Source organism: Ochlerotatus camptorhynchus, unplaced genomic scaffold (genome assembly GCF_037179485.1).
Source record: "Ochlerotatus camptorhynchus isolate MF236.1 unplaced genomic scaffold, CSIRO-AGI_Acam_v1.1 ptg000498l, whole genome shotgun sequence".
Classification (NCBI taxonomy): domain Eukaryota; kingdom Metazoa; phylum Arthropoda; class Insecta; order Diptera; family Culicidae; genus Ochlerotatus; species Ochlerotatus camptorhynchus.
In genome coordinates this window covers 1,241,433-1,385,611 of record NW_027040983.1, presented here as the reverse complement: position 1 = coordinate 1,385,611, position 144,179 = coordinate 1,241,433, and the positions used below count along the sequence as shown (strand labels likewise).

The window sequence follows — 144,179 nt, the reverse complement described above, 5'->3', positions numbered from 1 at the left end:
GTGTTAATGGCAATGTGAAAAGTGAAGCGGCTTTCTCTGGCGGTGCGCAGCGGAGACCAGCGAAGAAGAAGAAGATCTTCAAATGCTTCAGCTGTCAGAAGGAAGGCCACAAGGCGAGTGACTGCCCGAATAAGAAGAAGACCGAGAAGAAGTATTCCGGAAAAGCGCAGGTGGCTGAAAAGGACGATGACGGTGTGATGTTTCTGACCAGTGACAAAATGTCAAGCAACCAGAGCAAGATCCAGTGGTTCATCGACTCCGGTGCCACGGAGCACATTTGCAATGATCGGCGATTATTTTCGAAGCTCGTTCCGTTGAAGCAGCCGATGCGGATCGCCGTTGCAAAGAGTGGAGAGTGGGTAACTGCGAAGTACGCTGGTGATGTTCCGGTGTTGGCGGTGGTTGGTGGAAAAACTGTCAAAGCGACGGTGGCAGGAGCGGTTTTTATCCCGGAAGCGCGCTGTAATTTGTTTTCCATTAGCAAGATCGAAGCTGCAGGTATGCGAACCGTGTTCGAGGACGGTAGAGTTGAAATCCAGCGAGGGTCGAAGGTAGTTGCCACCGGCCAGAGGCGTGATAAGCTCTACGAACTCAACTTTTATGCAGCAAAAGGTGAGTGCAGTTCCGTTTATTTCTCGGGTCAGATTAGTAAAGCGACAGAGTTGTGGCATCGTCGTTATGGACACCTCGGGGAGCGCAATTTGTCGTGCCTCATCAAGAATGGAATGGTGAATAACCTGAAAGAAAGCGGTAGCGATAAATCTATGGTGATTTGTGAGGCGTGCGTAGCAGCTAAACAAACGAGAAATCCGTTCACGCTGCAAGAAGAGCGGCGGTCGAGTCGGGTACTGGAGTTCGTACACTCCGACGTCTGCGGGCCAGTTACGCCGACAGGAAGGAATGGCCATAAGTATTTCGTCACTTTCATCGACGATTGGTCCAGGTTCACGGTGGTATATCTAATCCATTCGAAAGACGAGGTGGTTCGGCGGTTTGAGGAATACGAAGCGCAGATGACAGCGAAGTTTGGTGCGAAAATTTCCCGTTTTCGTTCCGACAACGGCGGGGAGTATACCTGCAAGGAAATGCGATCGTTTTGCCAGCGAAAGGGTATCAAAATGGAATTCACTGTGCCCTACTGCCCTGAGCAAAACGGCACTAGCGAACGGATGAACCGTACGTTAGTTGAGAAGGCTCGTTCAATGATGTTCGATTCCGGAATCAACCGCGATTTCTGGGGAGAGGCGGTCCAAACTGCTGCGTTCTTGGCGAATAGGAGTCCGGCCAGCGCTATCGGTCAGAGACTGACACCGTATGAACTGTTCGAGGGAAGAAAGCCTGATGTGTCAAAGTTGCGAGTGTTTGGATCCATGGCCTACTGCCACATTCCAAAAGAAAAGCGACGAAAGCTCGACGAGAAGAGTTGGAAAGGTGTCTTCGTGGGATATGGAACGAACGGATATCGAGTTTGGAATCCCGAGGAGCAGAGAATCGTGACTGTTCGGGATGTGATTATTGACGAGATATCGAAAATGAGGGCAAGTGATTTTATGAAAGACATTAAGTGGACTGAAAGAGTCATCGGCCCCTCAGTGATTGCGGACGTTGAGGATGAAGGGGACTCCGACGAAGAAGTGTGTAAAAACGAACAATGTGAGAACGAGTTTGATCGGGAAGAAGCGTCCGAAGTGTTTGATTCATGCGATGAAACTCTGGCGGAAGAAGGTGATGATACTCTTGAGGAAGCAAGTGGTGGTGAGACAACTGGTGTGACATCTTCGGGGCGCATCTCGAAGCCCCCAGTGTGGGCGAAGGACTACGACATGATGTTTGCTGGTGTGGCTCTAGGTGCAATGGAGTATGTCGAGAACTTACCGGGAAGCATCGCGGAATTGAAGAAGAGGCCGGATTGGCTGAAGTGGCAAGCGGCAATACAGGACGAGATGGATTCTTTGCAGCGGAATAAAACCTGGACACTGGTGAAGCTACCGAAAGGTCGAGTGCCGATTTCGTGCAAGTGGGTGTTCCGGGTAAAGCCAGGCGAAGGAGGTGGTCCAGATCGATATAAGGCTCGGCTTGTTGCGAGGGGTTTCAGCCAGCGGTATGGTTTTGATTACACGGAAACCTACTCACCGGTAGTTAAACTGGACACGTTGCGAACTATGTTGGCTGTGGCTAATCAAGAGCGAATGTTCGTTCACCAAATGGACGTTCGCACGGCCTTCCTCAATGGCGATCTGAGTGAGGAAATCTACATGTCACAACCGGAGGGTTTTGCGGAAGGAGCAGATTTGGTCTGTCGGCTACATAAGTCACTGTACGGCCTCAAGCAGGCGTCGAAAGCTTGGAATGATCGCTTCCATCGATTCATTGCTAGGCTAGGGTTCAAGAGGAGCAGCAATGACCAGTGTCTGTATTGGCGAGGTGAGAAGGAGCGGAAGATCTACCTGATCCTATACGTGGATGACATTCTGGTCATTGGAAGCAATCTGAAGGAGATTCAAATCGTCAAAGCTTGTCTTTCTAAGGAGTTTGACATGACCGATATTGGCGAAGTTTCCAGTTTCTTGGGTATGCGGATTGAAAGAGACGTCGAAAAGCGGATCATGTGCATTAGTCAGCGCAGGTACCTCGAAGGTTTGTTGAATCGATTCAACATGGCAGATTGCAAACCAAGCAAGGTACCGATGGAGTGTCGCCTGAAACTCCAGAAAGGAGAAGAGTCGCAGCGCACATCGAAACCGTACAGGGAGCTAATTGGTTGTTTAATGTACGTAACCTTAACAACTCGTCCAGATCTTTGCGCTTCGGTCAACTATTACAGTCAGTTCCAGAGTTGTCCGACTGAGGAGCACTGGACACATTTGAAGCGACTTCTACGGTACATTAAGGGTACTGTTGACATAGGACTGGAGTACAGAGGTGATAACAATGTGGATATTGTTGCGGCTTACTGCGATGCGGATTGGGCGAACAGTGTCATCGACCGGCGTTCGGTGACGGGTTACGTGTTTAAAGTGTTCGGCTGCGTGACAACTTGGTTGACCAGAAAGCAACAAACTGTTTCGTTGTCATCCACTGAAGCTGAACTGGTCGCGCTCAGCACAGCGGTTTGTGAAGGAGTGTGGCTGATTCGTCTTCTGGAGGAAGTAGGTTACAAGTTTGCTGTTCCTGTAACTTTCTTTGAGGACAACCAGTCTACCATAAAGGTGGTGCAAGATCAAAAGGACCACGGTAGGCTGAAGCATGTTGACGTGAAGTTGCACTACATCAGAAGCATGATTCAGCAGGGACGCATACGAATGGAGTACATTCCGACGGAGCGGCAAGTAGCAGACATCATGACGAAGTCACTACCAGGTGGGCCATTCTGTCGATTGCGGGGGGAACTTAACCTCTCAACTATCAGAAATTGAGCAGGGATGATAAGGTATACAATTTCTCAGTGTGTACTCGATGTGTTTTGTTTTTAACGCCCAATGCTATTTTTTTTTCTTTTGCGCGCCAAGCGCTGTTTTCATTCATTCCAAATTCAGATCTCTGTAAGATAAGACACGAATAAAGTACGCGGTTTAGAATTCGTTAATTCCGGTGTTTTTATTCTCCGAAAGTAGTCCGCCCAATACAGTTAAGGATATTCTTCAAGGCTTAGATGCTCCCTCAAGAATAGTGGACAGAATTCTGATGTGCGTTAAAGACGAAATTACTAGGGTATTTTGGGAATTTCAATACTCTGAGGAAGTTAAACGTGGTAAAGGCATTAAGCAAGGCTGTCCTATTTCATTATTTGACGCAGGAAGGTTTTACCAATGGTTCGAAAGAAATTCCTGAATTAAAACTTTTAGACTTTGGCTGTTTAGTACTTCCTCTGATTTTGGCATTTGCTGATTACTTATTGATTATTTCTGGGAATTAAGAAAGATGGAGACAGTATTGAAAATCATAACAAAAGAGTTGCTGAAAGTAGGCTTGAGTATAAATTAGGATAAACGCCAGATTATGTTGAGATATCCCAACAATAAAGCAAAACTCCCCCAGAACAGGTTACATTAAATGGAAAACACATTTAGGCTTAGGGACCGCATTAAATACCTTGGAGTATGTCTAACAGCAGAACTGAATAGAACATTAACCAATAGAGACAGGTGTAGGAATGCCTTGAAAACTAGCAGAATGGTACATAGTAGATTTTTGTAAACACTTTCATCTGAGTTGGGAGTTGATGATGATGATGATGATGATGGTCCCACCTCTTACCCCTACAAAGGTTTGAGCTGGACGATTTATCTTTAAGATAATTAAATATGACATTTTAACCAGGTTGGCAAACAAAATCGAACTGGTTTCAGTTACAGATATAAATTCCCTCTAGAGTTTACAGTTGCTTCACAGCGATATAAATGTTGAAAAGCTCAGGCGTCCACCTCTTAGTTCGCCTTTTTGTCCACCTAAAATATTCATAAGTATTACAAGCAATCAAGAGTTAATGAACAATCAACAAAGCATCCTATTACACTAGTAACCCCGCAATCTGATGCTATCATAATTTTCAGCAATGTCAGGAATGCTCACGAACCCCCAACATTTGCCAGAAAACTTACTACTAACTCAAGGTATCTTCCAAATAAGCTTCAAAATTGCATTTTTTTTTTTTATCAAATGTTAAATTCAGTCCTCTATATCCGTAATACGCGCGCGAGGCTCAAACCTTTGTAGACTACTATTTTTTTACTACTACTATTAAATCATATATCAAAAATCCATCATCACCATCGTGGCGAACAAAATAGTTTTTGCAGTGCTACAATAATTATTAAAAAGTCGTTATAACAGCTATCCATACAAAGTAATCCGTTAAAAATAACTTCGTCAAGATACATAATTTGTCAATTCATAAAAAAAAATCACTGGATAACCGTTCAAAAGACAGTTTTAACGTGTGAAATGCAATGTCTCTTAAATTCTGCTAATGTTGTTGAACGTTTAATGTGTCTAGGCATCGAATTGAAAACATTTATTCCTTTAAAAAATAATGAATTCTGTGAAGCACAAGTCAAGAAATGTGGTGTTCTTATTTCATCCGCGTTTCTAGTATTATATCTATGAAAGTCACTTCCTCTTTCAATTCGATCACACAAATATCGAGGCAGCAAACCGTTAACTACTTTAAAAATGAAGACCATAGTCAAATATACAATTCTTTGCTTCACCGACAACCATTGTAAGGCGTCTAGCATCAAAGTTGAGGAAGTGAATCTATTACATCTCAAAATCAAACGCATTATTTTATTCTGCAAGCGCTGTAATCTCGATATTTGTGTTGCATTAGACAGAAATAAAATGGATGGGCAAAAGTCTAGATGAGGAGAGATGATTGATTTGTATAGCTGTATTTTACTGGCAATAGTTAAATCGTTTTTCAATCGACATAGAATTCCATACTTCTTGGCAATTTTCTTGATGACATTGTCAATGTGAGAGTTGAACTTAAGTTTGTCATCAATAATCACGCCAAGATATTTAATCTCCTGAACGCGATCAATAGTCTCATCATCAATTACAACAGAGACGTTCTCATTTAATCGATTCCGCGAAATTACCATAAATTTAGTTTTACTTGTATTCAATTTTAACTGCTTACACTTCAACCATCTACTTAGATACTGCAAATCTTCATTCAAGTGTGAGACGGCAACTTCTAAATCCTTAGCTGCAATGAATAACACAGTATCATCTGCAAAAAGGTTAATGTCGCAAAACCGTAAAACACGTCGCAAGTCATTAATATACATAATAAATAAAAGGGGCCCTAATACACTTCCCTGGGGCACTCCAAGGTTGTTCCCCACGGGACTGGAAACAGAATCATTAAAAACAGTCCGTTGAGTTCTGTCAGACAAATAGCTTTCAAACCATTTATATGCAGTACTCGTAATTCCAAAGCGCTTGATTGTACTTAACAATAAGGGCCTAGAAATTGTTTCAAAAGCGCGTTTCAGATCCAAAAAAACAGCAACAATCGTATCTTTACGCTCCAAGTTGTCTTTCCACTTTGCTAACACCAAATTCAATGCAGTTTCACAAGAATGACCTTCCCGATATCCCGATTGTTCTGGTATCAACAAAGAGTTGCTATTCAAATACTCCAACAGCTGGCCTTTAACAACAAGTTCTAAGATTTTCTCTAATGTGTGCAACATGTTGATGGGACGAAACTCTTCGGCTTTAATCGTTCCAGCAACTTTTTGAATAGGGACCACTAAGGATTCCTTCCAAATTTGTGGTACATATCCAGTTTGTAATGATTCATTAATAAGGTCCAGAAAGATGTGGCCAATGACATGAAAGCAATCTTGAATAACTCTAGCATTAACATTATCTACTCCAGCCGATTTTCAAACAAATAACTCTAAGTTCATCTAATGTAATTGGGTGAAAAACTTCAAATCTGCAACTACTATTAACTGGCTGTTTTATTTCGTCAGGTTCATCGACCAATTCAATAGATTGATTAATCAATGAAACACTGTCTACGAAATAATCATTAAACTTAGATACAATTACTTGTTCTGACTGTTCTAATGTGCCATTAAAAGTTATGGACCGCGGTTTGCAATTACTAGGTTTTAATAAAGATTTCAAAATTTTCCATAACTCTTTGCTGTTGTTTTGATGCTGATCAATCTTCCTTTGAACATATTCACAACGAGTTTTCTTTATCGATTGTGAATACTTATTACGCGCGATTGTGTACCTAGTCCAATGATTGTCATTATTAGATCTACAAAACTTTTTGTACCATTTGTCCCTTTTCCGTTTAAGACGCAAAAGATCCAAATTGTACCAGCTGTTCGAGTTTTTCAAAGAAACAAACTTTTGCTCAACTAGTTGATTGGTACACGTTTTCAAAGCGTTATTAAGAACAGCTGTAGATTCATCTAAGTTACCGGCCGCGAATGGAAAATCCAGGCTTCTCTCAACAAGATTTGAAACAGCTTGCTTCGAATATTTCCTCCAGCACTTCAATTTTACAAAGTTATCGTTATCGTTAACATGGTCTTAGACATTAATCACTAAAGTCTCATGATCGGTTATTTTCAAATCAGTATCCGTAACTGAACAAATGGAATCAAAATTGGAATAAACGTGGTCAATTAAAGTTCTACTGTGCCTGGAAATACGCGTATATTCATTTACGGTTTGCTTTAAATTAAAAAACTCAGCTAAACGCTTCAAATGATTCGAATTACGGTTATCACGCCAATTAATATTAAAATCACCAGCCAATATATTTAATTTACTAGAATCAAGGAATGTCTCGAGCCAGTTCTCTAAAACTTCAACAAAACGCTGGTCACTAGAACTGGGAGAATGATACAAAACACCATAATTACCCATCTTCATGCCACGTACAACTGTAATGCCCAAGAACCAGTTGCCATCAATAACTTCGTTGGTACGAAGGTTGAATTGAACTGATTCTTTGACATAAATAGCAACACCGCCAGTGTGTCTAGAATGTGATAAACAAGCAGCAACAATATATCCCGGAATACTATACTGATCAAAAGCTTCAGTTTCTACAATATGAGTTTCAGATAATAAAACTAAAAGAGGACGTTTTTCCTCAACAATCTGACGTAATGCTACGTAGTTTGTTGACAACCCCGCAATATTCAAATATAAAAAATCGAATTGATTCACATTCCTGGAACTTGGCTGCTATTTATTGAAACGCAAGCTGCTTTTCTTCTGATCAAAAAGTCTTTTATAGAGCAAACATTCCGAGCTAAATGCGGCATGGTTGACGTCCAAGTTCATTTTTCGTTCTTTATTCATTTTCAAACAATTAATACATTTCAATACAGTTGACGTACACTCCGACGTTTTGTGTTGTTGGCTGCACCTAGAGCATCTATCACAATTTTTGCAATCCATGCTCTTGTGCCCAAATTCTCCACATTTGAAGCATCTCAACACATTAATCGCGGGAACTATCGAGCACCGATCAAACCCTACATTTACTTTTTTCGCACATAACAAACATTTATAAGTATCGACATCGACTTCAATTACAACACTAAACTTGTTATAAGTGAAGCGTGGATTTTCAAACATGTTCACTACTTTTACATCATTAATTGCGATGTCTTCATTTTGACTTTTTAAGTAGTCAATAAAGACATCGGAGGAAAACTGATCGCTCATGCCCACTATTTTCAATCTTGGCACCGAAGTGGGAACAACAGCACTATATTTTTCACCCAGATTGCTTTCAATACCATTTTTCACATCACTTACGTTTGCTCCTGTTGCACACTCAACAATAATGGAGCCATCTTTACCATTCCTAAAATTACTGATTTTGTGTGTTTTTGGATCCAACTGAGTTTTTAAAAACTTACGAGTATCTTCGCAAGGTTGTTTGGACTCTTTCGGTTTAATCACAATGACTGGACGAGTCTTACGATTTTCTGGTTTGTTACTTTTACTATTACTGTTACTATTAGTTTTACTTTGACTAATACGACTATGTCTTTTTACAACATCCGCAAAACTCGCATTTTCTTGAAAAACAACATCATCATCATGATCACTATTACTAATTACTAATTTACGTTTTTTGCGTCTGGTATTTTTGTCCGATTCCGACTGAATCGTCCTAGATGAACTGCACGGATCATTCTTTACAGCTAATTGGTTTTCCGCATCAATTTTAAAAAATGAACTTTTCATATTATCCAATTTCTCACAAATCAAATTTTCAAGACCATTTACATTTATTCTAATATCTGCCATCCCGCTTTTAACCGCGATGTCCACCTGAGCAGCAATGTGATCTCGCATGCCAGTGATCGAGTCAGAGAGTTGAAAAACCTTCTTCATCTCTTCCTCTATCCTTTTGACGCGCGAGATCAGATCATTCTGCTCGTCACAACTCTGATCTGATAGACAACTATCACACTTGAACAGAATATTTGCATTATCTGCTATAAGCCTGGCCGCAGTCTTAGTGAGTGCCGCACAAGCGAAATGGAACGTTCCATTGCACGGACCTACACACGTAACTGGGAGCCCACTCATAGCAATAGACTGCTCGCATACATTACACACATCCATTCTACCAAATTAAACGCTAACACTGTTAGCAGCAGACATATACAGGGGAGGAGAACACAAAATAAAATTTTACCGCCACAGCTCACTATACAAATCAATAGCGCGCCGGGGGGAAAATACAAAATTAAACAAAAACTAGTTGCTAGGCAACCTTTCCTCTACTTATCCTGTTAGAAAAACACCACGGGCACGCGTTGGAATAATCCTTTCGCGGCACACGCCACTATTTCACACGAAATTATTAATTTATTTTCACAGCACAACTCAACAAAAACACTACTTTGTACGCCATACTACTGTACTACTCTTGAGTTGAGGAAGACTATATATAAAACAGTATTAGCTCCAGCACTTATCTATGGCACTAAAGTAGCCGTTCTTACAAAAAATGGTAGGTTTTCTCTAGCTTATTATGAAAAACTTATTCTACGTTATATAGACAGTGAATGTAGGAGAAAAGATAAATTAAAATTTAACGCTAACAAATTGCTCGACGGTAAAACCATGTACAGAAGCATTAGAGTATGTAGGATCAGTTATTTCGGCCACATTTTGAGGAGAAGACATAATCATCCCATAAGACTAGCATTCAATATGAATTTCAAAAGGAAAAAAAATAAGGACACCCTAGCTTAACTTGGATTAAATTCACTAGATCAGGACTTAAGATGATATTTAAGTATAAATCCTAATGAATGGGTACTTTTGGCTGAAGATAGGGAAAACATTCGAGTTAAACTGAAGAGATTTATAAAGAAGAGAATAGCGAAATTTCAGATGGGGAATCTACAGAGGACGAAGGTAATGTAAGCTGCGGCTTACCTGCCAGCCTATAGCTGGCCTGATTTTACCCCGGCGCACCGCGGCGGGGCGGCCTCGAGCAAGGGTACTTCCCCCAAAGACGTTCGGATTTAGGTAAAACAATAGTACAACATTCTTCGAGAGCGTGGTTTAAAGGCTTGGGCTTAAGTCGTGACTTCATTCGCGTGATGAGTAGACTTATGTCCAACCACTACTCGCTAGATGCTCATCTCAATAGAATAAACCTCGTGGACAGCAACATCTGTCGGTGTGGAAACGGTTACGATGACATCGAACACGCAGTTTGGCAATGTACGGATAATGACGCCGCCAGAGAGCGACTTTTGAATACCCTCGAGGCCCAAGGAAGACAACCCTATGTTCCTATCAGAGACGTGTTGGCAACCCGTGATCTCTGCTATATGCAGTCCGTTTATGTCTTTCTTCAAATGTCTAGTATAAGAATTTAATTCCTTTTGTCTTTTGTCTCTCTTTATTAGTTTTTGTTTGTCTTGTCCCCCCGTCTCGATGAGTCTCATCGTCGCCCACTGGTCACCCACCATAGCCGGTCAAACTCCGGACGAAGCTAGAACAGCACTACCGTTCATACTGGCGACAACGCTCTGATGAGACAACGAAACCCTACCTCAAGCTCCTCCCCTGATCCTATCCTTCGAAAATGTACCCTTCTAACCTCGAGTAAGCCGCGAGTAATCGGCCCAACTCCTACTAGACATAGAATTAAGTGAATTTTGTTACACACAGTGAACAATGAATTATCGGCTCCGTAAAGCTAACGCGATTGAGCCTTCCAAATAAACGAACTAGATAAAAAAAAAAAAAAAAATAGTACAACAAAAAGAAAATCAATTTTAGACGTCCATTATCCACTTATCTTCGCCTCGCTGTTGCTGCTGCTGTTCGGTGGGGCCCTTCGACGACGGTATGGTGGCGGTTCTGCTACTACAAAGCACGGACTGTGCTGAGCGGTTTGCTTCTTCGCTGCTTAGCTGCTGTCCTTGACACTTAGTGGGGGGGGGGGGTTGAGCGGAGCTCGTCTGTTGGAACCCCCCAGGCGACGTTGGTGACGAATCACCGGATTGCCTACTCGCCGTAGGCAACCCCAGCAGACACCGCAGTGTTTTCTGCCCAGGAGAACTCACCTCTGGAACTGCCTGCTTCGTCCTGCTTGACGGTTAACTGCGGTGGCGAGACTGGCTCTATAACTTGATTTCTTGATAACTTGAAACTAAGTTAAATAACTTCATTTCATAATATAAGAGCACTGAAAACCTTTTAGATTGTGCCTGAAAATAGCACCACAAAGGTGCATGAAGGGACAATCTTCAATAAAATTTTTTGGTCAAAAAATTACACCACAGTGGAGTGATGCAAACAAAAAAATTCTGGTGTAATTTTTGTTTTTCAAGATGGTTCATGGAGGGTTGAAAGAAGAGGGTAAATTTAAGGTTGAAAAAATTCGGCTTCGTGATGGTAAATCGAAGAAATAGCTTTTTATTGAATATTTCTGGTCATCAAGGATGGTACATGGAGGAACTAATCAAAATGAATAACTCTAGTGGAAAAATTGAATCACGCCAAAAATTTAGAGGTGCACATTTAACTGAAAATGTTTGGTGGAAAGTTCGCATAACTGTGGTGAATGTAAAATCAAGGTTTATTCATTTTTCTGGTGCATGATTTGCATCGTTCTGATGAATGCAAGCTTCATTGACAATTTATGGTGGAAAATTTGCACCATTCTGGTGCATGAAGAGGCAAAGTCTGAAAATTGCACCACAAAGGTGCATGGTGAAACATACTTCACTGACAATTTTTGGTGCACCGTTGTGGTGAATGGAGGAGCATGATTTACTGAAAATTTATGATGCAAAATTTGAATCGCTCTGATAAATGAAATGAACAGAAAATGTCTGGTGGAAAACTTGCACTGGTCACGTAAATAAAGGCACAGGCTTTATTTAAAATTAAGCTATATTGAAAATTTCTGGTGGATAATCTGCACCGTTCTGGTGAACGGATGGGAAAGCTTTTCTGAAAATTTATGGTTTTTAATTTCCATCCTTCTGCTGAATAGAGAAACAAATTTCAAAAATAATTTTTGGTGGAAAATCTGCACCATTTTGATGATTGGAGGGCAGCTGCTTTACTGAAAATTTATGATGAAAAATCTGAAATAGGGGCAATCTTTATTTGGTGGAAAATTTGCATCGTTCTGGTCAATTGAAATTTTCTTGTGTAGAATTACCTGGGGACAAGTTTGTATTGAAAATTTCTGGTGTAAGATTTGCAACAATCTGCTGCATGGAGGGGCTGAATTGAAAATTCCTGATGTAAAAATTGCACAGTTCTGGTGAATGGAGGGGCTAGCTTTATTGAACATTTCTGGTAGAAAAACTACAACGTTTTGGTGAATGGACGGACAACTTCAACTTGACTTCCGAGAAGAACCTCAAGGGTATTTAATTCTGAGGACAGTTCCAAAAGAAAAAAAAAATTCTGAGATTGATTTCATGAAAATTCGATTGGATAATCTGCACCGTTCTGGTGAACGGATGGGAAAGCTTTTCTGAAAATTTATGGTTTTTAATTTCCATCCTTCTGCTGAATAGAGAAACAAATTTCAAAAATAATTTTTGGTGGAAAATCTGCACCATTTTGATGATTGGAGGGCAGCTGCTTTACTGAAAATTTATGATGAAAAATCTGAAATAGGGGCAATCTTTATTTGGTGGAAAATTTGCATCGTTCTGGTCAATTGAAATTTTCTTGTGTAGAATTACCTGGGGACAAGTTTGTATTGAAAATTTCTGGTGTAAGATTTGCAACAATCTGCTGCATGGAGGGGCTGAATTGAAAATTCCTGATGTAAAAATTGCACAGTTCTGGTGAATGGAGGGGCTAGCTTTATTGAACATTTCTGGTAGAAAAACTACAACGTTTTGGTGAATGGACGGACAACTTCAACTTGACTTCCGAGAAGAACCTCAAGGGTATTTAATTCTGAGGACAGTTCCAAAAGAAAAAAAAAATTCTGAGATTGATTTCATGAAAATTCTGCGAATAATTTCTAGTGAATCCTGCAGATAGGTCCAAGATAATTTCGAAAATAATACCGAGAGAATCAAATTTTGGATGAAATTCCAAAGGGATGTTGAGGAAAATTTCAAGGGAATTCCGAGGATAATTTCAAGCTCATTCTGGAGAATACACAGGAAGTTCTTCTGAAACTTTAGGGAAATTTCAATTCCAAGGTGTTATGAGAAAAAAAAAGTCCAGAAATATTCCGAGAAGAACCTCAAGGATATTGAATTTTTAGGACAGTTCCAAAATATTTCTGGGTGGAATTCAAAGAAAATTCTGTGGATGATTTCTAGTGCCTCCTGCAGATAGTTCCAAGATAGTTTTGAAAAGAATACCGAGAAAATCAAATTTTGAGTGAAATTCCAAAGGGGTTTTTAAGCAAAATTTCAAGCGAATTCCGCGGATAATTTCTAGCTCATTCCGGGAAAAATTTCTGAAACTCTAAAGGAATTTCAGCTCCAAGGTGTTCTGAGAAAAAATCATGAAGAGTTCTACGTATAATTCCAGTGGATTTATGAGAAAAAGTTCAAAAGAGTTCTAAACATATCCGAGAAGAACGTCAAGGATATTGAATTCTGAGGACAATTCCAAAGGATTTGTGGGGAGTATTCCAAGAAAGTTCAGCGAATAATTTCTAGTGAATCTTGCAGATAGTTTCAAGATAAAAAGAATACCGAGAAAATTAATTTCTGAGTGAAATTCCGAAGGGATTTTGAGGAAAATTTCTAGGGAGTACCGATAAGTTCTAGCTCATTCCGGGAATAATTTCTGGATAATACTGAGGTAATTCTTCTGAAACTCTAAGGGAATTTCAGTTTCAAGGTGTTCTGAGTAAAAGTCAAGAAGAGTTTTAAAAATAACTCCAGAGGATTTCTGAGAAGAATTTTAAAAGAGCTCATAGAGTTCTAAAAATTTCGAAAGGAACCTCAAGGAATTCTGAGGATAGACTTTTTCGCAATTGTGCAAAGTTTAAAGGCAGCTTTTGGATTCCCTAATTGAAAAGTGAGTATTAGTTTGCCATTGAACCTTGGTCTATTGTTGTCTTACTAAGAATTCGTCTAAGTATCTTTCGGTTAAAGCCCTACTATTGCAACCATTTGACGAACCGATCATCATCGACATCGTCAATGAGATTAAATTACCAATTCCATTGGCTGTCTGAAAACAGTTTGCATTGCAGAAGATGAACCACCACCGGAGCAAAAATTAAATAAAATTAGTTAAATTGAACACTAAGGAAACAGTGGTGGGTGGACAACAGCATCCACCACGCACTTTGGAGTACTCCCCATCCCCAGATTAAATGCACCATAGAAAAAAAATTGCCCCTCCTTAACAAGAGTCCTGTGCACGCTAGTGGATCCAACTGGTGTCCAACGATGTTGTCGCTTGTGGGAAATGATGAATGGCGAAAAGGAGAAATCCACTAAAGTTGCTCGTCGTCTCCCAGGTAGTGCGGTGGATGATTTGGTGGTTTGTCAGGGGAAGTTCTGTTCCATTGAGAAAGAACTTCACCAAAGCAGGTTGCTCCATCAGATAAGGGAAATAACTTTACAATTCTTTACATTATACAAGCAACATTTCGACAAAAATCACAAAAACATTCCTTTTTCTGATCCATTGACAATTGAGGAAGATGAAGAAAATGAGGATGACTTGCTCGTTTTGGAAACTACGCCACAAGATCAATACAAACAATGGTCTAATGTGGAAAACTCGGGAAACCGAGGCGTAGGAAATGAAATTTTCACTATTTTACTTGAAATTAGGGTGGAGATTCAGGATTTGCAACAACAATCCGCACAGAGTGAAGCAAAGACTTCTCTGAGGAATCAAAGAATCTCTTCAAAAGTTCAATAGCGGAATTGCTACAATCAACTCGATGGCTTCTGCACTGAAGAAAACGCTTTTGGAAGTTGAAGCACTTCGCAAAACGGTTTCTGATTTACAGGACATCGTACACAACATAACTCCTAACGTGAATGGCCCAGATCTAAATACAAAACTGGAGGATCCGTGTTTGGTGGGAGAACCAACCGGTTTTTCTAATATAAACCAACACACCTTAGGAGGGTTTATAAATCCAGCGGATTTGCAAAAGCGCTTTTCAGAGCCTGCAAAAAGTCCAGGTATTTGTAAACCACACACTTTTATTGATTCTGGCATGGTGAACAATTCTAAAACATTCCTTCGGTAATGTCGGTCCCAGACATTATTTTCAGAACTCCGAAGTTCATCCTTCACTCCCGATATTTACTTCTCCAAACTGGAAAAGTAAAGAAACGGTCGAGTTCCCCGCGTTCTGCCGTCAGCACCAGCGGGTGGCTGACTGGAAAATCCAGAAACATGCCGGGAATGATGAGGGGATCGGACTTAACGATTTTTTTAGAAAATGTTCACCACTACGCAGAATTAGAACAACTTTCCGCAGAGGAGCTCGTCAACTCAGCCATGCATCTGTTCACCGGAAATGCTCTGGCCTGGTTCCAGACTATGCGGTCTCAAAAGCGCCTTTTCAACTGGAATCATCTCGTTTGTGAGCTCAAGGCGAACTTTGTTCACCCTGAGCTTGACGCTGCGCTCAAAACAAAAGCATCTCAGCGTCGCCAACAACGAGGTGAATCCTTTCAGGAATATTACCTACAATTTTTTTTTTTTTTTTTGTTAATTACTTTATTTGTACAGGCTCAATCGAATAAACTTTACAGAGCCAAGTTATCATTTTGTTTATACATTATAAATGTCTTAAATCTAAAATTAAAGGATTGGAACCGATTGCTCGCGGTCTTCTCGAGGTTAGTGGATGACAATTGTTTGGATCGGGAGAGGGAAAAGGAGATTTGGAATATGATTTATGATTCAAAAATTTCACTATTTCTAAAACATATACTTAATCCTATCGACGTTATATCAACTCTGTAATTATACAATTATTACAGAAACAAATCTACAAAAAAAAAACACACACACATACAAAACACAAACTAAACACAAGGTTAATCAAACTTACAATCTATGGTTAATATTCTTCAAGAAAACATATATGAGTTGCATAAACTCCAGATCGCGTCTAGCCAAAATATCCCGAACTGGTTGTCTGCCTCGAGCCCGAAGGGAATCGTACAACTCGGATCTGACTCCACGGTGCTCAGCACATGACCAAATAATGTGATCTGCGTCCTGGTAACCTTGTCCACATTCACAGAGATTGCTGTCTCCCAGCCCAACACGGAACAAGTGAGCGTTTAACGAGTAGTGATTGGACATGAGGCGAGACATCATACGAATGAAGTCTCGACCCACATCCAACCCCTTGAACCAAGGACACTTCGACACCTTAGGGATGATTGAATATAACCATCGTCCCAAACTCCCTTCACTCCATTTATTTTGCCAGCTGGCGAGTGACTGTTGACGATAAATGAAGAAAAATTCGTCGTAGGCGATTTGTCGATCGTAAATATCGCCTTCTATAGCGCCCACCTTTGCAAGCGAGTCCGCCTTCTCATTGCCCGGAATCGAGCAATGAGATGGGACCCATGCAAAGGTGATGACAAAAGATCTTAAAGATAAAGCACTTAGAATCTCTCGTATTTTCATGAGAAAATACGAGGAGTGCTTTACCGGCCTCATGGATCGAATAGCCTCGACAGAACTGAGACTATCCGTAAAAATAAAATAGTGATCTGGTGCAAGTGAGGCGATCGTTTCTAGCGTATAGTGTATTGCTGCCAGTTCAGCAACATATACGGAACAAGGAGCTTGAAGCATTCGAGAGGCGCTATGAAATTCGTTAAAAATACCAAAACCAGCGGACGACTCTATTAGTGATCCATCTGTGAAGAACGATCTTGCGGAATCAACTTGGCCAAACTTTGCAGCGTAAATTGACGGAACAATCATGGAACGATGATGCTCTGGGATTCCGCGAATCTCTTGCGTCATTGATAAATCAAAATGAACAGAACTGTCGAAGTCGGAGAAGCAAACACGATAGGGATTATGCTGCGAAGGGCTGACATCCTGTGTTATGTACACGTAGTACAATGACATAAAACGAGTTTGAGGGTTTAGCTCAAGAAGCTTCTCAAAGTTTGCAATCACCAGTGGGTTCATAATTTCACAACGGGTGAGGAGCCTGAGGGATAATTCCGAAAATCGATCAGAGAGTGGCAACATGCCCGCTAACACTTCGAGACTCATCGTATGAGTCGAGTGCATGCATCCTAACGCGATACGAAGACAGCGATACTGGATCCGTTCCAGTTTGATGATGTGAGTTTTAGCCGCCGACTGGAAACAAAAACTACCGTACTCTAAAACCGATAAAATCGTTGTCCGGTACAACGTTAGAAGATCTTGCGGATGGGCTCCCCACCACGTTCCGGTAATTGTTCGGAGAAAATTGATCCTTTGTTGGCATTTCCGCTTCAGATACTCAATGTGGGATCTCCAGGTGCATTTTGAATCGAACCAGACCCCAAGATATTTGAAAGACATGGAATGAGTGATCGGCTTACCCAAAAGTTGAAGCTTCGGTTGTGCTGGGCTATGCTTCCTAGAAAAAACGACCAACTCAGTTTTCTCCGTGGAGAATTCGATACCTAGCTGGATAGCCCAAGTAGACAAATTGTCTAAGGTATCCTGTAAGGGTCCTTGCAGGTCGGCCTCTCTGGGTCCTGTCATAGACACTACTCCGTCATCTGCAAGTTGTCTCAGCGTGCAGTTGTCCCTTAGACAATTGTCAATTTCTCTGACGTAGAAATTATACAGAAGGGGGCTTAAACATGAGCCCTGGGGGAGACCCATGTAGCTAAATCGTGAAGCTGTAGAGTTTCCATGAGAAAAGCTCATATGTTTCTCTGACAGCAAATTGTACAAAAAGTTATTAATTAATGGAGAAAGGCCACAAGCGTGGAGTTTGTCTGAAAGGACTTCAACCGATACTGAATCAAAAGCCCCCTTAATATCCAAGAAGACAGACGCCATTTGCTCTTTATTAGCAAAAGCCAACTGAATTTCAGTGGAAAGCAACGCGAGACAGTCGTTCGTTCCCTTGCCCCTACGGAAACCAAATTGAGTATCTGAGAGTAGGTGGTTCAACTCAACCCATTTGTCCAGGCAAAAAAGGATCATTTTCTCCAACAATTTTCGAATACACGATAACATCGCAATGGGACGATACGAATTGTGATCTGACGCGGGTTTTCCAGGCTTTTTAATGGCTATAACTCTCACCCGCCTCCAATCATCCGGAACAATATTAAGCTCCAGGAACTGACCAAACAAGTTCAACATGCGCCTCTTAGCGACGTCTGGGAGGTTCTTCAACAAGTTGAACTTGATTCTACCAGCCCCCGGAGCCGAATTGCCACACGAAAGGAGCGCGAGTGAGAGCTCCAGCATTGAAAAAGGCTGGCTGATCTCGTCTACAGAATTCGTCGTTTCGCGAGGAATCATCTGTGCCGGCACAGAATCAGGACATACTTTTCGCGCCAACTTGAGAATCCAACTATCGGAGTACTCCTCGCTCTCGTTGTTTGAAGACCGGTTACGCATCCTTCGCGCCGCATTCCAAAGCGTATTCATCGACGTTTCGCGCGATAATCCGTCCACAAATTGCCGCCAGTATCCGCGTTTCTTGGCTTTGATGAGGCTCTTGAGTTCGCGTTCAAGAGCCGAGTACGCTTCGAAATGTACGGGTGTTCCACGTTTCCGGAAAAGCTTAAACGCGTCGGACTTTTTACGATAAACCTCAGTGCATTGCTGGTCCCACCAAGGGGAAGGAGGTTTCCTACGGAAAGACGTTCCTGGAACCGGCCGAGTTTGAGCTTGAAGCGCGCTGTCCAAGATCAGATTGGAGAGGAAGTTATATTCCTCCAACGGTGGAAGCCCTTCTACCGACGTTAGGGCATCTTCTATCACATTCTTGAACTTTGTCCAATCGATATTACGGGTAAGATCGTACGCGACGTTAACGAGTTCCGACGGATTGAACCCACTGGCAACTGAAACTTTGATCGGCAAGTGATCACTACCGTGGGGATCTTGGATCACATTCCACGTGCAATCCAACGATAATGAGTTAGAGCAAAGTGTGAGGTCTAATCTACTTCCATTCGAGGATGGGCCAGCCAAACGTGTTACTTCTCCATTGTTAAGAATTGTCATATTAAAGCTGTCGCAGAGGTCATATATCAAAGTAGAACGGTTGTCATCATACAGTTCCCCCAGCCTGTACCGTGGGAATTCAAATCTCCCATAATCAACCGTGGAGCAGGAAGTACCGAACAGATATCTGAAAGTTGTTTGCGATTAACAACGGCTCTAGGAGGAATATAAACAGAAGCAATACAAAGGCTCTTACCTTTAATAATAGCCTGACATGCAACAACTTCAATACCTGGAAATTGTGGAAGATTCACTCTATAGAAGGAATGGCACTTTTTGATCCCCAAAAGTACCCCTCCTCCACGCGAATCCTCACGATCCAGTCGAATAATGTTAAAATCATAAAAAGGAAGATCGAAATCTGAAGAGAGCCAAGTTTCACAAACAGCAAATGCATCACAATCATTATTGTGAATTAAAAACTTAAAAGAATCTAATTTAGGAATGAGACTTCGACAATTCCACTGTAGAACAGTGATCAAATCCCCGATCTCGTTTGGAAAATTATCCATCGAAGGAAATGATTGCTGCAATGAGGGGCCACTTCAATGTCAATTGCTTCAAGAGGGTCTTCACAGAAGGAAGCATTGCCAGAACAATGCTTTTGAGAGGATCAGAAATATTGAGGTACTTGAGAATATCGTCCACAATTTTATCAAATGAGAACAACCCGGATGAAGAAGGGGCTTCTGTTCTTAAAAATGGGCCATCAGGGGTTTTTGATGTCCCCGGGAGAGATGGAAAATTCTGGTTATAATCAGTTCTGCGGAAACCAGGAGGAGTTGAAACTTCCTTTTTTCCATCACTCCTTGATTTGGGCAAGCTGATTTGGGGTTCCTTATCTGCAACTTTCCGCGAACGGATGCGTTTTCGTTTCCGTGCAGAACCTTCCGGAAAACTGAAAGAAACTCCCTCCTCAGCCAAGTCAGAGTCAGACTCGTCATCAGACAAAACAGCAAAGGGATTTTTGTCGTTGGTTGATGGTGTGGCTGTTTTTAGCATTGCTGCAAAAGACTGCCTAAAACGCTCCTTAAGAGAGCGTTCTTGTTTCTCCCCGCGTTGTTTGTACGCCGGGCACGATGAGAGACCATGAGGAGTTCCCTTACAGTACACGCATTTTGGTGCAGTGACTGTGCAGGCGCCATCCTCGTGCTTCTCCCCGCATTTGGAACAGCGTGCCTTGCTGCCACAGTGAGAGGCCGTATGTCCCAACTGTTTGCAGTTTTGGCAGTTCATGACCCGAGGAACAAACAAACGCACAGGTAGCCGAAGTTTTCCAAACTCGATGTAGTGAGGAAGGGCTGAACCAGAAAAGGTCACCCGAAACGAGTCTGTGGGGGTAAAGCTCTTTTTACCCTCACTGAAAGATACTGCGTTCAACTTCTGGACTTCCAGTATCTCAACCGTGGGAAGCAAGGGGTTCTTGAAACGGCCAACCGCTTGCTTCGCCAAGATCTCGGGGGTCAGACTCGCTTCGGTGACCACACCTTCGATCTCCACATTACGAGCTGGGATGTACACTCTATACTCGAGTGTAAAGAGCTGGGAGGCAGCAATCTCGTTAGCTTGTTTCAGGTTAGAGACGACAACGCGAAGTTTATTGTACCTCACCTTCGAGATTTCGGTCACGGCCGAGAACCGCTTCGTCAGATCATTAGAAATTTGCATTACATTCAAAGGTTTCTTTTTGGGCTGAAAGTAAACAACCCATGGGCCAGTCGAGTCTTCTGGGTAGGCTCGCGATCGGGGGCTTATCTGTCCCTGTCCATTACCAGACTGAGATGACGAAGCAGGGATGGCATCATCTGATTTCTGGGATGACAGACGTTTCCGACCCTTCTTGTTATCGCGTGGTAAAGTGGTGTCGTCTTCCGACAAAACGTCCATTTCGTCTTCTGACAAAATGTCCATTTTGCCGTACTAGTGGGAGCGAAAAACGCTCTACCACTGCAACGATAATCAAAATTACTCGGACACAATACACGAAGAAAAAAAAAATACTAACACAGAAACACAAACTTAAAATTTAACTGATGGGAGAAAGGAAGAAACAAGAACAAAAACTTATCTGATAATCCTATACTACTACCACCGAGCGTTTACACAGCAGCAGCGGAGCGATGCGCAGCTTTGATGATCTTCAATCCGCGTGTGCGGGCGGTCTTCGTTGGTGTGTGCTTGTATGAAGCTCGGCACTCAGCTGAACACACGATGATGGATGAGCGGTTTGAATGTGGAGACAGATGCTGACACTCGATGACGATGATCCGTGTGCACAGGTATGCGTGACCACGCACCGATGGTGCGCAAAATGATTGGCGAATTGCCAATCGCAAAAACAATTTTCGATGATCCCGAAAACACACTTTCTTCTCAGAAAAAAACTCACTTTTTGATAAATTTATCCGGAATTATGCCAGGAATCACTAAGCGAGAAAAACTGATTATTTACGTCAGATAATAGCGAGAAAACTTCCAAATTAACGGAGCGCGAAACAAGTCGACCGTACTTCTTGCTAGGACGCGGTGGTGTGTGTATTACCTACAAATGGAGAAAATCTTTTGCGCTATGATCGCACCGCTAACACGAAGTGTAAAGCTCGAAATTTTAAAACGGAATCTCAGAACCGAATACAAAGAGGTTCTAATCTTCCAGCCGGTGAACACACTGGCCGAGCTAATAAGCCTCGGGAAATCAGTAGATGCTTCAAAGACACCCATCTACCAAAAGGTATTCGGGAAGTTCAAAGAAGTCACAATGCAATCTGCGAAACCTACCTCGGATGGCTACAAAAGAGATAAGCCACAGCAGGAGAATCGCAGAAACAATTCTAAAACAAAGATTTTCTGGAATAGAAGTGGACGACCACCTTCACCAAAAATCAACAAACCATCTGGTAAACAGATGGGCCAGAATCTCCTCGAGAATGTTCATAAAAACCTGAAAACAACACAGACACACAAATCGGTAACCCTTTTGGATTGCCTTGTGGACGTTTATCGTCCACCAGATCTCGGAGTCTGTTATAATTGCGAAGGGAGAAGCCACGATCATAAATCGTGCCGCCAACCCTCGCGTGTGTTCTGTATTATCTGTGGATTTAAAGAGTACGAGCATTCTCAATGCCCTTATTGTTTGAAAAACGGGATAAGATCCGACTAAAAATAGTTTTGGAATCTAATCCCGTCAAAAACTTCAATATAAATCATTATTAAATTTGGAGCCGTATGGTTACCGTCAAGACGACGTCGTCCGCAAAGCCAACGATCTCAACTCGTTTGGGCAGCTTCAGCGTTAGCACGCCGTTGTACACACCGTTCCAGAGCGTTGGACCAAGGATGGAGCCTTGTGGAACTCCCGCTGTGATCTTAATCGATCTCTGTCCTATATCTGCCTATATCCTGCACAGGTAATCAGGTACCCTCATTCTATGCAGCGCTTCGGCGATGGCCTCCCAGCTGGCGCTGTTGAACGCATTCGTGACGTCGATCGTTATCATCATCGCGCAATATCGATCCCCTCTCCGCTTCTGTTTGGACGCCTTCTCGGCTCTCTCGACCACTGTCCGAATTGCATCCATCTCCCCTTCCGGAATCCGAACTGCCTCTCCGACAATCCGTGCTCACTCAGTGAGTCACTCTCCATGCATTTCGTCAGCCTGTTCAGGATGATCCTCTCCAAGAGCTTTCCGACAGTATCCATATTGGCCTATACAATGCTGGATCCCCCGGCGGTTTTCCTGGTTTCGGCAGCAACACTAGCTTCTGTATCTTCCACCTGTCAGGGAAGTGACCCTCGTTCAGGCATTTCTGCAGCACCATCCTGAACATGTCCGGGGATGACTGGATCGCCGCTTTCAACGCTACCTTGGGGATTCCATCCGGACCGGGAGCTTTCTTAACCTTCAATCCTTTCGCTGCTGCTTTGAGTTCTTCGTTGGTGACTTCGACGTTATCTCCCTCTCCTTCTCCGTACGGTGTAGGTGGCCAGGTTGTTGGGTCGTGCTTCGGGAAAAGTCCTTCCACGATGACTTTCAGCTTCTCTGGGCACATTTCAGCGGGCATCGTTGGACCTCTGATTTTCGCCATCACGACTCCGTATGTGTCGCCCCAGGGGTTGGCATCAGCGTCTCGACACAGTTCCTTAAAACAGTTCGACTTGCTCTGCTTAACCTCTCGTTTAAGTGCGGCCCTGGCCGCTCGAAACACTTCTCTTCGTTCCTCTCTGTCTGCTTCCGTACTTGCTCTCTGAACACGTCTTCTGGCTCTGAGACAACTAGCGCGGAGAGTGCTAAGTGCCTCGTTCCACCAGTAGACTGGACGCCGTCTGTTATTTGGCTCCAGTTTCCTCGCCATGGTCGTGTCACATGCTCTCACTAACGTTTCTGTCAGCTCGTCCGCATTTAGAATTGCGGGAATCCTGTCCACACGAAGTGCCTCAACGAACAGATCCTTGTCGAAAGCCTTCGTCTTCCACTTTCGGTCACAAATTCTCGTCCTCCGTACTGCCACAGGGGGAGAGGTAGCTCATCGATTCTTCCGGTTCGCCTCCTAGCATCGTGCTATAAGGTACCAGGCGATAACCAGGGTAGTTGATCGATAGCTCGATGACGTCATTTCGTTGGCGTCTGCAATGGGAAATTTTCATAGCAGGCGTTGACGATGGGACGTTGTCGAGTTGTTGAATAGCAACTATCGTGGTAACTCACCGATTACCTGTCGATCTGCCAAATTTGGAAAGACGTCTGCATTGAATTGTCTCATATAATAATATTCCGCCCACTATATCATTAGAAATTGCGAATAGCTGAGTGGAATGGAGATAAGTTAAGCATTGGGTACAGGACCAAGTCTCCTCTGGGTGGTGCCAAAAGATGAGCGCAATAGAATCATCAAGTTGTCATAAGGCACGGAATGAGACTATTGAATGACTGGGTAGTCAAAGTCTTCCATTCGTTAGTCATTTCAGGTGGATTAGAACAGGTTTAGGTGGGCGTTGGCCAGATTTAGATTTTTCAGATGTAATCCTGGATAGGACCCTGTCATTGAACGTCGCGTGAAAGTGGAACTTGATGAAGGCCTAAGTACTTTTTCGTAGTTTTTAGTTTTCGGATTTGAAAGATCTTCGGTTACAGTCCCAGGTCCCAGGTCCTTACATATCAAAGAGATTTATTATGGTAAAATCGCTTGTGTATCGTGTATTTTGCGAAACTCTTTGTTGTCGTTGGTTCCGGGTTTGAATGGATACACAAATTTGAGCAACGGTATTATGTGATATGAGGGGCTCGGTGGCCTTAGAGCAACCGTTTTTGCTTACAGAGCAGAACATCATGAGTCTAATCTCAGGCCCATCCACATTCAAGATTCGTCAATCGTTTTATTTGTTAATATGACTACATGGTAATAACAGCAACTCGGTGATTAAAAAGGTGCTCGTCTGCCTAGTGGCAAACGTTTTTGCTTACTGAGCAGAAGACCGTGGGTTTAGTCCCAAGCTCCTTCGCGTTATATGATCGTTAGGACATCAATTCAGCTTATCGTTTACCAAAACGAACCCTGCTGCAAACCCAACCCTCTTATCCAACATCCCAGTGATTCCTCGTGGAAGTGCAGAGGTGTTCTCGGCTTCCATCAAAGCGAGTGTCATGTCAACACAATCCTTCCCATTCCTTTCTTGACCTGTGTTCGGGCGCGGCCGGCGCTGGTATTGCCTAATTTAAGATCACCAGTTTTTACACATTGAGGATGATTGCTAGTCCCAAGCATCGTCTATTGGTTCTCTGTGTAATTACAGCTGATCTGGCAGTAACAGAGTAGTAACCGTGGGCGGTCAATCAAGCTCAAGCTCAGCAAATTCTCGTCCTCCGTACTGCCACAGTATTCCGTTGGCCGATGCCATATCGTATCGCCTGATGGTCGCTATGGGTATATCCTTTGCACACTCTCCAATCCATGTTTGCCATCAGCGACGGACTGCAGAAAGTAACGTCGATAATGGATTCCCGGCCATCTCTGCGAAAAGTGCTGCTGGTGCCTTTATTGGCCAGCATAACTTCCAGTTTTGCCAGAGCTTCCAGCAGACTGTGCCCTCTTGCATTGGAACATCTGCTTCCCCACTCCACTGCCCAAGCATTGAAGTCTCCTCCGATGACTACTGGTCGTCGTCAGAACAGCTTTTTTTTTCTTTTTCTTTTTCTTTATTATAGAGATTTTTAGCCATAGGCTAGTTCATCTCTTCGTCAGATCAGCTCTTAATTCCATACAGCATCTCATGGAACTTCTCCATCGTCCATCTGGGGGGTGCGTAACAACTACACATGAATATTCCGTTAATTTTGGCGATCACGAAGCCTTCGTATGAGCTCGCAATCACTTCTTGAATGGGGTATCTGCCCATAACTTGTATAGCAGCCATCCTAGCTCTATCCGCCACCCAGTTACCGTTATCGGGAGGGACTCGATACGGTTCCGCAATGATTGCAACGTCGCACTTTGTTTCTGTTGTCGACTGCCACAACAGTTGCTGAGCAATGTCGCAATGATTGAGGTTTATTTGGGTTACCTCCATTACTGTTGGCCTGCCATCGCCTTTTTGTATGCTAGGCATTTGAAGCCTCCCGTCGTATGATCGTTACCGTCCTCTATTTTGCAGAGCATACACCTCGGTTGCTTCGTGCAGCCTCTTGCAATATGGCCTTTCTCTCCGCATTTCCTGCACAGATCAGATCTGTCAGGGCCATTGCAGTTCCTCGCCTGGTGACCGAATCCCATGCACTTGAAGCATCGCTCCAGTTGCTTGGTAACCCGAGAAGTGGCTTTCAGCGAGCACAATGACCAGTACGCCTTCCTCATGCGGATTGACATCGGGACATCTCCCAGATCGCAGTGCACTCTCAACGCACTTTTTAGCTCCTCTTCTGTGGTGATCTCGTCCAGGTCCCTGCACTCGACCACTGTCTCCTGGGATAGAGCTCTTACGCTCGCCCCTTCGCCAAGAGACTTTTCAACGAGCTCCTTGTAGGCTGAGCTCTTGATAGCAGGATCCTTCTTCAGCTCAAAGAGGATCTCGCCTTTCTGGGTTCGCCTGGTTTTCACCACGTTCTCTCCTAGTTGCTTCAACTCCGGATCCTCTCGTACCTTCCGGAGGAGTGCTGCATACGACGTTTTGTCCTTAGCTTCGACGATCAGAGCATCGCCCTTACTTCGCTCCCAACGAGTCCTGGGTATCTCCTTCTTCTGTTCAGCTTTCTTCTGTAGTAGATAGAGTTAGAGTTGAATAAATAATGAGTAGAATCGAGTGAGCGTGAAGCGTGATGTCCGTATGTAAACGGAATCTCATTGGTTAGAGAATTTTGATAGGTTAGCAGGTATAAATATGAAGTACCTAAGCTCGTTGAAGTCTTTCTTGTAACGAATTTTGGAGGTGACGGACCACCACCAGCAGCAGAAACAGCAGCAAAAGAAATTTTGGAGGTGACGGACCACCACCAGCAGCAAAAACAGCAGCAGCAAAAACAGCAGCAGCAAAAACAGCAGCAGCAAAAACAGCAGCAGCATATACAAATGACCCGTGGGAGCTGCATCGCTAATTCGTGTAGCCGTGACCAAGGCTGGAAACCTCGGTCCGGTCACGACATCTTCTTCACTTCTTTTTCCTTCCGTTTTTTCCACTTCTCCTTTGGCTTCTCGACGGTACGCCAGCCTTCCTTCTTGTTGTCTTCTTTGTCGTTCTTGACTTTTTTCAACTCCTCTTCCTCTCCTGGAGTTTCCCTTTTCCTCTTCTCCGAGCGTGGATTTCGAGGTCCCTTTGGCGTCTCCTGTATTTCAGCTGCTGCTTTCTCCTTGGCCTCGATCAGCGCCCTTTCGGCAGTCACGGATCTCGTCCTCAGCGCATCCTGTTCACGTTCGTCGGCAATAATGGCGGATTTGATGCCCGTCACCATTTCCTTAATTGCCTTGTGGACGTTGCTCTTAGGCTTGACGAAGTCATGGAGTTCATTGATCCTCCTCCTGACCGCCATAAATTTGAGTCGTCCTTCATATTTTTTTGGGTTTTCTCATTTTCTTCTTTATTGTTTTTTTCTCCGTTTTTCTCCATTCTGTTGGGTCCCCCCTCCGGGCCGCTAACTCCACTCGTTGTATGTAGTCGCCTATCGTGATCCCATGGTTATCTATGCAAGCAGGGAGACCATGCTAGGGTTGACACGGTCCTTCATGGGGGCCGTGTTCAGAGCCAGATCGGTGTAAGTCAGGAATGTTACATCTGAGCCTACTACTCACCAATCACCAATTGGTGACGAGTTTTCAGCGTATCCGGAGGCCTGCCAAGGTTTTACCGGGACGGGGGCAGCCGCACTATTGGCCTACTCGCCATTTCAAGAAGGTGTCACCCTTCTTTACTTAGGGAGCAGAATAGCACGACTGTCAGCCCTGTAGCGTGGTATCCAATCCATTGTGCCGTGTCGTGTCCATAGTTCCATGCCATGTCCAGTATGCCGTAATAAGGATCTTACTGATGTGAGGTAGGAACTTGTGAGAACCAGAGCTAGGTTATCAACTCACCATTTGTAGCCCTTTGTGTGTGTGTGTGTGTGTGTGTGTGTGTGTGTGTGTGTGTGTGTGTGTGTGTGTGAGTGGGTGTGTGGGTGTGTGTGTGGGTGTGTGTGTGTGTGTTTTTTTTTTTTTTTTTTTTTTTTTTTTTTTTTTTTTTTTTTTTTTTTTTTTTTTTTTTTTTTTTTTTACAGTAAGGTTTAGGAAAGCTTCAAGAAGCCTGGCCTGTAGTGAAGGTGGCACAGTGTGGTATCCACTAGTTGCCTAGTGCAGCTCCACTAAAACCCATTCCTTACTCTCTCCTCTGCCTGGATCCCCCCGGGACCACTGTGAAGCGACTACTTCGGGGGGTGGCTGTGCTCATGCACTTGTCGTACTCTCAGCGCTAGCTGGCGTTGCTAGATCGCTGCTCTTCTCTCCATTTACGCTGCAGCTCTGACATAATCTGTGTGACTGCCCTGCTGACGGCATTCCAAGAGTCCTCCTCTCGACACATTTCATCAACGACATTCTCCACGTTAAGGACGGGCATCTCCGTTCGCACTGCCTCGAACCTTGGACAGTCAAAGACCACATGCTCCGGCGTTTCATCGACGTTGCCACACTCCGGACAGAGGGGTGACGCTGCGTGTCCGAACCGATGCAGGTATTTCCTGAAGCAGCCGTGGCCAGACAGGAACTGCGTTAGGTGGAAATTGACTTCTCCGTGTTTTCTGTTCACCCAGGTCGAAAGAATCGGTATTAGTCTATGTGTCCATCTACCGTTCTCCGTCGTGTTCCACTCCTGTTGCCACTTAGCCAATGACTCCACTCTCACAACTTTCCGTACTCTTCCGGCTTCTCTCTGCCTGTAGCACTCACTGTCCTCCGCCAGGGTGATGCCGATAGGGATCATACCGGCGATAACGCATACTGCTTCCGACGAGATGGTTCTGTACGCACTCACGACTCGCATGGCCATGAGCCGGAACGTACTGCTCAGTTTCCTTTGGTTCTGCTTCGTTTCCAGCGCTGGAACCCAGGCTGGACCTCCATATCTCAGTATCGATGATGACACGCTGGCCAGAAGACGCCTCTTGCTACTGCTGGGACCAGCGTTGTTCGGCATGATTCTAGCTATCGCGTTGATGGCCTTCGAAGCCTTCTCACAGGCATATTCGACGTGGCTGTTGAAGTTTAGCCGGTCATCGATCATCACTCCCAGGTATTTTAACACACGCTTCGAGGCTATGGTGTGCTCCCCGACGGTGATTTCCGCCCGCTGTACCGCTTTACAGTTACTGACCAATAACACTTCCGTTTTGTGGTGGGCTATTTGCAGCTTCGCTCCTTTCATCCAGTTACCAATCATGTCGATTGCCTCGGTTGACAACACTTCCACCTCTTCCAGCGTCTCGCCTGTTACCGTCAAGACGACGTCGTCCGCAAAGCCAACGATCTCAACTCCTTTGGGCAGTTTCAGCGTTAGCACGCCGTTGTACATCCCGTTCCAGAGCGTTGGACCAAGGATGGAGCCTTGTGGAACTCCCGCTGTGATCCTAATCGATCTCTGTCCCATGTCTGTCTCGTAGACCAGAACCCGGTTCTGGAAATAACTCCTCAGGATCCTGCACAGGTAGTCAGGGACCCTCATTCTATGCAGTGCTTCGGCGATGGCCTCCCAGCTGGCGCTGTTGAACGCATTCTTGACGTCGATCATTATGACGGCGCAATATCGATCTCCTCTCCGCTTCTGTTTGGACGCCTTTTCAGCTCTCTCGACCACTGTCCGAATTGCATCCACCGTCGATCTCCCTTTCCGGAATCCGAACTGCCTCTCCGACAATCCGTGCTCACTCTCCGTGTATTTCGTCAGCCTGTTTAGGATGATCCTCTCCAAGAGTTTTCCGAGTGTATCCAGCAGGCATATAGGCCTGTATGATGCTGGATCCCCCGGCGGTTTTCCTGGTTTCGGCAGCAACACTAGCTTCTGTATCTTCCACCTGTCAGGGAAGTGACCCTCGTTCAGGCATTTCTGCAGCACCATCCTGAACATGTCCGGGGATGACTGGATCGCCGCTTTCAACGCTACGTTGGGGATTCCATCCGGACCGGGAGCTTTCTTCACCTTCAATCCTTTCGCCACTACTACGAGCTCCTCGTTGGTGATTTCGACGTTATCTCCATCTCTTTCTCCGTACGGTGCAGGTGGCCAGGTTGTTGGGTCGTGCTTCGGGAAAAGTCCTTCCACGATGACTTTCAGCTTCTCTGGGCACATTTCAGCGGGCATCGTTGGACCTCTGATCTTCGCCATCACGACTCGGTATGCGTCGCCCCAGGGGTTGGCATCAGCGTCTTGACACAGCTCCTTAAAACAGTTCGACTTGCTCTGCTTAATCACTCGTTTAAAAGCGGCCCTGGCCGCTCGAAACACTTCTCTTCGTTCCTCTCTGTCTGCTTCCGTTCTTGCTCTCTGAACACGTCTTCTGGCTCTGAGACAACTAGCGCGGAGAGTACTAAGTGCCTCGTTCCACCAGTAGACTGGACGCCGTCTGTTATTTGGCTCCAGTTTCCTCGGCATGGTCGTGTCACATGCTCTCACTAACGTTTCTGTCAGCTCGTCCGCATTTAGATCTACGGGACTCCCGTCCACACGAAGTGCCTCAACGAACAAATCCTTGTCGAAAGCTTTCGTCTTCCACTTTCGGTCACAAGTTCTCGTCCTCCGTACTGCCACAGTATTCCGTTGACCGATGCCATATCGTATCGCCTGATGGTCGCTATGGGTATATCCTTCGCACACTCTCCAATCCATGTTTGCCATCAGCGACGGACTGCAGAAAGTAACGTCGATAATGGATTCTCGGCCATCTCTGCGAAAAGTGCTGCTGGTGCCTTTATTGGCCAGCATAACTTCCAGTTTTGCCAGAGCTTCCAGCAGACTGTGCCCTCTTGCATTGGAACACCTGCTTCCCCACTCCACTGCCCAAGCATTGAAGTCTCCTCCGATGACTACCGGTCGTCGTCCGACCAGCTCTTCGGTAAGTCCATCAAGCATCTCGTAGAACTTCTCAATCGTCCATCTGGGGGGTGCGTAACAACTACACATGAAGATTCCGTTGATTTTGGCGATGACGAAGCCTTCGTATGAGCTCGCAACCACTTCTTGAATGGGGTATCTGCCCATAACTTGTATAGCTGCCATCCCAGCTCTATCCGCAACCCAGTTACCGTTATCGGGAGGGACTCGATACGGTTCCGCAATGATTGCAACGTCGCACTTTGTTTCTGTTGTCGACTGCCACAACAGTTGCTGAGCAATGTCGCAATGATTGAGGTTTATTTGGGTTACCTCCATTACTGTTGGCCTGCCATCGCCTTTTTGTATGCTAGGCATTTGAAGCCTCCCGTCGTATGATCGTTACCGTCCTCTTTTTTGCAGAGCATACACCTCGGATGCTTCGTGCAGCCTCTTGCAATATGGCCTTTCTCTCCGCATTTCCTGCACAGATCAGATCTGTCAGGGCCATTGCAGTTCCTCGCCTGGTGACCGAATCCCATGCACTTGAAGCATCGCTCCAATTGCTTGGTAACCCGAGGAGTGGCTTTCAGCGAGCACAATGACCAGCCAACCTTGACCTTGCCCGTCTCCAACAGCTTATTCGCTGCAGCTGTCGAAAGCCGTATAACCGCCGTTTGCATGCCGCCGTACGCCTTCCTCATGCGGATTGACATCGGGACATCTCCCAGATCGCAGTGCACTCTCAACGCACTTCTTAGCTCCTCTTCTGTGGTGATCTCGTCCAGGTCCCTGCACTCGACCACTGTCTCCTGGGATAGAGCTCTTACGCTCGCCCCTTCGCCAAGAGACTTTTCGACGAGCTCCTTGAAGGCTGAGCTCTTGATAGCAGGATCCTTCTTCAGCTCAAAGAGGATCTCGCCTTTCTGGGTTCGCCTGGTCTTCACCACGTTCTCTCCTAGTTGCTTCAACTCCGGATCCTCTCGTACCTTCCGGAGGAGTGCTGCATACGACGTTTTGTCCTCAGCTTCGACGATCAGAGCATCGCCCTTACTTCGCTCCCGACGAGTCCTGGGTATCACCTTCTTCTGTTCAGCTTTCTTCTTCATGTCTTTTTCCTTCCGTTTTTTCCACTTCTCCTTTGGCTTCTCGACGGTACGCCAGCCTTCCTCCTTTATTTATTTATTTATTTATTTAATTACATCAACAGGCTGGATGAAGCCCCAATGATTTAAACCTTATCAACTATGGTAAAAAAAAAAAATACATTCAAGCATGGTCATAACATAAAAAACATTAAAAAACGTATATCTTATAGTCAATATCTTAACTCCTGCCGGCGAAAAACAGAAGAAAACTTTCGACGAAGCGCATCACGGGAGAGATGAAAGTCGAAAACGGATGCAACTCTGTTGAATGTTCTCTGCAGTCCGCAAATCGCACCGTACGCTCCATAATTTGTGCGACGTAGAGGCAGTCTTAGCATAAGGTTATTACGAAGCGGTCGGGGTTGAACATTCAGGTCAATTTGCCTCAGGATAGCCTCACAATCTGTCCTTCCTTGTAGAATATCGGCCACGGTAAGGGCTCTGTTTGTGTCTCTTCTAGTCCGGAGAAGTTCTAGGTCGATAAGTTGACAACGGCTTTCGTAGCTTGGTAATCGAAACGGATCGTTCCAAGGCAATCTACGCAACGCAAAACGAAGAAAGCGACGTTGAATAGATTCAATTCTCTCGGCACCGTTGTTGTAGTTTGGGTTCCAAACCGCTGAACAATACTCAAGCGTCGATCGAACAAGCGAACAATAGAGAGATTTTAGACAGTAGATATCAGTGAAGTTTTTAGCTATCCTAAAAATGAACCCTAAAGTTCTTGACGCCTTATCAACAACATATGCAATGTGTTGCTTGAAAGAAAGCTGCGAATCCAAGATCACACCCAAGTCTTTCACCTGATTCACGCGTTCGATTGTCGAGCCAAGCAGGTCATAGCTAAATATTATCGGTTGTTGTTTTCGTGAGAACGTAATAGCGGAGCATTTGGCTGGGTTCACTACCATTCTGTTTAACCTGCACCAACTAGCGAATACATTCAGTTGACGTTGAAGAAAGTGACAGTCAGCAATGGAGCAGATTCGTAGGAAGATTTTGAGGTCATCTGCATATGATAACCGAGGAGCTTCGATGACCAGATGCACGTCGTTGAAGTACAGTATAAAAATTAACGGTCCCATGTGGCTTCCCTGAGGTATACCTGATGTGGCGAAGAAGCTAGCTGATCTGCAATCTCCTATGGCAACTTTTAGTTGCCGACCGGTAAGATATGATCGAAACCAACTCAGAAGATTACCGCATACACCGAGCCTGCCGAGTTTAGCAATCGCAATAGCATGGTTCAACTTGTCGAATGCTGCGGATAGGTCTGAATAAATAACGTCTGTTTGAACCCGATCCGACATGCTTTCGGTTATATACGATGTGAGACACAGCAGATTGGTAGCTGTAGAGCGGCCGACAGTAAACCCATGTTGATCAGCACTCAAAAACTGCTTGCAATGGGACAGCAACGGTTCCATAATCACTAGCTCGAATAGCTTCGAAACGGCACTTAACGATGTAATTCCTCGATAGTTATCCACAGCTCGTTTCCTTCCTTTTTTTGTGGACGGGAAACATGTGCGCAAATTTCCAGCAAGATGGAAATATGCCACCTGAGAGAGACATTCGGAACAGGCGAAGAAGCGGAATTAACAAGCTAGCAATATGTCTCTTCAAAAATACAGATGGAACTCCATCAGGTCCAGGATTGAAGGATGACTTGAGCAGAGTCGCGGCCTTAGAAATCATTTCTGCATTAACATCAATTGCACCCAGCGTTTGATCGTTTACTGGAACGTTCCTGGCAGCCAGGTTAATATGGTCGTCAGTTAGTGTCTCATTAGTGAATACACTGGAAAACTTTTCGGAAAAAAGGTGGCATATATCCTGAACAGTGGCAGCAACTTCTCCGTTGAATTCCATAGACGATGGGAGGCCGGATTCCCTGCGTTGCTCGTTCACGTAGTTCCAAAAGGATTTCGGGTGTAGCTTAAGTTTGCGCTGGATGCCTCGTTGGAAATTTGAAAAGCATTCACGACTGACTCGCTGGTACATGTGATTCAGCCTCACATAATGTAGTTTCAGAGGAAGTGTGCGATACTTCGTAAATCTTCTCAATGCTGCTCTCTTGATTGACTTCAACCTACGTAGCTCTCTCGTTTGCCAGGGAGGGTGAGACCCTTTGTGGTGAGTTCTTTTCGGGACGTGTCTGTCAATGACATATGCCAAGACATGTGAAAAGGTTTGCGCTGCAGCCTCAACGTCATCTGGATCAAGGATGTTCTCCCATACCATGCTAGACAATACATCTATGATGCTACGGTGGTTAGCTTTACGGAAGTCATAAGAAACCGTAGCAGTATAGTCGCCAAAATCACGCACGAGTTTGTCCTCAACAGTGACAATTAGAGGAGGGTGATGTGGAACTAGCTTAGTTAGTGCACAAGGAGCCTTGTTGTCTTCTTTGTCGTTCTTGACTTTTTTCAACTCCTCTTCCTCTCCTGGAGTTTCCCTTTTCCTCTTCTCCGAGCGTGGATTTCGAGGTCCCTTTGGCGTCTCCTGTATTTCAGCTGCTGCTTTCTCCTTGGCCTCGATCAGTGCCCTTTCGGCAGTTACGGACCTCGTCCTCAGCGCATCCTGTTCACGTTCGGCAGCAATAATGGCGGATTTGATGCCCGTCACCATTTCCTTTATTGCCTTGTGGACGTTGCTCTTATCCTTGATGAAGTCATGGAGTTCATTGATCCTCCTCCTGACCTCCATCAATTTGGTCTTCCCAAGCTGCAATCCTTCTTGGGGTGTGCTACTGCTGGATTTCGGTGTGAACACCTGGCTTAGCATAAGACCTAGCTCTCCTTGGTGTCCTTGCTGCTCACCTTGGGGCTTACTGCTGCTGTTGGAACTCGCTGTTGCCTCCAGGTTCAACACTGGTGATCTCTGCAATATCCCGCTCCTTGCGAACACGTTCGCTCCTCCGTTTTCAATTTCTGGCGTCTTGCCGTCGTCCTTCATATTTTTTTGGGTTTTCTCATTTTCTTCTTTTTTGTTTTTTTCTCCGTTTTTCTCCATTCTGTTGGGTCCCCCCTCCGGGCCGCTAACTCCACTCGTTGTATGTAGTCGCCTATCGTGATCCCATGGTTATCTATGCAAGCAGGGAGACCATGCTAGGGTTGACACGGTCCTTCATGGGGGCCGTGTTCAGAGCCAGATCGGTGTAAGTCAGGAATGTTACATCTGAGTCTACTACTCACCAATCACCAATTGGTGACGAGTTTTGAACGTATCCGGAGGCCTGCCAAGGTTTTACCGGGACGGGGGCAGCCGCACTATTAGCCCACTCGCCATTTCAAGAAGGTGTCACCCTTCTTTACTTAGGGAGCAGAATAGCACGACTGTCAGCCCTGTAGCGTGGTATCCAATCCATTGTACCGTGTCGTGTCCATAGTTCCATGCCGTATCCAGTATGCCGTAATAAGGATCTTACTGATGTGAGGTAGGAACTTGTGAGAACCAGAGCTAGGTTGTCAACTCACCATTTGTAGCCCTTTGTGTGTGTGTGTGTGTGTGTGTGTGTGTGTGTGTGTGTGTGTGTGTGTGTGTGTGTGTGTGTGTGTGTGTGTATGTATGTATGTGTGTGTGTGTGTGTGTGTGTGTGTGTGTGTGTGTGTGTGTGTGTGTATGTGTATGTGTGTGTGTGTGAGTGTGTGTGTGTGTGTGTGTGTGTGTGTGTGTGTGTGTGTGTGTGTGTGTGTGTGTGTGTGTGTGTGTGTGTGTGTGTGTGTGTGTGTGTGTGTGTGTGTGTGTGTGTGTGTGTGTGTGTGTGCACATCAGATTAGTGGTGGGCATTGGCCTCCTCATCATTTTCAAAAGTTGTGCCTTCTACGAACATGACCTGTACAAAAAACTGGCATCACTGATTTATTCCAAACGTGTTGGTTTGCTTAACACTTCAGTGGCACCACCATGACAAATGCGGACATATTTCCAACAAACGCCTTATTTGAAATCACTGTTAGAGCATGCGAAGAATGTTGTTGTGAGTGTTATGTCTCTTTGTCTGTGGTTTAAGTAAGAATTGTAAAGCGGTCTACACTGATTGACGACAAATAAATAAATTAATTAATCGCATGTCGAGCAGATCTAAGAATGTGTTCCTAGAAGCTCGCCAGATTTTTGTACAGCAAATTTCAAAAATCACACAACATCTTCACTGCTTAAAAAAAAAAATTACGCTTAAAGCCCGATCTGCTAAAAAGGCTACTTGTCGGATTCAAAACTAGAACCAAATCGCTTTTCGCTAAAAGGCACAAACGATAATGGCTGCCGCAAAAGTTTCCAGGTAACGTGGAACGCTTCGTAGACTTTATCTTTGCATCCCCATGGCCATATAAAGACATTCCCAGGTATTTTAAGCACACAAATCGATAAAAGAAGCTTACATCTAGCATCTAATACGACAAACACAACAAGAAACGGTTATGTCAACAATCAATACGAAACTAACGATTTTAAATTGGCTCACCACTTTAGTAGCCTATTGGTCCCAAGCAAACGATTAACGTACCCTATTCTAGTTGAAATTCTATTACTACACTATGTTTGTTTTGATTCGCTATGAAAGTTTGACAGATAACATCAGGGGTGTGTGGATTCATGCAGAACATGCAGGGGTGAGTGAAATAGCTTGGGACTGCTTGGGACCGTTGTTCTGGTACTGAGTGAGCCAAAAATAATAATGATTTTCTTCGGGACCCAGTGGTCTTAGAGTTACCTCTATGGTTATGTGCTCAAGTTATTAACGAAAGAGAAAGTCGACGAAGAGAATCGATCAATGTTATTTAGCACCTAATGCAATGTTCAGCTGGAATTGAATTAAAATTAAATGACCACCCGAAAAAAAATAACAACAAAAATACAATAAAAAACAATGTTACAATAAGACGAAAATTATTGTCTTAACAATGATTTATATTGTTACGTCTACAATAAATTTACCTTGATTTATGTTGTACAAAACAGTAAATTTCATGGTAAATGGAAAATTTACAATAAAAAAGGGGGGTTGTTAAGTATCTTAACAATGAAATTTTCGTAATTTCCCCATATAATGTTTTTTCAATAACATTATATATTATTGTTATTTTACTGTTGGTTGGTGAATTTATTGATTAAAAAAAATAACAGTGTACTTTAGAGTGTATGTGTTGGCTTGACAGATCTACTTTATCGACTTTAAAAATAAATCGAAAAAATGAAACATCGCCCCGGGGAGGGAAGGGGGTGGTAATGTCTGTTACGAGTGAGTCCTTTTTTTACTGGTTATGGGATTGAGATTCGATCCGGAACTTGTGAGAAATGGAAGCCAACTCCCCTGGACTCGATCTCTCTAGGTCACGTCTCCTTGGTGGTTGAGCGTCGTTGATAAGTTAATGCATTCAACTGGAGAGAATCGCCCATGAAAATATGCTTCCACCTGAGAGTTATTTCCTGACATCTTCAAGTGGTGGATTTTTTTATTATTATTGTATGATTATTGACTGCACGGAAAAGGTCTACATTAAGCGGGATGTAGATGAGGCAGGAGAGTTGAGTTTAACTCAAACCTATCTGGTCGTAGGCGTTCAATTGACTTGGCAACGACTAAAGCCAAACGAACTGTCAAAGCAAGAGCCATACGAGCAGCGCCTATCTTGATTACATTGGCAGTGTTGCTGACCCTCTCATAGTCTGCATGCTTCGATCAGATTTATTTTTATTGTTCGTGAAGTAACCCACAATGAAAACACACCAATATTTAATGTAACAACATTTTTTATTGTAATAGAATTGTTCATTATTGTTCGTGATCGAATCATGTTAACAATAAAATAAATGAAAAATACAATAAAAATCATTGTAACAACATTTTATTATGTACATTCATTGTACAGCTAGGTAGAAGTTTTGCCGTTTTCGGAAGGGTACAACATTATAACAATCATTTTTATTGTCGACAATAAATATTAATGTTAGAGCATTGTTTCCACTGAAAATGTCACTGTAATTTTTTTTTTCGGGCAAGGCTTGAGCTTTATGGTATAAGATTATGATACATTTCAAATTCCGTTGTAATTAATTTTAATATATTTTTACTGTGATAGTATCGCACCATCTCCAGCCACAGGGGCTCCCTACACACATCAACAGATTTTCTAACCACCCACCACCCCCTTTTCTATATCAGCCATTAAGATTCATGCGGATCGTCCTGTCTATGTATGCGTGGGTATGTATGTGTCCGAACTGGTGGAAAACTGTTTTTTTTTTTCCGCTCGTCCTGTCACCGAGAATTTTATCACAGGCGCATCACAGGCCCAGCTGTCAAAGACGAATTTTCACTTTTGGGTGCGAGTCCGATAGATCGCACGCCACCATCACCACCGCCGTCAGAGTGAAGAAAATGAAGAAAATTCAATAAGTAGTTTCGGTCGGTCGGTTGGTCCTACAACTATTAGGGAAATTGTCATTTTTCACTCCGTTTTTTCCGCGATTTTTCAACAGAATTGGACGTGTGGTTTCGTTGACGGCGGGAACAGATTGAGACGGGATGGCCAGTTCGGTGGCGCCAGTGCTTTGTAAATATAGAGCAAGGTTTCTCCTGGACGACGGTGCCTCCTAAATGCAGTAGCACCAGCAATCGTGAATCGTCTGGATAGCGGGGAAAAGTGCGCGGAAGAAAAAACCCCGAACGGGGTGGAGTTCAGGGGTGGTGGGTTGCATACATTTTGGGGCTACGCTTTTCGCCCTTGGTCAGCGAGCGAAGGAACGGAGAATCGTCGTCCTGTTGTGAGGCGTGCGGCGGAGAGGGGCGCTAAGTGATTTAATTTTAAGCGAATTTGCTGCAAAGTGGGTAAGAATTTTTAATGATGTTGTTGGGATTACTTTCACGGGTGTCGTGACGGTGGGTGCGGTGGTCGGAAAATGAACTGCGAAAAGTTGTGACAAACATCAGTGGTGGAAGAAGTTTTCGCCGAAAGTTATGCTAATTTTATGCATCATGTAATCATACAGAAGGCAGAAGAAGAAGACGCATACATTCATTCATTTTTTAGTGTCCTTGGTGATATGCAAGACCTCAACCAACCACCCTGTCGCCTCGGTTTGGGCTGGGGCTCCGGGGGCGGGCTGGGTTGAGTCAAGAAGAGCGAAAGCAAGTGGGGTGGGAAACGAAAATATAAACGAGATAGTAGAAATGAAAAATGTATGCCGATTCTTATCAGAAACCGGAGGCGTTCTATTTTCAAGTGATGTCTTTCTCGCTTTCCTTCCATACAGAGATAGTGTTATATATGGACGGTGACGGAAGGGGCACTGGCTGCGTGTGCATACATATAATGGAAAAACGAATAAGGAATATGATTTAGAGAGGCATACCAGCCAGCACCACCACCACCACCAGCAGCAGCAGCAGCAACATCGAGAGAATCGTGTGTAATATTGGAGACAACAGCAAAAGGGAAAACTTTACGACGCATCGAAACTAGGCCACCAGCTAATTGTTGCAAAATCAGTGTGCCGTCGACGGGAAAACGAAAAAAAGAAAAAGAAAAGAAAACAATGGAACAGGAAATCGGAAGCTGGGACTCGGTCCTGCTGGAGAACCTATCGGAGGAGAGTTTTATTAACAATTTGCATCAGCGCTACAAAAGGGATTTGATCTATGTGAGTTGTTCGTTTTCGGCGTGTATTTTCGTTCGCGATTATCTCGGATTAATTTGTGTGTGCCTTTGCTGCATTGTTCGCTCGTTTCAGACGTACATCGGCACATTTTTGGTAGCGCTGAACCCGTTCAAACCGTTGACTATCTACACGCCGGATCTGGTCCGAAAGTATGCCAACAAGAGCCTCTTCCAGTTGCCTCCGCATATGTGAGTATTTGTTCATGTTTGATGTTTGCTAAATATTTAGGTTTTTTTTTTGTTTTCACATCAAATTGTATAGCAACTCTCCTGACCTACGCATAAGTTGGTATAAAGAGAGAGAATATATACTTAGTATAAAAGCGGTTTATAAATAGATAGTATAAACTGCATTTATTCTTCCAATGTAAACCTGGCCTTGATTTGTGATTAGATTCTTTTGATTTTTGTTTTGTTGGATATATATATATGGAAAAGATTTGTATTTCCTTTAAAGTTGGAGTAGAAACTGCATAAAGCAATGTCTGAATGGTGAATGGCAATGATCCATAGTGGCTAGTATGAATTCGGGGAACACGATGGCCCTTGTACACCACCCCAGACAGACAACTAGTGGAGCATTCCTCCGTGCAGAAGTCCCATTGATGGAATATTGATCGTGAGACGAGGAATCCGTTTTGGCCGGTTTGCATTCGTACCCCAACTATTGTGACTTTGGAACAAATTTGTGCTAACCCAATCTCCGTCCATGCCGTGTGTACAATATACTGATGCAAATTTGGACATTTTCGCTCCACAATGCTCAAACGGTTCCAAATCGGGTCCTGATTAGTCTCCCAAAATTTGAACTCATTCGATAAGAAACTGACTTGGCACAAACCATTTGAAGTTTATATGGAAATTACTATAGGAAAAACAAATGTTTCGTTTATATCCATCTAACAATTTACCATATCGTTCTACTTTAAAAAATGATAACTGAGCTCGTAGCAAATTTTCTCAGCTACAACTTTGTCCAAAACCACTTTTCAATATAATGTAAGCATAAAAAGTTATCAATAATTCAAGCCACTACCCGAGCAGAGAATGAAAACAAAATGAAAACTTAATTTGATATTTTGATATAAGCGTTCGTGATAACATATTTTGCCTACCGTGTGGTCGAGTTAACAGTAATCATAACAAAAATGAGATCTAAATGGTGTATGAAGGATATTAAAAAGATAACAAATCATGTGTTTTTTATTACAAATCCATGTATGCGTTATGATATAAGTAATTTCGTTAATAATAAACAAAATAAGAAATCAATATGTTATTATACCTATGGTAGGAAAAAAAACTTAATTAGTTATTATTTTGATATCATGATATCAAATTTAATAATCTAAATGTTTTGAAATCAACTGGTTGATATCATCAAAAAAAAATTGTCAATAAAGTGCGAATTACTTACTTAAGTGTCCTGAGCGCCATCCCTGGCGCAAAGGGCCAACGTGAAAGATCTCCATCCTGGGCGATTGTTTGCTTTCGCCTTGACCTGGGCCCAGGTCAAATTCCGGTCGACTTGCTTAATCTCCTTGTTTAGGCTTCGCCGCCATGAGCCCCTGGGTCTGCCTCTGCTGCGATGTCCGGCTGGATTCCAATCCAGCGCTTGTTTGCAGATTTCATTTCCGCTCTTCCGTAGAGTGTGGCCAACCCACCTCCACTTACGTTCCCGAATTTCTGTCGATATCGGCTTCTGGTGACACCGTCGATGGAGCTCGGCATTCGAAATCCAGTTGTGAGGCCACCAAGCACGAATTATATACCGCAGGCATCGGTTGATGAACACCTGCAGCTTCTGTGTGATCTCCGCTGATACGCACCATGTTTCGCTAGCGTACAGCAGTACAGATTTCACGTTAGAGTTGAAAATTCGGATCTTCGTGTGGAGACTAATCTGATTTGACTTCCAGATGTTTCGTAAACTCGCAAAAGCAGCCCTTGCCTTCTTGATCCGTGCACCTATGTCACTCTTGGTTCCGCCGTCCGACGCTATCTGGCTGCCAAGATATTGGAAACTTTCAATGGATTTCCCGTGTTGATATCCAACGATTTAGTCTTGCTGACGTTGATGTTGAGACCTGCCGCTGAGGAGCGTTCGGCGAGATCGTCGAGCTTACTCTGCATGTCAGAACGCCGTTGTGATACTAAAGCAACGTCATCCGCCAAATCTAGGTCGTTTAGATGCTCCATTGTAATAGGCTGCCAGAGCAACCCACGGTTCGGCACACGGTCGATCGCACCAACCATTATCTCGTCGATTACGATGAGGAACAGTAGCGGTGATAGAATACATCCTTGCCTCACTCCAGCGACTACCCGAATAGGGTCAGATAGGGCTCCGTTGTGCAGCACCCTGCACGTGAAAGCCTCATACTGAGCTTCGATGAGGTTGACGATTTTATCCGGAACTCCCTTGCGCCTTAGGGCGCCCCACAGGTTTTCGTGGTTGAGTCGGTCGAAAGCTTTTTCGTAGTCAATGAAAACCAAGTAAAGGGACTCTTGGAATTCGTTGACCTGCTCCAAGATTATGCGGAGCGAGACAATATGGTCCACACAGGATCTTCCAGCACGGAATCCCGCCTGCTGCCGTCGGAGAGTCGCGTCGATCTTCTCCTGTATCCGGTTGAGGATAACTTTGCATAGAACTTTGAGAACACAACACAGTAACATAATGCCACGCCAGTTATCGCATACAGTTGGGTCCCCCTTCTTTGGGACCTTCACTAAGACGCCCTGCATCCAGTCAGCCGGAAAAGTCGCGGTGTCCCAGATATTGCAGAATAGTTGATGCAACATTTGTGCAGATAGCATGGGGTCAGCTTTGAGCATCTCTGCTGATATGCGATCGACCTTGTTGGATTTCATGGTTCGGATAGCAGCTTCGATCTCCGGTAGGGATGGCGCCTCAGAATTGACGCGAGTGATGCGTCGCACTCTTGGCGGTTCATGCCGAGATGTTGATGGCTGGTTGACCGACGAAACTTGTAGAAGCTGTTCGAAGTGTTCAAACCAGCGTTTCAGCTGATCAGTGGGGTCGGTGAGCAACTGACCAGTCGCGTCCTTCACTGGCATCCTAGGATTCATCCTTGCTCCACTCAGGCGTCGTGAGATATCGTAGTGCGAATGGTGCCATATTAAAGTACAGATCTGGAAATAATCATCTAATGGTACAAATTACATGAAAGTATATAATGAATCGCTTTTGTCATAATAGACAAATAACAAAAGTTAAATATGACGAACGATTGAAGTTTATTAGATCCAATAGCATTGAAAAAGACGATGTGAAGTTTTTAAATTTAGAGTTTTGTTTTCATGGCAAACTCTAGTGGAATTATCTTCAATATAGGACACACGAATCATGTAAAAATCAGTCTACGATGACTCTTATGTTATTAAGAATGATCAGTCCTTTCGCATCGAACAAATTTTAACAGACATGAATGATGATATTTATTTTGTTGGGAGAGAACTAATACTCAATGAGATTTATGACAACATGTTTAAATATGAGCTAAGAAATCGACTAAGCCTGCGAAAGTTAAATTACAATATTCGACAATGTGTTAGTATAAATATTACAGACGAACAGGACGAAATCGATTTTATATCTATTTGTAAATTCAATTCACAGGTAGATCAATATCAATAAATGATGTAAAACAACACTGTTAAAATCATAATTGTCTTTGTGATGTTCATAAAGAAAACAGCAAGCATCCTGATTGACTTGTCAGAAGAAAAAGTAGAAGGGTCTGTGCCTAGGGGCACGAACGGAAGGTTTACGTAGGACCACTAGTGGACGGAATAAATGTGAAGAGCATTTAGTTCTTTTAATTGATCAATTATCTATTATCTCAACTCTTTCCGTTTTTGAATTGTAGGCGTACCAAATTTGTAGACATATTTTTCAAAGGGAAAGTTGATTAAGAGAATCAATCAAAATCACTTGCACACCTGCTTACAAGTTTGGTTACAAGATTACAACTCTGGAGAGCATTTTGTGTGTTCGTTGGGGGCTTGTGGTTCTGAATATGGACAATCAAGCACAACTCTTTACTGATGTAAGCTTGATGGCCCTGAAAAGAGCCGTTTTGTTACCAAAGTTGATGATGATTTAACCTCCGAAGCTGTACAGAGTTCGTCTGTCACTTCAAAGCGTAGACGGCATCAATGGCCGGAGACACGTTTGACACCGACCAGTCAATTGTTGCTTGTTAGGTGTGAAGGAGTGGACTAGCCACCACCTTCCTACTGCTGCTATTGCTGCTCACCACGCCGTCCGAAACGAAATAAGCTAATGCCTTTTTTTTTATTTTAAATGATCTATATTTCTTGAATTTGTGTGGTTTACATGTATAACTTATCAAGTGACACAGATGCGTCTTTTCAACTTTATTTCCTTTCAAATTTCAATTATTATTAATTACAGTTCCTAGTCCTATCAGGCCTATTTTAAAGTATGACCACCTTGGTGGGATTGGTTTGATTTGAATTGGAAAAAGGAGACTACTTATAACTACTATTTACAACTACAACTAACCTACAACTACTATATACACCTAACCTACTATATACAAATTGCTTATCAAAGCATGTTCTGATAAATTACATTTTTGTGTAAATTTAGTCTTAATTTCGTTAATTTTGGAATCTATTTTGGCAATGCCTGCCTCTTCATGTAAATTTGTTATTCTAGTGTCGAAAGGACGATCAAGAACCATCCTCAGCACTCTATTCTGAGCTACCTGAATTTTGTTCCTGCGAGTCTGTGCACATGATTCCCACACCGGAGCTGGGTAGAGGATCGCAGGTGCAATGATTTGTTTGTAGACGGCCAGTTTGTTCACCCTTGAGAGCCGGGATCTGCGGCAAATCAGCGGATACAGACATCTAGCCAAGGCAGAACACTTGATTACGGTTTTCTCCACATGCGAGCGGAATAGGAGCTTTTCGTCAAACAACATCCCGAGATAGGTTACTTCGGTGGACCACTCAACCCTTGTGCCATCCATGATTACAGTACAAGATGGAGCCGGTTTCAGTTTGGGCGATTGCCGATGGAGGAACATGATCGCTTGTGTTTTGGAGGCATTGATTTTGATTTTCCACGTGGTGGCATAATCAGCAAAGGCGTTAAGGCATCGTTGAAGTTTGTTCGTTATTTCGCGAGGCATCCTTCCTTTGACGGCTATTGCGGTATCATCTGCGAACAGGAAGAACACGCAACCGTCTCCGAGGGGAGGAATGTCGGAAGTGTAATGCAAAGGGCCCAACAGACTTCCTTGCGGAACGCTGGGACGGAGAACGTGTTTGAAAGACAACCATTCAACGATACCTTAAACGACCTTTGCTGAAGGTAGTTACGGGTGATTTTAACCAGATGTAATGGGAAGTTGAAGTTACAAAGCTTGTACACAAGTCCGTCATGCCAAACATTGTCAAACGCCTTTTCAACGTCTAACAAGGCCATGGCTGTGGACTTGAATACAGCTTTGTTACTTCGAATGTTATTTATCACCCGAACTAGCTGGTGATTTGTGGAATGCCCCTTCCTAAACCCAAACTGTTCAGGTAGGAGAATGTTGTTCTCCTCGACAAACTTGAGCAAACGATTGAGAATGAGTTTCTCGAACAATTTGCTCAGCGCTGAAAGGAGGCTGATTGGTCTGTAGCTTGAAGACAATGTTGGATCCTTACCGGGTTTGCGGATTGGTATGATTTTTGCTACTTTCCAGATGCTTGGAAAGTAGTGCAGTTCCAAACATCTGTTCACAGACAAACAGACATAACACTCGCAAGTTGTTCATCGAACAAGCATTTAACGGTCAATTTGAAAGTATCGTAGTTGGTAGTACCGCCACCTGTGGCGCGCATAGTCAATTCCCTTGCGTTTGACGTTTACACACTACCGCCATCTGTTCAGCGTACTACCCACCACAGTATACTCAACAGATTGTAACCCTCGTCTAGGGTGACAATTTATAACCCACCCTTTTAACGTGTTTGCCATGAGCGTGTGCCTTGTCTGTTATGATTTGTTTTTGTTTTGGTCGCACGCTCGGCAACATACTCACCACTGATTTATTTGTAAATATTTTAATTTGTTATTTTCATCTTAGATTTTATTCGTGTAGGCATATTTTTAGGATTAGAATATAGTGTAAAAATTATCGTTTAAAATTGTCTCGCGTGTAGAATGAAGTTAGGTCCCGTTTCTCCTCCCGCTGCAAAAGAAGGCGAAAAACATAAGCAGCACAACATTCGAGCGCGGTTGCAGGAGAACGATGGCGGTTGTTGTATTGTCGGTGATTGTCAAGTAGTACAGCCAGAGAAAGTTACGAGCCACGGTAGGAAATCGACGCGTTTTTTGCCCCGTCCGTTTGAAGTGAAAAACGAAAAGTTGGAGTGCCGTTTTCGTGGCGTGTGTCCGCTGGAGGGATAATTCCCAGCACCGTCGCGTGGAAGTGACGTCGTTTCCCCGAAAAGTGCCGTGGTTCGTGAGCTTCAGTGAAGGGTGTCGGATCGCCGCCAAGGGAAGCTAAATTTCGAGGATTTTTCCGCTTCCCGGCTAAACCCCAAGGATCCCCGAACACCCACCGTCCTCACTGCGGTGGCTCAGCCAGTAGAGCCAGTCTCGCCACCGCAGTTAAGAGCCAAGGAGGGACGAAGCAGGCAGAACCGAAGGAGCGTTCGCCTGGGTAGTGCACTGCGGTGACTACCGGGACCATCTACGGCGAGTAGTTGGTCCGGTGATTCGTCACCATTGTTGCCGAGGGGGTTCCGATAAAGGAGCCTTGCTCATCCCCCCCGCTAAACGCCAAGGACCGCTGCAAGGCAGCTAACGTGAAGAAGTACGATCTGCAACCGTCGCCGCTATCGTCGAAGGGCCCCATCGAGTGACACCGAGGACAACGAGGAGAAAAGGGAAAGGTTAGAGGATAATAGACGTCTTAAATTGTATTTTTCTTTTTCTTTTCGTATCAATCCATCCAAATCCGAACGTCTTTGGGGGAAGTACTCTGCTCGTAGCCGCCCCGCCGGGGTAAATCGGGCCAGCTATAGGCTGGCAAGTAAGCCGCAACTAACAATTGGCGCCCAACGTTAACATTCACAAGGAAAAAATATTCTTAAGGAATATTTTTTCTTCCGAGCGTGGGGTACTTCCACCAAAGTTTGGATTTTGGGTGGAATAAACAGTGGTGAGGCTTTTTCCACAATAGGCGCGGTTCGTTTAATATTATTTGTTGTGTTTGTCTTATTCCTAATCGGTGAATCGCTTCATTTCATCGTCTGCAGAACGAGTTGTCGTCATCTCGGAGCACTTTGTTCTCAGAGCGGGGCTTTCAAATCCTCTGAGCCGATTTGGGTTGACATTCGCAACATTTGGTGACCTAAAATCATAGGGAATCGTCAGTAAATGAAAAAGGGTCCTTACCGTATTCATACTCCACTCCACAGTTGGCAGGTTTTAATTTATCTCCATATTTTGAATCTGTGATCCACTCATTTTTGAACATGGCGCGCAGACCGTTGACGTTGACGGAGTTCAATGAGGCGTATCTGCATCTACGCGTTGATCATTTGCATCCCGACGAGGTTGACTTTGAATTAAACTCCCGTGGTGTTGTCATCCTTCCTGAGTCGGATAAATCGGGATCACAAAGACGTCGTCGATTGAGGGGATTGCTGAACAGCGAGATAGTGCAAGCTACGAATGCTGTTCGGTCGTTCAAAGGGGATGCTCAATTCGAATTCGGGACGTGTCGTGGGAAGTTTGAGTCCATGAGGGAAGATTTACAGTATAGGTGTCCAAATAAGGAGATATTTCGGAGCAGGTTACTTCATTTGGGAGTCCGGCTCCAACTCTTGGAAAAATATGTCGTAGGGGAGGAGTTTTCGGTCACTAGGAAATGTTTGCAGGAAGTGATCGCTTTATGGGACTATCACTTCGGGGACAGTCCTGCCCCTACTCCGCCGACCAACGAGGAAGAAGAGGACGAAGTTGGCGATGATGATTTGGTGGATCAAAATCCTGATCCGGAAATCACACCACAGAATCAAGATGGACAACAAGTTGTTGAAAATCCAAGTGACAAAACCGTAGGAGAAGAACTTTTGAATGTCTTACGTGATATAAGGGCGGAGATTAGAAGCGTACAGGACCAAATCTCGCTGAATGAGTCTCGTAGTGATATACGAGTAAGCTCTCTCCAACGTGCGGTCAAGAGCCTGAGCAGCGAGATAACTGTTATTACAAAGATTGCTGCTGATCTAAAGAAAACGAATCAGGAAGTTGAAGAGCTTCGTGATACGGTTTCGGGATTGCAGTGTATCATAAACCAAATTCTTCCACACGTTGTTGTTCAAGATCCGCCGCCCAGAAGGGATGATCTTGGATTGGAGGAAATTCCAGAACATCCGGAACTGCATGATGTCCGACAACCAACGGTAGAATCAGACAATCTAGTTGATTTGTTAAGGCAATATTCGATGCCTACAAATAAAGCAAACATTCAGAACATAGGGGATTCTGGTTTGTGGAACAGTTCAAAAAAATTCATCCAACCTGGTTATCATTCTCAGAATCACTTCAAACAACCTACACTCCCGAACTACACTTACCCAAATCAAGGGAGAAGTGTCGGATCGGTTGAGCCGCCCGCGTACTATCGTCGACCACAACGGGTGGCCGACTGGAAGATTTATAAATACGCTGGGAATGATGAAGGGACTGGACTGAATGAGTTTTTAGAAACTGTTCACCACTATGCGGAATCAGAGCAGATTTCGGAAGAGGAACTTTTTAATTCAGCGATGCACTTGTTCATCGGGAATGCTCTGGCGTGGTATAAGGCTATGCGGTCGCAAAAGCGACTCTTCAATTGGAATCATCTTGTATGCGAGTTAAAGGCGAATTTCGTTCACCCGGAACTCGACGCCACGCTGAAGATGAAAGCGTCTCAGCGTCGCCAACAACGGAACGAATCCTTCCAGCAGTTTTACCTGGAAATGGAGTCAATTTTCCGAGCCATGACCACGCCACTATCCCCGAGCGAGAAGCTTGAGCTTCTCAAGCGTAACCTTAGGCCTGATTATAAACAAGTGCTTATTTCCAAACCGGTGAACACGCTTGCTGAGTTACTTGGTCTCGGTAAAACAATAGATTCTTCTAGGACTCCAATCTACCACAAAGTATTTGGAAGTCCAAAAGAAGTTGCTGTAGTTTCCGAAAGACCTGCATATGGTAATTCGAAACCGAACCAATCCCAGCACGGTGGAAACGGAAAAGCTGCTAAATCAAAAACATTTTACAACAAGAGTGCCTCTGGAGCCTCACAGCATAATAATAAACCGTCTTCCATGCAATCCAAAGATATAAGTGGACAGACGAATAAAAATCTCCCTGAGAAAGCATACCAAAATTCCAAATCCACACAGTCACAGAAAACCGTCATTTGTTTAGATTTCTTGGTGGATCAACATCGTCCACCAAACCTCGGGGTTTGTTATAATTGCGGAACTAAAGGACACGAACACGAAGAGTGTTCCAAACCCAAACGTGTGTTCTGTGTACTGTGTGGATTCAAGGGATTCGAGGCTTCTCGGTGCCCCTACTGCCTAAAAAACGGGATCCGGTCCAATTGAAGCCGCAATTGGAACCTGAACAGCGCACCATCGAACAACTAGCCATACCTCCGGAGGTCTTTGAACATTTTCGACCGTCCTGCGAAGAAGACTACAACGACCACTTGTCAGTACAAACCATTATTTTCAATCATCCTTTGGACAATCGACCATTCGTGTTAGTTGAAATCCATGGATACGAGTTCGCCGCTTTGCTCGACAGTGGCAGCAATGCCACAGTTATGAGTATGCGACAATTTCAGAGAATTTCTCCCAGTCTTTTGAAGGATTTAGACCAACCGTGTAAACTGCGCTCGGCCAATGGTCAAATCATGCCAGTTCAAGGGCAGTGTTATTTTCCTTTTACCTTCAAAGGCAAGACAAAGGTCGTCTGTACTCTAGTGGTCGAAAATTTAAGTGTGGACTGTCTGTTGGGAATGGACTTTTGGCGAGCCTTCGGAATTACTCCGGAATTACATGATTGTGCTCTGGTAAATCCCTGTGTTGATCAGGTTATGGATGATGAAGTGCACTCGGATGAGTCGACACTTACGCCAGAGCAGGCGGAACGGATAGAAGAAGTAAAGTCCCTCTTTCAGGGCGTTACACCGGGTAGATTGAATACCACCACATTAACCGAGCACAAGATTGTAATAAAGGAAGAATTCCAAGGTAAGGATCCAGTAATTCGGTATCCTTATAAAATGAGTCCACATAAACTAGCGAAGGTATGGAGTGAGGTAGACAGATGGCGTTCGATGGGAATCATAGAAGAGTCGGATTCAGATTGGTCACTGAATATAGTCGCCGTAACAAAACCTGATGACTCTATTCGCCTTTGCTTGGACGCCAGGCCTCTCAACGAGCGTACAGTACGTGATGCATATCCGCTCCCGCATCCAGGTCGTATACTGGGCAGTCTGCCAAAAGCCAGGTTCCTATCAACTATTGATTTAAAGGAGGCTTTCCTCCAGGTCCCATTAGCTAAGGACTGTCGGAAGTATACGGCCTTCAGTGTATCTGGTCGAGGTATGTTCCAGTTTACCCGACTACCATTCGGGCTAGTAAATAGTCCAGCAACCCTAGCCAGGTTAATGGACCAAGTGCTAGGTCGTGGTAAGCTGGAGCCCTTCGTCTTCGTTTATCTCGATGACATAATCATCGTCAGCGAAACTTTCGAGCACCACGTACAGTTGCTTAAAGAGGTGGCCGACTGTCTAAGCAAAGCCAACCTAACCATTAATTTGGAAAAATCCCGTTTTGGAGTTCCACAGCTAAAATTTCTTGGATATTTCCTATCTCGCGACGGGATGAAAGTCAATCCCGAGAAAATTCAACCCATCCTCGACTACGAGAGACCGATCACAATCACGAAGTTGCGTCGGTTCTTAGGGATGTGCGGATACTATCGCCGCTTTATCGATCGGTACAGTGAGGTGACAGCGTCTCTAACCGATCTACTCAAAACCAAATCCAAGACAATTAGCTGGAACTCCGAGGCAGAAAAAGCGTTTCTTGAAATCAAGGAAATGTTGGTCACTCCTCCAATTTTGGTATCACCGGATTTTTCTAAAGAATTCATCCTTCAAACTGATGCTAGCGACACCGCAGTAGCAGCCGTGCTCGCGCAAAGGCATCCCGATGGTGAGAAAGTAGTAGCTTATTTTTCACATAAGTTAACAACGCCTCAACGCAACTACCATGCAACCGAAAAGGAAGGGCTTGCGGTAGTGTTGGCGGTTGAAAACTTTCGAGGGTATTTGGAAGGTTACCACTTTCGACTAATCACAGATAACTCAGCGATTACTTGGATAATGCAAACCAAATGGAAGACTGGTTCACGCCTGAGCCGCTGGAGCTTGGAGCTCCAACTCTACGATATGACCATACAACATCGTAAGGGGAAAGACAATGTTGTACCAGACGCATTGTCCCGTGCCGTGGCTGAAATCTCGGCAGTGACCAAGTCTGATTGGTATTGCGATCTAAAATCCAAAGTAATTGATAATCCTGAAGATTATTGTGACTTTAAGGTCGAAAATGGGCAACTGTACAAGTACGTCAAGACCGACGAAGTTCCGTGCGACTCGCGGTTCAGTTGGAAACTGATTCCCGCACCGGAGTGCCGCCACGAAATAATCGAGAAGACGCATGAAAACCTTCTCCACGTGGGGTTTGACAAAACCCTTCACGAGATCAAGCTTAGATATTTTTGGCCAAGTATGGCATCTCAAATTAGAACATTCCTACAACAATGCGGAACGTGCAAGGAGATTAAAGCTCCTTTCGTGCCGGTCCAGCCTGAACTAGGTCAGGCCCGGATTACAAACTCACCATGGAGGATGATTTCAGTGGACTATATCGGTCCTCTACCCAGAAGCAGACGCGGGTACCAACATTTGCTTGTCGTGCTCGACGTGTACAGCAAGTATGTGATGTTGGTCTCTGTACGAAAAATCCAGAGTAGCTCCCTTTGCACCATTCTACGGGAGCAGTGGTTTAATCGTCACGGAAGTCCAGAGGTTCTCCTGAGCGATAACGCTTCCACCTTCGTATCGAAGGAGTTCGGCCAATTCCTAAAAGAAAATGGGGTTACACATTGGTTAAATACTAAATATCATTCTCAGGCGAACCCGGTTGAACGAGTGAACCGTTCAATCAACACCGCTATCCGTGCCTACGCTCGCACCGATCAACGTAGCTGGGACGTCCATGTGTCGGACGTTGAGAAGGTTCTCAATACCACTATTCACTCTTCTACCGGGTTCAGTCCTTTTTTCGTAGTCCACGGGAATGAAATGGCCTCGGGAGAAGATTTCAGGAAAACCTCAGGCGATTTGGAGGATGATCTGAAAGTAAGACACCAAAGATTAGCAAAAATTCGGGAGATTGTGGAGAAAAATCTTAAAAAAGCTAGCGACACCGTCCGTCATCAATATAATTTGCGTCACCGCAAATTTGCTAAACCGTTCGAAGTAGGACAACTTGTATATCGTCGCAATACGAAACAATCGGACGCAGTCGCTAACTACAATGCAAAATTAGGACCACAATACTTACCCGCAAAAATACTTCGTCGTCGGGGTCTTTCCTCCTACGAATTGGTTGACTTGGATGGGAAAAATCTTGGTTTCTGGCCAGCAAACCTCGTCAAGCCAGCGTAATCCAGTCCTTCCTACGATGTGTCGGAGCTGACCTAAAAAGCAAAAACATCAATTAGTCAAATTCACTCCTTTCAATTTTACTGCAAAATACTTACCAGAAGTGCTTTGCAACAGCCTTCCTACGACCTACTACTTCTTCTCGTCTGTTGTTTACTTCATCAGGATGCTCACTTGGGAGCTTCCGAAGGACAACATTCGAAGGGGAAGTAGTACGGATATCCTCCGCTGTTGAGTTAAATATCCGTGAGAATTTCCACGGTAGCTGCCTCAATTCACAGCAAACACCAAAATACTGCCCCGTGGAACGCAGGTTTACCAACAGGCCGATTGAAGGCCAAATAAAATAAACTTAACACTCCTCCCATCAGCGGGAGGTAATCAAACACCCCTGTGGGGTCGTCCGTGTGACTTTAAAATCACCAAAAGACCCCTCTTCCACGGGGATAATCACAATAAATCACTTCCTTCCAGCGGGGAAGGACTCAAACACACGACCGATGGTGCTTTTCATCCGGAGAAAAGCACCCTAAACCGACGAAAATGGGTAAAATCGCGGTTCGCGACGATCGCGACGTCGCAGCCGGAATGTTTTTGTTTACTTTCCGTTTTCGTCATCTCCTTTCCTCTCACGACGAGTGACGTCATCAAGGGAATTTTTCATTTTCTCTTCCTTGTGACACTTCACCGTGAGGACGAAGTTAGCCCTTTGTTTTGGATCCACTCAGGGGTTACTTTAAGCGCGTAACGCCTCAGTGATAAAACACTGGGCGAAATCGTAACCATCATTCCTTACACAGGGATGACAACACCCTTTTAATGTGTACAATTTTAATTTGTTTTCATTGTTTATTTTATGTGTTGGAATCAGGGCCATTCATCTGATTCTGTAAGGAATCAGATTGAAATAGACTGATATTCGCGTTTGAGGTCTTGCTCAAGTGATTCATTGATGATTCACTTGATGCGTAAAAGACCAGCCCTTGCGTCCAGTTTGTCCAGTTGTTTTGGTATTTTAAATAGTAGGTGTGCATGAAAATAGTATGAATTTGGCCGCGAATGAGATTGTGTGAATGAATGTGTGAATGATAGTAAATATTGATGTGGGGGTTTAGTTCAGAGTGCTTGTGAGATCTGGTGGTGAACGCGTAGGCCAAATAAATGTTGAAGGATGAGTGGAACACTTTGGATGAATGTGGAATGAATTAAAACCCCAACTGCTGTAGTGAGTATGAATACCGTCAGGACACGAAAACTGGACAGTCAAAAAAATAAGAAGACAAAACAAAAAAAAATGACAACCGTTCCACTGCAGGTCACTTGTGACTTGCAGGGTTCTAGGAAGCCGAATGCTTCCGAATGTTAATTTGAATAGGCTCAGGGGAATTGAAAATTTCAGTTCACCCACTGTGACCCGAATGCGAGAATGGTGAGCTGGCGTATCTCGATGGCGAGACCCAGCTCTTGTCTGTAGACCGATTTGAAGTCGAAGCACCGATTTAGAGTACCGGTCGGTAAAAGTCCCTGATTGTGACATTTTTAAATAATTGTGGAAAAAGTTGTTAGGATTAGGCAGATTTTTTATTTTCATATATTTATTTTTTTATTTTCATTTTAATTCGTTTATTTATTATTGTTTCGGTGTTAGGTGTTAGGGTTAGTAAAAAAATTGTTGCCATTTTTTTTCTCCTCGGTGTGGGCGAGATTGTAACCCTCGTCTAGGGTGACAATTTATAACCCACCCTTTTAACGTGTTTGCCATGAGCGTGTGCCTTGTCTGTTATGATTTGTTTTTGTTTTGGTCGCACGCTCGGCAACATACTCACCACTGATTTATTTGTAAATATTTTAATTTGTTATTTTCATCTTAGATTTTATTCGTGTAGGCATATTTTTAGGATTAGAATATAGTGTAAAAATTATCGTTTAAAATTGTCTCGCGTGTAGAATGAAGTTAGGTCCCGTTTCTCCTCCCGCTGCAAAAGAAGGCGAAAAACATAAGCAGCACAACATTCGAGCGCGGTTGCAGGAGAACGATGGCGGTTGTTGTATTGTCGGTGATTGTCAAGTAGTACAGCCAGAGAAAGTTACGAGCCACGGTAGGAAATCGACGCGTTTTTTGCCCCGTCCGTTTGAAGTGAAAAACGAAAAGTTGGAGTGCCGTTTTCGTGGCGTGTGTCCGCTGGAGGGATAATTCCCAGCACCGTCGCGTGGAAGTGACGTCGTTTCCCCGAAAAGTGCCGTGGTTCGTGAGCTTCAGTGAAGGGTGTCGGATCGCCGCCAAGGGAAGCTAAATTTCGAGGATTTTTCCGCTTCCCGGCTAAACCCCAAGGATCCCCGAACACCCACCGTCCTCACTGCGGTGGCTCAGCCAGTAGAGCCAGTCTCGCCACCGCAGTTAAGAGCCAAGGAGGGACGAAGCAGGCAGAACCGAAGGAGCGTTCGCCTGGGTAGTGCACTGCGGTGACTACCGGGACCATCTACGGCGAGTAGTTGGTCCGGTGATTCGTCACCATTGTCGCCGAGGGGGTTCCGATAAAGGAGCCTTGCTCATCCCCCCCGCTAAACGCCAAGGACCGCTGCAAGGCAGCTAACGTGAAGAAGTACGATCTGCAACCGTCGCCGCTATCGTCGAAGGGCCCCATCGAGTGACACCGAGGACAACGAGGAGAAAAGGGAAAGGTTAGAGGATAATAGACGTCTTAAATTGTATTTTTCTTTTTCTTTTCGTATCAATCCATCCAAATCCGAACGTCTTTGGGGGAAGTACTCTGCTCGTAGCCGCCCCGCCGGGGTAAATCGGGCCAGCTATAGGCTGGCAAGTAAGCCGCAACTAACAAGATGGCGGTAATGTTTTAGTGACAATGTTTTACAGTGAGAAATATTCAATGTGTTATGTCTGTTTGTCTGTGATCTGTTGAAGATAGGGGTTAGAAGAGAGTGCACTTTCATGCTGAGTCTCTTCAAGATCAAGTTGAATATACCGTCAAACCCGGGAGCCTTCATGTTCTTGGTGCATTTCAGCGCTGAGCAAATCTGTTGTACTGTAATCTTATCCGCCGGAGGCACGACACAAGGGGAGGCATCTAGGTTTTGAACGCATTGCGCAACCTGATCTTCGAGCGGACTTTGAATAGTCGAGCCAAGCAAATGCGATGAAGCGACATGCTTGCCGATCGCATTTGCTTTCTCCTGTGGGGTGATTAAAAGCCGATCGTCATCATTTTCGACTCTGAGAGGTGAAATGGGTTTGGGATGAGTTTTCAGGACCTTGGCCACCTTCCAGAATAGTCTGGAGCGGTCGCCAAGATTCTGGACAACACGCCCGAAACTTTCATTTCGGAGTGAGTCCATTCTGGAAGCAATCTGCCTGTTCAGATCGGCCATATCACGTTTTTTGCCCAGTCCTCTGAAACTGGCGTCTACGCACATTTCTCAATTGAATCAATAATTGGGTGTGGGAATCAATAGCAACAAACTTACCCCTCACAGGAACTTGTCGAACACATGTCTCGTCAGCCTCGGATATGGCCTGTTGGAGTCCTTCCAACACCCGGTCGATGTCATCTACGGTGTCGAGCAGTGGATTTTCATCGATGTTGCTGTCCACCATTCGACCGTACTGCACCCAGTTGACATGGTGGTAGTCTTTACGCAGGTAGCTTCTAGCAGGAACCACGTTAACACCGACTTCAGTCACCACCGGTTGGTGGTCGGAGCTGAGATCGTTGTGCGCCTCCGACTTGGATAGTCCGATGTTTGACAGGAAAAAGTCCAGCGTGGAGGGATTTCCCGCCGGAGAGATGAAAGTTGGTTCGTCCGGAAATTGCACAGTATACAATCCATGTTGTGCGTGGTCGAACAATAGACATCCGTTCCGGTTCCTCTGGTAGTTCCGCCAAGCTTCATGGCGGGCGTTCAGGTCGCCCCCAACGATGAATCGGGAGCTAGTACGGGTGATGGCGGTCAGGTCCTTCTTGAATTGGATTCATAATCCGTTGCTTGCGGTACACTGGCGTGGGCAGTAAACAGCGATGAACCGGACGTTTCCAGTTGGTGATTCCACCTCCACACTAATGGCCTCGATGATAGAAGTGCGGATGTGGGGCAGAGTGCAAAACTTGATTCCCTTTCTGACGATGACCGCTACACCACCCCCCCTGGAGCTGGTGCGATCAAGCCGGATAATGTTGTGGTCAGGCAACCAGAAGCTGTCACCGGACTTTAGGTGGGTCTCAGTTAGAAGAACCACGTCGATGCTATGCTTGCGGAGGAAGTCGGCAAGCTCAATATGTTTTGCTCTTACAGAGCAAGCGTTCCAGGTAGCGATGGTTAGCGGTTTAGACACCATACTGGATGATGAACTTACCGAGCACTTGGATCTGTTCGGGCTTATTGCGGCACTTACGTAGAGCACCAGTCATGTTGACGAAAATTTCCATCAGTTCATCCGCTGAAAACAGATCGGGGTTGTTGTTTTGCGCTGGTGGTTGTCTCCAGAATCCAGGGGGGGATGGAGAGCTTTGGCCAGCAGAATCACCAGAAGTTGCTTGAACGGAATGCACCCGCGAATTCGCTTGCCTTTGCTGGGGAGCACGAAGAGGCGGAAAATCCTCCGTCCTGAATGCTGGGGTTTTGTCCTTCTTGCGTCCTGGTTGATTGTTGCTTGACGCCTGCTTTCGGATGCGTTTGAAGTCCTCGCGTTTGGAGCACTGTCTGTCGGAACCTTGATGTGCACCACCACAGTTAGCGCATTTTATCGCCACGGCTCCATCCACAGGGCAGTTGGAAGTGGCGTGTTCTTGAGCGCAGTTGCTGCAGCGTGGCTTGATGTTGCAGTTGCGGGTACCGTGTCCAAAATTGAGGCACCTCATACACTGCGTTACGTCACCATGGCCGCCACGGTATGGCTCCCACCGTACGATGATGGAGTAGATCGATCGGATGGCTTGTAGCGCATTGAGCGTCACCGTCCCTTTCTGGAAGTGTACCAGGAAAAGACAATCCGGGTACGCCTTCACGTTTTCGTCTCTCCTTGTCATTCGGAAGACAGCGATTGGGGCAACCTTGTACCGGTTGATTTCAGCTTCGACCATCTTGGGGTCGAAGTTTGGTAGACCCCTGATGAATACCTTGAAGGGCTTCTCACCGGGGATGTCGTGCGTGAAGAATTCCGCCTTGGTATCCTTCAGATATTTCACGGCCACTTCGTACTCCGCTTTTGTTCGGAGCATCACCTTGGTGCCGATCCTGCTGAGCTTAAACTCAGCTGCAACGCCTAGCGATGAAAGATCGCCAATCAGCGTGTTGAGTGGGACTTGCTTCACCACCAGTGGAGGAAGCTTCATTTTTGCTGCACTCGGGCTGGCAGCAGTTTCGTTGTCGACGGCGTCGCCAAAATCACCAATGACGCTGACGTTCGTCGCGGTGGCATCGTCCCGTCCACTCGCACCATCGGACTGGCCTTGATTTTTCTTTCTCTTCTTTGACCGCTTCACCGTGGTTGAGGTGGTATTCCCTACATCGGTGGGAAGAGTAGCGTACCTATTCGAAATAGGTACACTCAAGCTACCCTCAACGCTGTTCTTCTTCTCCATTTTCTCTCGGAGCCTGCTCCGGGAGCGCTGTCTTCCCATCACACGAAGCAACCGACACTACTGACGACGCGATTAAACCAACAATCAATACGAAACTATCAATTTTAAATTGGCTCACTACTTGACTAGCCTATTGGTCCCAAGCAAATTGATTAACGTATCCCATTCTAGTCGAAATTCTAGTACAACACAAGTTTGATTCGCTATGAAAATTTGACAGATAAAATGAGGGGTTATTGGATTTTTCTATGTATCGTGGGGTGAATCGACTAGCTTGGGACCGAAGATAGTACCAGAGCTGAGCCAAAAAGTTTAGCACGTTTCTTCGGGACCTCCTAGTCTTAGAGTTACCTCTATTATTAAACCATATTAAACTGCGAATGTTTGGAACAAACTAGAAACTTTAGAACAACTCGACAGAGCGAGCAAAGACCGAACTGTACTGCTTGACGTTCAATGCCACCATGATGAGCTAATACCATACAGCAGCGCTCTTTTATATCTTTTCAGGTTGAAGCAGAATAAAGTGCAACCAAGCGGTATAAAAGCTACAAAGACTCCTCCCATTATGAGTAGTTTGCTATCAAGTAGCGACACTGGCTCTTTTCCTTTTGCGTACACGGCGAATGAGAACGACCCAAATTTGAGTTTAGTTCACCCATAATCGCTAAAAGTGCAGGAACTCAGCGATGAGTAAATTTGTCTCATGGAATCCTATAGAAAACCTTCAAAATCTGCCAGAAAATGAGGAAATTGACGAAAGTTTTATTCAGTCTCGGAGTAGTACCAATAGGAAAATCCTGGAAAAACCTGGGAAAACATGAGGCAAATTTACTCATCGCTGAGTGCCTGCACTTTATTTCTTATTTCTGAGATAACTAAACTTAAATTTGGGTCAATCTCATTCGCCGTGATATCGCCTTGAAAGATATCGGCCCCGGTGGTTAGCGTCATTACCTCTCACCCCAGTAGGCCTGTTCAATCTCAGTCGGCGCCACCGGCATGTTCTAAGGCATAACATCTCTGATCACGCCTTCCTTCGGGAAGTAAAGCCGTTGGTCCCCGGTTGAGTTGATGGGTCGATTGGTAGGGTTCAGGTGTGGGAGCTGCCTCCCTGGCGTCGGTAGCATTGGAGCTTAAAGCCCTACAGTAAAAGTATGGACGTCTGTCAAAAGTTGTTCCAATCGAACCGTCAAAATGCACCGCTTTGCTCGATTGGAACAGCTTTGTTCAGTTTTGTGGTGGTGACAGTCGTCCATACTTTTACTGCAGGGCTTTATTGGAGCTCAGTACGGAAAACAAATCTCGCGTCACTTTTCAATAGGTCCTATCTACATTGATCGATTCTCTTCATCGACACTCTCTTTCGTAAATAACTCGGCTTCACAAATTTTTCCTGCCGTCTTCGTCGAATTAGATGCTAGATTGTTGCTTCTTCCATCGAAAATATCCGGCCGTGGCGATTCAAAGTTGATCAAAATAATTTGTACCCCTGCTTCCAGTTTGATTACATGAGCATTTTGTGTGGTCGTTGGTTCTGAATATCGACAAACAGGCAGATGAATTATATTCCTACTCTTTACTGTAATAAGCTTGGTGGCCCTGAAAAGAGCCGTTTTGTTGCCAAAGTTGGTGATGATTTAACCTCCGAAACCAAACAGAGTGCGTCTCTGTCACTTCAAAACGTAGATGACTTCCATGGCCGCTTACGCTTGGCGTATTTAGGTATTTAGTGTAGGTGACAGCATCACGGATCTCATTTTTCAGGAACACCCTCAGCACACCTCGTAAATCAGACCGGAGATACGTCACACACCGCCACGGTGAGCCAGACGACGGATGGTGGTTATCTCGAAGAATTTGCGTTTGGTTCTGAATATGGCGATGAGTGTATAAAATATTACGCAATTCCATCCTCCCTATTCGCACGCGCCCGAGGATCGGAGGTGAATGCCACTTCGACTTGTTTCGTCTACTTACTACTCTCTGACGACTGTGCTGGGGAAGCAGCATATGCATGTAGGTAATTGGTGGATTTGTTAGTTAATTCAACGCTTTTGAACAATGCTGGACATTTACCAATTTTTCAATAGTTTCTTATTGAAAATCAACATTATCGATGCGTAGCCATATTTCTGATCGATTGGTGATAAAATTATTGAAATTGGACCAGGGGCAGCTGAGTTATTAACGTTCAAAATCTTTCTTAATTTGTTACATGTTCCATTTTCGGTTTTCACAAAGTGTACCCCCATATAGAAATCAAAGACGTAGTTCTACGTCAAAAGTTTGGATTTCCTATAGTAATTTCCATATAAACTTAAAAAGGTTTGTGCCAAGTCAGTTTCTTATCAAATGAGTTCAAATTTTGGGAGACTAATCAGGACCCGATTTGGAACCGTTTGAGCACTGTGGAGCGAAAATGTCAAAATTTGCATAAGTCTAGTGTACAAGCACAAGCAGTGTTTGAAGTTTTCACTGTTCACTCAATAATTCACGTGTATTTTCGTAACTGTCGACGAATCATGGCACATAAAGAATGAGAGAAAAATAAACCTTGCTTCATCGATGATCAAATACGTTCACACAAACGATTAACTATATAGTACACTATACACGGAGAAACGAAACAACTTAAAATTAAGTCTTTTGTACTCATCTTGACACCTAAGTGAAACCAGTCCAAATTTAGTTCTTTGCGAAGAATTCAAATTTGAATATTTTGCAAAGACTTCGTTTTGAGTAGAATTTAACTGTTTCAGGAAGAGTAAATGTTGGATAAAAACTACACAAAACCGGATTTTTAATAATAGAAAATTTAGTTGAAAAGGGGATTTTTCAGCTGTTTTCTATATTTGTGATGAGTACTAAAAATCAATGTTATGTTCGGCTTTATTTATTTTTATTACAATAAAGTCTATCCACATATTGTCCCTGAATAAGCAATAAATCACAACCTACTAAATCCATCGTGTTGAGTTGGTTGACCGGGTAAAATTCCAAACTTGACCATTTTCGTTGGATGCACGGTTGGCTCTCGATACCGGCTGGTACACTCGAGGAAACGTAGCAGACCCATAAATTCAGTATTTGTGGAAAAAATAAAAAAAAGAAGCAAAAATTAATCATCCTGAAAACTGGATCGAAAAAATAAAATGTCATTACCTTCATTGAACCGCTGCCTTCGGATGCTGGTTATATTCCTAACAGTGGAGTCATCGGTGGCTGGTGGTGGCAATTTTGCCCACAATCTACGTTTTGGCCCGCACCTAAAAAGGAATTATGTTTAATTTGAGGATAATTACTGCCACTTTCCGGAAAATCTATCACGTACTGTTTAGTAGAACCATGTAGAACTTACCTTTTTCCTCTCCGGAACAGTAAACTATCATAACGTACCATAACGTGAAATGAACTAGTTATGGTACGCAACTCCGATGTTAAAATTCGGAACGGGTAAAATTTTGTTTTCGGCAGGAGACATAGCCGAAATAAAAATGGCGCTCGTCGCGATTTTTCATCCAAAATGAAGTACAATCGCAACACTTTATTTTGGATACTTTCAAAGTAAAAGTAACTGTTTTGGTTATTGGCAAATCAAAGTTGGCACTCGTGGAGAATAGAAGAACTATGAGAGTGATGATGGTTTCAAAATTTTACACGGTGAGGTATACGAGTGCAATCTTAAAATGCTTTTATTTTGCAAATGGAGCATTTTATTTAAATCTGGTTGATGCTATGTTAGTAGAAAACTTAAGGACTACTCAATAGACAAATAATACAGAAAAATTAATTTCTTTTCAGATTTTTAGGTGTACACATAGATTTGAGCTTTTCTACCACTGTAGCAGCAACCAGATTTAAATAAAATGTTCCATTTGCAAAATAAAAGCATTTTAAGATTGTATTCGTATACTTCCCCGTGGAAAATTTTGAAACCATCATCACTGTTATAGTTCTTCTATTCTCCACGAGTGCCAACTTTGATTTGCCAATACTGCAAGATTAAGTTAAAAGAGCTCATCAATGAGAACAGAAATGTATCCAAAACAGTAGTGTTAGAGAAATACTTATTTTTAAGTACTTTAAATCTCTATTTTGAGTTGTTTCGTTTCTCCGTGCATGATACATCTGCGCATCGCAGTATAATAGTACGTTCAGACTACAGAGTTATAACATGTTATAGCGCTATCTTGATGGTGGTTTCTGTGTTGCAATTATTTGACAACCGTTATAACATGTTATAACTCTCCAGTCTGGACAGTGTTTAACACTGGCGAATGGTTCATATTCAGCAACAAAAGCTGTTGCATAAAGTGAACATTAACTTTTCACATCGAATTACGTGGGTTATTGGGGAAGATTTTGTATTGCCAAATTCCTAATTTTGCGTATATTTCTTAAGAAGTATAACCATTGAAATACTGTATTCCTGAAAACTTTTTCAGAGGATTTCCAACAAAACATAATGCCTAGTACCCCTCATGTTCTTGACCTCGATTAATGTCAGACACCCACTGCCCCACTACTGTGGCGGCGATGTGGCATGTAAAAACATTATGCTGAAACATTGCATGTGGCAAACGTAAACATGATGTTAGTCAAGGTATTTTCTGATATGACGGCGGAGTGGCATCTGCTAGCATGGTAAAAAAGCTTGTCGAGGTTTGCCTTACGTCACATTATATCTGTAGTAGATGGGATGTACTCGTTAAAAAAATGCTTGTTTTATTGGCAAATCAAAGTTGGCACTCGTGGAGAATAGAAGAACTATAAAAGTGATGATTGTTTCAAAATTTTCCACGGGGAAGTATATGAGTGCAATCTTAAAATGCTTTTATTTTTCAAATGGAGCATTTTATTTAAATCTGGTTGCTGCTACAGTGGTAGAAAAGCTCAAATCTATGTGTACACCTAAAAATCTAAAAAGAAATTAATTTTTCTGTATTATTTGTCTATTGAGTAGTCCTTAAGTTTTCTACTAACAAAGCATCAACCAGATTTAAATAAAATGCTCCATTTGCAAAATAAAAGCATTTTAAGATTGCACTCGTATACCTCACCGTGTAAAATTTTGAAACCTTCTTCACTCTCATAGTTCTTCTATTCTCCACGAGTACCAACTTTGCCAATTGGCAATTCAAAGTTGGCACTCGTGGAGAATAGAAGAACTATAACAGTGATGATGCTTTCAAAATTTTCCACGGGGAAGTATACGAATGCAATCTTAAAATGCTTTTATTTTGCAAATGGAACATTTTATTTAAATCTGGTTGCTGCTACAGTGGTAGAAAAGCTCAAATCTATGTGTACACCTAAAAATCTGAAAAGAAATTAATTTGTCTGTATTATTTGTCTATTGAGTAGTCGTTAAGTTTTCTACTAACATAGCATCAACCAGATTTAAATAAAATGATCCATTTGCAAAATAAAAGCATTTTAAGATTGCACTCGTATACCTCACCGTGTAAAATTTTGAAACCTTCTTCACTCTCATAGTTCTTCTATTCTCCACGAGTACCAACTTTGCCAATTGGCAATTCAAAGTTGGCACTCGTGGAGAATAGAAGAACTATAACAGTGATGATGCTTTCAAAATTTTCCACGGGGAAGTATACGAATGCAATCTTAAAATGCTTTTATTTTGCAAATGGAACATTTTATTTAAATCTGGTTGCTGCTACAGTGGTAGAAAAGCTCAAATCTATGTGTACACCTAAAAATCTAAAAAGAAATTAATTTTTCTGTATTATTTGTCTATTGAGTAGTCCTTAAGTTTTCTACTAACAAAGCATCAACCAGATTTAAATAAAATGCTCCATTTGCAAAATAAAAGCATTTTAAGATTGCACTCGTATACCTCACCGTGTAAAATTTTGAAACCTTCTTCACTCTCATAGTTCTTCTATTCTCCACGAGTACCAACTTTGCCAATTGGCAATTCAAAGTTGGCACTCGTGGAGAATAGAAGAACTATAACAGTGATGATGCTTTCAAAATTTTCCACGGGGAAGTATACGAATGCAATCTTAAAATGCTTTTATTTTGCAAATGGAACATTTTATTTAAATCTGGTTGCTGCTACAGTGGTAGAAAAGCTCAAATCTATGTGTACACCTAAAAATCTGAAAAGAAATTAATTTGTCTGTATTATTTGTCTATTGAGTAGTCGTTAAGTTTTCTACTAACATAGCATCAACCAGATTTAAATAAAATGATCCATTTGCAAAATAAAAGCATTTTAAGATTGCACTCGTATACCTCACCGTGTAAAATTTTGAAACCATCATCACTCTCATAGTTCTTCTATTCTCCACGAGTGGCAACTTTGATTTGCCAATTGGTGTTCACAATCCAGAATATTAATGAACATATCGAGCCGCTGAGTGCTCGATCACACACACTGAACGAAAACCTCCGCCAAATATTGTATGATTATTGATTCGATGGAGCCCTATAACACTAATCATTCGATATTCGGATGATTATCTTTTGCTCTTTCTTACACCTTATCCCATGAGTTTCATATGCGTGTCATCCTGATTTTGGAACACTAGAATACAATTTTAAAGTGTTCGCTATCTGAAAACCAAACGAAAATTCATCAGTTATGCTAATGAAAATACGCCTAAAACTGAACGAAATTTACCTCAAAATTTACATAATTCATATGATGTTGATTTTTTCCCCAGCTTAAATGACTACTGCATGGTAGAAACATTTATAAAGACACTTTATTTTCCTTAAACAATAAAAAATTACTCTTATGGACAATATTGCTCAATATGCTAAACACCACCGGTGAAAGTCCTAAGTGATCATGTTGGAATTTGAACCAACCCGAATGGTTCCCGAGTCCATGGCATGCACCGTGTTGTAGGTGAGCTGCATAATGGTTTATGGTTGGACCAGGGTCAGGTGATGCAAGCGTGTTGTCTCGGAGTTGTCCTCGTGCCCACGGGATACCTGTGCCAGAGAATACTGTTCCTTGTTGGCACGAATCCACTATTTGTTACGCTACCGTTTCAGCACTCGTTGTAGTTCGTTATCCACCTGCTGGATCTGTTCCACATTGACGTCGATCAAGATATTGATTGGGAAGGTCGGTATATGTCTTCCTGTTGTTTCGTGCCCTGAGAAAATAAAATAAATTAATGTGGGAATCGGCATCGCTGGTGCTTTTCAAACTTTTGTAACTTTTACTGGTATTTGAAGTGAAAACACTTTCTTTTTTGATCGTTCTGTTTGGGAATAAATGAAGGCTATAGATTTTTCATAATAACGCGTTGCGAATTTGTTTATTACTTACCTGTTCGTATATAATCGAGGATATAATCATGTAGTACACAAATTAAAGAAAGTTGTCTACAATATGTCTGACTAGCATGAGGACTAACAACATTTAACTTTGTAGTTCTACTTCTTATCACACACCCTCACGAAAAATGAATGATTTTCGTTATAGGGTGTTTTGATCTATTTATCTGTTGCGTTTGAGATGAAGTTCTTTAGCTATGGTGTGCATACAAATATCAATCATGAAGGCATATACATATCAAAGCCATTATCATCTGCAAGCAGGACGATTCGCATTTGATATAAGTAATCTGTGTCGTTTGCTTCTGTTGTCATTCGAAAACGAACCGATGGGATTACAAAGCACTTTGAATGACGATTCATTTGATTTTTGGCATGTATTTCCGTTCAGTGCAGTTAATGAAGAGAAAATAAAGTTACACAGAAACAAAATCTATTGGCAAAAATACTATATTGATGGTTTAAATTAAATACTCCCACCAATAGATTTGTGCAGAAACGAAATTCATTTAATTTTACTATTTTTTCTATCAAAACTACTATGCCGTTTGAGTAAGCATAGTAGTTTTGACAGAATGGTAGTAAATTTGATTATATTTTTAGTCAACTATACTGAAATTATGGTAGATTTAACGGCATTAAGCGTAGTTATATTGAAAATAAGTGTTTTCTGCAAAATAGTATTCCTAACTATGGTCTTTGTTTCAGTGTACAATGTTGTTCAGTACATGTTGTATTTCTATCGATGATCGCACAGCTCTATTAGGTAAAAACGGGAACATGCGATGCCAAGACGGTTTTATGACAGGTGGGCAGGAACTCACGGTCTTCCAGTGTTGGTGAGTTCTTTGCCGTTAATGTTCACGAAAAGTTCACTATTTTGCTATACAGAAATTCAAAACAAAAATTTTTATCTGCGGATTTGAACAGTTTTTGACCTGTTTCATACTACCGGAAGGTGTATGCTGGTCACAAATGCCGTGCCAAACTGATTTCCTACTCAATTAATCAATCTTTGATGTGAAATTCGCTAATAAACACGAGGCGCATTTCTTATAGCAAACATGCCATAACAAAATGGGCATGGTTCATTTTAGTAAACAAACTAACACTTCTTCCGACTGTGGCACCTATGTATTAGGCGCCGAGGCACCGACCGGCATTCTGTTGGCTATTGTTGCGACGGCTGCACGTAATTTATTTGGAATCGTGCTCGGTCACTACAATATCCACATGATCTTTTGGCATGCTGTATGATGCCACACCGTCGCCACAACAGTGGACGCCTCGTCTCGTGTCTGCAGTACGTTGTTCTAGAGTTATTCCATAAATGAGTGAATCGCGTAAATGGAATACACGTAGCATCTGGGATTTGATTTAATTGGTTCCAAAATGGAATACCCCGTGATCCCGGCGTGTCTATATGAGATTTACTATGTGATATATCTCATGAACCTGACTTTCATGGAAAATACAGTCCTCAACATTTTTTTTTCCGGTGGACAAGGCCTTTCACATGCAGAACAGGTTAGTTGCGAATGCTCCCGTTACGCGGTGCTATTCCATATGTGATATTTACTATGTATTTATCACAATATCCTAACTTACTACTAAATACAGTCTTCTACATAGTTGGTAAGCTAACCAAGTCATTTAAAATTATGGACAATAAGTGTGGAACCTACTCACTACACGGCGCTGGTGTATGTAAAAGCTTGAGCATGTATCATATCTCAAGACTTTGGCATTCTGGGAAATAACTGTTCACTGCAAAGTTGTTCAGATGGCCAAAATTTTGCACATCCGCCACTTCCCGCGTCATCCTGATTCCGATTTATCCTTACGATTTCAAACCAAAACATTCAAGGTGTCAGAAATACCGGGTTACCGGGATGGGTATTTTACAAACAATCGCAGCTTGCTCTATGACCGGCACAATCAGAACACCTGCGGCACACTTGCGGCACTCTGACAATAAAGATGACCCAAGATTGGTGTGCGGAGCTACCTACCCCTTGGTTGCAATAATTTCATGTTCGCCCTTTATTCAAACATTAAACAAAGTATACATACACTCACTTTATACTATCCACTGAAAAAACAATTTTTATACTAAGCATGTATTCTCTTTTATACCAAGTTATGTGAGTCGGTCAGGAGAGTTGCGATTAAGCGTAGCTTTTAATCTATTTAGATTTGAATATTTATTGAGTGTACAAATAGAATTGACCACTTTGTCAAGCAGTTTTGGCTTGACCTTGTACCAGCGATTTCACAAAACTGGACCAACTAATTTCTATTTTTTTTATGAAACGCACAAATGTTGGCTACTGTTCTCGTGGTTCTAGAAGAAAAAATCTCAAAATAATGTTTTATTTCAAAGTTCGAGTGGTAGTAAACGTCATTTTAACTGCTCGAATGAAGTGGTTAATTGTGGACAAACGAAATGATCCTGTGGCCATGCTTGGCATACACAGTTTTGGTCACGAACTGCTCATTTGCTAATAACTTTGCACACATTTGATAAAACATAGTTATGTTTGAAGCAGTAAATAGAATAAAGTTTAAGCTTGTTATAGGTATGTTAGAAAAAGTAGATTTTAATTCCAGTAACAAACTTGTTTTGTTTTTGTGTTGTAAAAATAAAAATCAAGTGAGAAATGTTCACTGCACATCTTGGACTTTAAGCGTAAAAATTCATTGGTGTTGATTCAAATGTTAAGATTTACCTACTATTTGCATATCTGTAGCAAGCTATAATCCTAATCTATCAATGCCAGAGAATTTTGAGATTAGGACCTAATTGATTTTGTAAACAAACACACGCCGATTTCTCGCAAATTAAAGCTCAATCTAAAAAATTAACGGCCCAATCAGGAAGAGAAATGATTCCTCTATAATTTAGTATAGTTTGTTCGCGAAATTGCGTTTCAATCCACGAGAAATCGACGATAGATGTGTTTGATTACAAAAGCAATTACGCCCAAATCTCAAAGTTCTCCGGAATTACTTTAAAGAAAAATAAATGTCAACAACTGAGTGAAAAGTTATTAACAAATAAGCAGTTGGTGTGTACAACTGTGCATGCCAAGCATGCCTGTGGCATGTCGGTTCGTCGGTGCTACTATGTCATAAGTGCAAGATGCAGTGTTGCTCTGAAAGCAATTGATTAATCATATCAGAAAATTATCGACATCGAAATCAAATAATAACTAATTACCTTGAAGTCTTTTTAAAAAAAAATGGTCTTGAACAGGTGTAGCTTGTAAAATATGACAACAGCAGATAGCAAGCATTTCCGTAAATCATGATGGTGGAGTGCTAGGACGTTGAGTACAAAATTTCAGTTTTCCCATAGCAATTCTCATATAAACTTTAAAGGGCCAGTGCAGTATGAGTTCGCTTCAAAAAAAATTAAATTCTGGGAGAATGATCGATACCTGATTTAAAATTCATTGAGCCTGGTGGAACAAAATCGATATTTTGAACTACCCTAGTGCATATAGTTTATAACCATGCTTAGACATATTTCACTGCTAATTACATTGTCTCAGTCATAGTTGAACAAATGGATCTTATGTTCTGAACTCCAGAACGATTATGCTTATAGGCTATAGCACAGACAAACAAACATAACACTCGCAAGTTGTTCGTCGAACAACCATTTAATGGTATATTTAAAAGTATGGTAGCTGGTAGTACTGCCATCTGTGGCGCGCATAGTCAATTCCCTTGCGTTTGACGTTTACACACTACCGCCATCTGTTCAGTGTACTGCCCACCACACTGTACTCAACAAGAGGCGGTAATGTTTTAGCGACGATGTTTTACAGTGAGAAATATTCAATGTGTTATGTCTGTTTGTCTGTGGCTATAGGCTAATCATTAGACTGATGCAAAATTTGAAATTTTCGCTCCACAGTACTTAATCGGTTCCAAATCGGGTCCTGATTACCTTCCCAAAATTTAAGCTCATTTTGTTAGAAACTGACTTAGCACAAACCATTTGAAGTTTATATGGAAATAACTATGGGAAAACAAAACTTTTGTTAATTGTCTTCTAGCCTTTTTACATATTGTACTGTTAACAAATTCTATTGCTATTATTATGGGAATTTTTATCAGCTACAACTTTGCAGCCAAACGTCAAATTAAATAGTTATTAATTCAGGCATAACATTTGATAACGGCACAAAAGCATTTGTAAACAAACTTTCTAAGGCCCTTTACACGCGAAACAAAGTACGCCCACGCCAGTCCGCATCGTGCTCTCTTGCCGTGCGGATCTATTTGCTTTTTGCTTAAGGAAGTGTTACTACTACCTAAAGCTACAACAAATTTAAAAATTCCTCTTCGATCCTTCAGATTCTTATAGTAATCTGCTTGGAAGTCGATTTGGATAATCGCATAATCGCACTTTTCAGTGCTCAACCTGTAAAAATTTTCTACTTTGTTCAACTCCTCTTATTCCTCTTCGATCCTTGTTTGGACCCTACCCGAGGTAATCCTTCTTGGATATCGATTTGGAAAATTCCTCTTCGATCCTTCAGATTCTTATAGTAATCTGCTTCGAAGTCGATTTGGATAAAAAATTTACTGCCGCCATGGCGCCTAAACGCAAAAGAAAGGGGCAAACTCTTGACCCCCCTTCTGAAGAAATTAATTTGAGTAATCAATTTGATTTGCTCACGGATGATGAGAATGATCCATCATCCAAGAAAAATTCTAGTAAACTTTCCCGGCTTAATGCCAAGAAGGAAAAGGTTCCCCCTATTGTGATAACCACTACCGATTTCCATGCTCTTCGCATGGAACTTTTGAATTTCGTGAAAGTTAAGTTTTCACTACAAATTGGACGTCGGGGTGAATGCCGTGTATTGGCTGAAACCTTGGACGGATTTAAATGTCTTCTCAAGTATCTTACTGAGAAGAAGCACAAATTTTTTACTTACGACACCAAAACTGAACGTGTGTTCAAGGTTGTCATGAAAGGACTGCCCAGTGGTGAATCCCTGGATCAGATCAAAGATGAACTGGCAAAATTACTTGGAGTTGTGCCACTCCAAGTAATCAAAATGAAAATGAAATCCCGTCCTGGCGATTCGCGCAACGGGATTTCTAATGATTTTTATTTAGTTCACTTCAAGTCTAGTGAACTAAACAACCTTAAGGCCTTAGAAAAAGCTAGCCTTATGCTCCATGTCCGAGTGAAGTGGGAACACTTCAGGAAGACTGGAGGAAATTTCCAAAACCTCACCCAGTGCCGTAAGTGCCAGGGATGGGGTCACGGAACTAAAAATTGCTACATGCCAGCTAAATGCATGAATTGTGGTGATTCCTCTCACGCAAAGGACGACTGTCCTGTGAAGGAAGATCCTAAGAAATTTAAATGTTCAAATTGTGGTGAAAACCACAAATCCAATTTTTGGGAATGTAAGACTCGCAAAGCGATCCTACAATCTCGTTCTAACCGTCAGGTAGGAAACGCTCCACGTTTCCGACCAGGTACAAATTTCTCTGCTGTTAACAACGGTCAGCGAGGAACAAATTCTACATTCGTACCCGTAGGTACAAATATCACCCCTGCTTCAAATGTTTCATCTGTACCTACTCCCCTCGCTGCTAACAATGTTCAGCGAGTTAATGGAGCTACCTATGCTGCTATTGCAGCGGGTAGAAATCAAAATACTAACCAACGTTCTAACGGAAATTTTGACAATTTTGACTTAGGAAGCATTACTGCCCCTAAAATGGAATTTTTACAGAATTCATTAATTGACATGATTTCTGATATGCTTAAATCTAACTCCATGTTTGATGCTATTCAAACTGGAGTAAAATTTGCTAATAATATTGTCATGACTTTAAAATTCAGTAATGGATTTTAAAGCATTAAACATTTTAAATTGGAATGCTCGATCTCTTAAAGATAATGAAGACGAGCTATTTAATTTTTTGAGAGTTCATAACGTGCATATTGCCGTTATAACTGAAACGTTCCTTAAACCTGACCAGTTAAGAAGGACGCAAATTACTTGATTTATAGAAATGATCGTCTTGATGGACCCTGTGGTGGCGTTGCCATCATTATTCATAGACGAATCAAGCATAAAATTCTTTCTTCATTTGAAACCAAAGTTTTTGAAAATTTGGGAGTTTCTGTTGAAACAAAATTTGGACAACTTACGTTTATAGCTGCCTATTTGCCATTCCAATGCGTAGGCCAGCAAAAGAATTTTCTCAAGGGTGACCTCCAGAAACTTACCCGTCATAGGTCTAAATTCTTCATTATTGGTGATTTTAATGCAAAACACCGCTCATGGAATAATGCTCAAAGCAATTCCAATGGTAATATTCTGTTTGATGATTGTTCTGCAGGTTATTACACTATTCAATATCCAAACAGCCCAACATGCTTTTCTTCTGCAAGAAATCCCTCCACTATTGATTTGGTCTTAACTGATTCATGTCAACTTTGTAGCCAATTGGTTACCCATGCTGACTTCGGTTCTGATCACCTTCCAGTAACTTTTGAAATATCTCAAGAAATAATTTCTAATCCCAACAGCTCTACTTTCAATTACCATAGAGCTGATTGGGAGCAGTATCGAACATTTATGGAATATAACTTCGATCCAAACATTCCTTTGCAAACCAAAGATGAAATTAATTATGCTCTTGAATCTCTGACTACTTCTATAGTTGAAGCAAGAGCTGCCTCAGTACCAAAATGCGAGGTTAAATTCGATTCAATTATAATAGACGATGATCTTCAGCTCTTGATCCGTCTTAAAAATGTCCGTAGGAGACAATTTCAAAGAACACGCGATCCTGCCATGAAAGTTATCTGGCGGGATTTGCAAAAACAAATTAAAAAGCGATTCTCTGCCCTGAGGAACAAAACTTTTGAAAATAATGTTTCTAAATTAGACCCGAGTTCCAAACCCTATTGGAAACTCACAAAATTTTTGAAAAAACCTCAAAAGCCAATTCCAGCGCTTAAAGAAGGTGGTAAAATTTTGATTACAAATTTGGAAAAAGCTCAGAAACTTGCTAAGCAATTCGAGAGTTCCCATAATTTCAGTTTGGGTCTTACTAGTCCTATTGAGAATCAGGTTGCTCGGGATTTTCGGAATATTTTCTCTCGGGAAAATATTTTTGATGATTCCTGGGGGACTGATTTGGACGAAGTAAGGTCTATAACTAAAAAATTTCAAAATATGAAAGCTCCAGGTGATGATGGAATTTTTTATATCCTCATCAAAAAACTCCCAGAGAGTACCTTGTCTTTCCTGGTAAAATTATTTAACAGATGTTTCCATTTGGCATACTTTCCTGATAAATGGAAAAATGCAAAAGTTGTTCCAATTTTGAAACCGGATAAAAATCCAGCTGAAGCTTCTAGCTACCGTCCAATAAGTTTGCTTTCTTCAATAAGTAAACTTTTTGAAAAGATAATTTTGAATAGAATGATGCTTCACATCAATACGAACTCAATTTTTGCAGATGAGCAGTTTGGATTTCGCCATGGGCATTCAACTACTCATCAACTCTTGAGAGTTACCAATTTAATTCGTTCAAACAAATCTGAAGGCCACTCAACTGGAGTTGCTCTTCTAGACATAGAAAAAGCATTCGACAGTGTTTGGCATGAAGGTTTGATTGCTAAATTGAAAAAGTTTAATTTTCCACTTTATATTATGAAATTAGTTCAAAATTATTTAACTGACAGAACTCTGCAGGTAAATTATCAAAATTCCAAATCTAATCGACTACCTGTTAGAGCAGGAGTTCCTCAGGGTAGCATTCTTGGGCCTATATTGTATAACATTTTCACTTCGGACCTCCCTGATTTGCCTCAGGGTTGCCACAAATCTTTGTTCGCTGATGACACAGGCATTTCCGCTAAAGGAAGAAGTCTTCGTGTTATTTGCAGCAGACTTCAGAAAAGTTTAGATATTTTCTCTTCTTATTTACAAAAATGGAAGATTTCTCCCAACGCTTCCAAAACTCAACTTATAATATTTCCACATAAGCCCAGGGCTTCCTTTTTGAAACCTAGTAATAGTCACATAGTCACTATGAACGGAGTTCCAATTTCCTGGTCAAACCAAGTGAAATATCTTGGATTAATACTTGACCATAAATTAACTTTTAAAGATCACATTGAGGGCATTCAAGCCAAATGTAACAAATATATAAAATGTTTGTATCCTCTTATTAACAGGAAATCCAAACTTTGCCTGACGAATAAACTTCTAATATTTAAACAAGTTTTTAGACCGGCCATGCTTTACGCTGTGCCAATATGGTCTAGTTGTTGCACTACCAGGAAAAAAGCACTTCAAAGGATTCAGAACAAAATTCTGAAGATGATTTTGAAGTTGCCTCCCTGGTACAGTACTACCGAAGTACATAGAATTTCGAATGTTGAGACTTTAGCACAAATGTCCAACAAAATAATTAATAATTTCCGGCAAAAATCGTTACAATCCTCAATTGCAACGATTAATTCCCTTTATACTTAGATAAGATCTAGTTTTAGTTATTTAGTTTTAAGCTATCAATTGTTATACTGACATGCAGGTTTAAAAAACCTGTTTAAAATACTGAATTGCCAAGACAGGAACAATGTAAAAACACTTAGATATATATCATAACAATTAAGGCTGGTAAGTTACTGTAGTAACTGGAGCACCTGGGTTAAAAATGAAATGTAATTTATTTTGAATTTGGAACAAATAAAGAGTAAAAAAAAAAAAAAAAAAAAAATAAAAAAAAAAAAAAAAAAAAAAAAAAGTACGCCCACGCAAACCAAAAACATCATCGGATACGAGCAACTATGACCATTCCGAAAGTGGTATTGGTTTGCCTGAGCGTACTTTGGTTCGCGTGCTAAGGGCCTTAGAAAGTTTGTTTACAAATGCTTTTGTGCCGTTATCAAATGTTATGCCTGAATTGTTTAAGAGATTGATAATCTTATGGTAAGATTAGGCAACTGTATTGTGCGCAACACTGTATTCTGCAGTGTGACATATAGTCGCTTTATTATATAGCGACTATAGTGTGACTAAAGAGCCTGAATTTATAAAGAGACGACATCTTATCCATTTGACAGGTCTTCTGCTCGATTGGAATGACTTTTCCTATGACTTTGACAGACAATCGATTGTTCCAATTTTGACATATCGCCTCTTTATAAATTTAGGCTCTTTAAGTGTGACATAGTAGCCATGATTTTTGTCCTCTATTCTACGCGCCATATACACCAATGTTGCCTGCTGCACAGTTGATTGAGCATAATCATAAGACATCAGTGACTTGAATCATTAATAATGGATCAATGAAAATGCTGAGTTTTTGACAGAACTGCGCTGTGGCTACCACAGTATTTTACATTTGATCGTCCATATACAGTAGCGCCAAAAGCTTGCTGTGGTGGTTTCAAAACTTGACCATCTAAAATGATCAATTGTTGTTCCTTACATTTGATCGAAAAGTGGTCTTCAACAAAGTTGTAGCTGGAAAAAATTTCAACAAGCTCAGTTATCATTTTCTAAAGTAGAGTGAACTGGTGAATTTTGAGATAGATATGAACCGAAATTATGGTTTCTTCATAGTTATTCCCATATAAACTTCAAATGGTTTGTGCCAAGTCAGTTTCTCACTAAATGAGTTCCAATTTTGGGAGGCTAATCAGGGCCCAATTTGGAACTGTTTGAGCACTGTGGAGCGGAAATTTCAAATTTTGCATCAGTGTACTAATCATCTTGGACGTGTTTCGTTACTTAAGGCATTATCTTAAGTAGTCGTGGGTGAAGTACCCAAATGTCCACCAAGCCCATTAATAGCCTGATGAGAGCCCTTTTTGCAATATGCCTTATAAATACGGCTTTAAATTTTTACTTGGGAAGCTATCAGAATATTATCCATAATTGGACTTACCTCGTAAAAGTATAGTCGCTATAAAGCGACTATACGTTAAAGCTGTTCGGCCACAGGATTAAGCTATATAAGCAGGTTTCCGGTGTTCTAACCCAAGTTTCTCCCCCCATTTCCACTTCCAGCTTTGCCCTGGCCAACTCGGCCCATCAGTTTCTGCTCAACTACAACGAGGATCAGTGCATCGTGCTGTCGGGCGAAAGCGGTGCCGGCAAAACTGAATCCTCCCGCATGATTGTCCACTTCCTGACGCAGCTGTCGGAAATGCGCCGCAGTCGAACACCGATCTTCTCGCTTCGCGGATCAAATCCCAACTCGCGCCAAACGACACCGAAGCACTGTACCATCACCCGCGTGGGTTCGTCGTTCGAAAGCAGCACCTCCGGGGGCACCGGCCGACTGGACAGCATCATGAAGTACAACACCACCAGGGTGAGTTGAGATTTTAATATGGCTAGCCGTACGAACGTTGAAATAAATTTTCTATCGTCCCCATCAGCAGAAATGTTCCCACGAGAAGACGGTGGAATTCGATTTGATTTCGCACCACAAGAGTTCGGAGAACCTGGCGGCCATGATGGGAGGCGTTGGCGGTGGCGGAGGTGCCGGGGTAATGGGTAGCACCCCCAAATGTCTAAAGCACTCGAACCAATCCATCAGCCGGTCAACGGAAGCGAACGATTTCCCGACAAAGTCGACGCTCAAGTCGGCATTTGCTGTATCCTGTCCGAAGCACAACTGCACCAGCAGTGGCAGTGCCGGTAGCAGTCACATGGATCTGCATCGCATGTGTGGCTACTCTCCGTCGCTGCAGAAGCGTTGCAATTTGAGCCGATGCTGCCACCAGAGTAGCACCCGGTCCATCCACAAGTCGTCCTCGTCGATTGCGCTGACGTACGATCATAGCATAGCTAGCAGTATGATGTCGCCATCGGTTCATCGGCGGCAGATCCTGAAGTCCATCACCAAGGAGGTGTACTTGCGCGATCTGGAATTGGCCAAGATGCGGGAACGGGTAGCGCATGCCGAGGTGTTCCTGGAGGCGATGGGCAATGCGAGCACGCTCAAGAACGGCAACTCCAGTCGGTTTGTGAGTATTGTGGGTTGTGGTATGATCCAGCGGGAAACTTATTGTGGATTCGTTTCTAGGGAAAATTTTTCGATATCGAGTTCGATTACAAGGGTGATCCGACGGGAGGACACTTAACGTTATGTAAGTATAATAGCATTGGAAGAGTGTGGATAGAAGAAATGCTAATTGATGCTTATCATTCTGTTCCATGCAAATCCGAAAGATATGCTGGAAAAGGTACAAAAACTCTAACTAATGAAACTTGGTTTACATCAATTTTGGACTAATTGTTGATCATTTATATTCATGCAGACACGCGTGACGAACCGGAGTCCGGGCGAAAGAAACTTTCACATCTTCTACCAGCTGCTCAGTGGTGCTGATATCCATTTGCTCAGTAAGTTTTTCGGGTCAAATCTGTTGACTCCAAAAATATAAAAAAAAAAATAAACGATTTCATATTTTCAGAATCACTCAAACTACAGCGCAATATCGATCGGTACGATCTGCTCAAATACAGCATCACCAACGAGGAAGACCGGACTAATTTTACTTTTACCAAGGTACCTATTTAAGACCTTTTTTTCCTGTACGATAGCCACCTACATTCGTGACCAGTCCGGGAATATAACTTTTGACTATTTTTTTTTTGCTTTAGATGATCTTTATTTCTTGAATTTGTGTTGTTTACATGCATGAATTTTCAAGTGACACAGATGCATATTTTCAACTTTAGTTCATTTGGAATTTTTAATTATTATTTAAATTTCTAGTCCTATCAGGCCTGTTTAGAGAATTCTCACCTTGGTGGGGTTGGTTTGTTCCAATTGGAAAAAGGAGACTACTTATAACTACTATTTACAACTACAACTATCCTACAACTACTATATACAACCTAATCTACTATATAAAAGCTGCTTACCAAAGTATGTTCGGAAGTAATGCATTCCACTGTCCACTGTATACAGCCCATGCTGCGAGTGGTCGAATAGTAGAGTACCGTTCTGGTTCCGTTGGTAGTTGCGCCATGCTTCGTAGTGAGCATTCAGATCGCCCCCAACAATGGGAGCTCGTGTGAGTGATAGCGGTGAGTTCGTTCTTGAATTTCCTCCCTTATCCGTTGCTGGCAACACACTGGCGAGGACAATACACGGCTAAGAATCGAACGTTTCCGGTTGGCGATTCCACCTCCACACTAAGGGCCTCGATGATAGAAGTGCGGATGTGGGGCAGGGTGTGAAACTTGATCCCCTTCTTGATGATGACCGCAACACCACCCCCTGGAGTCGGTGCGATCAAGTCGAATAATGTTGTGATCAGGCAACCAAAAGCTGTCACCGGATTTGAGATGGGTCTCTGTTAGGAGGCCCACGTCGATATTGTGCTTGCGGAGGAAGTCAAGTGTTCGAAGTGACGCCATACTGAATGATAAACTTACCGAGCACTTGGATCTGTTCGGGCTTGCTGCGGCACTGACGAAGAGCGCTGGTCATGTCGACGAAAATCTTCATCAGCTCATCCGCAGAGAAGAGATCGGGAATGGCGTTTTGTGCTGGTGATTGTCTCCAGAACCCAGGGGGGATGGAGAGCTTTGTCCAACTGATGCACCAGACGTTCCTTGACGGGGGCTGGATTGCAGGCATGGATTTGCTTGACCGTGTTGCGCAGCACGAAGAGGTGGGAAGTCCTGCATCCTGAATGCCGGAATGTTTTCCTTCTTCCGCCCTGGTTGGTTTCTTGTGGACGCCTGCTTTCGGATCCGCTTGAAATCCTCGCGTTTGGGGCACTTTTTGTCGGACCCATGATGATCGCCACTACAGTTGTCGCATTTTATCGCTTCCGCCTCATCGACGACACACTCAGAGGTGGTGATGGCCACCACGGTATGGCTCCCATCCCACAATAATGGAGTTGATGGAGCGGATGGCCTTCAACGCATTGATCGTCACTGTTTCTTTCTGGAAGTGTACCAGGAAAAGGCAATCCGGGCACTTTTTCGTGTTCTTGTCCCTTTGCGTAATCCGGTAGATGACAGTTGGGACCAGCTTGTAGTGGTCCTTGATTTGAGCCTAGATGAACTTTGGGTCGTAGCTCGGTAGACCTCGGATGACCACCTTGCAGGGCTTCTCACCGCGAATATCGTGGGTGAAGAATTCCGCCTTGGAATCCTTCAGGTGATTTACGGCCAGGTTGTATTCCGCTCTAGTACGGAGCACCACGTTGGTGTTGATTCCACTGAGTTTATACTCAGCTTTGACGCCCAACGACGCGAAGCTAGCGATGAGCGTGTTGAGGGATGCATTTTTTACCACCAGCGGTGGTAGCTTCATTTTTTGTAGCACTCTGGCTCAAGACGGTTTTATGACAGGTGGGCAGGAACTCACGGTCTCCCAGTGTTGGTGAGTTCTTTGCCGTTAATGTTCACGAAAAGTTCACTATTTTGCTATACAGAAATTCAAAACAAAATTTTTTATCTGCGGATTGACGAGTGCACGGATGGATTTGAGTTCACTCACTCGACAAAAAGTGACACAACAGCGGGGCCCTGTTTACTAAAAATGAACATATATGTGTTCATTTTTAGTAAACAGGGCCCCGCTGTTGTGTCAGTTTTTGTCGAGTGAGTGAACTCAAATCCATCCGTGCACTCGTCAATTTGAACAGTTTTTGACCTGTTTCATACTACCGGAAGGTGTATGCTGGTCACAAATGCCGTGCCAAACTGATTACCTACTCAATTAATCAATCTTTGATGTGAAATTCGCTAATAAACACGAGGCGCATTTCTTATAGCAAACATGCCATAACAAAATGGGCATGGTTCATTTTAGTAAACAAACTAACACTTCTTCCGACTGTGGCACCTATGTATTAGGCGCCGAGGGCTGGGCGTTTGATAATGTCTATGTGTCGTACATTGACGAGTGCACGGATGGATTTGAGTTCACTCACTCGACAAAAAGTGACACAACAGCGGGGCCCTGTTTACTAAAAATGAACACATGTGTTCATTTTTAGTAAACAGGGCCCCGCTGTTGTGTCACTTTTTATCGAGTGAGTGAACTCAAATCCATCCGTGCACTCGTCTATACTTAATATGTGTACACATAGAAGCCATGTGTATTGCGCATTTTGCACCAAATTAGACTCCTGTGCAAAAAATAATTGCACAGTAATATTTTTGCACAGGCCAGAAAATTTAAAAATCGACTTATTTGAAAGCAGTAACAGCTTTAGAACATTACTAACAAGCTACACTGCTGAATTAAAGCTTTAGAAAGCATTAAGAAGCTCCATATTTAACTTTTATGACCAGTGCGAAAATATTACTGTGTACTTATTTTTAGCGCAGGAGTCTAATCAGGTGTGAAATCCGCAATAACCACACATACAATTCATTTGACTCATAAATTTCATTTGTGCTTCTATAGGTGGATTCTGTTTATGTGTGGTCACATGACAATCATTTGGAATTTCACATGGAAATTCGTCAATGGACGAGTGCACAGATGAATTTGAGTTCACTGACTCGAGAAAAAGTGACACAAGCTGCGGGCAATGTTTACTAATCATGAACACTAAATGTTCATTATTCATTATTCATGAACATTTAGTGTTCATGATTAGTAAACATTGCCCGCAGCTTGTGTCACTTTTTCTCGAGTGAGTGAACTCAAATCCATCCCTTGTACTTTTCGGTTTGTTAATCGATTAATCGATTAATTGATTGAAAATCGGCCATTACTAGATCAATGTGAAACGTCATTCAAATATAACGACCGTACATAAGTAATGATACAATTTGAAAGGGACCGGGGCTAATCACAAATTACGTTCCCACGGTAACTGAACTAAACACGAGTGCTGACCGGTTGGATTAACCCTGCTATCCGAGCTTGGTTATTTCTGGCATACAAGAAGTTAAATTGGCCGGTGCCGGTGGTGTAGTGGTAAGCGTAACTGCTTTCTCACCCCAATGGTTCTGGGTTCAATCCCAGCCGAGGTCTGTGGGATTTTTCTGAGGCACAAAAATCTCTGCTCACGTCTTCCTTTGGAAGGGAAGTGAAGCCGTTGGTCCCGGCCCACGTGTGTTGATGAATGGGTGCGATTAAAGAGCCTGAATTTTGACGTAGGACTACGTCTTTGATTTCTATATGGGGGTACACTTTGTGAAAACCGAAAATGGAACATGTAACAAATTGAGAAAGATTTTGAACGTTAATAACTCAGCTGCCCCTGGTCCAATTTCAATAATTTTATCACCATTCGATCAGAAATATGGCTACGCATCGTTGCATGCTTCCGAACGTTGATTTTCAACAAAAAAAAAAAACTGTTAAAAAACTGGTAAATGTCCAGCATTGTCCAAAAGCGTCGAATTAACTAACAAATCCACCAATTACCTACATGCATATGCTGCTTCCCCAGCACAGTCGTCAGAGAGTAGTAAGTAGACGAAACAAGTCGAAGTGGCATTCGCCTCCGATCCTCGGGCGCGTGCGAATAGGGAGGATGGAATTGCGTAATATTTTGCACACTCATCGCCATACCCAGAACCACACGCTCCCAACGACCACACCACTGTGTGGTGGTATTCGGTCGTTGAAATTAGTAGCAGCAGTAGCAGTGCTTTCGGCGTGTGGCGTTGAATATTGTTCTCCAGTAACAACGAAAGGCTGCCTGCAAGCAGCGAACTGCAGAGCCCACATAAGCAACCATCAAAGGAGGAAAAAACTGCACCGCTATGCTATGGATCGGAATCAGTAGCTCTTCGTGAGTCGCTGCGGGTCGGTCTTCTATGCCATGCGTGTCACCCTCGCTCCAAACGACATACAGCTCGACAGCCTCATCCGTGTTGAAAACATAGCTCAAAATTACTAAACCATCACTACAAAACGGTCCTTTTCAGGGCCACCACAAATTTGCTAAAGAGTATTATTTGGACATTGGTCAAGGTCATCAGTTCCCGCAAGCAGCTAGCTATCAAGGCTCAACCTGGTCTCTATAGAAGGTGTGGAATTGTAGGCCCGAATGTTTTGGTGAGATTAATCAACGTCCGACCATTTTCCAGAACACGCTGGTAGGAAGTGTTAAAAATCCATATAGAATTTGAGAGAAGTGGGAATAATTCGCTTTGGGTGTATATTCAGTCCCCAGAAAGCCAATAAAATCAAATTTGTGAGAAAATTAGCTCTCACGAGTGCAATCTCTCGAAGTCCCTCCTTTTTTACATATTCTGCACAAACGATACTTTCCGCCCCGCCCCATTAATATAATTCGGAAGAAAATCCTGTGAGGGGTTAAAATCTAAATAACAAAAAAATCAAAATACACCTTTTAAAGTCGAGTAGATGAATCGAAAATACTCAAGTTGTCAGTCCCTTGGATTCTCTTCATCAACTTTATCTTTGAAATAAATACTACAAATTGGATACGCTTACAAATAAAAAACGGAAAGAGTTATGATGATTGATCAATTAAAAGAACTAAATGTTCACATTTGTTCCGTCCACTAGCGGTCCTACGTCAAGCTTCCGTTCGTGCCCCTAGGCATAGACCCTTTAACTTTTTTATAAAGAGACGACATCAAGAGCAAATTTTTCATTACGTCGAATGTAACAAAGGTAAACAAAGTCGAGCTATCAGTGTCAATCGATGCTCCTGCTATTACACTATATACTGTCCGAATATAGGATCACATCCCATTTTTAAATTTATTTACCAGTCGAATTGCTTTTTGACGTAACCTTCCGATCAAAATAGTTTTCGATGTTACTTAAGTCACCCGATTTCTATGGAGATGCCGTTTGCCTTAAGTAACAGCACTGAGAAACCCGTGAAAAGTGTACTTTCGTCGTTTCGCTTTCTCATTATTAAAGTGAATAAATCGAACTGGGGAGTGCGGCAGTGAAACTCAGCCTAAATTTAACTCGGCAAATGGTTCACAGCCTAAGAAATCTCCTGGACTTGCTTGTGAGGTCCACAGGATTTGTCTTAGAAATTCGTTGGACTTGCATCCGAAGCCTTCCGGAATTTGGAACAAAAATACAAAATACCTAAACTTGTTCTTGATGATGTCCCTTTGCATTCTCGATACTCATTAGACCTGTTCTCGAAGATCGTCTCAAAATACATCAGATCCTCCTCCAAAATCTGCACACCAAGTCTTCTGGACCCGTCTTTCCAACCCCCGTACGCGCGCTAGCTCTCAAAGTTCCCCTGAAACGTTCCTGCAGTTCCCCAAACCGACCTAGAGCATTAAGATTAGTTCAGCATAAATTGGAATTCTTTGGACCTGCCGCCTTTCCACTGGTCTTGTCCCCAAAGCGCGTCGAGTAAAACATCTGGAAAACTCACTTGACCTGCGCTCAAAGTTTATCAAAGGTCACTGCCACTGAAGTCCCTTGGGCTTGCAATTGAAGTACTTCGAAATCGTTCCACAGATTTCTTTCGGGAAGTCAATCTCAATAAGGTTCTTACACTTCTATTCCACAGCGCTCGCTGGAGGTGATCGGCTTCAATCAGGACGAAATCTTCTCCATCTTCACCATCCTGGCGGTGGTGCTGAAGCTTGGCAATCTTATGTTCATCCCCACGACCAACATCGACGGAAGCGAGGGCTGTGAGATCTCCAATGAGTATGGTACGGCTGTGTGAAGTCTGACTGGAATATTGCAACAGCTTAATCCGATTTCCAATTTGCACCTTTCAGAACTGGACGAAATCGCCCAGCTGCTTCAACTTGACGGGCACCTGCTGTTCCACTGTTTGACGCGGGTCGGTGAGAGTTGGGACCAGATCGAAACTGACGGATCGGAGATTGATGCCACGTACGCTGCCAAGATCAAGTTTGCCCTGTGCCGGACATTGTACGGGCGCCTTTTTACGCTGGTTGCCGCAAGGATTAACGAACTGTTGAAGCTAAAGCAGTACGGTTCGCTGAGTGCGGTTCGAGGGCGCACCATCGGTCTGTTGGATTTCTACGGGTTCGAAGTGCTGGAGAAGAACTCCTTCGAACAGTTTGCCATCAACTACTGCAACGAACGGTTGCAGCAGGTCCGTGTAGTATTTATTTGGTCTACCTTAGTCTAGTTGTGTGAATGGGTTTCTTTGCTCTGGTGAATAATTGCAGCACTATGTGAAGAACGTCCTCAAGTACCAGCAGGATCTGTACGTGGCGGAGGGGATCGATTGGATTAAGATTGACTTTTTCGACAATCAAGCGATCTGCGAGTTGATCGACAAGCCCTGCTTCGGGATTCTGCACCTGCTGGACGAACCGCAGATAATCAACGATGGAATTTTGCTCACTCGGTTGCACCAGTGTTGCTCCGGCCACACGAACTTCCTAGCCCGTGATCCCAGTTTGCCTTCCAACTGTTTTCAGTGAGTGCCCCGTTGAAATTTTCCTGAACGGGGAATGCTGAGTTAAATTCGGATCTTTTCAGAATTCGCCACTTTGAGGGACCAGTGCTGTATACCAGCCATGGCTTCATCGAGAAGAATCTGGACCTGCTACCGAAGCACATAAGCGCCTGTCTGTACCAAAACTGCGAGCTACCAATCGTGACCAGCCTCTTCCCGGAGGGTAATCCGAAACGGCACAATTCCGGCCGCAAACCGACCAGTCTGAGTACAAATCTTCGAACTTCGCTACAGACGCTGTTGAAGCAACTAGAACAACGCTACAATCACTATATCTTCTGTATCAAACCGAACGAATTGAAGCAACCGAAGATGCTGGAATTGGGGCTGGTCCAGCACCAAGTTCGGTACATGTGGTAAGTGTTATACTATCTAAACTTTGCTAGCTCCATTTGACCCCAATCGATCCGTAGCTTAATGCCGTTGATCAACCTGTGGCGCAATGGACACTACTTCAATATGGTGCACTCGCGTTTCGTGCAGCGCTACAAACTTCTCTGCCAATACACGTGGCCTCACTTCAACGGAACGATCATCGACGGGGTGGCCCTGATTATCCGCAGTGTTCCCCTGCCCGGAGCCGAGTTTACCATCGGCCGCAAAAAGGTGTTCATCAGAAGTCCCCGAACCGTATATGAGCTGGACGAGTTCCGGAAAGTGCGGCTAAACAAGCTGGCCGTACTGATTCAGAAGACCTATCGTTGCTATACCAAGCGGAAACACTTCGTCGCACTCCGCCACAGTCAGCTGGTCATATCGACCTGCTGGAGAAGTTGGAGGGTGGGTATCAATAATGCCTGTACGGATGACGATATGAATTGTACTGAATTGTGTTTTGATATCTTTCCAGGAACGAGAAAAGGTGCGGTTAACTGAATTCAAAAAGCAAGCTCATTGGGCGGTCCAGGTGATCGGTCGGTTCTTCATCCTCATCAAAGTGAGCGTTGCACACATGTGAGTCCTATATTCGTAGCTTCAATCTGATCCTACCGTTGTTTTAGACCCGTGAATTCCTGCTCACCCTGCTGCTGCGGTTACCGCACGACAACATGAGCCCTATCTGCAACGATTGGCCAACGGCACCGTCGGTCCTGGCCGAGACGTCCCAACTGCTGCGGAACATTTTCCACCGCTGGCGGTGCTACAAGTATCGAAAGTCATTCGATCAGCCGGCTCGGAACCGAATGCGCGAAAAGGTCACTGCCAGTATTATCTTCAAGGACCGGAAGATCTCCTACCCCCGTACGGTCGCCCATCCCTTCCACGGGGACTACATCCGGTTGCGGCAGAACATCCAATGGAAACGGGTCAGCTGCGAGCACAACGATCAGTACGTGGTATTTGCCGACATCATCAACAAGATTGCCCGATCGAGCGGGAAGGTTTGTTTGCACTCTCTAAGCAATTCGCGTGGATTGATTCCATTAATTCACTGATTCCAGTTCATCCCAATCCTGTTGGTGATTTCGACCAACTCGATGCTGCTGTTGGATCAGAAAACCATGCAAATCAAGTACCGGATACCGGCGTCGGAGATCTACCGCATGTCGCTCAGTCCGTACTTTGATGACATCGCTGTGATTCACATACGAGCGGTAAGTACTGGAGGCCGGTTGCTCGGTCTTAGCGAGTGGTAGAATTCTTAAGGTAGCGTTAGCGCGGAATTGGTTGAACCAAGTATGATGTAGTCGGTTCAAAAGCTATATAAAAAAAAAAACCAAGTGCACCACCCCATCCCGTTTTTCTAATGGTAGTATCTTTGGTGTGCTTGTTTCTTTCTTTAAACCCGTTCGATCCTCCCGCGCGCATCCATGCATCCGTGCAACCGTGGAATGTACATGCTTAAATTGCGTCACCGCATCCTGGATGTCACGAACAAAAAACACCACCGTCCTCGCTTTGGCCGTTCCTTTTATGACTGTGTTTGTGTGTGTGTTTGAGCACCTTCCCGTAGGATAATTACAGCTCGAATATGTCGGACCGGTCGGAATCGCCCACCGGGTGCTTGTTTCAGGTAAATTTCGATCGATAGTTGTTTTTTTTATTAAGCGAGAGTGCGTGGATACCTTGAACTTTTAACATGACCTTTTTTGTTGGTCGTTTAGAAACGTCATTGAATCCGGGACAGTCAGTGTGGTGGTTTCTATTGGATTGGGTGTGCCCATTTATAAACAATCGCAAATCCCTTATGGAGGTCAATAAGTGTTACAGGAGTTTGAACGAGGGCTTGTTAGTGGGGGAAGATGAAGCCACAGGATACGTTTGGCTGACTGAATACGGTAACAATACATCATTTATAATCAGATAGATCTCACCAAATTCCGCGTCTGATGTTTTTTTTTTGCGCCCAGAAAAGTTTTCGACAATTTCACGTGTGTTCAAAGATGCTGTGTTCGAGGACAAACCAGTAGTATAAATTGTTTGTTCTCGAACACAGCATCCTTTAACATAGGTAGGTACGTGAAATTGTTGAAAACTTTTGCGGGTGCGAAAAAATCATCAGCCAACCTTTCAAAAGTACAAAACTGACAATTGTAAACAGATTGTTATTTTTATATAAGAAGACAGCTAACACTCTAATGGTGGGCGTTGGCCAAATTTGGATTTTTCAGATATAATCCTTAATAGGACCTAGATTATTTAATACTCTAGTAACCTCAAGTCCGTGCTCTGAAACAATGTTTCATTGTGAGTGATTAATCAACACTCCAAGGGGTAAAATATCAAATTTGGGGTGAATTTGAAAGAAAGGGAACTTGGAGTGTAGAGCGCACTGCCCACTGGACGATTCTGAAGCCTGGTTAAGTGAGTGGGGTATGGGTTTATTTGATTGAACGTCATTTCCAATGTATATATTGATACATTCAAACCATTGGCATTTGAGATAAGACAGAGATAGGATGCGGTGGGCCCGCTTAGGGGAAGCGTAACCCATGTTATGGTTTCCATTTATTAAATAGTTCAGATAGGCTGGAAATGACATGTTCATAGTGAGAAAATGTACCATATGGGGTCCGTTCACTGATCAAAATCAGATTCACATCGTCAGACCCTGCCCAAGAATAAGGGGATTGACGATGACTTGTCAAGTTTTATTTTGAATTTGCGTTTTGCATTTAATACTCTAGTAAATCTTGCGTCCGTGCTCATTCACAACAGTGTGAGGTGTCAATACTCACTGGGTCATATGTCTTAGACCAGTTCCAGATTAGTTTGCTATTAATATCTTCTGCATCGCAGTTCGCGATAGATTCCTAAATATGGGTTCCCTTTTCCGACCATAATAGTGTGAGGGAAGGGGGTGAGTTCTGGATCAACAGTGGAGGGGGGCCCATCGGCGTTTGTGGGCAGACCGTCGAAGGCCCGTTCCTCACGGATCGGAGGCTGCTCACGCAGGCCAACACCATCTTCGTGTAGGTGGAAGTTTCCCCTATCCGATGATGGTGTTGGTTTGCGTGGGTGGCCTTCGCTTTGTGAGTGGGGGGCTTTGGAGCGGTTTGTTTACGGATGCTGACGGGCTCTTTTCTATTGTTGATCCAGAGTTCAACGTTGCGATATGAGAGCGAATAGAAGCAAATAAATAGGGAAGACAACACCATGACCCAAATAAGTAACCAATGCATGCGGCCCACACTTAACTTGTTCTTTTTCTTTCTTTCTTCCTATCATGTACTAATATTAACTGCCTGAGGACAAATGGGAACACGACCAGAAGATCAATAGAAGAAAAAGAAAATTCGAACAAGAAAAGAAGAATTAAACTTGCACCGGCAAGAGGAAGCAGACAGAAAGGATCATGCCGGTTGGAGACAGCCAATGTATACTGGACGAAGCTTGTATCTAGGAAAAGTCGTATGTGCAGGAAACCGTAAGTAGGATAAGAATCGTAAAAGGTGTGTGCTTGCTTGATAAGATCCTTACTTTACTTTAAATACACGGTAGGAATCGAATATCCATTTATGATAAAGGTTTTGCCGATTTTTCAGTGGGAGTGGCAATACTCATTGATGAGTGATTTATCGTACCCATTTATTAGTAACTGTTAGGAGCTAATGATTAATTGATTTACCTATTTTAGAATTACCTATACTTCACATCAGAACCTCATTTCCTTCAATTACTACTCCGTCGCAGCACACACCTTATATGGATCGCTAACCTTTATTTAGTTTCAGCATTTTCGACATTATAATCAAAAGGTGAGTTTTAAAAGTATAATTACCAGAACCTGGACGGACACGAGCCTACCCAGGGGAGGACCCGGATACGACCACCCATGTGTGTCTAGAGTATCGCACGAGCTGACGAGTGCAACGGGAAGGACAGTAGGTGTATAGACTAGGGGGTTGGTCCCTAGATAAGCCTTCTTAGCGGAAGGCACAGCCTATGCACTGAACAATTACAATTACAATTACAAGAAGACAGCTAACACTCTAATGAAATACATATTTTCATCAAATTATATTAACCCTCCGTTACTCGCGCTGTTGTACTTTGTACAACACGCATGAGTTTTCCGTTGCCATTTTGTTGCTGAGTTACCAATCGATCTGAAACCTACGAGTATTCCTCAAAAAACTTGTTTTGTTCTATACAAGCTAAACATTGATTACAGTAAACACCCAAAAAATGCGGATAATAGGGAAAATGTAAATAGAAACCGCGTAAACTGTGACCATACTACGTGGGATTTGACTTAATTGATTACAACATGGAATATATCGAGATCCTGACCATATAGACTGTTACTGTCTCGGACAAAGTTGTTCAGTCGATCATAGCCTTGTCGCTGGTGGATAGTAGTTCAGAATTTTCTCACTACGTAGCGCTAGTATACATGTGAAATTCTTGTATGTGATATATCTCGAGTTCCCGACCAGATAGAAAGGTACTGTCTTCGGCATAGTTGTTCAGGAGGTCAAGGCCTTTTCGCAGGTGGGCACTTCCCGGCGCTACTATACATGTGAAATTCTCGCATATAAAATATCTCTAGATCCTGACCAGATAGAAAGTAAATGTATTCGGCAAAGTTTTTCAGGAAGTCAAGATCTTTTTGTTGAGTGACAATTATAGTTCAGAATTTTCGCAATATGCGGCGCTAGTATATACGTGCCTTTCTCGTATATTCAGCTTGAGATCTTGATCAGATTTGATAACTGAAAATGTGGTTGAATAAGCAGCCAACATAACAAAAATTATAACAAAAAATTACTCTGTGGATATCACAAAAATAACTGATTTAGTTATCACCGAAAACATCCTGATAACACATCCTGTGATCCATGCAAATATTTTCAACAAATTTTAAATTATTTTATCGATTTGGTATTAAAGCCTTACGCAGATAACTGAGACATGCTTGGCAGTGTGTTTTTTCTTACCATGCGAATAATATTTGAAGTTTTAAAGTAACCTTCCATCATTTCATATTCTTTCATGATAACAACAAACTGATAACACAATTAGTCGATGTTGATAACTAAATTAGTTATGCGATTACAACTGAAAACAAAATGATATCTGGAATAACAAGATTTGTTTTCAAGATGATATCAGGTTGGTATTTTACTTTGCTCGGGTAACCTACACTCCCGATCATAAGCTTAAATACACCCCCAAAATACATGCAAATGTGTTTTGTTTAAAGCTCTCTCATTTAACGTCCAATTATTGATCTTCTTAGGTTACTTGAATTATATACATGGTATAGCATAAGGGTTCTACCACAGGCAAACAGACATAACTCTCGCAAGTTGTTCATCGAACAAGCCTTTAACGGACAATTTAAAAGTATCGTAGTTGGTAGTACCGCCACCTGTGGCGCGCATAGTCAATTCCCTTGCGTTTGACGTTTACACACTACCGCCATCTATTCAGTGTAGTGCCCACCACATTGTACTCAACAGATGACGGTAATGTTTTAGCGACGATGTTCTACAGTGAGAAATATTCTATGTGTTATGTCTGTTTGTCTGTAATCATACTGACCGATTTTTACGGAAGATTGGCACATCACTTTGATTTCAATAGCATCATGTTAAAAACTGGATTTTGTTAAGGTTTCTAGATTTTTCCAGATTTTATATTAATTGGTCCAGTTTTTTTTAAGACCAGGCAACGCTGTTTGTTGTTAACATTGCAAAAGTCCGTGGTGGGACTAATCTTAACAAATCTGCTTAATCTAATATTTTTATAGTCATTGTTGCAGTATATACATTCACCCCACGCAGATGATTCCCACGTGAAGTTCTTCAAAAATTTGTTTCTAAGGATAAAGAAAGAAACACTTCGAACTATGCAGAAACACGAAAAGTGAACCGTTCTTCTATGCGGATGAACTGGTGCACATGGTGATGAGTATTATAATGATTTGTGATGTAGGGGTCTTCGACGAAAGCCGCCACATGTGGTTAAACCAACTGACAGCTTTCGATAGTAAATATTTGATGAAATATTTCATTAGTTCACACACGGTCGATCACGTCAGAAGAATCTCAATCAGAGCACAGAGAACAGACATGGAGGCTCGAACAAAATTTCTCTGAAAACTTGTGTAAAGATTCCTATTCGACTTAAGCACCACTAACTACGACTTCCCCACTTAAAAAACCCTCTTTGACAACACGGTGGCGCTGGCGTTGCAAAACTTACACTAGACACTAAGTTGTTTGTAGCGCCAAGTGGCAATTTTCAACAGATAATTTATCGATACAAGCGCCCAATTGGTCGAAAGTGATAAATTTATAGAGGAAATCAGGAGATGCTAGCGCAACGTAACGGCAACGTTTCCACATAACTTTACACATGCACGGCGAATGAGAACGACCCAAATTTGAGTTTAGTTCACTCATAATCGCCAAAAGTGCAGGAACTCAGCGATGAGTAAATTTGCCTCATGTTTTCCCAGGATTTTCCAGGGAAAAATTCCCGAATTTGAGAAAAGTAAAGATTGGATTCACTCAGTCTACTGGTGCTACTCCGAGGCTGAATAAAATTTTCTTCAATGAGTAGTAGCTATACTGAAAATCCGAGAGATGTCGCCCCTTCAGTGGTAGGAAAATCATTTTTGCAGTATGGAGAATATCAGAAAATCCACGTTTTTTGACTAAACATGCTTTCACAGAAGGAAACAAATAAACGAGTGTTTACCTTATCACCATAGTAATGTACTCGTGCAATTTTTGTGCATCTTAAACTGCCCATTAAGACGATAATGAATAAAAACTGAAAATTCTCATGCATTTCCAAATGGTTTCCTACCATTCCCATACATTCGAAGTGACTGGCCCTCTGGATGTGGATGATGTCAAAAACAACAAAACATGATTAATTTCTTCATTTTCCGGCAGATTTTTTAGGTTTTCCACAGGAAACCATGAGACAAATTTTACTCATGGCTGAGTTCCTGCACTTTTGGCGATTATGAGTGAACTAAACTCAAATTTGGGTTGTTCTCATTCGCCGTGCAAGTTTCTGATTTTCATATAACCTATACACGCTATTTTGAGGCTACTCATTTTTGAGTCGAAAATCACTCAGTTCAGCCAAAAGGGAAGTTACCCAAAAATAGGTAAACATACTTTTAATCAAATTTGAGTACAGAACATCCATCCAATTGTGTGAACGGCGAATGTGAACAACCCAAATTTGGGTTTAGTTTACAAAAAATCGCCAAAAGTGCAGGAACGCAGCGATGAGTAAATTTGCCTCATGTTTTTCTGTAACTAACCTCAAAAATCTGTCCTCTCCAGGCGGGTTCGTATTGATGCGATTGGCTTGTGGTTAGTGAGATGAAATTTTTTGTTAGCTGTGAGAAATTTTTTGTTTGCTGTAAGAACTTTCATTCGTAAATAAAAATAAACAAAACGAAAACAACCCCTCCGCTTGCACGGTAAGAATCAAATATCCTTTTATGAGTAAAAGTTAACCCATCTCAATTACTTCAACTTCAATAACACTCATCAATGAGTGAAATATTTTAGCAATAATGAGTTGCTGCGAGACACCGACACATCTAAATCTCGATTTTAAATGGTCGCCCGAATAGAAATTTACATTAGCCCAACGTTTGATTTTGATGTCTACATCAGCATCGAAATCAAATGTATGTCTGATGTCAAACATTAGAAAACATTATGATTTAGTTGTATTTAAGCAACGTAACATGGTGTATACATCAGAAATTTTGGTACAAAATTTTGCCATTCTAATGTCGGTCTGACGTCAAAAATTTCAATCTATTGACATTAGAACCAAACGTTTCAAGGATGTTTTCAGATGTAAAAAACGTTAGAACTAAACGTTGTTCGGATGTTTTTAAATGTAAACGTTTTCTGATGTTTTCTAATGTAGATGTTTCCTGATGTTAGAACCAAACGTTTTTGGATGTTTTCAGATGTAAAAAACGTTAGAACTAAACGTTGTTCAGATGTTTTTATATGTAAATGTTTTCAGATGTTTTTTAATGTAGATGTTTCCTGATGTTAGAATCAAACGTTTTTCGGTTGTTTTCGGATGTAAAAAACGTTAGAACTAAACGTTGTTGGTATGTTTTTATATGTAAATGTATTCTGATGTTTTCTAACGTAGATGTTTCCTGATGCTAGAACCAAACGTTTTTTTGATGTTTTCGGATGTACACAACGTTAGAACTAAACGTGGTTCTGATGTTTTCAATTGTACTTCGTGTTTGTTGTTCTCTGATGTTTTCAGATGTACAAAACGTTTGAAGTAAACGTTGTTTGAATGTTTTCAAATGTATAAACATCTACATTTGAAAACATTCAAACAACGTTTCCTTTAAACGTTTTGTACATCTGAAAAAATCAGAGAACATGTTTTTAGATATACAGAACACTAGAATCTTACTTTTCAAATGCTTTCAATTATATTTACAACACATTAGAATTAGAAACATGATCGTGTAAACACTACACACCATAATTGTTAGATAACATCATAAAAATGCGTACATAATAGTCAATGCTGAAGCTCCCGTTTCCCACCAGTCAGTTAACTGACCTTAGCTAACCTAATATCATTGCGGCAACTCTCTATGCGGCAGGGGAACTATGCCATTAGCGCGCTAAGAGTTGTTAGACCACTGACATAGGCGCCAATTTGTAGGTGACGAGGCACTTGGTGACATTACAGCGAGCTTGACGATTGTTGCAGCATTTTTTTTAGCAAACTACCAGTTAAGGTTTGTAGTGTTTACAAGATCATGTTTCTAGCTGTAATGCTTTGTACAATTGAAAGCATTGGAAAAGTTAATTCTCATGTTTTGCACAACCGAAACCATCAGAAAACATAAAATTGTACAAAAAAAGTCATCCATTCTGGTAGATTATCTCTTAAATGCATACAGAATAGCCATTGCTTAAGCTCCCGTTTCCCACCAGTCAGTTAACTGACCTTAGCTAACCTAATATCATTGTGGCAACTCTCTATGCGGCAGGGGAACTATGCCATTAGCACGCTAAGAGTTATTAGACCACTGACATAGGCGCCAATTTGTAGGTGACGAGGCACTTGGTGACATTACAGCGAGCTTAGCGATTGTTATAGCATTTTTGAGTAAACTACCAGACAATCATGACAATGTGATAGCTGCGCCTCCAGATCTCCCTTTAAATGGACCCGCTGTGCCAATTTGCCAATAATGCAAGACACTTTGGACGGGGTTGCTGGCTTGTTTGGTCCACTGTTACAAGTGGCAAGCCTTCCCCTTCACGGATCGCTCCAAAAATTGCTGCCTGTTCCACAGATGATCCAAAAATGCGGAAAGTTTTGGGCTGCCTTATTGACGAACTGCAAATATATAATAAACAAAATTATTGTGCACGAAAAATATGACAATAGACAATGCTCGAGAAGCACTGGGAGTTTTCGAACGACGCGTGCTTAGGACCATCTTTGGCAGGGTATATGAAGTGTATGTGTATGGAGGAGAAGAATGAACCACGAACTGGCGTAACTTTATGGCGAACCCAATATCCAGAAAGTCGCTAAAGGTGGAAGGGTACAATGGGCGGGACACGTTGTAAGAATGCCGGACAACAATCCCGCAAAAATTGTGTTTTCCTCAAATCCGGCCGGTACAAGACGCAGAGAAGCACAGCGTGCTAGGTGGTTAGACCAAGTGGAGCAAGATGTAGGAAGTGTGGGACGCTCGAGAAATTAATTATATGATTTGAGTAGTAGCTATGCTGAAGATCCGAGAGATGTCGTCCCTTCAGTGGTAGGAAAATCATTTTTGCAGTATGAAGAATATCAGAAAATCCACGATTTGTGACTAAATCAAGAGCAAATTTTCATTACGTCGAATGTAACAAAGGTAAACAAAGTCGAGCTATCAGTGTCAATCGATGCTCCTGCTATTACACTATATACTGTCCGAATATAGGATCACATCCCATTTTTAAATTTATTTGCCAGTCAAATTGCTTTTTGACGTAATCACCTTCCGATCAAAATAGTTTTCGATGTTACTTACGTCACCCGATTTCTATGGACATACCGTTTGCCTTAAGTAACAGCACTGAGAAACCCGTGAAAAGTGTACTTTCGTCGTTTCGCTTTCTCATTATTAAAGTGAATAAATCGAACTGTTTGTTGCTAAGATGATTTCGGTGGTCCTAAAATGATGAATGGGCTGCACGTAAGGAGACATAATTGATAATTCTCCCGAATATCCTGGTAAATGCACTTTGACTTAAGTAACAATAGGGGCCACCAAACGACGTATAAGAACTAGCTAGCGATTTGCCTTTGTATGATTAAAACCCGGCTAAATATGTTAAACATTGCTATCACTATGAGATTATATGTGTTTAATTGGAAATAGGAATAACTTTTCGGTCATCAAAACAAAACTTTATTTTTCTCGGATCGGTGCGAATGTTACTTACGACATAATGAAAATTTGCTCTTGAAATATGCTTTCACAGAAGGAAACAAATAAACCAGTGTTTACCTTACACGCAGAAAAATATATTTTAAACGTAATAATATTTGACGTAAAATCAATAAGAATTTCATTTTGTTTTGGCTGCAAAAAGAAATCATTATTGTAGTTCAGCTTCGAACCTGTTCGGATACGGTTGTGTATAAGTTTATTTCTGTTTTGTGCGTGCGTTCGCTGATTTTGCCAGATTAGCGCTGGCACTCTGCCTCCCGGACGGTTATACGTGTGTGATTGGTGGTTTTCTCGCTTTCCGAGAAGTTTTGGAATCGAAAAAGAAAACGTGATGCATCATGTTTGCAGGCATCAGAAGAAGTGTCGCTATCTGCGTTGTTTGTTTTTTTTTTCTTCGCTTGTGCTCCCGGTACAGAAATTTGTGGCGTCGCGTGTGATAGTTTTTGATTTCAGTTTGTTTACGCGTTGTATGATTTTGTGAGCGGTCGCTTCGTGTTCGCGTCATGGAGCAATCGACTACATTTGACCAGAGAATTGATCCCCGTAGGGCGGGTCTATGATCGGAGCTACTACACCAAGCGTGACATAGCTGCTTGCAAGGGATTCAGTTGGACTGATTTGGTGAGATTGTTCCATTTTTCTACTTTTGTCTATTTAAACTTAATTTCTATGAATGCGTATCGTTTGGAATCATTTGATTCGGATGAGACTCTTAACTTTTATTTGTTTACATTGTGTTTCAATTGGTATTCTTAAGAACTTCATAAAATAAGGTTTCAATATTTAAATTGAGCAGATCGACTAGCCTGGTGGCTGCCGCTTTTGCTTACTGAGAAGAAGACCGTCGGGCATCCACATTGTAAAGATTCCCTATTTTCAGCTTTTTTACAGGCTGGAGTTGTTGTTTGAACCATTTAGTTTATCAATTTAATTTATCTGTATAACAATTATTCACAAGCATTCTTCCAGGTCAATTCAAGAATAGTTTGATGATGATAAATCTTCCTAATATTCACATTACAGTTATGACCCGATCCTGTCAATCTCTCCGCGCATCAGACTGTTATTTTTCAATAATTCCACATAATTGTAATTTCATACCTTCCTCCTTCAAGATGAATGTTTAAGATACGCATACTTTGCTAGCTGACAAAATGGGGTCATTGCTGTATAATTATTCTCTTTTTGCAGCCTTCATTCAGACTGGATCTATTGATTTAAATTATTTGAGTTTTCTTCCAGCTCTTTGATGACGGAACATCACTAGATTTATACTGTAATGATTCACTCTTACAGCTTTCACCCTGGTTTTGTCTGTTGATTTGATTTGTTTGAATTGGTTTTCAGCTCCTTGGTGTTGGCAGTCGCGGGCGATCAATTTTGCTCATGCTCATGCTCTAAGTTCATTTTCAGCATTTCGATGATGGAACGTCTTCAGATTTATATTATAAGGGGGCTTATTACGGATGTCACATCACGGTGAAAAGTTGTCACTTGTCGTCACGGTGAAGTGATTCCCATTTGATTTGTACGGTAATCACGGCTCTTATTCTGAGTATCACTTTCTTATCACCGTGTAGTGACACTCGTAATAAGGCCCAATGATACACCATTTGGTTTTGGCTTCGGGCAAATCCAAGTATAATGCATGATAACACTGATTCATTTAAAACCATGGTCGCATCACTTATCAAGGTGAATCCTGATCCAACGAACCCAACTTACTAACAAAATCTCCTTTTCTGTGTCTTTTGTTGGAAATTTCAGGGTTACATCTTCCTTATTGGGAGCTGAGGAGACATAGAGCTGCATCATATTGTATGTAAAATAATTATTATTTTCATTGCGGAATACCAGTTTTTTTATCCATATAAATGTATTTTCATTATTACGTATTTTAATGTTCTGATATATTTCATTTCTCCATTACATATGTTTACTATATATATAAATAAATACTGGGTTGGGAGGGAGCATCAGGGTATCATTTGACCTGAAACTGGACGATTGGAGTGGTATGACAACCGGAGTCTAGGAGGGAATAAACACTATCATTTTCTTTATCCTACCGATTCGATTGTGATGGTGTGAATTCTACTCCAACAGTTTCAGTGAGATTGACGCGCCCTTCTTAACAAACCATCCTGTAGGAAGCTTAATAAGTATTGCGAATTGCGTTATTCGATTTGTTGGATCGTATCGTTGGAAGGAGATTCTTAAATTCCCGTGGATTTCGCGTAAGTGTCTCTGCTTACGGGTCCACCCCACCGTTTTTGGCCCTTCATACAGCGATATTGTGAATTCAGATCGGTAGCTCAAATTGATCTTGCTATTAAGTGGAGCTGCATACAAGACAAGATCTTCGAAGGGATGGTGGCTACCTTACATACATACATACATACAAAAAGAAATCATTATTGTTTCAACAATCCAGTATTTTTGTTCCTCAAAACCCATGGATTGTTAAATCAAAAAGAAAATCTTTTCGAATTTACAAGAGCTTTCATGGTTTTGACGTAAGCTGTCAAATTTGGCAGCTGGGTCATCAACAAAAATATGTTTGTTTTTAAAAGAGATTTCTTGTTGATGCAATCATATTTATTTTATGAAGTCTGACAATTCACGCAGTAGAAATAAAAATATGTTTATTGAATCAAAAATTCGGAGTGATTTGAGATTTGGGCGTAATTACTTTTGAAAACAAACACGTCAATAACTAATTTCTCTTGAATAAAAGCTCAATCTCACAAACAAACTATACCAAATAATAGAGGAATCATTCCTCTACCTCATAGTGTTATTACTTTTCGGGATTGAGCTTTTATTCGCGAGAAATCGGTGATTGACGTATTTGTTTACAAATGCAATTACGCCCAAATCTCAAATCACTCCGGAAATAATAAGGCAATTTTTTTTATGTTTTGTTTTCTTTTTCACTGATCATCCTTCGGAAGGGAAATAAAGCCGTTGGTCCCCAGTTAATTAGCTGATGGGTCGATATGTAGGGTCCAGGTGTGGGAGCTGCCTTCCTGGCGTCAGGAGCATTGGTACTCAGTACGGAAAACAAGATCGACGGAAAAAAAATCAAGGAAAAAAATTGATTATATTTAGCAACTGCAGCTCAAACTGCAGCATACTTACTTACCTCAAGTCTCAAGATTTTCTGAAATTTTGCACTTATTTCCCGAAATTCACAAGTTTTGTTATTGTTTACATTTTTTTCCGGGTGAAAACGAGGGAATGGTTGGTAGTTATTTTTGCATTCATGACCCGGGGAACGGACACAGCAAATAAATGCTAAATTAAAATGAACTATTGTTGGATTAATAATAGAATATTGTTATTTTTACAATAGTTGCAGTTGAAAAGTGGCTTATTAAAACAAAAAGAATCCTATTTTGAATTTATATGAATAAGTATTATTGAAACAACAAAATGCAATATAATTTCAACCGGAATTGTTTGTTTAAATACAACTAAAGTTTTGTTTGGTTCAATGCAAACAATTTTCTGTCCGTGTATCACTATAGTAATGTACTCGTGCAATTTTTGGGCACCTAAAACTGCCCATAAAGACGATAATGAATAAAAACTGGAAATTTTCATGCATTTCCAAATGGTTTCCCACCATTCCCATACATTCGAAGTGACTGGCCCTCTGGATGAGGATGATGTCAAAAACAACAAAACATGATTAATTGGAGACAAGCAGCCAGGGACCGAGTTAGTTGGCACAACTTTGTTATACAGGTCAAATCTTGAGGGACATCGGACCAGCAAAAGTAAAGTATCTTATACGTTGGCCAAATTGTTATCCGAACTGCTTAAAAATTCGAAGAAATAGTTATTGAATAGTACAGAATTCTAAATTGATGTTATTTATGAAAAATTTACATTAGAATTGTGCTTTCTTAAATCTCAGTCTTTCCCTGATTGCAAACCACACTTTAAATTTTATATAAACTTGTGGCCCATTTTGTGTACCATCATAATGCTTGATGAAACTTATTCCGCCCGGAAACATGTTTTTTCGGAATTATGAAGTCATTATACGTTATGATGACATTTTGTATTTTTAAGTTACAAGAGGACGTTGCAAAGGATGAGTTTGACGTATAAAACCTGGGCATTTAATTTTCAGAGAGTCACAATCAGCGAATTCATTAAATCAAGAGCAAATTTTCATTACGTCGAATGTAACAAAGGTAAACAAAGTCGAGCTATCAGTGTCAATCGATTCTCCTGCTATTACACTATATACTGTCCGAATATAGGATCAAATCCAATTTTTTTAATTTATTTACCAGTCAAATTGCTTTTTGACGTAATCACCTTCCGATCAAAATAGTTTTCGATGTTACTTACGTCACCCGATTTCTATGGACATGCCGTTTGCCTTAAGTAACAGCACTGAGAAACCCGTGAAAAGTGTACTTTCGTCGTTTCGCTTTCTCATTATTAAAGTGAATAAATCGAACTGTTTGTTGCTAATATGATTTCGGTGGTCCTAAAATGATGAATGGGCTGCACGTAAGGAGACGTAATTGATAATTCTCCCGAAAATCCTGGTAAATACACTTTGACTTAAGTAACAATAGGGGCCACCAAACGACGTATAATAACTTTTGACTCAAAAACCAGTATTTTTTAGCATGAAAGCTAGCGATTTGCATTTGTATGATTAAAACCCTGCTAAATATGTTAAACATTGCTATCACTATGAGATTATATGTGTTTACTTGGAAATAGGAATAACTTTTCGGTCATCAAAACAAAACTTTATTTTTCTCGGATTGGTGCGAATGTTACTTACGACATAATGAAAATTTGCTCTTGAAATCACTTATGGCTGTACACAGCAAAAAAAAATGTAATATCGATCAACGTAATTCAAGCTGATGTATGAAATAATGATGTAATAGCAAGAAGCAGATACAATAATAGCAACAATCAATACGAAACTAACGATTTTAAATGGGCTGAATACTTGACTAGCCTATTGGTCCCAAGCAAACGATTAACGTACCCCATTCTAGTCAAAATTCTAGTACTTCACAATGTTTGTTTTGATTCGCTATGAAAGTTTGACAGATAAAATGAGGGGTTAGTGGATTTTCCTATGTTTCGAGGGGTGAATCGATTAGCTTGGGACCGAAGATAGTACCAGAGCTGAGCCAAAAAGTTGAGCACGTTTCTTCGGGACCTACTAGTTTCCCCATCGGGATCCGTATTCGGTTTCCCCATCGGGATCCGTATTCGGTTTCCCCATCAGGATACGTATTCGGAATCCCCATCGGGATCCTTCTACGGAATCCCAATCGGGATCCGTATTGGATTTCCCCATTGGGACCCGTATTTGGTTTCCCCATCGAGATATGTATTCGGTTTCCCCATCAGGATTCGTATTCGGTTTCCCCATCGGGATCCGTCTATGAAATCCCCATCAAGACCCGTATTCGGTTTCCCCATCGGGATCCGTATTCGGGTTCCCCATTGGAATTCGTATTCGGTTTCCCCATCGGGATCCGTCTACGGAATCCCCATCAAGACCCGTATTCGGTTTCCCCATCGGGATTCGTATTCGGTTTCCCCATCGGGATCCGTATTCGGTTCCCCCGTCGGGATCCGTATTCGGTTTCCCCATCGGGATTCGTATTTGGTTTCCCCATCGGAATCCGTCTATGAAATCGCCATCAAGACCCGTATTCGGTTTCCCCATCGGGATCCGTATTCGGGTTCCCCATTGAAATTCGTATTCGGTTTCCCCATCGGGATCCGTCTACGGAATCCCCATCAAGACCCGTATTCGGTTTCCCCATCGGGATTCGTATTCGGTTTCCCCATTGGAATTCGTATTCGGTTTCCCCATCGGGATCCGGCTACGGAATCCCCATCAAGACCCGTATTCGGTTTCCCCATCGGGATTCGTATTCGGTTTCCCCATCGGGATCCTTATTCGGTTTCCCAATCGGGATCCGTATTCGGTTTCCCCATCAAGATCCGTATTCGGTTTCCCCATCGGGATTCGTATTCGGTTTCCCCATTGGGATCCGTATTCGGTTTCCCCATCGGGATCCGTATTCGGTTTTCCCATCGAGATCCTTTTACGGAAACCCAATCCCGACTCGTATTGGATTTCCCCATTGGGACCCGTATTCGGTTTCCCCATCGAGATCCGTATTCGGTTTCCCCATCGGGATTCGTATTCGGTTTCCCCATCGGGATCCTTATTCGGTTTCCCCATCGAGATCCGTATTCGGTTTCCCCATCGGGATTCGTATTCGGTTTCCCCATCGGGATCCGTCTATGAAATCCCCATCAAGACCCGTATTCGGTTTCCCCATCGGGATCCGTATTCGGGTTCCCCATTGGAATTCGTATTCGGTTTCCCCATCGGGATCCGTCTACGAAATCCCCATCAAGACCCGTATTCGGGTTCCCCATCGGGATCCGTATTCGGGTTCCCCATTGGAATTCGTATTCGGTTTCCCCATCGGGATCCGTCTACGGAATCCCCATCAAGACCCGTATTCGGTTTCCCCATCGGGATTCGTATTCGGTTTCCCCATCGGGATCCTTATTCGGTTTCCCAATCGGGATCCGTATTCGGTTTCCCCATCAAGACCCGTATTCGGTTTCCCCATCGGGATTCGTATTCGGTTTCCCCATTGGGATCCGTATTCGGTTTTCCCATCGAGATCCTTTTACGGAATCCCAATCCGGACTCGTATTGGATTTCCCCATTGGGACCCGTATTCGGTTTCCCCATCGAGATCCGTATTCGGTTTCCCCATCGGGATTCGTATTCGGTTTCCCCATCGGGATCCTTATTCGGTTTCCCCATCGGGATCCGTATTCGGTTTCCCCATCGGGATCCGTATTCGGGTTCCCCATTGGAATTCGTATTCGGTTTCCCCATCGGGATCCGTCTATGAAATCCCCATCAAGACCCGTATTCGGTTTCCCCATCGGGATTCGTATTCGGTTTCCCCATTGGGATCCGTATTCGGAATCCCCCTCGGAATCCCCATCGGGATCCGTATTCGGTTTTCCCATCGAGATCCTTTTACGGAATCCCAATCCGGACTCGTATTGGATTTCCCCATTGGGACCCGTATTCGGTTTCCCCATCGAGATCCGTATTCGGTTTCCCCATCGGGATTCGTATTCGGTTTCCCCATCGGGATCCGTCTATGAAATCCCCATCAAGACCCGTATTCGGTTTCCCCATCGGGATCCGTATTCGGGTTCCCCATTGGAATTCGTATTCGGTTTCCCCATCGGGATCCGTCTACGGAATCCCCATCGGATCCGTATTCGGTTTCCCCATCGGGATCCGTATACGGTTTCCCCATCAAGACCCGTATTCGGTTTCCCCATCGGGATTCGTATTCGGTTTCCCCATTGGGATCCATATTCGGAATCCCCATCGGGACCCGTATTCGGTTTTCCCATCGAGATCCTTTTACGGAATCCCAATCCGGACTCGTATTGGATTTCCCCATTGGGACCCGTATTCGGTTTCCCCATCGAGATCCGTATTCGGTTTCCCCATCGGGATTCGTATTCGGTTTCCCCATCGGGATTCGTCTATGAAATCCCCATCAAGACCCGTATTCGGTTTCCCCATCGGGATCCGTATTCGGGTTCCCCATTGGAATTCGTATTCGGTTTCCCCATCGGGATCCGTCTACGGAATCCCCATCAAGACCCGTATTCGGTTTCCCCATCGGGATTCGTATTCGGTTTCCTCATCGGGATCCTTATTCGGTTTCCCCATCGGGATCCGTATTCGGTTTCCCCATCGGGATCCGTATTCGATTTCCCCATCGGGATCCGTATTCGGTTTTCCCATCGAGATCCTTTTACGGAATCCCAATCCGGACTCGTATTCGGTTTCCCCATCGGGATCCGTATTCGGTTTCCCCATCGGGATCTGTCTATGGAACCCGTCATCGGGATCCGTCTACGGAACCCGTTATCGGGATCCGTCTACGGAACCCGTTATCGGGATCCGATTACGGAACCCATCATTGGGATCCGTCATCGGATTTCCAACGGGGTCCACTTCCACTTAGTATTTAGTATTTCCGGAGAACTTTGAGATTTGGACGTAATTGCTTTTGTAAACAAACACGTCTATCGCCGATTAATCGTAAATTGAAACTTATTATCGCGAACAAACCATACTAAATGATAAAGGAATCATTTCTCTACCTGTTTGTGCCGTTAATTTTTTAGATTGAGCTTTAATTGGCGAGAAATTGGCGATTGACGTGTTTGTTTACAAAAGCAATTACGCCCTAATCTCAAAGTTCTCCGGATTTATTTATTTATTCGTCCATAAAAAAAACACATGCACTAACCTGCAGAGATCCGGCTTCGTACTCCCCGCCGGGTTCCAGCGTCGGACTTCCTACCGGGATCCGGCTTCGGACTGGTGCACTTTTCTAAAAAAAAAAACTTAATTACATTAAATAGGTACATTAATTCACATTTACTTACCTGAAAAACAGCCTTGCTGATTTACCACCACTTTCCCGGACTAATTTGCCAAAACAACACACACCGCGAAAACACGGCCAATGTGATCGACGCAAATTTGAATACAGTGTACTCAAAATCAAAAAAAAAGTGCAGGAACGCAACGATGAGTAAATTTGCCTCGAGATTTGCCTCATGTTTTCCTGTGGAAAACCTCAAAAATCTTCCAGAAAATTAGGATTGACGAAAATCCACAGAATCCAATCTTTACTTTTCTTATTTTCGGAAAAAAATTCCTGGAAAAACCTGGAAAACCTGGAAAAACAGAGGGAAATTAACTCAAAACTGAGTTCCTGAGTGAACTAAACTCAAATTTGGGTGTTCTCATTTGCCGTGTAGTGCTGACTCGGACAAATAAAACAAACTTTGCATGCGCAACACGGTGTTTCTTGAAAACCCATTTATGGGTAAAAAAATACCCATTTTCAAACCATGTATGCAGCTGTCAAAAAATGGGGGAATTTGGAAATCATCCCGCATAAACGTGAACCATAAATTGACCTTACCTAAAATGGTTAAAAATTGTTTATAATCCCTGCTAAACTTTAACTGAAATGGTTATGGAACTTTACATGAACGTTTAATGATAAAGTTTCAACCTTATGTATTATGGTTTTTTGGAACTGGACCTTACAAATAATGGGTTGTTAAGAACCATTACCATTCCAAATTCTTGTTTTCTCCATACATTTTCAGAAAGAGAACTATATAAGAACGTTTTTACTTATGATTTGAGAACATTAATGGTAATGGTTATGGTAGTCAGTAAGGTCCATTAATGGTTTTGTATTATCGCTCAACTTTACGTGGAATATATCGTGAATTGGTAATCAGTAAATTACAGGCAACCAATTCGCGATATATTCCACATAAAGTTGATCGATGTTACAAAACCATTCGTGGACCTTACTGACTACCATAACCATTACCATTAAAGTTCTAAAACCATAAGTTAAAAGGTTCTAATATAGTTCTCTTTCCGAAAATGTATGGAGAAAACAAGAATTTGGAACGGTAATGGTTCTTAACAACCCATTATTTGTAAGGTCCAGTTCCAAAAAACCATAATACATAAGGTTGAAACTTTATCATTAAACGTTCATGTAAAGTTCCATAACCATTTCAGTTAAAGTTTAGCAGGGATTATAAACAATTTTTAACCATTTTAGGTAAGGTCAATTTATGGTTCGCGTTTATGCGGGATAAAATGGGTGAAAAAATACCCATTTTATGAATCAGTTCACGATTGCATAATGGGTATATTTTTTACCCACTAATGGGTGAAAAAACACTTCGAAATTTTATCGTCTCATTCCGTCACCGACCATTAAGGAAAGCAAACAGTTTCTGTCCGCTTTTTTTTTAGCAAAAATGGACGATCTCCGGAAAAGGTTAGATTCCGAAACATTGGAGAGGCTTACGGATAAGTCTATTCAGTTTTATCCAATATGGTATTGTAATATCTCGTGTAATATTTTTTTTTTTCGCTACAACTGCATTTATTTTCAATGTAAATATTTGAAAGTTTTTTATATCAACGAGGACAAATAACCCAGCACCAGCATCCTCCATTTGAAGCAATGGGTAGTTTTTACCCATTTTACGAAAAACACAATTTAAGAAGATGGGTAAAAAACATCCATTTAATGACAGTTCCCCCTTTTACCCATTAATGAGTAAACCATAGTTTACCCATTAAATGAAGAGGGGCACTTTTAGCGGAAATGGGTGTTTTTATACCCATTAATGGGTTTTTGCGAAACACCGTGAAGGGCCTCAGGGACTCTAGTTTTCTTTTTGTGATTCAGCTAATAAACGCCAAATAACGCGAATTATTGACAGGTCAACATCAGTTGTTTGTAATGGAACGTCGATCTGACACCTACACCCTGAATAATTTTGGTATACGCTAATGCAGCAGCGATGTATAGAGCTTTACTTCAAAAATGAGAACGACAATGACCTTTCTGTCGTTCATAACACGCACACTTGCGCAATCCCATTTTCAAGTGCGAAGTTTGTTATCCTCACTTTCACTTCAGCCAGATATGCTGGTTTGTTATTGTTATCCTCACATTCGGACCATCAATACTCGAGCGCATAGAATGTACCGAGGAATGCATGCATGCAGGCTGTGCCCATGCAGGGTGGCCAGATGGTTTTCTTCGTTTGCCTTGGAATTAATATTATCGTTTCAAATGAAAACCTCGTTGAAAACGTTCTGTATACGTTAAACATAACGTCGGACATAGTGTGCTGTATTCGTACACTGATGCGGTATACAGCACACTATAGAGATTGCTGACGTTTATCGTACGCACACTACGTCACGTATACGTATACGCAAAATGTTTTCATCGGGAAAAAAAACTTCATAGCAGAAAATTTTCCCGATGAAAACAAATCACTGACACAATCATACTTTAGCAATCTCTATGGCCGACGTTATGTTTAACGTATAGAACAAGAGTAAAATCGGGTTTCAATTGAAACGATAATAATCAATTAAAACACTAATTAACTCTTGCACTGTAACGTCACCAGGACATTTGTTTTACATACAAATAAACATTGACCACAGGGCATGCCACAATTTCCTTCAGTGATTTGAGGCTATGTCAGTCGTGTAAGAGTTAATGATGGTAAGCTCTACCTTGTAATCGCAATGTGCTATTTTATATGATTGCGCCGAGAATTGCGCATTGGGCACATTTATGAGATTATGAATGCGGAAACACTAATAAAAGTGCGGTTTTATGTTAAATTGTTGTTGTGTCTTCATCGCACTTATTCCTTGGTGAATGAATAATAAGTGCGCAGAAGGCGTCAAGACGATACAACGTCTAAGTGCACTTTTATTAGCGTCTCCACTCTTCTAAAGAGTTCAATTTTATTTGCAATTAATAATGTCACAAAACTATGCATAGGAGGCATCACTGCACTGCAAGCCTCTTTTTATTGTTGTGTCATAGGATGTATTCTAATGTTTTATGCGTGCAACAATTTACATCGTGATGAACTTTGATTCTAATGTAACGTTAGGTCCTGTTGTCATTGGATGTATTCTGATGTTTTATGCGTGCAACAAATTACACCGTGATGAAGTTTGATTCTAATGTAACGTTAGGTTCTGTTGTCATTGGATGTATTCTGATGTTTTATGCGTGCAACAAATTACATCGTTATGAAGTTTGATTCTAATGTAACGTTAGGTTCTATTGTCATTGGATGTATTCTGATGTTTTATGCGTGCAACAAATTACACCGTGATGAAGTTTGATTCTAATGTAACGTTAGGCTCTGTTGTCATTGGATGTATTCTGATGTTTTATGCGTGCAACAAATTACACCGTGATGAAGTTTGATTCTAATGTAATGTTAGGTTCTGTTGTCATTGGATGTATTCTGATGTTTTATCCATGCAACAAATTACATCGTGATGAAGTTTGATTCTAATGTAACGTTAGGTTCTGTTGTCATTGGATGTATTCTGATGTTTTATACGTGCAACAAATTACATCGTGATGAAGTTTGATTCTAATGTAACGTTAGGTTCTGTTGTCATTGGATGTATTCTGATGTTTTATGCGTGCAACAAATTACATCGTGATGAATTTTGATTCTAATGTAACGTTAGGTTCTGTTGTCATTGGATGTATTCTGATGTCAAATTTTACATCGTCAAGACGTTTGATTCTGATGTAACGTTTGAGGCTAATGTATTTTTATGTACTTGGACGTCACACTGAAGTCTGAATACATTAAGGGTACAGCAATACACGTTAAAATTTAATGTGTTGAAGATGTCTGCTGATGTTTTCTACATTACAATTTCTATTCGGGCGAAAAATCTCACACCAGTGAATCAATCTACGAAAAATATTTTTCATCTCTTGCATCTAAACACATCTACTCGCATCTACTCCGCTCGAGTTGCTGCTTGATGGCGGAGTCCAAAGCAGAGTAACACGCAGTGCATGGGAATTCGGATGAGACCTATTATTACACTTCTGCTCTTCTCAAGTATTTTAGCCTGGTACGCAGCTGAAAAGTAATGACGTTTTTACGTGCTACGGGATAGGACACGGAATGCTAAAGAAATTACTTTTCCTTAGCATTTCTTGACCCAGTACGCAGTTCAAAAGAAATCGGCAAAGATCGATTACATTAGTATAGTGATCGACATGAAGGTGACGCATTCTGAATGGAATTTCACTTTCCTTGCGGAATAATGGCATAATGGTCTGATCAATTATTCCGTTAGATAATTTTATCGTGTGTTGTAAAAATGATATTTTGGATGCATTTTAACAACATAAAAACTGATAATTGTTGATTTTAAAATTAGGCAACACCCCCTTATGATCTCAAAATTTAACAAAAGACACCTCCCTATAGCTGTCAAATTTACTTTTGGGAATATTGCTCAAAAATTACTTTTCCGCTTTCTTTTCAGCTGCGTACCAGGCTTAACATAATTTCTAAATTACCGAGACATTAATGAGGGGTCGTAGAGTTCTCTGCATCTCTCTTAAGTAAATGTTGCAGTAACATACCTCTCCCATCCCTACCAGTTGCAAGGACGTGGCCACGGCAATCCTTAACTGTTGGAACGGGAGATAGCAATTATTTCCTACTTCTTACTATCTGTCCATTCATAGATATCCGTCTTGCTCTTAATAGTTTTGAATTAGTACCACCTACGATATTGTGCAACTTGTTCGATGCTAATGCTAATGAGTTGCTGCTAACAGTATTTAACAGTTATTACTTAATGGGCATAATAAATTAAAGTATTGGTATTTTGATTCTTACCTTGTACATGACAGTAGTGTGTGTTTTAAAATGATATATAGTGTACACGGTTAGACAACAGTACTCAAAAGTAGGTTCTTTTCACTCATCTCGGCACTATAGTGCAGGAACCCAAAAGAAGGTAAAGCGGGTCAAAGTAGTTTTCATTTACTTGTGTGCAATTCGTATGGAATTTTCCACTAGCTTTCAACGCAAAAGTAAGTTAGTTGTATCCAACAGTAGGTAAATATGATTATACTCAACGTTGGGTTCCCACACTTTACTACCCCTGTTGGGTGGTTTTGCTCCTCCGTTTTTGACAACATTAGAAGGAGAATAGGAGACAAAATAGTCAAAAGTAGGTAAAAGTGAACTGGCCGTTGGGTACTTTTTTCTTATCGTGTAGTGTTCGTGAGTTCCGGCTTGGAGAACGCAATTGGCAAATCAAAGCAAAGCCAAAAATTGTCATGCGAAACCTAGTTTTAAGATCTGCAATTACAAAAATGATGATGTACACGGTAAGAAAAAAGTACTTTCCGTAGGGTACTTCAGGGTTCACTTTTACCTACTTTTGACTAGTTTGTCTCCTTTTCTCCTTCTAATGTTGTCAAAAATGGAGGAGCAAAACCACCCAACAGGGGTAATAAAGTGTGGGAACCCAACGTTGAGTAATCATATTTACCCACTGTTCGGTACAACTAACTTACTTTTGGTTAAAAAGCCAGTGCAAAATTCCATACGAATTGCACACAAGTAAATGAAAATTACTTTGACCCGCTTTACCTACTTTTGGGTTCCTGCACCATAGTGCCGAGATGAGTGGAAAGAACTTAATTTTGGGTACTTTTTTCTAACCGTGTTGTAAAAAAAATTCACGTGTTTGACAGATATCAACACGTCATTACTAAAGAGCCTGAATTTATAAAGAGGCGACATCTTATCCATTTGACAGGTCTTCTGCTCGATTGGAATGACTTTTCTTATGACTTTGACAGATAATCGATTGTTCCAATTTTGACATGTCGTCTCTTATAAATTCAGGCTCTTTAGTCATTACCATTTTCACCCACTCGCCATCAATGACGTTTATATAAGGTCTGGTTCAAAGGGCTTATTTTGGTGTTCGTGAAATGTGCAAATGTTTAGTGGTGTTCGTATTTTATTGCAATGTTTATCTTTTTACACAATACAGCTGTTGGCAGTGACGTATTTCTATCTGTTCTCAGTATGTTGGCAGTGACGTATTTCTATCTGTTCGGAGATGTTCAGCAGTGTTTACAACATTTTTGCTTCTAACACCAGCAAGCTGCCTGTTGGCCCAGACCTTATATAAATTTCATTGACTCGCCATCTGTGAGTTAATCTTCACTTTGATTTTTCAATAGACTAAGTGAATAAAATCTTCTCGTGTTCGGGAATTTCTTCCTGGAAAAACCTAAGAGGAAGAGGAGACAATTAATTACATGATTTGAACTGAAGATCCGAGAGATGTCGCCCCTTCAGTGGTAGGAAAATCATTTTTGCAGTATGGAGAATATCAGAAAATCCACGATTTGTGACTAAACATGTTTTCACAGAAAGAAACAAATAAACGAGTGTTTACCTTATCACCATAGTAATGTACTCGTGCAATTTTTGAGCATCTAAAACTGCCTATAAAGACGGTAATGAATAAAAACTGAAAATTTTCATGCATTTCCAAATGGTTTTCTACCATTCCCATACATTTGAAAGTGAATGGCCCTCTGGATGTGGATGATGTCAAAAACAACAAAACATGATTAATTGGCTTCTTACTCTTTTTAGTCTCTATGTCTATCTCTATATCTATCTTACGCACTTCAAATCGGCCAATCACGAGCTGGTTCACGTTTGATAGACAAGTGGTTCGTTTTCGCCACCGTCCTCTTCTCTTAGGGAAAAACATGAGGCAAATTTACTCATCGCTGGAGTTCCTGCACGTTGTGATTTATGAGTAAGCTAAATTCAAATTTTGGGTTGTTCTCATTAGCCGCGTAGACAAACGTCATTCCAATCAGACTGAAGTGCATCTTTGACTTTTCCAGTTAGATTTTCATACACGGTAACCGCAAAATACCCAATAATGACTACAAAGTAAGCATTTTGGAGGGAAACTGGGACAAAGCATTAAATGAGTAAAATTTTACCCATTTATGAGTAATTACAACTACAAAAACAAGTAGTAAGTATTCATTTTTGAATAAAAAATACTCATAAATAGGTAGTATTTTTACTCATTCAATGGGTAGTCCCAGTCTCCCTCGAAAATGCTTACTTTGCAGTCATTATTGAGTATTTTGCGGTTACCGTGTACGAAATATTAACACGCTATTTGAAAACTTCCAAATTTGGGTAGAATACACCCAGATCGGTCAAAACTAAACCTACCCAAAAATGAGTAAACTGTGTTGGGAGTGACAAGTTGACAAATTAACAACGTCGATCGGATTCATGAGGCTCGAACAAAATTTCTCTAAAAACTTGTGTAAAGATTCCTATTCGACTTAAGCGCCACTAACGGCGACTTCCCCACTTAAAAACCCTCTTTGACAACATGATGGCGTTGCACAAATTACACTAGAGACTAAGTGCTAGTAGCGCCAAGTGGCAATTTTCAACAGAAAATTTATCGATACTAGCGCCAAATTGGTCGAAAGTGGAAAATTTATAGAGAAAATCAGGAGATGCTAACACCACAGAGAACAGACATGGAGGCTCGAACAAAATTTCTCTGAAAACTTGTGTAAAGATTCCTATTTGACTTAAGCACCACTAACGGCGACTTCCCCACTTAAAAACCCTCTTTGACAACATGATGGCGCTGGCGTTGCACAAATTACACTAGACACTAAGTGCTAGTAGCGCCAAGTGGCAATTTTCAACAGAAAATTTATCGATACTAGCGCCAAATTGGTCGAAAGTAGAAAATTTAGAGAGAAAATCAGGAGATGCTAACACCACGTAACGGCGACGTTCCCACTTATTTTACACAAGTTTCTGACCGAGCTTCAACGTCTGTTCTCTGTGCTAACACCACGGAACGGCGACGTTCCCACTTATTTTACACAAGTTTCTGACCGAGCTTGAACGTCTGTTCTCTGTGGTAAAACATTCAATTACCGTTAGATTGGCAAAGCACAATTTTACCACAACTGTCAAATTTTGCCAATCCTTCGGAAAAATTGTTTACCGTTTATCGGTATTTTTTTGGTTAATCCTGGCTGTTTTTCATTTTTTTTTTAATTGTTTGCTTGATTACGGTTGCAATTTTAAAGGAAAATAAAAATAGTAGGATACACCTCATTGACGAGTGCACGGATGGATTTGAGTTCACTCACTCGACAAAAAGTGACACAACAGCGGGGCCATGTTTACTAAAAATGAACACATGAATAATACTCGCGTAACATTTGCAACAGGCCTATCATCTTTTGTACACAAAACTTGTTAAGCCCTTTTCGTGCGAACCGAATACGCCTACGCAAACTAACAACATCATCGGGTAGGGGAAATTGTCCCCTTCCCGATAGTGCTCTTGATTTGCGTGGGCGTACTTCGGTTCTCGTGAAAAGAACCTAGCAAGTTGTTTGCAATAGTTGATAGGACCTTTTCAAATAATACGTGAGCATTATTCATGTGTTCATTTTTCGTAAACAGGGCCCCGCTGTTGTGTCACTTTTTGTCGAGTGAGTGAACTAAAATCTATCCGTGCACTCGTCAATGAGGTGAGACGACAATTGACGAGTGCACGGATGGATTTGAGTTCACTCACTCGACAAAAAGTGACACAACAGCGGGGCCCTGTTTACTAAAAATGAACACATATGTGTTCATTTTTAGTAAACAGGGCCCCGCTGTTGTGTCACTTTTTGTCGAGTGAATTTTTTTAGTAAACAGGGCCCCGCTGTTGTGTCACTTTTTGTCGAGTGAGTGAACTCAAATCCATCCGTGCACTCGTCAATAGTCACCTCGCAGTCACATGACTCTTCTTACACTATTAGGTTCTGCAGCGTGACGTCACAAATGAACTCAGTGTTAATAGGCTGAACCTTTTTGACAGTTCAGTGGTACTGTTTACAAGCACTTAGTCGTTTTTTCGAAAAAAAAAATTCTAAAATTTCCGAATTTTAACTTGAAAATTGTCGAGGAACAGCGCGGTGAAAAGATGTTGCTCGTGGACAATGCAGAAGTGTGGTTTACATCTCACTGCAGTCTGAAAAATTATCGAGAAAATCTACCCAAGAAAAAAACGACTAAGTCCACGTAAACAGTACCACTGAACTGTCATCAGATTGAGGTTAACCCCGACGGTGCAAAACCTAATTCCGACAGTCGACTCGGGTGAGGTGAGAGGTTCATTCTTAGGTGAGTTGCAAAGTGACTCGGTGTTCATTCGCCGAAATGTCAGTTTGCTTTGTTTTTCGAAAAGGGCCTACACAGTTTTTGTAGGTTCATTTATCAGTTTAATCGCAGGTTTTTATTTTTTACATAAACATGCGTTTCGAGTCGTATTCCATGTCAAACAAGGTAGATTAAAATATTTTAATTTTTTCTTAAACATAATCCACGTTCACATGTTTGAAATCATGCATAAAAATATCATTAAAATTAATTGAAAATGTTCGGTCTGTGCTAGACCCTTTCAGTTTTTGCTGTTTGTTGTTTTCGATTGCGAGCGAAGATTTTTTTTTCCGATCGTGTTTTTTTTTTAATTATTAATACGCTGGAACCTTCATTTACGAGCCAAACCGGCGCGGCGGTTCGTAAATCGAACCAGACGTAACAAAAACCCATTAATTGGGATTTATTTCATAAAAAAGTTTTTTGAAAATATTATCAAATACCTCATAATATGGGTATTTTTGGTATCGGGGTGACGTGCACGGACCGGACATCGATGTCTGGGGCCGTTATGAAATTTAAGATGGCGGCTTCCGGTTAGGGAAATACTACCAATATTGGGTATTTTTTTAAAATCTTGGTGACGTGTAGGGACCGGAAAACCATGTCTGACGCCTTTTTCAAGCTTCCGGGTGGAGAAAAACCTTGGGAATTCTGTGGAAAACATCTCAATGTGGGTATTTTTGGAATCTTGATGACGTATAGGGACCGGAAACCTATGTCTGACGCCTTTTTCAAATTCTATATGGCTTCCGGTTGGAGAAAAACTTGGGATTTTTGTAAAATATCCCACAATATTGGTATTTTTGGAGTCGGGGTGACGTGTAAGGACCGTAAATCGATGGCTGAGGCCTTTTTCAAATTCAATATGGCGACTTCCGGTTAGGGAAAAACTGCCAAATTACCCACAATATGGGTAATTTTGGAATCTTGGTGACGTGTAGGGACCGGAAATAGATGTCTGACACAATTTTAAATTCAATATGCCAGCTTCCAGTTGGATAAAAGCTGGCAAGTACTGCCAAATTACCCATAATATGGATATTTTTGGAGTCTTGATGACGTGTAGGAACCGGAAATCAATATACGAGGCCGTTTTGAAATTCAAGATGGCGGCTTCCGGCTAGAGAAAAACTTGAAAATTTTGTCGAATACCTCACAATATTGGTAGATTATTGGTTAGAGTCGGGGTGACGTGTAAGGACCGGACATCGATGTCTGAGGCCATTTTAAAATTCAATAGGGCGGCTTCCGGTTAGAGAAAAACTTGGAAATTCTGTCATATTCCTCTCAATATCGGTATTTTTGAAATCATGGTAACGTGTAGAGACTTGAAACCCGTGTCTGACACCATTTTGAATTCAATATGGCGGCTTCCAGTTGGACAAAAACTGGGAAATACTGTAAAATTATCCACATTATGGGTATTTTTGGAATCGTGGTGACGTGTAGGGACCAAAAACCTTGTCTGACGCCATTTTTAAATTCAATATGGTGACTTCTGGTTGGAGAAAAACTGGGATATACTGCCAAATTAGCCACAATATGGGTATTTTTGGAATCTTGGTAACGTGTAGAGACCGGACATCGATGTCTGAGGCCGTTTTGAAATTCAATATGGCGGCTTCCCGTTGGAGAAAACTTGGAAATTCTGTCGAATACCCCTTACTATGGATATTTTTGGAAACGGGGTGCCGTATATCGACCGGAAATCCAAGCCCGGCGCCATTTTGATATCCAAGATGGCGGCTTCCGGTTAAATAAAAACTGGGATATTCTGTCAAATATTTCATGAATCTTGGTGACGTGTTGGGACCGGAAATCGATGTCTCACGCCTTTTTTGAAATTCCAGTTACAGAAAAATTTAAAAAATACTATCAAGTACCCCTCAATATGGATATTTTTGCTTGTGGTGATGTGTAGAGACATTTTGAATTCAATATGGTGGTTTCTGTTCGAGAAAAACTTGGGAATTCTGTCCAATTGAGGGGTAAATATGGGTATTTTTGGAATCGGAGTGACGTGTAAGGACGGAAAACCCATCCGTATTTTTCTATTTTTCTGTATTCGGAAGCCACCAAATTGGATTTCAAAAAGGTGTCAGACATTGCTTTCCGGGCTCTATACGTCACCTCGATTCCAAAAATACCCATATTGTGGTGTATTTGACAGTGTTTCCAAGTTTTTCTTCTACCGGAACCCACCATCATGGATTTCAACATAGCCTCAGACATGAATTTCCGGTCTCTACACATCAACACAATTCCAAAAATAATCATGTTGAAGGATATTTGACAGTATTTTTATATTTTCCTCTACCTAAAAACTGCCATTTGGATTTCAAAAAGGCGTCCGATATGGATTTACGGACTCTGCACGTCACCCCGATTCCAAAAATACTCATATTGTAGAGTATTTGACAGAATTTTCAGGGTTTTCTCTAACCGGAAGCTGCCATCTTGATTTTCAAAACGGACTCAGACATCGATTTCCGGTTCTCACACGTCTGCCCAACTCCAAAAATACCTATATAGTGGGGTATTTGACAGAATTTCCAAGTTTTATAGCTCACCAACCGGAAGCCGCGATTTTGGATGTCAGAAAGACATCAGACATAGTTTTCCGGTCCCTACACGTCACCCGGATTCCAAAAATACCCACATTGAGGGGTATTTAACATAATTTACAGGTTTTTATCCAACCGGAAGCCACCATATTGAATTTCAAATAGGCGTCAGACATCTATTTCCGGTACAACACGTCATCAAAATTCCAAAAATACTAATATTGTGGGTAATTTTACAGTATTTCCTAGTTTTTCTTTTACCGGAAGCCGCCATATTGAATTTCAGAGAGACGTCAGACACGGTTTTTCCGTCCCCACACGTCACCCTGACTCCAAAAGTACTAATATTGTGGGTAATTTGGCAGTATTTCCCAGTTTTTCTCTAGCCAGAAGCCGCCATATTGAATTCAAAATGATGTCATACATGGGTTTCCGGTCCCTACGCGTCACTCCAATTCCAAAAATACCCATATTGAGGGATATTTGACAGAATTTTCAACTTTTTCTCCAACCGGAAGCCACCATCTTGAATTTCAAATTGACCTCAGACATCAATTTCCGGTCCCTACACACTTAGATTTTTTTGCCGAAACCGGCAAAAAAAACTGCCGAGAATCCAACAGCCGAGCTCTCGGCAAACATCTCGGTAAACCATTTGAATGCCGTGAGATCGGCAGAACAAAATTTGTCCCAGCTGTCATAATTTGCCGATTTCTTTGGTAAAATATTTTACTGCTTTTCGGCAAAAATGTTTACTGCAATTCGGTAGTTTTTTTTGCGGTTTCTCGGTATTTTTTATGTTTTTCTCTCTATTATTTGTAATTTTGGTATTCAATGAAAAGAAATATAATAAAACTTAACCATTGTTTCTATTTATTCAAACGTATTTTTGTTTACAATCGTATTCTTCTGTGACAATAAATCATTTCTCTGACTAACACGCTAGATTTTTACTCTACATTTTGATTTCACAAAAAGGTAATCGACCATACTCCTTTATCTCTAAATAATTGCGATTTTTTCTATAAAAAAAAACTTGTAGGAAATTTGCTGAGATACTGATTAATTCTACTGGACCAACTGATTTCTACCCTAGAGAACGCACAAATTTTTCCCCAGTAGTTCCGATTTTACTGACAGCGAAAACAGCCGCCTTGAAGAAAAGAAAGAACTGCTTGTCGCTAGGCACGCAATCTACGGCAAACACGTCGAAACTTTGACACAGCTTTCCAAACGCAGAAATAATGTTGCATCCGATAGGTATATTCATACCCTTCCATGCGATGTAACACTGTTCGCCACTGTCCAACAAGTCACCGCGCACAATCAAAGTAGGAGTGATGGGGTGGATGAGAATTGCGTCGTGTACCTGTGTACCATAATTAAAAATGTTAAAAACAGTAAATTCTTATAAGATTGTTTTAGTAACTTATAAGCTAGTATGGCATTGATGTGGCTTCTACCAACAAAATATTATGTAACATATAAATATTATAATTTTAACATATTGTTCTTTTTAATTGACATTTCTCTTTTTATAAAATTGAACAACTTACGCTAACCCAATCGATAATTCCTTTAAGCGGATTCTCCTTCGCTGACTCCTCATCACGCAAGCGCTTTGAGCCTCGTGTTGGATTTTTGGCACGGATTATTGCCAATGCACGTACAAAATCTAAACAAACCACAACACATGCAAATCTAGTTGATGAATTATTAATGAATGAATGTTATACGAACCATTACTTATCTCTCTGAATAGGTGGCGATGTCCTTGCAAAACTTTTTCCTGCCAATGCTTCCAGTTATCGGTGAAGTCCACCGTGTTTTTCTTCATTTTCTTGAAGTCGTAATCAATCTGGATAAGAAAAATATGGTTGAAAATTCATTTAGAGAGTTTGTACAGAGCATTAAACATTGAATACCAGCTCGCCATCAAACGCCGAGGCAACAGGAAATTCTTCCAGAAACGAAAAAACATCTTTATTCGCACGATACTGGCAGCGGTAGTCAAATGTTGAATCCCATAAATATGCAATCCGAGTTTTATTGTCCTCGGTTGGAACGACAAATTTCAATTCCTCGATCTGGTAAATAAAACAAATTATAAAATACACCAATAACATATAATTAATATAACCTACCAAAGTTATCAGTTCGATCTCACCTAGTGGCTGATGGTCGCTTGATTCACACGTTTCCTCTTTCGGTGCCGATTTTCTGTTGATAACTCTTTGGCCAGATTGTTTAGCGAGGTATTCCAAATGATAATGGATTTTTCCTGCGTGTCGTCCTGGCCCCCGACCATCGACATAAAACCATAAGGCCTAAACATATAATAATGGAGAATTTGTGTAGTTAATATCCTGTTAGAGGAATCACTCCTTGTTTTTGGTACAGGTTAAATTCGTACTTGAGGAATATCGGAAACTTTTGATGCCAACATCGGATACGACTGCACTAGAGATTTGGCCAAAAGGTTTTTGTGGAATGTGGTAGCACGGCTGAAATACAAAAGTAGAATATGAAAAAAGGATTCAAACTTATTTTCGAACTATTTCAAAACCTACACTCCGTAAATCGATGTTAGGAAATCACATAGCAGGTGGGTTATCTTTTTAATCATCTTGTCATCAAGATTGCGGTTTTCCTTCAAAGCTTCCATCAACTCCTGACCTTTATTAGTTTTTGATAGAACGGTATCGATGTTGATCTCCTGGCAAAATTCAGAACATTATTTACATAATATTAACATACCTCTGCCCTGTTAATATTGAGTATACACCAGGGTTTATCAACACAATTTAACAATATTGTCATTGTTTAACACAAGTAGAAATATGAGAGCTGCATTTGATCAAAATATTATTCCATAGAAATAAATAAAAAAAAAACGTGCCGAATAATAGATTAGGTCTTAAATAACATTGACAGATTCTCTTCGTCGATTTTCTGTTTGCATCTCCATGGCCATGTATATTTCAAGCTATTTTTTTTAACATTGTTCGATACAAGAGAAAGTCGATTAAGAGAATCGATCAATGGCATGGACCTAATGCATTGTTCGGCTTGAATTACAACTAACAGAACACGGCCAATGAGACTAGCTCAGTAACTGAGCCGAATTAAACTCAAAATTACAAAAAGTGTCACTGTCGAATTGACTATTATAGTCGATGTCTTCAACTCCGCTTAAATCTTAAACCAGGTTTACCCATATAATTAAACCTGGTTTAATGCTTAAGCGGAGGTGAAGAAATCGGCCGCCCGCATAAGCGCGAACCATAAATTGACCTTACCTAAAATGGTTAAAATTGTTTATAATCCATGAACCAGTAAGGTCCATGAATGATTTTGTAACATCGATCAACTTTATGTGGAATATATCGCGAATTGGTTGCCTGTAAATTACTGATTACCAATTCACGATATATTTCACGTAAAGTTGACCATTAATGGACCTTACTGACTACCATAACCATAACCATTAATGTTCTCAAACCATAAGTAAAAACGTTCTAATATAGTTCTCTTTCCGAAAATGTATGGAGAAAACAAGAATTTGGAATGGTAATGGTTCTTAACAACCCATTATTTGTAAGGTCCGCTTCCAAAAAACCATAATATATAAGGTTAAAACTTTATCACACAAACGTTCATGTAAAGTTCCATAACCATTTCAGTTGAAGTTTAGCAGGGATTATAAACAATTTATAACCATTATCGGTAAGGTCATGTGATGGTTCGCGTTTATGCGGGCGTATAAGAGAATCGATCAATGCAAACAGGAATTCTGGATCAACAATAGAAAAGGGCCCATCAGCATTTATAAACAAACCGTTCCAAAGCCCATTACTCACAAATCGAAGGCCGCCCACACAAACCAACACCATCATCGTGTAAGTAGAAGTTTCCGGTGATAGTGTTGGTTTGCGTGGGTGGCCTTCACTTTGTGAGTAAAGGGCTTTGGAACGGTTTGTTTACAAATGCTGATGGGCCCTTTTCTATTGTTGATCTAGAATTAATGAAACCTCGCGTCACTTTTCAAATAGGCCAATCACCATTGATCGATTTTCTTCATCGACTTTTTCTTTCGTTAATAACTTGACTGCATTGATATTTTGAACTAATTTTTCAACATAGCATGTTAAAAGAAAGTATTTTTAAGTATATTTGAGGATAAGAACAGCCGAACATGTTTTTGAAGCTAAGTTATTAACGAAAGAGAGAGTCGGTAAAGATAATCAATCAATGTAGATTGGTATTTTTGAAAGGTGGACGTGAGATTTCATTAGCTCTGTCTGCATTGATCGATTTTCTTCGTAAATTCGTCAGTGTCACTTTTTGTTATTTTGAGTTGAATTCGACTCAGTTACTGAATTCAAGCTGAACATTGCATTAGGTCCAAAGTAACATTGACAGATTCTCTTCGTTGACTTTCTCTTTGTAGCCTTATGGAAGACATTAAGACATTCCCAGGTATTTTCAACACACAGATCGACAAAAGAAGCTTTTATCTAGCATCTAATACGACAAACACAACAAGAAACGGTTATATGCTCAAGTTATTAACGAAAGAAAAAGTCGACGAAGAGAATCGATCAATGTTACTTAGGACCTAATGCAATGTTCAGCTTGAATTACTCTCATTGGCCGTCTGCACGGTAAGTAAAAAGTTCCCAAAAGTATGTTCTTTTCACTCATCTGGGCACTGTAAATAAATAAACCGGATTCAAGTTCAACTATAGTTTTGATATACTTGTGTGCAATTCGTTCGAATTTTCCACTAGCTTTCTACCCAAAAGTAAGTTAGTAGTACCCAAAGTAGGTGACTATGATTATACTCAACGTTGGGCTCCCACACTTTATTACCCCTGTTGATATTATAGATTCAGCTCAATGTGATGTTTACATGGTGCATGGAGCTGTCATATTTCTACCTGTTGATTAATGTTGCTGGTGTGTGTCAAACGGAGTGGATTATCAGCTGTTTTTTTGCAACTTACATGCTCCAACGTCATTCCTTCATACGGATTTATCTGGCTCGAGCGGCTAGCGAGGTGGATCGATTCTTCGCTTGCTTGTTGTTCTGCTGCACCGATTTCCTCTGTTTCTTCTGCTGTTTCAAGGTATTCCTCTTCAATTATCTGCTGGCTAGAGGTTAAGTGCATTTGTATTCTCAGTATTGTTTTTATTATTCTAGTTTTTAATTTCAGCCGAGTGAAGTCGGTGTCATCTAGCGACATAAATAGTGCAAGGCTGGTGATTTCTTCATCATCTGAAAGTGAATTATAGGTATAATAATATTCCTGTAATGAATAATAACACAGTGTTTACACTAATTCTTTCAGTTATCTCGGCGGTAAAAGCGCCTAGAAATGTACTTATTTTTACTGTTGTACGGCATCCAAAAGGTGAAGGTGGAGTGGTTATGAATTTCATCAGTATTGACAAATTGCTCCCTTTCATTAATTTCAACTTCGTAAGCTTGAAAGAATTCACTGTAGTCTGTCGTATTGCATTCCTGCACCAAAAAATTAATTTTGTTGTCGACTACAACTATTTCTTTAATTACGACGAATAGAGGAAACAGATCCATGCTAGGTTTTTTACAAGCAACTGTTAAATTAGGTCGAAATTCTATCCCATTGATTGTAACGCTTTTTGGGACAAACACGGGTTCATCGTTTCCTTGCAAAAAATGTCTGCTTTTGCTGTTTTTAGGTAGCATTAGGATTCCGGTCTTGTATACAATTTTGTCAGTAAATGGATTATCAAGTAAATTGATAACCATATTAAAGCTCTGTCGTTTGGCCAAACTTTTGCAAATGTTCTTGAAGTTTCGGCATGTGGCTGATTGGTTTTTAAACGACTTATTTTTCTGCTCAAAAGTAAAGCAACTGAACTGTTTCATATTGCCACTTTGCTTGATACAATGCACATAATGCTCCAAGTGATGACTTTTATTAATCCGTTTGTTGAAATTTGTATAGAACAATTGTTGGTAAAGTCTGACATGCTCTTCAAGTTCAGTTAATAGATGATCAGAGATTATTGGAGACATGAGGATTCGCGTAATATTAATCAAATGGCCAATCATCAATATATACTGGCAATCACTAGGGATTTTGTGTCCGAACAAGAATGGAAATGCTCTAAGCAACAGAAGGTTTTGTGTTGCAGTTTGCTTCATTTTGTAAGCACTTGGCTTTTTCAGCATTTCTTCTGTAAAATTAGCAGAGGGTTTGTTCTTCCTGTCGACATATCCGTACGCAAAACTGTTGATACGGTAGTTGATATACAAAACGTCTATTTCAACATTTTTGTCCTTCGTGTAAGTACTTAGTACCAATTGCACTGTTAACGGTACAATGCCTTCAGCAACATCATGCATGACATCCAATGCAAAATTTTCAGTGATATGGAAGTTTTCTAATTCATTTAGAATACAACCACCAGCTTTGAGACCACATTCTGATAGAGAGATTTGTCCTTCTTCTAACAACTTCATCTGACTTTCATACCATTGTCTTGTTCGTAGTGGAAATTCTCTATGAGGGTCTTCTTTATAGAGCGGGCGCGAAATAGTGCAAATTCTGCAAAACAAGTTAGCTCCCGGTCCAAGTAAATTGAATACTTCATGTGCAGCAAGTGTATCACCACAGAATACCGACAGAACTGCTCTGATAACGTACTGATCGGATCCATAGTACACTGTTACGCCTTGTTCTAACTTTTTGAGATCAGAAACCAACGGTTGCATTATTTTATTGTATCCGTGGTGCTTTGCGTCCAGCGTAGTGCAGAAAATAACAGGAAATATACTTCGTGGAGAACTGTTGTACTTATCCGGAAAGTTTTGGATTTTAAAATCGATACACGATACTTTGTTTATGCCTGCTCGGGAACTTAATGCATTTCCAAGCTCTACATCATCCTGGTATAAGGATAATCTTATGGCATCAGGGTACTTCATGAAATAATCCCTGTTTTTGTATGTTTCTCCTGAGCAGAAGGAGCTATACTCTTTAATACTAGTCGTACTCCAAGAGTGAGATGGATAATGATGTTCAGTTTCTTTCAGCAATCTTCGATTTTCTGGGTTTCTAAGAATTAACTTCAATGTATCGATAATAGGTATGTAAGAGAACGTTTCGTTTACGCGTATTACTTTATGATGTCCATAGACGTGACGAACATCCTCACGATAAGAAAGCATTTTTTCTTCTGGTTTGGGTACAGTAATGGCCATTTCCTCCAAATATTGTGCTTGCTTGTTTCGAGTAGACACATTTGCGAATAAATCAGGAAGGTGAAATACGTTAAGAAAATTTTTCACACCGTCAGAATTAGTATCAATATTAATACTTTTTAAATACAGCCTTGTTTCTTGCTGCAGGTGTTGCGTTGTCAGTAAGATTAAGTTTTCGCAGAGCTTTATAGTTTCTTCGACCTTCATTTGAGGCAAAGAGACGTCTGCAAAAGTCGACAAATTCCTAGTGAGGCTACTTTAATTATTGCTTCCACTGATATTTCACAAGGATTCATTTGATCCGGCACGTTCATTTGTTCCAACTGAGGTTCAGAAAACTCAAGAGAAGTCGGAAAACCTAACCTCATTTTTTTTGGTGATGCACAAGGGTCGTCAATAAACGGAATGTTTGACGGTTGTTTACTCAATTTAAGCGGATGTGAATAAAGAATGTGTCGCTTCAACGAAGTAAAGTGGGAATAGCTCAGTTTGCATTTTGAAAATGTGCAGTTATATAGAATAACATCAGCACGAAAATGGTTTTGCTTTAAATGGTAGTTGACATGACGTTGTAAGGCGTCAACATAACCTGGAACCTGCTGCTTACAAAAGAAGCAAACAATACAGTTTTTCGGTCTAGAATTAGTCTAAAAAGAAATAAACAAATTTATTACTTACGCAGGGTTTGAAGTACTCGACTTTTTACACTAACTTCCTCCGCATCCAGCTGACGATGTACTTCCTCCATTTTAACGTTTTCAGCAGCTTCCACACAATATAACACACGCGTGCACTTATCAACAGTTCGTTTCGTTCTGACAGCTATTTTCCGTATTCTCGGCAATTTGAAAACATGGAATATGGCCGTTTCTGATTTGACAAGTATTTTAAGTACTTTCGGCAAAATGAAATGAATATGCCGTAGAGTTCGGTAATTAGTTTTTAAGACTTCGGTAGTTTGACACTTTGCCAACTAGATCAGTGAAAACCTCTGACGAGTCTTGGTAAATGTTTGACTTTACCGAAATTTCGCTGAAAAAAAACTTAAAATTTCGGCGAATCATGTATCTTCAACGAAATTTCGGCATATTTCCAGTTTACGGTACGGCTACGGCAATACATTTCACCGAGGACAGATTTTGGTTTTAAGTGTGTACACGTCATCCCGACTCCAAAAATACCAGTTTTGTGGGGTATTTGGCAGAATTTCCAAATTTTTCTCCAACCGGAAGCAGCCATATTGAAGTCAAAATAGCGTCAGACATCGATTTCCGGTCCCTTCACGTCACCCCAATTCTAAAAATCCGGAATGATTTGAGATTTGGGCGTAATTGCATTTGTAAACAAACAAGTCAATCACCGATTTCTCGCGAATAAAAGCTAGATCTCGAAAAGTAATAACACTATGAGGTAGAGGAATGATTCCTCCATCATTTGGTATAGTTTGTTTGCGAGATTGAGCTTTTATTCAAGAGAAATCAGTAATTGACGTGTTTGTTTACAAAAGTAATTACGCCCAAATCTCAAATCACTCTGGAAATACACATATTGAGGGATATTTGACACAATTTTCAAGTTTTTCTCCAACCGGAAGCCACCATCTTGAATTTCAAAATGGCCTCAGACATCGATTTCCGAACCCTACACGTCACCAAGATTCCAAAAATCTCCTACTGTGGGTAATTTGGCAATAATTCCCAGTTTTTTTCCCACAGGAAGCCGCCATCTTGAATTCAAAATGGCGTCAGACATCTATTTCCGGACCCTATACGTCACCCCAATTCTAAAAATACCCATATTGAGGGGTATTTGACAGAATTTTCAAGTTTTTCTCCAACCGGAAGCCACCATCTTGAATTTCAAATTGACCTCAGACATCGATTTCCGAACCCTACACGTCGCCAAGATTCCAAAAATACTCATACTGTGGGTAATTTGGCAATAATTCCCAGTTTTTTTTCCCACCGGAAGCCGCCATCTTGAATTCAAAATGGCGTCAGACATCTATTTCCGGACGCTATACGTCACCCCAATTCTAAAAATACCCATATTGAGGGGTATTTGACAGAATTTTCAAGTTTTTCTCCCACCGGAAGCCGCCATCTTGAATTCAAAATGGCCTCAGACATGGGTATCCGAATCCTACACGGTACTTCTATGCCAAGAATACCCATATTGAGGAAGCCGAAGAAACAAAAAAAAATTGATTGAAATAAATTTAGAAGTAATAAATTACCGAAAACCGCAACCATCGCTTATAGAACTCTAAGGTTTTCCGTCCAGTCGGCTGCAGCGGAGGTTACGACTCTTGTCACTTAAAATCGTCACTTCAGTACGACTTTTGTCACCGAAATACGACTGTGAGAATAAGGTGAGAGTTCACCGGGTTCATCCCAAGTGATTTTTCTCACCTCACTCGCCAGCTGGAATCGGGTGACACGAGTGACTCGAGTCGTCTCACCTCATTCGCCACGCAGAATAACCCTGGATGTAATCTGGCATCTCTGGCACCTCTCGCAGATGGTGGTCATTAGCTGCTGCTTGGATTTATTCAATTGCAGCAATGCACCACAGCCACTGCAAGGAATTTTAGAAACTGATTGTTTCGCATCTAGCGTTCCGTCGTTCCGTAGAAGGTAGTTCGATCGTCGTCTTCATCCTCTTCGTAGTACTCGTTATCGGACATCTGATCTCCGATTGTTGGTGCTGCTTCTTCCGTCGAGGAAGATTCATCCCGGGGCAATCATCCTCACTGATTTTTCTGAACTACGACGCTACTACTTTTAAATTTTCATTCGCACCTAACCTAATTTAATCCTGACAGTTATTTATGTGTCCGTCTTCGTTGAAGATATTTTAAGTATTTTCGGCTAAGCAAAATGTGAATGCCGTATAGTTCATTATATTATTTTGCTGATTTCGGCAGTTTGAAATTTTTCCGATTAGATCAGTGATTACAATTGACGAAGCTTGGTAAATGATTGTTTTTACCGAAATTTGGCTAAAACCAGATACGATTTTCAGTGAACTATTATATGTTTAACAAAACTTCGGCAAATGTTCAGTTTACTGAACTGTTACGGCAATATATTTCACCGAGGACAGATTTTGATTTTAAGTGTGTATGGGTGTTGGGATCCGGGGGCGAAAGGCTGTCCACTTGAATATCTTCATCCGCAATTGAAAAATCCAAGTTTCAATCGACCACCGTGACGCTGCAATCGTAGCGGTGATAAGTCCGAAATAATGTGTCAAACTGAATACATTTTTGAAATTTCATCCAAAAAACTATTATTTTCTATTTATTCTAGCGAGTTTCTGTGGAAGTCAAAACATGATCCGAGCAAAAAAGTAGTACTCGTAATAATAGTATATAATGCTGAATTTTATCGTGCTTTGTTTCGAAAATATCTTCCAAATAAACAAACATCATCCAAATCACCCGATTCGCCAACCGACTAAATCTATTGCCACTTGTAATTAATTTTAGTTGGTGTATTAATCAGCATATTAAATCGTTTTTCGTTTGATGATACACCGAGCAATCGGCCTATTTAATAGTTTTTCGTCGAGGGATTTAGTCGGCCGACTTCGTCTTCTGTTTAATCGGCAGATGATTTCAAACTTTAACATGTTTTCTGTAATTTATAAGTCTTATAGTAGCTTTTTATTTAGGGACAATGCATTACAAAATAGTTTTATGCATTTTGTACAAGATTAATCCATTCTAAATAGAAATTTGCATGAAATTACATTGAAATTAATCAATTTTGAAAACAATCCATGAAATTATCAAGGGCTGTCACAAACGTATCACCGTCGGTTAGTGCTTATTCCTGCCACCTGGCGCGCAGGAGTTTAAGTTGGATTTCTCAATTACACTGTAACTGGTGAGTACCCATTAATGGGTGAAAAAGTACCCATTTTGTGGTAGTGTATGGAGCTGTCAAAAAATGCGTAAATGAAAATTTCAAATAAAGGGTACTTTTTCACCCATTTCCGAAACCTGTTCAGGGATCAAAAATGAGTACATTTTTACCCTATATTGGGTGAAAAATATCTTTGTTGCTCCGTAACGTTGCTGGCATACTTGGTGTGCCTTGTCGAGTGCCTTTGTTCCGTTTTAGTACAAAAAGTGATAAATATGTGAAAATCTTCCTTGGAGGAGTCTACAGACTTCAAAGCAGAACTAGCGGCTCCGATAATTCGATGTATCACGGTAATAAATCCATTACACTAGATTAAGCTTTTGTTAAAAAGAGGTTCATTTTTTTGACGTAGAACTACGTCTTTGTCGACTATACTGGGGTGCAAGTCAAAAAATATGTGTGGTGAAGGAGTGTTAGGTTTTGAACGCTTGTAACTTTGTCATTTATAGATGAAATTAAAATCCAAATACGCCAATCGATAGGATATTACATTACGAACCTGTTGAAATAAATATTTTTCCAATTTTTCTGTAATTAAACTTTTGAAAATGTACAAATGATAATTTTATCACTGTTTTCATGAAATAAGCCTTTTTCGCAAACCCAGTCATCATAAACGAATACCACTTGGTTGCACATCATTCTGCTTGAATCTGAAAAGATATAAATCAGCGCTGGTCTCATGCCACTGCCCGTTCCCAATTCAAATCAAACCAATCCCACCAAGGTGGTCATACTTTAAAATAGGCCTGATAGGACTAGGAACTGTAAATAATAATTAAAATATCAAATGTACTAAAGTTGAAAAGACGCATCTGTGTCACTTGAAAATTCATACATGTAAACCACACAATCACAAGAAATAAAGATCATTTAAATGCATGCCACTGCTCATTAACGCTTCGGACGGCGTGGCGCTTGGTCCTGCAGTAAGCAGGACCAAATCAGCAGCTTAAGGTGGATCACGGCGTGACCACAATGAGGAAAAGCACACACGCCCTTCACAACAATCTCTCGGCCCCCCCCTCAACAACCTCTCCTACCCTCCCCCACCATCAAACCTCTCCTACCCCCCCCCCCCCCCACCATGAAACCTCTCCTACCCCTCTCCCCACCATCAAACCCCTCCTACCCCCCCTCAAATACCTCTCCTAAACCCCCCCCCCCTCAAATACCTCTCCTAACCCCCCCCCTCAAATACCTCTCCTACCCCCCCCCCCCCTCAAATACCTCTCCTAAACCCCCCCCCCCCCCCGCCCTCAAATACCTCTCCTACCCACCCCCCCTCAAATACCACTTCTAAAACCCCCCTCATCAATAACCCGAAAACGAGACAGACTTTAATGATCCCTTTTTTCCGGGAAATAAATTTTAAACATACCACAATCATTAGTAAAACCAAGTTTTACCAAATTTGAACAAAAAATTGCATTGAAGACATGTTTGATGACATTCAGTTGGTGAATTACACACAACTGACGGTAAAACTTACTTACTTAAAATGATCTTTATTTCTTGTGTTTGTGTGGTTTACATTGATGAATTTTTCAAGTGACACAGATGCGTCTTTTCAACTTTAGTTCATTTGAGATTTTAATTATTATTTACAGTTACTAGTCCTATCAGGCCTATTTTAAAGTATGACCACCTTGGTGGGATTGGTTTGATTTGAATTGGAAAAAAGGAGACTACTTATAACTACTATTTACAACTACAACTAACCTACAGCTACTATATACACCTAACCTACTATATACAAATTGCTTATCAAAGCATGTTCTGATAAATTACATTTTTCTGCAAATTTAGTCTTAATTTCGTTAATTCTTGAATCTATTTTGGCAATTCCTGCCTCTTCGTGTAAATTTGTTATTCTAGTGTCGAAAGGACGATCAAGAACCATCCTCAGCACTCTATTCTGTGCGACCTGAATTTTGTTCCTGTGAGTCTGTGCACATGATTCCCACACCGAAGCTGCGTAGAGGATCGCAGGTGCTATGATTTGTTTGTAGACGGCCAGTTTGTTCACCCTTGAGAGGCGAGATCTGCGGCAAATCAGCGGATACAGACACCTAACCAAGGCAGAACACTTGATTACGGTTTTCTCCACATGCGAACGGAAGAGGAGCTTTTCATCGAACAACATCCCGAGATAGGTTACTTCGGCGGACCACTCAACCCTTGTGCCATCCATGATTACAGTACAAGAGGGAGCCGGTTTTAGTTTGGGTGATTGTCGATGGAGGAACATGATTGTTTGTGTTTTGGAAGCATTGATTTTGATTTTCCACGTGGTGGCATAATCAGCAAAGGCGTTAAGGCATCGTTGAAGTTTGTTCGTTATTTCGCGAGGCATCCTTCCTTTGACGGCTATTGCGGTATCATCTGCGAACAGGAAAAACACGCAACCGTCTCCAAGGGGAGGAATGTCGGAAGTGTAAATGCTGTAAAGCAAGGGGCCCAGCAGACTGCCTTGCGGGACTCCTGCTGGGATGGAAAACGTGTCGGAAAGACAACCATTCAACGATACCTTAAACGACCTTTGCTGGAGGTAGTTACGGGTGATTTTAATAAGATGTAAAGGAAAGTTGAAGTTACAAAGCTTGTACACAAGTCCATCATGCCAAACATTGTCAAACGCCTTTTCAACGTCTAACAAGGCCATGGCTGTGGACTTGGATACAGCTTTGTTACTTCGGATGTTATTCATCACCCGTACTAGCTGGTGATTGGTGGAGTGCCCCTTTCTGAACCCAAACTGTTCCGGAAGGAGAATGTTATTTTCCTCGACAAACTTGAGCAAACGATTGAGAATGAGTTTCTCGAACAATTTGCTCAGCGCTGAAAGGAGGCTGATTGGTCTGTAGCTTGAAGACAATGTTGGATCCTTACCGGGTTTGCGGATTGGTATGATTTTTGCTACTTTCCAGATGCTTGGAAAGTAGTGCAGTTCCAAACATCTGTTGAAGATAGCGGTTAGAAGAGACTGCACTTTCATGCTGAGTCTCTTCAAGATCAAGTTGAATATACCGTCAAACCCGGGAGCCTTCATGTTCTTGGTGCATTTCAGCGCTGAGCAAATCTGTTGTACTGTAATCATATCCGCCGGAGGCACGACACAAGGGGAGGTATCTAGGTTTTGAACGCATTGCGCAGCCTGGTCATCGAGCGGACTTTGGATAGTCGAGCCAAGCAAATGCGATGAAGCGACATGCTTGCCGATCGCATTTGCTTTCTCCTGTGGGGTAATTAAAAGCCGATCGTCATCATTTTCGACTTTGAGAGGTGGAACGGGTTTGGGATGATTTTTCAGGACCTTGGCTACCTTCCAGAATGGTCTGGAGCGGTCATCCAGATTCTGGACAACACGCCCGAAACTTTCATTTCGGAGTGAGTCCATTCTGGAAGCAATCTGCCTATTCAGATCGGCCATTTCACGTTTTTTACCCAGGTCTCCAGTCCTCTGAAACTGGCGTCTATGAACATTTCTCAACCGAATCAGTAATTGGGTGTGGGAATCAATAGCAACAAACTTACCCCTCACAGGAACTTGTCGAACGTATGCCTCGTCAGCCATGGATATGGCCTGTTGGAGCCCTTCCAACGTCCGGTCGATGTCATCTACGGTGTTGAGCAGTGGATTTTCATCGATGTTGCTGTCCACCATTCGTCCGTACTGCACCCAGTTGACATGGTGGTAGTCTTTACGCAGGCAGCTTCTAGCAGGAACCACGTTGACACCGACTTCAGTCACCACCGGTTGGTGGTCGGAGCTGAGATCGTTGTGCGCCTCCGGCTTGGATAGTCCGATGTTTGACAGGAAAAAGTCCAGCGTGGAGGGATTTCCCGCCGGAGAGATGAAAGTTGGTTCGTCCGGAAATTGCACAGTGTACAATCCATGTTGTGCGTGGTCGAACAATAGACATCCGTTCCGGTTCCTTTGGTAGTTCCGCCAAGCTTCATGGCGGGCGTTCAGGTCGCCCCCAACGATGAATCGGGAGCTAGTACGGGTGATGGCGGTCAGGTCCTTCTTGAATTGGATTCCTAATCCGTTGCTTGCGGTACACTGGCGTGGGCAGTAAACAGCGATGAACCGGACGTTTCCAGTTGGTGATTCCACCTCCACACTAATGGCTTCGATGATAGAAGTGCGGATGTGGGGCAGAGTGCAAAACTTGATTCCCTTTCTGACGATGACCGCTACACCACCCCCCCTGGAGCTGGTGCGATCAAGCCGGATAATGTTGTGGTCAGGCAACCAGAAGCTGTCACCGGACTTTAGGTGGGTCTCAGTTAGAAGAACCACGTCGATGCTATGCTTGCGGAGGAAGTCGGCAAGCTCAATATGTTTTGCTCTTACAGAGCAAGCGTTCCAGGTAGCGATGGTTAGCGGTTTAGACACCATACTGGATGATGAACTTACCGAGCACTTGGATCTGTTCGGGCTTATTGCGGCACTTACGTAGAGCACCGGTCATGTTGACGAAAATTTCCATCAGTTCATCCGCTGAAAACAGATCGGGGTTGTTGTTTTGCGCTGGTGGTTGTCTCCAGAATCCAGGGGGGGATGGAGAGCTTTGGCCAGCAGAATCACCAGAAGTTGCTTGAACGGAATGCACCCGCGAATTCGCTTGCCTTTGCTGAGGAGCACGAAGAGGCGGGAAATCCTCCGTCCGAAATGCCGGGACTTTGTCCTTCTTGCGTCCTGGTTGGCTGTTAGCTGCCGCCTGTTTTCGGATCCGTTTGAAGTCCTCGCGTTTGGAGCACCACCACAGTTGGCGCATTTTAACACCACAGCTCCATCCGCAGGGCAGTCGGAAGTGGCGTGGTCTTGAGCGCAATTGCCGCAGCGTGGCTTAATGTTGCAGTTGCGGGTGCCGTGTCCAAAGTTCAGACACCGTTGGCACTGAGTCACATCGCGATGGCCGCCACGGTATGGCTCCCAGCGGACGATGATGCAATTGATGGAGCGGATGGCTTTCAGCGCGTTGAGTGTCACCGTTCCCTTCTGGAAGTGTACCAGGAAAAGGCTATCCGGATACGCCTTCACATTCTCGTCTCTTCTTGTCATCCGATAGACGGCACTTGGGGCCAGCTTGTACCGGTCCCTGATTTCAGCTTCGATAAACTTCGGGTCGAAGTTTGGTAGGCCCCTGATGACGACCTTGAATGGTTTCTCACCGGGAATGTCGTGGGTGAAGAATTCCACCTTGGAAGTCCTCAGGTGGGCGACGACCAAGTCATACTCCGCTTTGGTACGGAGCACCACCTTGGTGCCGACTCTGCCCAACTTGTATTCGGCTTTAACGCCCAGCGTCGCTAGATCCGCGATGAGCTCATTAAGATGAGCATTTTTCACTACCAACGGAGGTAGCTTCACTTTTGCCGCACTCGGGCCGGCAGAATTTTCGTTGTCGATGGCGTCGCCGAAATCACCGATGTCGCTGGCGTTCGTTGCTGTGACGTCATCACGTCCACTCGCACCATCGGACTGGCCTTGGTTTTTCTTCCTCTTCTTGGATCGCTTCACCGTGGCGGTGGTGGTATTTCCAACATCGGTGGGAAGAGTAGCGTACCTATTTGAAATAGGTACACTCGTGCTACACTCACCACTGTTCTTCTCCGCTTTCTCACGGAGCCTGCTCCGGGAGCGCTGTCTTCCCATCACACGATGCGACCGACACTACTGACGACGCGAATAAACGTTTGGAATAAGCTATCGAACAACTCGACAGAGCGAGCAAATACCGGACTGTACTGCTTGACGAACAAGCAGAGAATGCGATGAGTCTGACGGTAAAACATATCTGGTGCCTCTATATATGCAATTATATTAACATCCAAAGTCCATCCTATTTTACATATTCTGCACAAAAGAAACTTTCTGCTCCGCCCCATTCATAAAAAACTGCGGGAAATCCTATCAGGTTCTGAACCTGAAAAGATATAAAACAGCGCTGCTGTCATGCTTTTGCTCATTGTCGCTTCGGACGGCGTGGCGCTTGGTCCTGCAGTAAGCAGGACCAAATCAGCGACTTAAGGTGGATCACGGCGTGACCACAATAATGATGAAACCCCCTCCCCCTTTCACAACAACCTCTCCCCCTCCCCCTTCACAACAATCTCTCCCTCTCCCCCCTTCACAACAATCTCTTCCCCTCCCCCCTTCACAACAATCTCTCCCCTCCCTCAACGACCTCTCCTAACCCCCCACCACCACTCATCAACAACCTTTCCTAACCCCTCCCCCACTCATCAACAACCTTTCCTAACCAACCCCCTCCCCACCCCTCAACAACCTTTCCTAACCCCCCCCCCCACCCCTCAAATACCGCTCCTAACAAAACAATATCTATGTGTCAGCCACATAGGGGAAATGACGCCTTCGGCTTGCAAGACTATTTTCGGCAACCCAAATTGAAACACTATTTTCACTGGATTTTCTTACGAAAACACTTCGTTGAATGCATGCAAACGATTCTTTATGCTTTCAGCTTCAATTTGACTATATTTTTACCACTGGAAAAAAGCAATCTAGCAAGGTTTTCTTGGAATGAAACACACACACTACAAATTGTAGCTGATTTCGAGTTGCCGATAATAGAACAGCAGATTTACATGCAGTTCAAATGGAACGGTTGCCGACAATACTCGCTCTCACTAGAGAAGATTGGAGCTTTTTAAAAGCGTTTCAAAACAGTTTTTGACAATTCTTTCGACTGAAATTGTTAGAGCAGCTGGCAGCAAAAGATTGTAAACAAACCAATACTGCATATGTGTGCGTTCCTCAGAGAAAAAGGCTATAGAAAGAAGGTCGCTGCTTAGGTTGCCGAGAATACGTAAATTCCCCTACTTAAAATATGTACATTTAAAAACCATGCATGACCACTAGACTGATGCAAAATTTGAAATTTTCGCTCCACAGTGCTCAAATGGTTCCAAATTGGGCCCTGATAAGCCTCCCAAAATTTGAACTCATTTAGTGAGAAACTGACTTGGCACAAACCATTTGAAGTTTATATGGGAATTACTATGGAGAAACCATAATTTCAGTTTATATCTATCTCAAAATTCACCAGTTCACTCTACTTTAGAAAATGATAGCTGAACTTGTTGAAAACCACTTTTCGATCAAACGTAAGGAACAAAATTATTAATGATTCAAGTCCCTGATGTCTTATGATTATGCTCAATCAACTGTTCAGCAGGCAACATTGGTGTTTATGGCGCGTAGAATAGAGGACAAAAATCATGGCTACTATGTCACACTGCAGAATACAGTGTTGCCCACAATACAGTTGCTTAATCTTGCCATAAGATTATCAATCTCTTAAAAAATTAATAACTATTTAATTTGACGTTTGGATGAAAAATGATCTTGTGCAAAGTTGTAGCTGATAAAAATTCCCATAAGAATAGCAATAGAATGTGTTAACAGTACAATGTGTAAAAAGGCAAGAAGACAATGAACAAAAAGTTTTGTTTTCCCATAGTAATTTCCATGTAAACTTCAAATGGTTTGTGCCAAGTCAGTTTCTTATAAAATGAGTTTTCTCTTTTGGAGGCTAATCAGGACCCGATTTGGCACCGTTTGAGCACTGTGGAGCGAAAATTTCAAATTTTGCATCAGTCTAGTGACCACACATACTATTCATTTGCGTGTAAATTTCATGTGTACTTCTGAGTGGATTCTGTTTATGTGTGGTCAAATGAAAATCATGTGGAATTTCACATGGATATTTGTAAAGAAAATGTGTAAATTGTTTTGAATCAACCATAACCGAAACATTGAAATACTTGAAAATTTTAAGATAAAGTATAATAGTCAAAAATGCATGAAAAACAACAATTTTGTGTGGTTCTACGTAATACTGCGGTCGTGTCTAGGACACAACCCTTTACTTTTTTTTTGCAGGATGCTGAAACACCTTTACAAGAACAATTAATGAAGTATGTTGCCTGGAATGTCGATGCTAACGTTGATGTGGCGCCCCATCTGATTTTCAACGGCAACAATTACTTCATTTACGTTGACGCTCAACTCATCCACGGTGGAATTGACTCCATCCGCGCGCTGGACACTCTATTTAAAGTCTTCACTGTTTTCAACATTCGTCCGCCAGCAGAAATGCAGAAAATTATTGATTTCATCGAGATCATGGGCCTTATTACGGGTGTCACTACTCGGTGATAACGAAGTGATACTCATAATAAGAGCCGTGATTGCCGTACAAATCAAATGGTAATCACTTCACCGTGACGACAAGTGACAAGTTTTCACCGTGAAGTGACATCCGTAATAAGCCCCCATATGTTATGGAATCACAACGACCAGCACCCGTCAGATAGTCAATCGTTTGATTTCATCGTTGTTTTCATAAATTATTGCAATGATGTTCAATAAAAACCAAGTTCAGTAGTCTGTAGTTTCCATTTTATTGATTGATTTTAAAATTATTGCTAATTCTCAAATTTCAGATTAAGTCCCATCAATATATTTAAAAAAGGGGTACTTTTTACCCAGTTACGGAAAACAATGCATTCTGGAAATGGGTAAAAAGTACTCCATGATTTGACGTATAAGCTCTTTACCCATTAGTGGGTAAAGACGTTTTACCCATTTTATGAGTTTACCTACTTTACCGCGAAATGGGCACTTTTTCACCCATTAATGGGTACTTTCCAGTTACAGTGTACAAAAATGATGATGTACTATACACTGTAACTGGTGAGTACCCATTAATGGGTGAAAAAGTACCCATTTTGTGGTAGTGTATGGAGCTGTCAAAAAATGCGTAAATGAAAATTTCAAATAAAGGGTACTTTTTCACCCATTTCCGAAACCTGTTCAGGGATCAAAAATGAGTACATTTTTACCCTATATTGGGTGAAAAATATCTTTGTTGCTCCGTAACGTTGCTGGCATACTTGGTGTGCCTTGTCGAGTGCCTTTGTTCCGTTTTAGTACAAAAAGTGATAAATATGTGAAAATCTTCCTTGGAGGAGTCTACAGACTTCAAAGCAGAACTAGCGGCTCCGATAATTCGATGTATCACGGTAATAAATCCATTACACTAGATTAAGCTTTTGTTAAAAAGAGGTTCATTTTTTTTTTTGCAGGATGCTGAAACACCTTTACAAGAACAATTAATGAAGTATGTTGCCTGGAATGTCGATGCTAACGTTGATGTGGCGCCCCATCTGATTTTCAACGGCAACAATTACTTCATTTACGTTGACGCTCAACTCATCCACGGTGGAATTGACTCCATCCGCGCGCTGGACACTCTATTTAAAGTCTTCACTGTTTTCAACATTCGTCCGCCAGCAGAAATGCAGAAAATTATTGATTTCATCGAGATCATGGGCCTTATTACGGGTGTCACTACTCGGTGATAACGAAGTGATACTCATAATAAGAGCCGTGATTGCCGTACAAATCAAATGGTGATCACTTCACCGTGACGACAAGTGACAAGTTTTCACCGTGAAGTGACATCCGTAATAAGCCCCCATATGTTATGGAATCACAACGACCAGCACCCGTCAGATAGTCAATCGTTTGATTTCATCGTTGTTTTCATAAATTATTGCAATGATGTTCAATAAAAACCAAGTTCAGTAGTCTGTAGTTTCCATTTTATTGATTGATTTTAAAATTATTGCTAATTCTCAAATTTCAGATTAAGTCCCATCAATATATTTAAAAAAGGGGTACTTTTTACCCAGTTACGGAAAACAATGCATTCTGGAAATGGGTAAAAAGTACTCCATGATTTGACGTATAAGCTCTTTACCCATTAGTGGGTAAAGACGTTTTACCCATTTTATGAGTTTACCTACTTTACCGCGAAATGGGCACTTTTTCACCCATTAATGGGTACTTTCCAGTTACAGTGTAGAGATTGCTAAAGTATGATTGTGTAAGTGATTTGTTTTCATCGGGAAAATTTTCCGCTATGAAGTTTTTTTTCCCGATGAAAACATTTTGCGTATACGTATACGTGACGCACACTACGTACGACAAACGTCAGCAATCTCTATAAAAAATCATTCCATTTGACAGATATCAAAACGTCATTACCATTTTCACCCACTCGCCATCTGAGAGTCAATCGTCACTTTGATTCTTCAATGGCTTAGGGGTTTTTGGTTCTTATTTAAAAGTTCAAGGTTTCCTACGACGTACGTTAAATGCGAGTTAGTGTTCTTAGAATCGGAACTTAAACATTGTCTTTGCTACACTATAAATATTATTACATAAATTTAAATGTCTTTGATCCCAATTTCACGCAGTCGGAAATCGGCCGGAAGAAGGGTGACTTTGTGTTCCAAACGGCCCACTCGATCGAGATCGTTACGAAGCTGTTCCTGGTGATCCAGAATGCAACTGCCAAATCTCCCGAGATCGTCATCAGCACAGAGTATGTACACCGTGTGGTTCCTTATAGGTTGCATTCAAAATTGTATCAAACTTGCTTGTTCTAGATTCGAGGCTAACTTCGGCCAGCAGACGGTGGTATTTACGTTCAAATGCGGAGGCCTAGTGGACAATCCATACAATCAGACCCGTGTCCAGCGCAAAGGCAACCGGATGGAGGTGATTGTGTAACAGAGGGCCTTACCGGAGGGCGCTACTGGTGGAGGAGGAGGAGGAGGCGGAGCGGGTTGTTCTGAATTGATACAGTTGTTCGACTACGACGACGAGGACGGTATGGAGTTTGGCGTCCGGGGGTTAGAATTCGACTAGCAACGTAAGTGTACGGGTATTTCCGTAAAATTCCACGCTACCTTTGCTCACCAGTTTACTCAATCCTTGTAAGGATTAACATTGCGGTCTTTCATAAGGCGCGGTTGTTTATTTCGAAAAAGCAAAGGCCGCGTGGAACTTTGTGCCAAGACCCTTTTGAACGGTGTTTCTAATCCACTGAATGTTACCATAGTAGCACGGGAGATAGTTTTGTTTATATGTTGAAGCAATATTTGATTGTTTAGTGCCAGGACGAGCAATCGGGGAAACGTTGTTAATCGAGAATAGGGGAAAAACATGATAGAAACTAATGTGTACCAGTTGGTTGATTGTTTTAGCAAACAGTGTAAATCGAAACTACAGTAGTTCAAACGTGACGACTAACAGGTAAATTTGATTCCGCCAGCGGAAGCGTTTAAAATAAAAGAAAAATAAAATCAATTACGGCAACCTATTAGCAATTGAAAACTACAAAAACAAACTTGGAATTTAATCGTAGAGAGACTTTTATAAATCTATTTAAGTTGATGAAATTATAAGATCTAATTCCATACAATCATAGTGAGTATTATAAACGTAAAAAAAAAACTAATTTTATCGGATCCCACGCACGGTGTGGGCAACGATCTCGGAAGTTGGGTACCAGTGACCACAGGGAGTCGACCCACAAACGCTCGTTCAAGCCAATACTAAATTTTAACCTAGAACTTATTTTTGATATTGATTTTATCGACTACTACTTTCGATAGACCACGCAAAGTTTGACAGAGTTTTAACAGTCAGTGCTCTAGTTTTCCACGCATACGAGTTGATCGGTCTTTGGTATTTTTAAATAAAAGCGAAAATCAAAACAACAAGTTATAGTAATAAATGGCAGACTGTGTTGTGACTTTTGTCTGTTGTTGAAATTCGACGGAATCAAACATACACAAAAAAGGGAAATCAGAATAAAACCCTCTAGTAAAAGTATGGACGATTGTCACCTGAAAAACGAAAAAAGCTGTTCCAATCGAGAAAAACAGTGCATTTTGAAAGTTGCGTCCAATTTTTTACTAGAGGGCTTTCAATCAGATCTCTTTAACTTCCACAACAACTATTACAGCAAAAAGTACTAACCTTTAGGTAGCTCAATTTGTCTTACCAAATCGCATTTAAAAGTAAACAAACTAAAGTATTAATAATTTACTCGGAATAAGAGGGAGAAACAAAGAAGAAAAAAAAACACCGTTAGGGGAAAGTTGTTTCAACTAGACTTAACCTTCACCAACCATGAAAGGAATGCTGCGAGATCAGAGATAAAAGAAAACAAATAGGCCAAATTAAACAATTACTAGTCCTACCACTTAGCATACAACAACAAAGATATTAAAAATTGCAGTTGTGAACGAAACTGATAAAAGAAGATAACTCAATGACGCTTACTACAGTGACAGATATTAATTAAAGAAGAAGAAGAAAAAAGAAAAACATACAGAAACAATAGCAAAAATTTACCGATAACAAAGGCATACATTTATTGAGAAAAAAAAACCCCACTGTTTAGGAGGTATATGAATTAGTAATCATTATTAGACGACTAGAGAGCAGAATCAATTAACCCCCGCCACTTCAAAGTAGCTATGTACCGTTTGAATCGATCTAGGACCGGGTTATCATCGATTTTCCGTTTAGTGAGCGCAATGTGCTCGAGCAGTACGAGAAAATCAAATAGAATACCTCAGTCGGTGTGCGTAAAAAAAAAACTTTGGATGTTGTATCGAAAAAATCCGTTTCCGTTCCCCCAGATCACATCTTTAGTCATCATCGGATCACAGCACATACCCGCAGACAGACATTCAAGCTTGAATCTCATCGTGTGTAAAATGCCATAACCGTCAGTTCAAATCAGACATTCAAGTAGCAAGTAGCTTCCAGGTGGCGCTGCCTTTTGAGAAGTATTTTTTTCCTGCAGACATTTTAAAGACATTTGCATATTTTGTGAAAATGTTTAAAGACATGTTAAAACTGAAGAAGACTTCCGAAGGATTTTTAAAATGTTGAGCAAATTTTTGTCGACTATGAATAATGTAATATAATAATCAGATATATTTCAGGATAATACCACAGAGAACAGACGTTCAAGTTCGGTCAGAAACTTGTGTAAAATAAGTGGGAACGTCGCCGTTACGTGGTGTTAGCATCTCCTGATTTTCTCTATAAATTTTCCACTTTCGACCAATTTGGCGCTAGTATCGATAAATTTTCTGTTGAAAATTGCCACATGGCGCTACTAGCACTTAGTCTCTAGTGTAATTTGTGAAACGCCAGCGCCATCATGTCGGTTTGTCGGTGGATTGAGGCTCGAACAAAATTTCTCTAAAAACTTGTGTAAAGATTCCTATTCGACTTAAGCGCCACTAACGGCGACTTCCCCACTTAAAAATCCTCTTTGACAACATGATGGCGCTGGCGTTGCAAAACTTACACTCGACACTGAGTGTTGGTAGCGCCAAGTGACAATTTTCAACAGATAATTTATCGATACTAGCGCCAAATTGGTCGAAAGTGATAAATTTATAGAGGAAATCAGTAGACCTATTCCACAGAGAACAGACGTCCAAACTCGACCAGAAACTTGTGTAAAGTTAAGTGGAAACGTCGCCGTTACGTACCGTTAGCATCTCCTGATTTCTTCTAAAAATTTATCACTTTCGACCAATTGGGCGCTAGTATCGATAAATTATCTGTTGAAAATTGCCACTTGGCGCTACCAACACTCAGTGTCTAGTGTAAGTTTTGCAACGCCAGTGCCATCATGTTGTCCAAGAGGGTTTTTAAGTGGGGAAGTCGCCGTTAGTGGCGCTTAAGTCAAATAGGAATCTTTACACAAGTTTTTAGAGAAATTTTGTTCGAGCCTCAATCACCGACAAACCGACATGACACTTAATTCTGACTTATGCCCTAAAATCGTAAACGGTCCATTTAAATGTGCAGTGATCCGAACTGTCAAAACCATAGGATTTTTTGATCTAGATAAAAATAATTCGTCCAGAATAGATCAGACACGAACCAATTCATAACTTTTGCATGCAGGCTCATGGCTTAGCTAAATATTTCCCGCGAACACGGAGCCAGATGGCAGTAGTGTGCTTTGGTCAGAAATTTTATTGTTTTTGTTATGGTCATGCATGTCGGTTTGTCGGTGCCTCAATGTCTGTTCTCTGCGCCTATTCTGCGCGGCGTATGAGGTGAGGTGACACGCTGTCACTTCTGAAGTGACAATTGTCACCTCGCGTGAGGTGACTCTCCATTTGATTTGCACGGAGACTCACCTCACCCGAGGTGACAATTGTCACTTAACCATTACTTCACTGTCACCTCACCTCACTTATCTTTACACAAGTTTCTGGTGGTATTTGGACGTCTGTTCTCTGTGTTTGTACTGAGACTCACCAATTGTCACTTCACCTGATGTTCACTGTCACCTAACCTCACACACCACGCAGAATAGGCCTAGGTTAAAAATCTTCAAAATGAACTTCTTCTATCTGTATCTTGAAAAACTATCCAGTGGAATTTTTGAAATCTTATACTTCCTGACCAACATCTGAGAGCCACCACAGAGAACAGACATGGAGGCTCGAACAAAATTTCTCTAAAAACTTGTGTAAAGATTCCTATTCGACTTAAGTGCCACTAACGGCGACTTCCCCACTTAAAAACCCTCTTTGAAAACATGATGGCGCTGGCGTTGCACAAATTACACTAGACACTAAGTGCTAGTAGCGCCAAGTGGCAATTTTCAACAGAAAATTTATCGATACTAGCGCCAAATTGGTCGAAAGTGGAAAATTTATTGAGAAAATCAGGAGATGCTAACACCACGTAACGGCGACGTTCCCACTTATTTTACACAAGTTTCTGACCGAGCTTGAACGTCTGTTCTCTGTGGAGCCACCGCTTGATTTTTTTGTTTGTATCAGTTGAGGATCATTATAATTTCGATGAAATTTGTTTCTGTTTGAAAGTCTGTCTGTGACATACCTAAACCGCGGGGAAAAACGATTCCTAAAGGCCCAAACGCAATGTAGGTGGAAGTGCAACGGAAACGGAAAGTTTGACAGTTGTCAAAAATGACATCAAGATGCCTTACCGAAGTCGATTTGGTTCTAACTAGTTTTCAATCCGACAAATAGACTTGCTCAGATCGGGCTTTTCCGCTGCCGCTTCCGCTGTCATTGTGCTTGGGCCTTACCAACCAGCATGTGTAAAACTGCATTTAACAGAAAGAAGCGTGGTTAATGTGCCAAAAAAATAAAACGATTATCATAACATAGAATATAACAACTTATATATACAAACACACGTAACGTACATACATACAATTCACGCAGTGCGGGTTCTTTATAACTTTTTAAATATAAATGGAAGATTTAGAACAGGAAGAGGGGGAGACAGCGTAAAAGGAATGCAATTTTTGTGCCAAATAGTTTTTCTGTATTACTTTCTCGAATAAGTGATGCTGCAGTTCAGTTCCTTCTACTGTCACATTCAGTCACAGACAAACCAAATGTGTACAGTGTTTCGTACTTTTGACAAGTTGTTGCGTATTGCATTTCGATATTTAATCGTTTTTTTTTCTATGGGTAGCTCTCTTTTCTGGACAGTGAAGAAAGGAGCATTGGAATGATGATACAATGTGGCATCAAGAACGGCAGTAGTGAATATCTATGGTAGTGGAAGTAGAATTCAATTAAAAAAAATGGTAGAACAAAGTATATATATATATAATTCTTGACGGAAGGAAATAAGAAACAAACAAAAAAAAAAACTCATGACATTACAGTTAACAAAGAGGAACAAGTTTGATGGATGAAATTTGTGCCAATCGAGGATTTGTGCGAGCGCAGTCCGCAGTTATACATGTATTGTTGAACTTGTGCAGCTCTGCGTGTGTGAAAAAGGGCCGAAAGGGGATTCATGGGACTGGTTTTGACTGACCAACTCATCACAATACAGAATGTAGATAATCTGGCAATCATTTTCGTGTTTCACTTTAACGTTTTTAAGTTTTAGTTCGACCATTAATTTACTGAAGTGATATTTCGAAATTATTAGCATTTTCCCGGTTGGGCGATATACATTCAAATTAAGCATAACACCAAATGCGGTTGAATCGGTAAGTTTAGGATTGGTAGGTAAGATGAGTCATTACAAAGATAGCAAAATTTGTCTAAGTACTAACTACATTTAAAACTTGTATAACTGGTCACAGCATTTATTTGGAGTGTTCTCACACACTTATTTTGTACCTACTTTTTTCTCAGTGTGCCGGCAGTGCCACAGTGGCACAGTCATCAGACTGACTTTGATTGCTTGTGAATAATGGCATTCTTGGCAACGCGGTTAATCAGACAGTTAAAATGTTTTGTTTTGAAGGCGAAGAAACAACACAACAAGCAGTGGAATCCGAACCAATACAAGAACCAAGCAGGGGCCGAATGTGCTACGGCCACAGAGAACAGACATGGAGGCTCGAACAAAATTTCTCTAAAAACTTGTGTAAAGATTCCTATTCGACTTAAGCGCCACTAACGGTGACTTCCCCACTTAAAAATCCTCTTTGACAACATGATGACGCTGGCGTTGCACAAATTACACTAGACACTAAGTGCTGGTAGCGCCAAGTGGCAATTTTCAACAGAAAATTTATCGATACTAGCGCCACATTGGTTGAAAGTGGAAAATTTATAGAGAAAATCAGGAGATGCTAACACCACGTAACGGCGACGTTCCCACTTATTTTACACAAGTTTCTGACCGAGCTTGAACGTCCGTTCTTTGTGATCTGATTGCATTTTAGATCCACAACCGAAACTCTTCCGGGGATCGAAATCGGCTGCGAAGATCAACGTTGCATACGAACTGGGACAACGCAGACGCACGGTTTAAGGTGGCCAATGTTATGTACGAACTGAACGAAAAGAAACTGAACCTAAACCATGCGTCAGGAAACAACAAAGAAAAAAGAAACAGGTCGACGATACACTCCAGCCACAGAGAACAGACGTTGAGGCTCGAACTAAATTTCTCTAAAAACTTATTAACATCACAGAGAACAGACGTTGAAGCTCGGTCAGAAACTTGTGTAAAATAAGTGGGAACGTCGCCGTTACGTGGTGTTAGCATCTCCTGATTTTCTCTCTAAATTTTCCACTTTCGACCAATTTGGCGCTAGTATCGATATATTTTCTGTTGAAAATTGCCACTTGGCGCTACTAGCACTTAGTGTCTAGTGTAATTTGTGCAACGCCAGCGCCATCATGTTGTCAAAGAGGGTTTTTAAGTGGGGAAGTCGCCGTTAGTGGTACTTAAGTCAAATAGGAATCTTTACACAAGTTTTCAGAGAAATTTTGTTCGAGCCTCCATGTCTGTTCTCTGTGTTAACATGATGGTGCTGGCGTTGCAAAACTTGCACAGACACTAAGTGATGGTAGCGCCAAGTGGCAATTTTCAACAGATAATTTATCTAAACTAGCGCCAAATGGGTCGAAAGCGAGGGGGGGCGACACATCTAAATCTCAATTCTAGATGCTTAAAAAATCTCACACTAGCGAATCAATCTTCGAAAAATCATCTTTCATTTCTCGCATCTACTTGCATCGCGCTTCATCTTTTGCAGGAAATCTTCAAAATCGACATAAATCTTCATTCTATATACTCAGCATGCGTGCAGCTAGCCACAGCTAAACACAATCTTTTCTGCATCGTAGATAGAGTCGTCCCCCTCGGTCGAAAGAGATAAATTTATAGAGGAAATCAGAAGATACTAGCGTTACGTAACGGCGACGTTTCCACTTAACTTTTCACAAGTTTTTGACCGAACTTGAACGTCTGTTCTCTGTGTTAATACCCCGTTCACATTACAGCTTATATCACGTAATATAGGCTGTCTTGCAATGAGCACTCTTAAATAGGATTTCCAGTGAAAACTAGATGTATGAGTGAGTTAACCAGATTTAAATAAAAGCATTTTAAGATTGCACTCGTATACCTCACCGTGTAAAATTTTGAAACCATCACTCTCATAGTTCTTCTATTCTCCACGAGTGCCAACTTTAATTTGCCAATTAATCATATTGTCGAGCAGTTTTGGGACGACCTTCTACCAGCGAGTTTACGAACATGAAACAATAAATTCCAGATTTTTCAAGCATATTTTCTCGAGGTTGCAGAAGAAAAAATATCAAATATATTGTTCCACGTTAAAGTCCGAGTGGTAGGAAACGTCATTTTAAGATTCAACAAACCATC

At 41.7% G+C, this 144,179-nt stretch overlaps 1 protein-coding gene across 1 annotated transcript; it reads left to right on the top strand.

Annotated features, from left to right (window-relative positions):
- The first annotated feature begins 38,242 nt into the window (after positions 1 to 38,242).
- Positions 38,243 to 137,899, top strand: LOC135712635 (unconventional myosin-Ia). The gene is made up of 20 exons (XM_065235591.1): positions 38,243 to 38,731; positions 39,157 to 39,543; positions 39,634 to 39,749; positions 75,339 to 75,645; positions 75,716 to 76,303; positions 76,363 to 76,426; positions 76,509 to 76,522; positions 76,598 to 76,682; positions 76,754 to 76,848; positions 82,781 to 82,928; positions 82,998 to 83,341; positions 83,418 to 83,671; positions 83,734 to 84,066; positions 84,124 to 84,490; positions 84,561 to 84,647; positions 84,712 to 85,092; positions 85,153 to 85,305; positions 85,665 to 85,724; positions 136,433 to 136,560; positions 136,625 to 137,899. Exons 2-20 carry the CDS (start codon positions 39,439 to 39,441, stop codon positions 136,746 to 136,748), a joined length of 3,753 nt encoding a protein of 1,250 aa, XP_065091663.1. The 5' UTR covers positions 38,243 to 38,731; positions 39,157 to 39,438; the 3' UTR covers positions 136,749 to 137,899.
- The last annotated feature ends 6,280 nt before the right edge of the window (positions 137,900 to 144,179 follow it).

Excerpts from the sequence above, each read along its gene's own strand:
- LOC135712635 (XM_065235591.1), top strand. The coding sequence starts at position 39,439 with ATGGAACAGGAAATCGGAAGCTGGGACTCGGTCCTGCTGGAGAACCTA. Across the intron at positions 39,544-39,633 it reads ACAAAAGGGATTTGATCTAT|ACGTACATCGGCACATTTTT; the intron begins GTGAGTTGTTCG and ends CGCTCGTTTCAG. Across the intron at positions 84,648-84,711 it reads GGTTCTTCATCCTCATCAAA|ACCCGTGAATTCCTGCTCAC; the intron begins GTGAGCGTTGCA and ends CCGTTGTTTTAG.